Below are 144,179 nucleotides of genomic sequence, written 5' to 3'. Positions count from 1 at the left end.
TAGTGCTTAAGTAGGAGACCATCAGGGAACTCTAAGGTCACTATGTAGAGACAGGCAATCACAAACAACCAATGTCCATTTTTGCCCTGACCTGGAATGCCCTAGTTAGTTCTTGGATGTGCGACCACCCAAAGAGGTCCAGGGTTGCTATGCAGAGGAAGGCAATGACAAACCACCTCTGCCCATCTTTTGCCTTGAAAAACTAATAGGGTTGCCATAAATTGGCAGTGACTTGATGGCGGTTTTCAGCTTTTGCCTGCCAATAACATATTTTTCAAACAATGCTGGAACTCTGCTTTGTGGGCATGACAGGAGATGTTACTTCCTGCAAATTCTTTCTAAAGGACGGACTCAAGAATGAGTCTGGCATTCTCAGAGTATAGGCCAACAGAAGCACAAATGCTCTGATAAACCGCTTTTAGTGTGGGCGTAATGGATGCAGGATGGTTTCCGTGTGATCCATAACTGAGTTAAGCCGCAACAATGTGGTTTCGAAGCTCTGCGGCCCCAGTTTTGACGTCAATTAGACAATTGCAACCTGTGAAATCGAAACACTGGGCTCAGTGGATCAGGCTTTGAGGGAGTTAAATATTTCTGCAACGTCCAATAAACCCATCCCTCATGAAAATGCTTTTATAACCAGTATGCTGGCTGCCGTTCTGTCTAATGGCATGCAGCCTCAGACACACAATGACACCCAGCAAAAATGTTGATTGCTTTCCTAACTGGCAGTAATAATGACTGTGACTTGCTCCAGTGTTCTTCAGGGTGCAGAGATAGATATTCTTCCATTCCCACCTCCCTCCCACCCTCCAGAAAGAAGGGCAGAGCTTTCTTTCTCCTTGAGATGATCGTCATGTAATATTAATACGCGGAGAAAATATTTTCAGCGCATGTGTGTATTTACGAGGTCCTAGGGGAAGAGAAAATTCTTCTTGCCCGCAGCAGGGGCTGAAAGAATGATGCGGGTGAAGCAGGCGGCTGACAGATAACGCAGACAACAGAATTCATTCCTGGGCTAGGTTTTGGTGGAAGGCCAGCGGTGTTAGTTTCCAGTGTATCGGCTGGTTTAATTGTTTCTGCCTGTTCATTTCTTTGTCCACTGAAACCACTAGCCTGGGGCAGTTTTCAAAGGGAGAGGAAGTAAATCAAAAGGTAGGTCTGGAGTTAAACAGGAAATTAACCCTGCTATGGTAGGAATATTAAATTCAAGAGTGAGTTGAGGAATGAGCTGTGCTCATGATTTGCTGTCATACGAGCTGTCCTCCCCCATTTTACTTGTTGCTAATCGCAAAACAGATTGCAGCTGAGTGATTTATCAAAGACTAATAACACTAATGCAGACTATCATCGTTGCATCGGGTGCTTTACAAATTAGGATTTTTTTTAAAAAAAGGAAGAAAACCACCACTTCCTGCCCCCAAGAAGATTGCAATGTATGTTTGAAAGGAAAGGGAGAAAGTGGAGAAGGACAAGAGAAGTCCTTTCAAGCATTATGTATCGATGCTCTCCTAATAGGACAGGGTCAAGTCACTGCAGATACTGCCTGGGGTATAGAATCTAAATGGTGCTTCCAGATACTCCTTTGAATGTAATGTAAGAGGAGAATGTAAGAATGGCTGTGTTGGATCAGGCTAATGCTTCATCTAGTTCAGCATCATTTTCAAACCGAATACCCCCAGGAAGTCTACAAGCAGGGTTGCTAACTCTGGCCCCTTCCGCACACGCAAAATAATGCGTTTTCAAACCACTTTCACAATTGTTTGCAAGTGGATTTTGCCATTCCACACAGCTTCAAAGAGCACTGAAAGCAGTTTGAAAGTGCATTATTCTGCATGTGCGGAATGAGCCTCTGTGTTAGGAAATTCTTAAAGATTTGGGGGTAGAGCCTGGGGGTTGAAGAAGAACAAGAGGTAGAGGAGGAGGAGGAGGGGGAGAGTTTGGATATATGTCCTGCCTTTCTCTCTTGTAAGGAGACTCAAAGGGGCTTGTAAACTCCTTTCTCTTCCTCTCCCCACAACAGAAACATTGTAGGTGAGACTAAGAGAGTTCAGAGAGAACTGTGACTAGTCCAGGGAGGAATGTAGAAGCAGGGAAACAAATCCAGTTCACCAGATAAGAGTCCGCTGCTCATGTGGAGGAGTGGGGAATCAAACCCGGTTCTCCAGATTAAGTCCGTCTGTTCTTAACCACTACACCATGCTGGTAAGAGGGACCTCAGAAGGGTGTAATGCCAGAAAGAATACCAGTCCCCCAAAGCAGCCATTTTCTCCAGGGGAACTGATCTCTGTTTTCAGGTAATCAGTCGTAATTCCAGATCTTCAGGCCACATCTGGAGGTTTACAACCCTTTCTACAAGCTAGAGCAGGGGTAGGGAACCTGCGGCTCTCCAGATGTTCAGGAACTACAATTCCCATCAGCCTCTGTCAGCATGGCCAATTGGCCGTAGGAGAACTGATGGGGAGTGTAATTCCCTGAGCATCTGGAAGCCACTGGAGTTCTGACTAAACTTCCTCCTGCTGTCTCCCCCACCCCAGCACTGTATTCAGCACTGTATTCAGAGGACTACTGCCCTGGAACATGGAGGTTCCATATCTGTAGAAAAGCTTTCAGGCATACCTAACCCTCCGCCAAACATGTAAGTCAATAAGTTTGAAAGCTGACACTCAGGATCTCCCCTCCTCATTTTTTTTTAAAAAGGACAAAACAGCTATTATCAGTATTTGCTTTTCTTTGGCCATAAAACCACTTTGGGTCAAAGTTCGTTGGGGCAGGAATCCATTAAAAAAACACCAACTCTTGTATGATGCTGCTTGAAGCACCTTGGTCCCTGATTAGATCAATAGGAAATGAATCATAAAATGAGCAGCTCACTGTATTTATTACTCACTCTATCAAGACTGTTAACAGGTTACAGGTAATTATTTGATCAGACCTTCATGCCGTGGATAGAGGAAAAGAGGGACAGGCTTTCGACATGCCTATTCTCATCCCAAGGATCATTTTCCCAAAGCCTCTTGCACATTGCTAAATGCTCTACTCCAATTGCTGCGCTCCCGAGACTCTGCAAAGTCTTTCTGTGGGACCTGAGCCATCTAGTTTTGGGGAGGGAGCATGTCCTTGCAATGCAACAGGTCACCGCCTGCATATGCTGCATCTCTTTAAGTGGCAACAACAACAATTTGAGAAGGACCTGGGCAGCTGCAGAGTATGAAATGGCAAGTCTGTACACTGTATGCAGCCTTAGTGTTCATGTGCATGCATTCGTAGGCATGTGTGCCAGATACACAATGCGTCCATATGCTATTTAGAGAGTTGAAGAGCAATCCCAAGCCGAGTTGTTCCTAGGGCTGTCATTGTGTATATGCTAGATAACATCAAGTCACTTCTGATTTATGTCGACCCTATGAATTAATGACCTCCAAAACATTCTATTAACAGCCTTGCTCAAGTCCTGCAAATTGAGGGTTTTGCTTCCGTTAGCCAGTGTGGTGTAGTGATTAAGAGCAGGTGAACTCTAATCTGGAGAACCAGGTTTGATTCCCTGTTCTGCCACTTGACCTGTGGAGGCTTTATCTGGGGAACCAGATTAGCTTGCGCACTCCAATACATGCCAGCTCCAATACATGCCACAGTTCTTTAGTGCTCTCTTAGCCCCACCCACCCCACAGGATGTTTGTTGTGGGGCGGGGAGGGAAAGGAGATTGTAAGCCCCTTTGAGTCTCCTTGCAGGAGAGAAAGGGGGAGATTTAAATCCAAACACTCCTTCATCTTTACAGAAACCATCCAGTTCACTCTGAGTCTTTCCATTTTCCTGCTGGCTTCAACTTTTCTACTTAGATGGGAAAGTGGCACGAAAATTTTAAAAACAAACAAATAAAACCTCCAAATGGGGTCTGGGGATCTCTTGAAATTATTGCTCCAGAGATAATTTCCCCTGGAGAAAATGGCTGCTTTCAAGAGTCAACTTATAGTATCACACCCTACGGAGGTCACTCCCAACCCTAAACCTCACTATCCATAGGCGCTGCCCCCAAACCTGCAGGAATTTCCCAACCCAGAATTGCCAACCTTACCCTTCTTAGTGCACTGAAGACAATGAGCTTAGAATATGTAACTCTGCCTAGAACTGAAGTGCAATATTACTCTCTAGTAACTCCTACTAACCAATGTAAAGATGGCATTCCACATACAGGGGCAATGATTGATCAGGGATGGTAAGAGAAAATAGGAAACATTCATGACAAATAAGGACTGTTGGAGCATATGGAAGACAGAAAGATCTAATGACACAAAATGGCATATTTTTTAAGCCACATGCTTCAGGAATTAATTTCGGCTTGAGCACATGGGAGCATGCAAAATTACCAGCAATTACCTCTTGCTTGCCTTTCAAGAACAATACATTTGGGTCTGATCCAACTTCAGGAAAGGGGCGGAGTGGACGAAAATATTCAGTGTGTCAAATTCTACACCTCTATCATAGCGGCATATTCCATTTCATTGTCTATGGGCTTTGAAGAAGCCTGGGGGGGTCAGAGGTATGTGAGGGAATTAATTTGAAATCCAATTCAATAAGAATGCAATGTTAAATTAGTAATAAATTTAATCCCCATCACCACTAGAATGATAGTTCAAGGCAATGCTAGCTACAGAGCGGTAGATAGGTAGGATTCTATGTGGCTTGCTTGGCGCATTCCACATGATAAATGGCAGAGCATTTACCATTTCCTTTGGATTATGAATCATAAATTTCATGATGGGGGGGACATGGAAAGCATATTTGCGATACCAATAGGAATGAAAAATCGGGTATATTCAAGGTGAGAGCAGGACGCATTAGAGATCGAACGCAGCTGCATTAAACATTCAATAATGCATGCATTAAAGGTCTTTAAAAAATATTTGATGGAAAACAATTCCCCATCTTTTAGGTATATACATGTATATATGATACACTCACACAAACACTACCGACTGCAGGCATTTTAGTCTCTCTCTGTCAAACACAATTCTTTCTTGATGAATGACAAGGTACGATAATAGGGCTGCGGTTACCATGGCAACCAGACAGCCGAGCTGTGTGCCTTGAATTTTGTCATCTGAAAATGAAACCAGAAGCTAAGGGGAAGGTGGGGGGGGGGGGAGAGAAAGCCGAGAGTGTAGCCAACAGATTAACTCATACAGGCAAGAAGTGGGAAGGAGAGAGATCAGCGAGATGGAGGAAGAGAAAACCGGTGCGCGGGGAGGGAGGAGGATATAAAGATGTCAAGAATTAAGCTACACAGGCAATTAATAACATGGTCATGAGAAAGTGCGTTCTGGGGCAACTGTAAGCAGACAGGGTGCTGGGATACAAGGGTTAGCGATGAGGAATTGGGGAATATGCCGCCCACATTTAAAGGGTATAGGCCCGTGGTGGCGAACCTTTGGCACTCCAGATGTTATGGACTACAATTCCCATCAACCCCTGCCAGCATGGCCAATTGTCCATGCTGGCAGGGGCTGATGGGAATTGTAGTCCATAACATCTGGAATGCCAAAGGTTCGCCACCACTGGTATAGGTAATGTAGGATTGCGTAACCCTACATGCAATCTTAGGCATCGCCCCCAAACCTACAGGAATTTCCCAACCCAGAGTTGGCAGCCTTACGCTTCTTAGTGCACTGAAGATAATGAGTTTAGAACATGTAACTACACAGAATTGAATTGCAATGTTACTCTCTAGTAACTCATACTACCCAAATGTTGGGATATTCCTGGGGGTTTAGGGTGGAGCCTGGGGAGGAGGAGGAGCCTGTAGATTCAACCTCCCCACCCCTCTAAACAGCCATTTTTCTCAAGGGAACTGATCTCAGTACTCTGGTGATCAGTTGCAATTCCAGGAGATCTCCGAGTCCCGTGCGCAGGTTTACAACTGTGACAAGCCTTTTTTTCCTATTGAGGGGACCCACACAGACTCTCAAGATTTTGGAGATCAAGGTGCATTTTGAATCATATCCTTCACAGTTTCCAGGTGCTGTACAGGTAAGTAAGCATATAGGCTTTGGATTTGCTGCTGTTGTTATGTAAGTTTTGAGGTGCATTTGGGGATTACTGAGATCACTGAGGCTGCATTAATGTATACATAACTCAAAGGATTTATTTACAGGTTGGTTTAAAAGGAACAAACCAGCAGCACAGGTCTCCGGGTAGACAACATAGAAACCTGATCAAGGCCCAAAAAAATTAAACTGGGCTTGACTTCAGAGAGTAGGCAGACTTTACTACAACGCTTTCAAGCACCAACAGGCTTTTGTTGACTAGTCACTAGCTTGGATCCTCTCCTGCACACAGGATTGCCTCTACACCAGCCTGCCCTTTCCCCAGAGTGGGACTAAATGGCACAAGGTCTGCTCACTATTAGAGGTAGGCTAACAATTGGGCTCCCTCTTCTCTCCCGGAGATAAAGCTCAACTGCTCTGCCATATGACCAGGCATAGCTGCCCTTCGCTCTGTCTTCTCTTTTTCCTGAACCAGACCTGAAATCTCCCTGCTTTTTCCCTGAGGCTGATGTCAGCTCCTCTTCTGTTCCCTCCAACAACCCACGCCCCTCAAAGGGGATTGGATGCTGATTTTTCCTTCAGGGACAAGACACCCTTTTGTCTCTTTTGGAAACACACTGACACAGGTGAGACCTTTTCCAGATCTCTGCCTGGACAAGCTTACTCTTTATTACATAATAACAGTAATAGCAACACGCAATATCATTGGTTTACAGGAATGGAATAAGAACATAGTGGTAGAGTAACACCTTTTGTAGTCACATGTGTTTACAAATCATTCTTTTATTTCGGTACAGACAACATCTTTGAGCTTACATCCTATGAGATAAAGCATCAGCAACCACATGCCCACAGACATGAATAATGTCAAAATCAAAGTCCTGTAAAAAAAGGTAACTCCATTGGAGCAGTTTGCCATTACTGCTCTTAGTGTTGTGGAGCCAGCATGGTGGAGAATGTTTGGTCTCCTGCACAAGGCTTTACGTTTCCATTTAATTTCTCTACAGTCCATATAAGAGCCAAACATTGCTTCTCCACGGCTGAAAGGTATTATACCCTGGCTAGGAGCTTCTACTCAGGAAACACTGGGAATCTCTGTCCATCAAGGCCAAACTGACTCAATAGTGCCCCCAAACCCACTTTAGAAGCATCTGAGGCTATAATGATTGGTTTTAAAAGCCGGATGCCAGTACCACAACTTCAGATGTTCTTAGTTCTTTTAACCTTTAAAATGCTGTTTGGCATTCTGCTGTCCAGTTCGTAGCATCTGGTAGAGCCATTTTAGGCCAGGCAATAGAGCTGTGATGCCACTGCAATTCGGGGTCAACCACCTATAGAAGCCAACCAAACCCAAAAAGAATGTCACTTGGCTTATGATCAAGGGCGCCGGTCATTCCCTGATGGCTTCTAATGTGTATACCTCTGGTTTGATTGCGCCTCATCCCACAATATGTCCAAGGTATATTTTACCTGTCCTAGGGCTACCTGGCATTTTCTTGCCTTTACAGTCAGACCAGTCTCCCTTATCCAGTGTAGGACAGTGACCAGGTGTTTTAGGTGATCCATCCAACTTTGGATAAGATGCCCACATCATCAGCGTAAGCTAGACTGAACTCACCCAGGCCTTCCAACAACTTGTCTATTAAGCTTTGGAAGGATGGTGAATTTGAACAAATCTGCCTTGGAGACAAAGGTAATTTTGGATGAGTCCAGTCCACTTGCCAGTAACCTTTGGTAAAGTCTAGGGCAGTAATGTACTGTACTGCCACCAGGGTTTCTATCAGTTCTTCCACTCAGGAAATGGGGTAAGTATCTGCTCTTTGTTTAACTTCTTGCAATCTGTTTTACCTCCTGTAATCAATGAAGAATCTGATGTTCTGGCTTTGGAACTGGGACTACTGGGGTAGACCACGGGCTTTCTGATGCACTAAGTTGAGCATTTCTTTGATTTCACCTGCAGGTATTACTCGACGACCCTATATGGGATTGTGGCTTTAGAGCTGCCTAACCTGTATTGATCCTGTGCTGAAAGAGCTTAGTTCTCCCAAGTTTGGAGCAAAACACATCATAATATTCAGCTTGGCTATTCATCAGTAAGAGCAGAGGAAATGGGTACGCTCTCAACTCCATCCCTAGATGAAGTTTCCCCACATCCCTAGAGCTTGTCCTTCTTCACCCTCTTTACAAGCCAGGAATGCTATCTGACTTCTTTTAAAGTAGAGGTTTAACGTATTGAGGTGGTATAGTTTGCTTTTATCGCCCTCATGGAGCACATTCACAAGGTAGTTTACGGCAATTCTTTGCCACAATTGCAAAAGGTTCAATTTGTTTTCCCTTTTAGGTAAGGTCACCTTACCTAAAAGGGAAAACAAATTGAGCCTGTGACAGGGCGGGAAACCGGGGAGCACCACAAAAGGCAGAGACTGAACCCTGTGCATTCCTGCACAACCTCTCTGTATGCAAACAGCAGGTGTTGTAGGTGCATGTCCCCGACATTTGGGCGTGTTGCAATGTACGATTTGATCATCCTCCCTTGCATTCCACTGAACCCTTCTGTTAAGGGATTCATCCCTGCATAATATGGGGTAGAAGTCAGATGTTTCACACCACACATGGCCCAAAGCTGCTGCATCGGAGTGGCCCTAAAAGAAGTTGCAAGGTCACTCATGATCTCCATAGGAAAACCGAGTTTGCAGAAAAGAGGCAGCACAGCATCCACCCGCTACAGTGTGAACCTTGATATTGCACCGCTTCAGGAAATCTTGTAGCAGAACAAACTAATGTCAAGATGCATCAGTGTCCTCTTCTGGTAGGGTTATTCAATGGAACAATGTCAGTTCCCACTGTTGTAAATGGTACTTCTATTATGGGCCAGAGGTTGCAGCTTTGCTTTGACCCTGCCCACGGTTCGGCAAACATGACACATCTTGCAGTAGTTTGCCACATTTCTTCCTATCCCAGGTCAATAAAAACGGTGAGTCAGTCTGTGCTTAGTGTTCGGCACTCCCAAGTGACCAGCAAATGGTTTTTCCTGTACCACTGGCAATAACTGCAATCTGTGCTTTTGCAGGACAATCAGTTGGACTCATCTCTCCCAAAACAGCTGCAAACTTTTCCCTTAGAGACTCTCCGTATAGCTTGCCTTCCTTAAACATGAATCTGGCAGGGTGTTCTACAGAATCTTTTAAAGATTCATCAGATTGCCGTTCTGCAGTCAGCATACTAGGCGGTAGATTCTCCTCCACCAGCTGGTCTGGTTCCCTAGGAAATGCTTTGCTGGTAGGCTTCTGTGTTGTAATTTCCCTCCCCCTCTGTGGAATTCTCTGTGGCTGCAGGCCTAGTTGCTGACTTTTTATTCAATAATTTACTTTGGCTCCTGATCATTACATTGACCCGTTTGACATGTCTAGTCAAATCATTCCCAATCCCAAGTGGAGATGAATTTTTCCCCACACCTCTGTCTCTCAGGCCCCTTCCGCACACGCAAAATAATGCATTTTCAAACCACTTTCACATCTGTTTGCAAGTGGATTTTGCCATTCCGCACAGCTTTAAAGAGTACTGAAAGCAGTTTGAAAGTGCATTATTCTGCATGTGCAGAATGAGCCTTAGTCTCCTGACCAGTCCGTACATGTTAGCTAAGGGTACATTAAAATGAGCCCCTTCCAATCCTTTTATAGCCATTTCCTTTCCAGGTAAGTACTTGTTCATGATTCACTAGCTCTCGCTTTATTAGGGTCCCTCAAACTCCTGAATCTCTCCAGCCAAAAACATTGGTATTGTTCAGTTCAACTGGTTCCATATACTCATTTCTCCCTTCAGGCACCTTCCACACACTGCGTACATGGCCGATTACCCAGTGCAGCCTGTTTCCCATCCTCGCCCTGCTCTGGTGCACAAAGCTGCACCAGAGGTGCTCTCAGTTTCCATGGGGAAAGTGAGAAGCATGCACAGGGTAAGAGGAAGCGCATTGGGACATTTTTTTTTTTTGCCCTGACATACCTCCTCTCTTGGCACACCACAAAAAAGAAGCGCATCGGGATAAGAATTCTTGCCCCGATGTGCTTCTGATCCCACTATGCGCTGGTGGGTCATCAGCCCATGAGAGGTTTCTATCTCAAGGGCCTGCTGTTTATGTCTCCTGGGCATTTTAAACTGCCTCTACTTGTGTCACTACATTGAGTTGCCTCACAGATCCTGAGTTATTTTTCTTTACTACTTTGGGACAATTGTATCTTGCATGCCCTATTTCTCTACAATTAAAATATCTCCAGTGCCACAGGTTCTTTCCTAGTCTACTTTGTAGGATGAATTTTCAGAGGTAATTTTCCCCTGAGGGCGCCAAGCTCATTTCTTTTCATTCCCTGAGATAAAAATACACCCCCCACCCACTTTCCTCTAGGAAATCCATAATTTCAGCCACTCTAGCTGTGTTCTGTGGCTCTTTGTCTTTCAATCCATTTTCTGGATATGACCCTATAAAACTATTCCAATGCTATTAAATTGAGTACCTGATCTCTAGTTTTGGGGCCATCCACCAACAATCAGCCAACAGTCCAATGGTTTGTCTAAACAGGTCAATTAACAATAGTTTTATGTGATTTTTTTCCCCAAAGTTTCCTAAATTATTTTCTCCAAAGCTCAATAGTTAATCCAAATCTCTGTCTCAATTTATCTTTTATGGGATTATAATCTAGAGACCCTTCATTCCTCATTTCAGAGTAGATGTCATTTAACCCCCCACCCCCACCCCACACAAAATATTTGTGAACAGATATAAATCATTCTTTCATTGTCAGCCACTTGAAATTTTTTACAAGGCACTTCGAAGTCAACAAAAAAGCTTCAATAGCGCCTCCTTTTTAAATTTTTAAAAATTTATTTTGATCCACCTAGCTTAAGGATCTCTCAACTCATCCCTTAACCATAATTTTTCCATTTTTAATTTATGTAATTATATTTCATGCTGTCTTTGAGCTTCTCTCTCTCAGTTCCATAACCCTTTGTTTTAATTCTATTTCTCTGTGGGCTTCTCTCTCTTCCCTTTTTTCGTGCCATTCTGGTCAACTGTAACTCTCTTTCTGTTTTTAATTTCTCAAGTTCTATTTCTTGCTTTACCTTCCAGATCTCTCCTTGGTCAATATTCACAACGTGCTCAGTTTCTGCACAGCCCCATGCAGTCACAAGTGCAGCTTCAAAGTACTTTTAGGAGGCATTTTGACAAAAATCCACCTCAGGAATTTGTGTAAATATTTATATCTCTATATTCTACCACTTTGGATACTGTTTGTGAAACTTTATGTCTGAATCCCACTCCTATGACACCAATTTGTGATAAACTTTTTTTTGTGCTGAAGGCACACACACAGCCTTCTACGATTTTTGGGATCTAGGCCCATTTTGAACTATAAACCTTCCTCTCAGTTTTCAGGTGCTCTACAGGTAGTGAGTGTATAGGGTTTGGGTTTGCTGCTGTGAGTTTCGTGGTGCACAAGATTATTGAGATCATTGAGGCTGCATTAATGTATACACAACTAAAAAGATTTATTAATTTATAATTTGGTTTTAAAGGAATAAATCAGCAACACAGGTCTCCAAGTTGACAAAAGCAGAAACCTGGCTGAAGCATAAACGTTTAAAACTGGTTACAACTTCAAGGAGTACTTAGACTTTTCTACAATGCTTTCAGGCTTTTATTGACTAACCACTAGGGTTGGATCCTCTCTCACACTCAGGATTCCCATCACACCTGCCTGCCCTTTCCCCAGAGTCAGACAAAATGGTACAAGGTCTTGCTCATAACTAGATACAGGTCTAACGATCAACTACACATCACCCATCCACCATGCCACAAGTGGTCATCCCTTTTGTGGAAGGAAGGGGCTTTAACTTAGTGGCAGATCATATAATTTGTTTGCCAAAGGCCCCAGTTTTGATTCATTCTCAGGAATCTCCAGTGAAAAGGATAGGAAAGACCTCTACCCTGGAGAGATGCAGTCTGCCGGGATAGATCATTACAAGCCAGCCAGGCCTAAGATGGCTCCTCCTATCCCATATGCAAGGTCTAGAATGGCAGGAAGGGGAAGGCAGTTATACAACTATGTCGAGGGTTTTTCTCATAATAATCCTGGGATTCCATGTTTCCTCCCATTATTAATTTACTTCATTTGTACTTCCACCTTTTCTCCAGTGGGGAGTGACCCAAAGTGGCTTACCCTATTAACTTCACTTCCATTTTACTTTTCAACAACCTTATGAAGTTGGGCCTGAGAGAGTGTGCCTGACCAAAGGACAGTCAGTGAGCTGGCACAGGGAAAACCCTAGACAGATATATACATCACACTGGCTCTTTTACATGTTCTAAAAGTTCCCACACAGAATGTTCCCATAGATTATAGAAGTAAAATCTGCCTTAGGATAATTCGCATTAGTAACACTAACTGAGAGTTACATGAACTGTCATGAACCATTTCACAAAACCCAAATTTAGTCACTTGAGGTTCAGAGCTCCTTTTTAACTGAGGCTCATTCCACACATGCAGAATAATGCACTTTCAAACTGCTTTCAGTGCTCTTTGAAGCTGTGCGGAATGGCAAAATCCACTTGCAAACAGTTGTGAAAGTGGTTTGAAAGTGCATTATTCTGCATGTGCGGAATGAGCCTGAAATAGCAAACTACTCTGCAGAAGCAGGACAAAACCGAGAGATACCTTCCACGTCTCTGCTTCCAGCATCTTCTATAAATATCTACAAAAAATCAAAGCACAGTTTGTTTAAGGATGTAAAAATATACCACCTTGTTGAGCGCTTTCATTGTGCCAGTCACTACTTTGTTCTCCATTCCTTTCTTTTTTCCTTTTGAGGCATCTTAAAGATTTTTAATGCACCCACATGGCAAAATAACGCAAAAAAATTGCTGAAAATGCATTAATTTTGAAGGGAAAACCCACGGTGGCATGAAAATAAAGACCCATGAGCTTGTTTCATAAACAGGAACATAAGCGAAACAGAGATTGGGGAGGGTGCAAAAATCAGTAGCATCCCCCCCTATTTTTACAATAAAAATCTGCAAGAAGCAGTAAGATTTCACCCAAACAGGATGGGATCCAAATCTGACAGTGGAACGTCCCAAGTCACTCTGCACAAGATTAATCCACATGATCCAAATCTGCAAGGCAAAGCAAGGCTCTCCGAAAAAGGCCCCTCGAATTTTACTTCCAGTAAAGCTTTGTGAACTCAAAAGCAGAGTCTCTGCCAAACGATCAGGAACGAGTTGCAAAGGACTGTCTCTGTAGTGGAAAGTTAAAAACACAGCTGAAAGCAAACCGAAGCATTGCCGAAATTTTGCAGGAAAAGGACAAGTATGTCAATCAGGCAAAACAAGAACTGGCATCACAGGTAGGCGAAGTGAGGGGTGGGAGGTTGGGAATCGGCAATTATAACACCAGAAGATGATGAGTGCGAAAGGAAGTCAACAAGAAGCTTCTGGCTCTTTGTAAAATGTGCTTTCAGTGGAATATCCAAGCACCCAAGGTACCAGTGAAGACCTAGAAGTCACTGGAGGAAGCACCTGAGGGCAAGCAAGCCTGGGTCAAAGAAGAAACCTGGGCCAAGTCTTTCCAGTTACAGCACCAAAATAGAACAAGGAGGCTCACTCAACACAGACCCAGTACAAAGCATGCTAGTACAAAAGAGATGTAGTGGACTCCAAAGGATCCTCTGCCCCCCTCTGTTATCAGCCATAGATAAGGGCAAATCCTGGGTTGCCAGATGCCAGCTCCAGGTTAGGAAACTCCTGGAAATCTGGGGGATGGGTACGGGGGAGAACAGGGACCTCAGTGGGGTTCAATGCCATGAATCATTCATTTTCTCCAGAGGAACAATCTCTGTAGTCTGGAGATGAGATATAATTCTGGTGGATCCCCACCTGGAGACTGGCATCCCTAGAGAAACCTGCCCAGTTCACAGTAAGGGAAGGAAAGCTACTGACTGGCAAAACCAAAGAACTAAAAAGGAAGAGGAGGAAGAACAAGAAGAGGAGGAGGAGGAGTCTGGATTTATACCTCACCTTCCTGTCCTGTAAGGAGACTCAAGATGGCTTACAAACTCCCTTCCTTTCCTCTCCCCACAACAGACACCTTTTGAGGTAGGTGGGGCTGGGAGAGTTTGAAAGAACTGTGACTGGCCCATGGTCACCCAGAAGGAATGTAAGAGTGCGGAAACAAATCTAGTTCACCAGATAAACCTCAGCCACTCAGGTGAAGGAGTAGGGAATCAAACCCAGTTCTCCAGATTAGAATCCACCAGCTCTTAACCACAACACCACACTGGAAGAGAGCAGGATGCTGCCACAGACAAAGCCTACTACTTTTTGAGCCAAGAGTGTCATGTTTGGTTTCAGCAAAGCTTTCAGATTTTGGCTTGGTTCCATATTTCTGCCATTCAAATCCCATTGCATTGTCCCATCCTGCTGATTATATCGGCTTACACTGTGTAATCTGCTTTGAAATCTCAGCAATAAAAGGCTGACTGTACATAATGTAAATAAATAAGCAATAAATTCTCATTTTCATTTTTTCCCTCCAAAGTAAGTCTCTAGGCCTCCACTGAAGTCAGAGTTTGATGTGTGAACTTCTGCCTGGTCACTTAGTAAATAAACTCACTCCCATCTTCTAATAGTCGTAGCCAATGGAGGAAATCCCAGTTTGCAACATCTCCTTCCCCAGTGAGCTTTGAGAAGAGTGCTTGAAAGCCTGGCACGAGTCAGAAACCTTGTTGGTCTCTAAGGCCCACTTTCAAAGCATTTTGCAGCTGGATTTTACTGTATGGAATAGCAATTGTGAAAGTGGATTGAAAGTGGATTGAAAGTGCATTATTCTGCATGTGCGGAAGGGTCTTAAGGTGTTCAGAGTTGAATCTAACTGTTGTACTGAAGGCTAACACAGCTACTCTCTGAAACTATTGGCAGTGTTTGTGATATTAAGATATGATCAAAGACACTTGTTTTTAAGAAAACAAAGACTTGCACCATAAAGCTTTCGATTATGAGTTTTCTGTCAGGGAAGACCTTCATCAAGAACAGCTTTTATTGGGGGGTTCATTTGAGAAGAAGAACCTGGTGAATGGTGAGTCAAGGCCCTAACTGAGAAGGTCAAACAGCAGCTTCCAGAGGGCTAGGTTCTCCTTATGTGCCTCTAGTGGTGAATTCTGATTTTAAGATGTCAGAACATTTTAGTCAGAGAATTTGCAAAGCTGTTCCAAACATCCTAGGTGTATCAATTGATTCTGACCTGTTACGGTGGCGAAAAGTGCTTTCAAGTCACAGCTGATTTCAGATAACCCCATAAGGTTTTTAAGAAATAGAAGCTGTTTGCCATTGCATGACTCTGTGTTGCGACCCTGGACTTCCTTGGTGGTTTCCCATCCGAGTACTAACTAGATCCAAGATCTATCATGATCGGGCTAGCCTAGACCATCCACACTAGGGAAAAACACAGCAACTGAAATACCATAAAGTTTTCAAGGCAAGAGATTAGCACAGGGGTCTGCAACCTACGGCTCTCCAGATGTTCACGGGCTACAATTCCCATCAGCCCCTGCCAGCATGGCCAATTGGCCATGCTGGCAGGGACTGATGGGAATTGTAGTCCGTGAACATCTGGAGAGCCGCAGGTTGCAGACCCCTGGACTAGCAGAAGTGGTTTGCCATTGGTTGCAAACCCAGTCTAACTTGGTGGTCTCCCATCCAAGGACTAGCCAGGGTCAACTGAGCTTCCACAATCTGAAGAGAGCAAGCTAGTATAAGCCATCCAGGTTGGGGTAATATGGTGAAGGAAGAGGGAATAATATCCACCAGCACAGCTCTTCAGTTCCTGTTCATGGCTAGTCAAGTCCCATTTGCTCAGTTCCTGTACATTGCAGTTGGGTTCACACAAAACAAATCCTTAGTGGTCAATTATAAAAGTCCCAAAGTCCCAAAGGTTACAATGCTGTCTCAAGAGATGATTTTGAACTGAGAATACTGATTTAATTTTGGAGTGTAACACAGGTGGATTGTGGAGGAACTTGCCATTTTCAGCACTTGGGTTAAATCTGCATGCGGTTCTTGTACAGCCACCTGATGCCATGCAGATGACTGCATCACTGACAACCGCACAGCTCTGGGTCACAGAGCATAAAACATTTCACTGCTGAAACTATGCAGGTTTCTCCCTTTGGCTGGAAGGGAGATGACCTGGGAACCATATATAAGCCAGAGAGTCAGTGTGGTAAACTGCTTGGAGAAGTGGTTTCCAACATGGTGCCTGCAGTACTTTTCCTGGTGCCCACCAAGAGTCTTTAGAAATTGGGTGTGGCCAGATGGGGCTTAGAAATTGGGTGTGGCCAGTAGGGCTTTTGACTGGCCACTGGAAACCTGATTGGCTATGCAGATCTTTTAAAATGTTGCTTTGCCTGTAGCTGCCACGATGACACAAGGATCGAGAGCCAGTGTGATGTACCAGTTAAGAGCAGGTGGATTCTAATCTGGAGAACCGGGTTTGAGTCCCCACTCCTCCACCTGAGTGGCAGAGACTTATCTGGTGAACCAGATGTGTTTCCATACTCCTACATTCCTGCTGGGGGACCTTGGGCTAGTCACAGTTCTCTCTGAACTCTCTCAGCCCCACCTGCCTCTCAAGGTGTCTGTAGTGGGGAGAGGAAGGGAAAGGAGCTTGTAAGCCACCTTGAGTCCCATTACAGGAAAGAAAGTGGGGTATAAATCTAAACTCTCTTCATCTTCACTGCCTGATTGAAGGTAAGCTGTGTGTATGCAATTTTTTTTTTAAAAAAAACAGTCTATGAATTTAAAGGCATCCATTAAACAGTTCCTTTAACTAAAATGTTGAGGAGATACTATTAGAGTTACATATCGCCTAACTTCCTGAGTTATTTATATGGCAGCCATTCTGTGGTTGGGTCCACTATTCTGTGTCAGAATTCCAAAGGTGTCTATAAGCTTGAAAAGGTAGAGGGTCCCAGGGTTAGATTGTTGGACTAGGATCCAGAAAACTCCAGTTTGAATGCCCACTCTGCTACAGAAGCTTGTGAATGGTCTTGGGCCAGTCACACACTCTCAGCCTAAACTACCTCATTGGGTTGTTGGGAAGATAAAATGAAGAAGAGGAGAATATTGTAAGCTACTTTAGAGCATCTCAGGGGAGAAAATGGGGTATACATGTTGTAAATAAATAAATATTGAAGTCCTTGGTGGAAAAGCAAGGCATAACAGAACAAATATGGGGATCTGAAGAAGAAGAAGAAGAGTTTGGATTTATATCCCCGCTTTCTCTTCTGTAGGAGACTCAAAGGGGCTTACAATCTCCTTGCCCTTCCCCCCTCACAACAAACACCCTGTGAGGTAGATGGGGCTGAGAGACCTCTGAGAAGCTGTGACTAGCCCAAGGTCACCCAGCTGGCATGTGTGGGAGTGCACAGTCTAATCTGAATTCCCCAGATAAGCCTCCACAGCTCAGGCGGCAGAGCTGGGAATCAAACCCGGTTCCTCCAGATTAGATACACGAGCTCTTAACCTCCTATGCCACTGCTGCTCCTGATAGGCCAATCAAGAATTTTAGCAGCAATTAGCATTTTACAAAAAAAAACCATTTAGGGGGCAGGTTTAGGACTTTTACAAGCTTTGCTTACGTACAGTTGAGAATGCATTTTCACTTAAGATTTAAAGCATGTTTAGGAGTGTCACATTTCTTGGTCTTCTGCTGCTCAATTTTTTGGTTACTCATTAAGTTTGAAAGATTCGTGGAAATTTGCTGAAAATGAAATGCGAAAAGAATTTTGAGAAAGTGCAGCATCTGCAGGATTGCAAGGAATAATTAATACATATAATCTGAATGTAATTATTGGCAGAGCTACAGCCACTAACATTTTTCCTAAAGAGAAAAATTGTGCAAATTTGGAGTTCTTCCTCAGATGAACCATCTAAGAAATTGAGGGGAAAGCCCAACACTGTCAATAAAACTAGCAAAACTCTCAGGGGTGGGATTTGAGTGCTCCTAACTGTGGTCACGTGTGGTCCCCAATAAAAACAAAGAAACCTGCCTGGCCTATGTTCTTAGAGCTGAACCACAGATAACATCTCAGCAAGTGTCAAGCTGAAACTGGGGCGGGACGAGTGGTCCCCTTTCCATAAAGCTTTTCATTTTGAAAGAAAGAATTCATTTCTGCACTTTTTAGGGGGTGCACAAACAGGGAAGAAAACATTACCCACTTTTAAAGTGCTTATTGCCATTTGAAGAGCTGATCTGCATACTCTGATACATCTCCCATTTTTGGGCACCTTTTTGCCAGCAGAGGGGGAGACATACAAAGCCCGCTGTGGCTAGCCTCCTACACAACTGTTGTTACTGCAGTGCAATCCATACCCACTCCCCTTTGGCAAAGGGACTGTAATAGAACCATGTATTGGTCAATCCAAAATCAATCAATCAGTCAGTCAGTCAATTCACCCTTGGTGGTTGTTGTTTTTAAAGAAGAGGTGTTCTGTCTTTCAGCAGGAACACTATGCCTTCAGCGCCACCATTTTTTGTGCCAATAACAGAACCCCACAAAAATTTGGCACAACACGAGTGTTACCTAACTGTTGGGTTCCAAAACTGCGGCCGTCTCAAAGCACATTCCGGTTGTCCCTATAAACCAGACGTTCAGGTATGGCCTTCATCCCCCTGGATGTCTGTTACACCCAGCCATACTGTGAATACTAAAATGACCTCACCCATTATGGCTAAGTAGCATTTGATTAGCTCAATTTTCTAAGGCGGTGGCAAAGAAAACGGTTGTTGATTTGGTTAGCTGCCCGGTTGTTCGCTTGGGAATTCACGCCCAAGAAAGACCACCAAGATGCTCAACTTTCTCAGGGATAAAGCGTTACTTGCTTCCTGGGTAGGTTTTCTTCCCCACTATCGAGGAAAGGAAAAGGAAAATATTTTCCCCACCTTCATCTGGGAAGCTCCCTCTTGGCTGCCGAACATTAGGAACACCCAAATGCACAGCAGCATGGGCACCCAATCCCCACGTCAAAAGAACAATGAAAATCAAATGCAGCCATTGCTCATTTTGGAAAATGGGGAGGGGGAGGTGTAGGTCGCATACGCCGGAGTTCTTTGTACAAGCCACAAGCCTTAGCTGAAATTCGGGCGAGAAAGATGATGCAGTGGAACAAAGAGCTAGGGGGAAGCCATCAAATGCACCAAGCTATAGAGAGCAACAGGTGTCTCACCGGGAGGACCACAATGGCTATTTTTAAAACATGAAAACAGGGCACCAGCCCTTGAATATCCATCTGGGGACTCCACCATTCTCGATCACAGCTTAATTCGGAGACCAGATTCTCTCCTGGAACGTGCCAGGGGGAACAAGTTTCTGGCTTATGATGCAATCCATCAGGCATCACAATGCTGCAGCTGCAGCAAACTGCCTTTACGGAATGCCTTAACCCAAGCCGGTTTAGTACCCTCCCATGGCAATTAGCTGTGTATCACACTGACTCCCAGGTCCGGATGGCTTACCAGCCCTGCTAGACAACTCGGTCTCCAGAATTTTGGCTACCTGAAACACCTGGTTGCTGTGTTTTTTTGCAAACATCTAACCCCACGTCAATCGAGTCAATATTGTCAATATTGTCAACACAGTGTTCATCTAAAAACTATGTTTCGTCTTCCCCCTCCTAGGCTTTCAGACAAATACTTTGCAGTTGTCCAAATGCACAGGCTTGCAGGCGCTGGCCAGGGCTGGCCAGCACCCAGCTCTAGGAAACAAAGAAGCTCACAAAGCACATTGAACAGACCCATAATACAAGCAGGTTCTTACAGACTGGCCGCCACAACCTAGATTTTTTAATTCTCTTCCTCTTTCATAGACCATTATGTATGTGCCTCGGCAAATTGGTTGGCTTCACATTAGCCTATCTGGCAGCACTGAAACGTGTGTGGGTTTTTTTCAAATATTTTTTCCCTGTATCTCAAACCCTCGCAACTCTCTGTGATTCCTGCAAGGCCAAGCATAATTGGATTTCAAATCCAACAGGTCCCTCAATATCCTGCCACAAAAGCCAAGACAGCATAATCCTTTGGGAAGTATAGATGGCTGTGCTGCGACAACTGCAGGTAAAACACAACGGTAGTCGTTCGAACAAATCATTTTGGTATCGGCACCTGTCCGGACAACACAATCTTGTGTATGCCAAAGGCCAAGAGAAACATCCCAAAATATTTGGACCGCCGCACTATGCTCATTTGGATGATCTGAGTCAAGACAACAGGAAGGAGGTTCTTGATATACTGACTTGTGGCAGTACAAAGATGGGGAACAAAACAAAACAAAAAATAGCCATGCCACACATTGCAATGCTTCACAAAGGAATTAATCTGTTAATTACCTTGAAATGTAAGTGGCATATTGTCAAAGATGAGTCAGCAAAGAGAATGTATCTGTATGTGTTTTGCAGATGCTGCAGTACAAAGACATATACCTTGAGCACGAATGGCAGTACTGAACAGCTGGAGCAGAAGAGGCTTCAAGACAATTTCTACACCCCTGCTTTCCAGGTGCACCTTTGTTGCCACAGACTATCCCACTTTTGCCCTCCAGTCTGTGATGCACAGACCTTGGCACCTGCAGAAAGACCCCCACTCTTTAAGGAGATTAAGAACCTCCTCCATCCTACCCTCCCCGCAAGTCCTATTCTGGTCTCCTTTACTCCATTAAAACATCACCAGCAATTTTACAGGGTGTCACATGGTGGGAGTCGTTCCCAAATTATACCCATGACAAGGGGCTGGGAATCCTCACTGGATTCCAAATTTAAGTACATGCAGAAAAGCGGGGAAGTTATATAACTCTCAGATCAGTTCCTAGAAGCTGACAAGCAGGTTTTAAAATAATCAGAAAAAAGTGTGTGGGGGAGAGATGTAGTTTTCCAACTAGACCACGTCAGAAGATCAGAAGGAAATTTCAGGGTCTGTGCACAAAACTATGAATCAGAGCAATTCAGTTTTTTAATCATCAGCACAATAACTAACTCGTGTCTGATAAGGAATCCCTTTTTGCTACAAAAATGAAAAGAGAGCAATCCATTAATTGCAGACCTGAATTTTCTCCAACCATGATCTGGGTTCATCATTCAACACTGGGAACTGCAGCCCACGCAATACAGACAGGACAAATATATACATCTCCAATTAGTTAAATCACTTTCGTGGACAAAAAAAGAATAGTTGAGAAGGTAGTTTAATTGATAAGTACACAAATCCATGTAGCGTCAAATGGATTTTTATCGTCTAGAAATGAATGGAGCAGGGGGGGATGTTGAAGAGATGCAGTTTATATCATTGAATTTTACATCTTGATGGTTCCAGAGAGGAAGGAGAGTCTCTTGTATTAATCAGCTATGTACAACAATGAATTATTTAATTATTGTGACTTTTGTGGACAGAAATATGTTCTGCTATCATAAACTATCTGCTGTTATTGTTCCTCCTTAATGATGCCTTTATAGAGTGTCTTCCTTTGTTCTTCCAAGTATTTCTTTAGGAGGCTGAGGGTGGGAGGGGGGGGGGGGGAAGGCCAGCACAGCGCAAAGAGGGAAATGAGAAAACGTATTTGTTTTTAAAAACGATACAATATGCATAGTGGAGGTGGTAGAGATCTGGATTTAAAGATTTGCAATTATAACAGGAATAAAAGGAGGAGGGCGGGGGGGGGGGGGGAGTCCCAATCCGAAGAAGCAACAGTCCAATTGTTTCACTAAAAATGTAAATTAGCAAGGAATGCATTTAACAAGAAAGAGGTAAATTATGATAATTACTCTGACTGGTAGGGTCCTTGAGCATTACTAATTAGCATTTATTGCCCGGATTATTGAAACAATGTGTGTGTTCTCTGGAGTATAGGAGCTGGGATGCTTTTTTCTGTCTGAGCCATGGGGGAAAGACCAATGTAGGCAGTCCTGTTGAACTGCTAACACGGGGTCTCCCCTTGCAAGTCTTGTGGGTACCACTGTTTACAGAGGTGCAAGACAGCGGTTCGGAGAAAATCTTGCCTACTGTGGTTTCCTATACGTTAGCCCCATTCTTGGACGTAACAACCACACAGCTGTTTTTATGAACAGAAGCTACAGATCTATAACTCTAGCAATCCTTGTAGGAAACAAATTACCAAGGAGGAGAAACATGCCTTAGACGTTCTCGGAATATCCGCAGAGGGCCAAACATGCCTCCATGTTAGCCACTGCAAGAATGGAACTTGTCCAGTCTTGAAAGAAGAACTTGAATTCTAGTTATGATTTTTAAAAATCAACAGTCCCCGCGATATTATAATTTGGTAGCCGGTGATCAAAAGGAGCCAAAAGACTCCCCCCCCCCCACCCACACTCCTTGCGGCAAGGATTTAGAAAGTGAAAGGAGCTTAAAATTAGAAATCAATTAAGAATGAATCAATCATCTCATCAGCACCAGCCCTTTTAATTGTGTATCAGCCATCTAATTGGTAACGGGCCCAAGAAAAGCCTGAAGCGCCCTAGAAAGAATGAGAAAGGGAAAGGTAGAGAAAACGGGTCTCCATTTTAGCTTCCGAATGCTGTAGCACTTGCATTCAAAAGCTCTTGAAACACAAAGTCGAACAAAGAACTTTGGAAGGAAAAGCCCTGGACAGCCAGTCTCTCAGACATGGCGAAGCAAGAGCTCCTGGCGTATAAAGAGATTCAGGGCTTCCCAATAAAAAGCCTGCAGATTTTCAAGCTGAGCAAAACAGTCTGTCTCGAGAAGGATTTGGACAAATTGTCTTTTAAAAATCAAAGAGTCAAAAAAGAAAGAAAGAAAGAAAGAAAGAAAGAAAGAGGGTGGTGGTGGTGGTGGTGGTGGTGGAAATAAAATATTATAAGGTTTTAAAAGGCAAAGATTTCCCCTACAAATTCACTCGAGTACCACTACGTTTCATTAAAATATCTTGGATGTGCTGCAGTCCGGACCAAGTAGGGATGCTAGCTGATATTTGGATTCCCACAGACAGAAATGAATCTGACATCATTCTATATGGACTTATAAAAAAAATAAACTTGGTCCATTTCCTTCTGCCTGCCCTATAAACAAGACAATTCCTTCCTCCTTCAAGCCCCCCCTCCCCACCCTAGTTACAGAAATACCAGAATAATTGCAGACTGACCCAGGTTTCTTGATTTTATAAAGTTGAGCTATTGGAACTTTGTAATATAATACATTCCTGGCAGAGAGGAGGGGGGTTGGGGGGAGGGGGGAGGGAGAATGATTTGCTGTAAAGGGGCAAAGGAAAACCTGCTTCATATTATTCAGATGGATTCTTGTTTGATTACCCAGAAACGCTTCCAACTGGATACATTTATAATGCAATTAGATTTCCGCACCACCTTTACCTCTCAGCTGGCACCAAATGCCACACTAGATAAGCAAGCTCTTGAAAGGAGCTACGGTTCCTGCGCCAGTGAGAAAGGGTGCACTGAAATGGTGGCGTGTGAACTACTGGGGGACACGGAGAAAAGGGAGCCCATTATGATATAGTTCTCTTTTCTTTAAAAGGTTTGGCTTTCTTAATAACCTCAAACTGTTATCATTTCCTTTTGTTTGTTTGTTTGCTGCCAAGCTAAGATTTTGCACTGTTGGAATGAGGGAGATCAGTATCAATGAGGGCCTGCTTATTTGGAGCGTACTTTCCCTTTAAAGAAAAAAAAAGAGACAGCCCCCTCTAATTGATGTGTCTGGGCTAGTCTAGACTGGTAGTGATTGAACCAACTCCCAATTATGTTATTCATTTCAGTGAACTTCAGTGATGTTCTTCTGGGAGGGAGGAGGGCGAGATGAGAAACCTGCCCGAGCTACAGGAAAGAGACTTTGCATTCTCATGCACTGTGGCCCCTGCGCCTTGCAATCTATTACCCAGCAGTCAGCCGCACACATTGACAAATCTACCTTCGTCCTCCAGGGAGGGGGGGCGGGGAAAGCAATAATTTCCCTAGCACCTACACACCATCAGGTTGCTAGACCATATTATTCTGCACAATTTAATTTGGGTATCCAATAAGGAGGGGCAAGCTGGAGATTCTCTATAGATAGCACACAAAACCAACCTAAACAAGCTCGTCTGGTTTTAGTTTTGGGCTCATTCCTGCTGTTCAAAAAACCCCAATACCTGCCCTCAGACGTTTCTGGAGAAAAGTTGGAAACAAAGACTGCTGGCCTCATTTGGTGGGTAAAATCTCATAGGTTCTCCCTTGTACTTGGAAAATGAATGTTTAATAATATGTCTTTACTGTACCGTTGCAAACAAACAAAAGCAGCCTCCCATCTCTTAAACCTTTCTCTCAATATTCCCAGGCATGAAGTAATACGGTTAGGAAGCTAAAGCACAGAAAACATTTCATTTAAACAACTGAAAATCAGAGGCCGAAGGCAAGTTAATCTATCAGTTCAGATGTAGCAAAAATGACAATACCTGACATTGTACGCTAAAGGGAGTAGAGAAAAACTGCATACAATTTAACAGCTAAAATGCTTTGCCTTGCATTTGGAAGAAGAGCTAACGGCACTCGAGCCAATACAGTTTTGTTACCTGAGATTCCACTGAACTATCAAATACGCAGCCCGATCCAGGACGTCTTTTCCATGCAGGCAGAAGCCCCACCAAGTTCAATGGGACTTCTGTCCAAATAACTGAGCAGCACATTGCAGCTCTATGCATTTGCTGAGACGTAAATATAAATAGTTCAATGGGATTTTTCTATCGAAAGCCCTAGCTTGACAAGTGTTCCATTATTCCACTTCCTATGACTATTTTCTGCCACACTGTGAATTAAAACTAAATTTAGGGATTATCGGGATGGTACATCAACCCCATTATGAATGACTTTACAAAGGAAGCATCAAGAAACACAAATGCAGGTACCCAAACTACAATACGGTCCTACAAGCGACAAACTGCACAGTATTATCATTGTATCCAGTTATCACGTTGCACAATAATGCACGATAGAGAATACACACACACACATACACACTAAAAGAAGCATTTGGTTAGTTAACTGCCCTGTATGTAAATAATACAGACTAGCTGGATTTGGATCTACACAGCAATAGCACATTTGACACATGCAGAGAAGGGTAGCCGAACGCTGCAGAAAATTCCCCCTTTTGTTCATTTGCGTACAGAATGCTGAAACAAAAAATAAAAGTCACACACAGAGAAATAAGTTCCACTCCCTGCCTCTCTCTCTCTCCTGCTATCTGTCCACAGGGCATCTGTCTAAGATATATAGTACAGCTTTAAACTTGGAAGCGGATGGCATGCTGGGATTTCAGCTGACATAGACTGAGGTCAAGCACCAACGTACTGAGCTGTTTCTGTTACGCTCTGGAAGTACTGAGTGCTGCTCTCAAGAAAGGGGTGGGTGGGTGGGGGGGGGGAGGAGGTAGGTGCCTATATTGCCAGGCCCATAAGTAGAGCAAAAGCTTTATATCTTGCAAGATTAGACTCATCCGTCAGTTATATTTATTTATATAGCAACAGAATTCCCAATACTCGGACATTGCAGGGAAAATGCAAATTAAAACAGCTTTAGAGGTCTATAAAGCATGGCCCAACACTGTTGTACGGGATATAAAATAATGCCTGGATCCAAACAGCAGAGTTTGACCGTACATATAAAAACAGACTGTCCTTCACTAAGTTTCTATATTCCTCAAACTTCCTATTTAAGCCTATACCTGGATTTCTGGGTCCCAATACCTGGCAAACACAAACCTGCCAACTGACCTCTGCACGCATACAATAAAAGGGCCAACCTGAATTTTTGTATGAAACGTGGGTACCAAGATTAAAACGTATCATACTTAATTGGGTTTTTGCAGCAGACAGGCAAACTAGAACCAGAAAACTTGGGCAGGGGGCACCAACAAAGGGAAGAATTATTTGGGCTCAAGGGAGTTTCCTTTTGAGTTTCCCTAAAATTCAGAATAGACTTCGGAAAGATGCAGTGGCACAACTCACAGCTCCCAAGAGCCTAACCCGTGGACTTAAAAACAAAACGTCACAAGTTAGGGTCTCAGGGACAGAGAGGGGCGCAGTCCGGGGTCCCTTCCGTGCCCCACAGACTAAGGCTAGGCATTCCCACCAACCACACATAAGAATCAACCCAAAAGCAAAGAGGAAGGAAAAATCAAAATTAATACTGTCAGGAAAAAACCAATGCCAAGAAAGTTAGAAATGTCTACGGCCAGCACACAGAACACTTGGGGGGGGGGGGGGGCCCCTTCTGTTAAGAGAATGCATTCAAACTGTTGGTATGAATTTCAAAAAAGCCCCCCAACCCTTACAGCAAGACACAATATTCACTATAAATAACTGGCTATTTTTGTAATATCTGCAAAGAATTATATGTTCATATGCTGAGCAACTGAGAATCTCCCTTCCCGAGCACCCACTGCGGGGCCAAAGCTCTCCGCCAAGCGAGTCACCCGCACGGTGGCCACTTTCCTTCGCCTTTCAGAAGCCAATTTTCCAGGGGGTGGGTTAGGGCCACGAAAATAGCCAGGAGGGGAATAAATACGGGGAGGGGGAGAGAAAGCGTTCACAGACTCACCCTTCGGAGGCAGGCAGGCAGGCAGGCAGGCAGCGAAGGGTCCGGGTGTCTCCCACCAAAGCCGAGTGCCTTTTTGGCAAAAGGAGTGGGTGGGCTTTGGGGCTTCCTAGAGCAAAGCAGCGACTCTCAGCTTGGACTGTCTGCTGGACACCTCTGGCCGTGGCGGACTAGCCACGGGAGAGCAGGCGAGGGGGGGCGCGGCACTGCCTTGAGTCTTGCTTTATCCAAAGAGGGGCTTCTTGGAAAATGACAAAAATCAATGGGGTGCCTGGGCCCCCCTGGTCCTCTCCCCACTTCTTTACCTCCCCCCCCCCCCCCCCGTCTTGCAAAGCGTGGTCAGAATCGTGGCCGGTTTTAACAACAGCTCGCTCCGGTGTGCCTGCGGATGGGGAAGGCGGAAGGGGGGGGGGAGAGTGGCGAGCCAGCGCAGCCCCTTCCGAAAGCCCCCCCCCCGCCCGGCTAGCCTGCATTTCTTGGGGGGGGGGGCGGGGAAGAGAAGAATCACTTTCCCCAGTTGGAGAGGGCTGGCAACAGGCGAGGGGGGAGGGTCTCTCTTCCTCTCTCCTTCCCCCCCCCCCCAGCAGAACCACACACCTAATGGATACAAATGGCATCCGCAAAGGCTGGTCGACGGTCTCCCCCCCCCCCCTCCAGATTTAGAGAAACTGATTTTGTTCCCCTCCCTCTCCCAGGACCGGGCCCGCTCCCCTCCCACCAGGAATGACTTTGATCTCGCGTTTCTCCCCGACTTCCCTGCCCCGCTTCCTCCCCCCACCTCCCCAGCCGGGCCTTTTGCAAAGCGCCCCCCCCTCCTCCAGAAAGGGGGGTGTGTCGGCCGCGGAAACGTCCGTCTTTTACGCCGCTGGAGGCGGGGGGGGGGGGAAGAGAGAAGGAGTTAAAATAGACATGTCGAAGGCCGGAGCAGATCGGGCGGTCGCCCTCCCCCTCCGGTCCCCGTGCAACCCCCGAGTCCCACCCTCCTCACCTCCCCTTTTGCAGCAGACCGGCGGCCCCGATCCGGTAACTTTGCAGCGTAGCCCCCCCCCCCCCGCGCGCCACTCCCCCCTTCACTTTCACTGTCAGCGCGCTCCAAATAGACCACAAAGCTGGGGGGGGGGGGGGATTCCGGCTTGCCCTCCCCTCTCGCTCTCACCTCTGCAGGTTGTCGGCCCGGCCCTTCGCCCCCCGCCCCGCCAACATCCCCCACCCCACCCCTTTCTTCCTGGATCAGCCCAGCTACCGGCAGGGGTGAAGCTACCCGTCCTCCCCCTCCGCTTCTTCCTCCCTCCCTTGCCGTTTTTAAAGGGGGGGGGGTGTCTTCAGACAGAGCAGCGGGAAGGGGCTGTGGGGGGGGGGAAGAGTCGAGTCGTGGAGGAGGGGAAGAAGACGAAGGAGGAATTCTAGAATATATATAAATGCACGTAGATAGATAGATAGATAGATAGATAGATAGATAGATAGATAGATAGATAGATATGGATTTATATATCTATATATCGATCTATATATCTATCGATATATACCTATATATGTCTACATGTATTGCATATAGTATCTATATAAACATAGAGATATATTTCTCATTTATGTAATATACAATCTGCGACAACGGGCTGCCGAGGTGCCGAGAGCCAGCCTCAAACCCGCGGACGGCTGCAACGGCCTCGCCCCTTTCCTTCGTGCCCGTTTCCCCACTCGCTCACTCACACGCCTGCAGATACGCGTCGTCGCCCCTTCCGCAGCAGCGACGTCTACCTGAGCCCCCCGGTCCCGCCAGTCAGCCAGCCCCTCCGCCGCGCTCGTCGGCCTCCTCCGGCCCCTGCCTTCCTCCTTGCCCGCTCGCAGCCACCTCCTACCGCCGGCTCCGGATCCGCCAGCCAGGCGTCCTGACTACTAATGACCGGTCGCGGGGACCCCACCGAGCACAGAGACGCCAGGAAACGGAGATAAGCGTGTCTATGTGCACGTGTGAACGCGCGCATCTCTACCTACAGCCATACATCAGCGCGTTGCATGCGTTCATCCAAATAGAGACGTCTTTCTCAGACGACTAGACAAAAAAAATTCAGGTATCAACAATAAAAAACGGGGGGCACCTTCCCCCCCAAGAGAGGAAGGTGTTAAAAAAAGAAGGGGGGGGGGTCATTGTATCTGAATTTTGGCAGCATAAAATTACAGGCGGCCAACTCTGTCCCCTCCTCCAGCCCCTCCCCCTCCCTCCCCTTTATTGCAGTATATTGTTAGAAATCGCCCCATTAAGATGGCATTAAAAAAAGCGGAGCCCCCGTCTCGTGCTGGGGATGACTTGAAAGCCCCATCCACCCACCCCCACCCCACGCCTTCCCCACTAACCCATCCACACCAGCTCCGGCTCAGTGGCACCACCAGGGCCACACTCAACTCCCCCACTCCCCACCCAGAAGACTATATTTGCAAAATGCAGTAATGCACCGGCTATATCTGCCCTTGGCTTTCGCAGTGAACTCATTAGTCAGGCGGTGAAGTCAGGGAGGGATGCTGGGCCCGTCTCTCCGCACACTCTCCCACCAGAGGCAAGGCTGGTACATGTTGCTCATCCTCCAATCATTTCTCTGCTGCCTCAAGTCTGTGCAATCCATCTAATTCTTCATTGATCACTAAATCCTCAAATCTCGGCAAAGAACCTGCGGGGGCAGCCGGCGACGGAATATTAATAAAGATGGAAAGGATGACAAACCCCCGGCATGTGCTATTTTTCACAAGGCCGACCGTTGGGCTGTGTGCATCTTTTGTGTTGCCCCGGTAATTAGACTCATAGTCTACCGATGGCAACAATCCATGCACTCGGACACATGGGCGTATGCGCTTGCATTGGATAGGTGTGGTTCCCTCTCCAAAGCAGCTTTGTGTAGCTGTGCTGGAAGATGGGTTTATAGTGGCATGAACATAAAATAAAGGTATTGTGATGCCGAAGGGGAAAGAAGAGGACTCGGGGTGAGAAAGCTGGGTTTCTCAGAGGCTGGGGCCCCACTTTGGAGACTGGCTCTTCTTCAACAGTCCTGGCTTAAATCTGCTTGCCACGAGCCAAGGAGGGTGTGCCTTTGTTACGCTGCCAGGTCTCCACTGCGGTTATGTATTGTCTGCTGCACAGAAGCAGGAACGCGCATTGAAGCCCTAAAGCAGCTACTCTTGAGAGCCAGTGCTGGTGTTTTAAGGACCGCAGCACCCATGACCAAAATGGCGGTCCCTGCTTCATGGAGCTTACAAATCTGCTCTTTGGACAGCCACAAATGCACTTGGGGAGGAGGAAGGCTCTGGGGGTTAAACTGAAGTCTTTGCAGAAAAGGTTGCGGAGGGTGGGGCCCTCAAGAGGCCTTTGAGTCACCGGGGTGTCTCCTTTGGCGATTAGTCAGAAGCATTACGAACAGCGGCTTGGAATATGTAAGCCTCCAGCCAGCAAACAAAAAATGTTCATTAAGGAGAGGAGGGAGGGAGAACATAGTAATGCAGAACAGATAGCGAAGGAAGTGGACCAGAGCAGAAAGAAACGGATGGGTTTTCATTAGACCAGTCAAGATGAAAGCATAAGAAGAATCATAGAATCATAGAGTTGGAAGGGACCCCAAGGGCCATCAAATCCAACCCCCTGCAATGCAGGAACACACAATCAAAGCACTCCTGACAGATGGCCATTCAGCCTCCCTTTAAAAACCTCCAAAGAAGGAGACTCCATCACACTCCGAGGTACTGCATTTCACTGTCAAACAGGCCTTATTGTCAGGAAGTTTTTCTTGACGTTTAGGTGGAATCTCTTTTCCTTCACCTTGAACCCATTACCCCTGGTCCTAGTCTCTGGAGCAGCAGAAAACAAGCTTGCTCTCTCACCAGCATGACATCACTTCAGATATCTAAACATGGCTATCATGTCACCTCTTAACCTTCTCTTCACCAAACTAAACATCCCCAGCTCCCTAAGTCTCTCCTCGAAAGCATGGATTCCAGACCTTTTTCCATTTTGGTTGCCCTCCTCTGGACCTGTTCCAGCTTGTCAATGTTCTTCTTGCATTGCGGTGTCCAGAACTGTACACAATATTTCAGATGAGGTCTAACCAATGCAGAATAGGGAGGTACAATTACATCCTAGACACTATACTCCTATTGATACAGCCCAGAATCGCATTGGCTTTCTTGGCCACTGCATCACACTGCTGACTCATGTTCAGTTTGTGTTCTACTAAGACTCCCAATTGGCCCAGTATCCTGTTTTTCACAGTGGCTTACCAGATGCTCTTCAGAAGCCTATGTCTCTCCATTCTGAACCCCCAGTGGTCTCCCAACATTTCACCTAAAAAAAAATCCACTCAGAAATACATTTTGGGGTTAGACCATTTCCCACTGCTATGCAAAGAATCAAATAATGCCTTGCTATTATGGCAAGGTATAGTGGATAAAGTGTCAGACCAGGGTCCTGGGAGACTTGTGTTCCAATCCCCATTTATACTATGGACATTTGCTGAGCGATCCTGTCACAAACTTTCAACCTGGCTAACCTCACAAGGCTGTTGTGAAATACTGGAGGAGAGGAGAATGGGGTTCTAATCCACCTAGAGTCACAAACTGGAGAGAGAACTGGGACATAAATAAATGCTCAAAGAAAACATGTTCAAACTGAGCATGGGGAGAAAATGACCTGTCTGGGACTTTTCAACCACCATGCTTGTGCAAAGATGTACCCTAAATAATTGCAGGGTGTTTATTTTTTTAGTCGGGGGCATTCAAACATTTGTCTCCCACACTTATGATGCAACAGATGCATCACATGGAGCTTGATGGCTACCCTCGGTTGGTGCCTCCCTTCAGCACCGGCTGTGCACAACTGATAAAGCTACTCGGGTCCACACTGAATAAGGCTAGGCACCCCCTTCCAATTCCAAAGGACTGGAGTGCATGTTTTGTGCAACACACCGCTGGTTCCATTGACTGGAACTGTTGCTTATGAGATGCATATCCCCAGGCATTTCCCACTGCTAGGGCTTCCCTCTGGGCTCCATGTGGCCCAGCTTGTTCTCCATAGAGTCCTGTTCAGTTCAGACAAGGAGGGGCACACACTGGTGCAAATCCTCTAGATTAACACCTCGGCTCTCTCTACCCCATAACAGTCTCTGCACACACATCGACAGTTAAGGGGAACCCAAGACAAAATGGCTTAGGGGCACACACGCACACCAATCACAGAACCATCTTTCATCAGTTGGACTCAGAAACAGCCACGTAACCTGCACAACAGGTACCAAAAATGGCAGGTATGAACAGATTTCTTCCATTTCTTTCCTTTACTGATCCAGAATTTCTTTCTGCGCTGCGCTGTTTCTTCTTAACTCAGGCATAACTGGGGGGGGGGGGATGTCTAAAGTTAACTCTGGGACTGAATAACAGCGCAGTTTGGATCTGCTTTGAACTCCTTCGGTTTCTTTAAGGCCCCTCCCCTACCTCTCGCCCCAATTACAAATATATAAGAAATAAGAACGGCCCATCAGCCACAGCCGACAACGGGGCATCCCAGGCAAGAGACAAGCAGCAGTGACTCACTGGGCCTTTCCCCACTCCCTTCCATCCCCCCTATGCGCCGCCACGCTTTCGGGCCTCTCGAGCGCTGCATCCCAGGTGCGCCACTTCAGGCGTCCCCTGACGCGACCCCGCGCTTCCTGTCGCGGAAGGTCGGCTGTCAAAAGGTGCCGTTCGGAAGAGCGCCTGGGATGCTGCGCGCTAAGGGGGCGCGACAGCGGCAGTGTCGGGGCGGCTGCACTGTGGCCGCCCCTGCCGTGGGGAGGGAGGAGGAACCCCGCGCTACTCTCCTCAAGTAGCGCGGGGCTTACGGTAAGTGGGGAAAGGCCCACTATTACCTTCCTCCAGGTAGCAACTTGTCTTCCTTGGGTCTTCTATTTAATACTAACTGTGACCGACCCTGCTTAGCTTCCAAATAGTCAAGCCCAAGCCAAGCTAGGCTATTCAGTCTGTTGTGCCACATAAATAGACGCTGATTAAAAAAACACGGCTAAAAATTAACCTTGCCATGTATATAGCCAGTACGGGGCCCTTTCCGCACAAGTCACTGAAAACATTTTGAAAACGTCTGCAAAACATTTTCCATCCCCCTCCCCCATTTGTTCACACCCACCCCCTCAAAATGATTCCTGGTTACTGTTTTGTGGTCATTCCGTGTTTTTTTTTACAGACCTGCAAATCCAATGGTACGAAGCTTTAAAGCCTCATGCTGCAACTCTTGAAGGGTTGTGTCTTTAAAGCTATGGGGACACAACCTCCCCAAGTGAAATGAATCTGGTGAAAATATAGTGTGAGCTGGAGAGCGCAAGCTTGGAAAATGGTGCCAATGAGGAAATCCAAGAGGCATGGGAAACATCTTAAAGACCTATGCACAGGAAGTGAAAACATTTTCAAAACGTTTTCCAAAAAATAATCGCTAGAAAACAGGATGCCAATACATCATTTTGAGGCTGGAAATAAAATGTTTTGGGCTAAAAACTACGTAGAACTTTTCAGAGGAAACATTTTACTTGCTCTCTCAAAGTGTTTTTATTTTGGTCAGAGTGTCGAACTGGGATCTGGGAGATGCAGGTTTGTTCCTTCCTTCAGTGGTACAGCTTATTGACTTAACTGAAGTCGAACTTGGGAGATGCAGGCTGAAATCCCCACTCTGCCAGGCAGCACCAGAGCAAGGGAGAACTGCGCCCAGGGAACGCATGTGCTCTGTGCCCCCACCCGCCCCGGAACATCCCTCCACGCCCCTTGGCATGCACCCAGTGCATCACGTCCCCCGCCCCCCTGGCGCTTTGCCACTGCTGCCAGGGAAGCTTGCCAGGTGAGCTAAGGCCAGCTGCACACCCTCAGCCTAACCGACCTCACAGGGTTGTTGTAAGGAACAAATGGAGAAGGGGCAAATGTTGTAAGCAACTTCTGATCCCCGCTGGGGGAGAAAAAATGGGATGTAAATGAAGGAAATGATCAAACAGACCAAAAAGAATCTCAGTATAAATGTAAGCCTACCCTCAGGGTTAAAAAGAAAAGGTTGATATTCTGCGGGAATTGTGGTTTTAAATCTTTATATCTAACTGTATAATTTTATTTGTCTATATTGTTGTGCCCTGCTTGTCAAGGGAGGGGGTTTACAAAGCAAATAATTAAAATTAAATTCAATTACAATTAAGAACATTTACCTCCAAACTGCTTTGTCGGAGTTCGATGGACGCCAGTAATGGAAGATGACGCGACCTTATCTATGATCACAAGGAACTGAAACTGCGGGATTTTGCATAGTTTGGCAATAAAAATGGATAGAGCAATGGAGGACTCTCAATACTTTCAGAGACAAGACGGAGCAATTCAGAACTCCAGAATCCAGGGAGAAGTTCAGGTGGGAAGCAGCCTTCAGGGACTCTCCCGAATCGGCCCTCACTTCTTGGCGGTCCAAGCAAGATGATCAGCTATCTTAAAACACAACATTAGCAGCATGGACACCGTTAAGGCTGGATTTGTTCCATTTTTTCAATGTTTTAAACGAAGCGTGTTCATTTTCATTACTAAATTCATTTTTATTTTCCACTGGTTTTAATGGGATGCACATTTTTGGCTGCCGTCTTCAGAGATTGTACAGCCCCAAGTTAAGTGTATAATTTATGTTTGTGCTTGCACAGAGAGGCAGTCAGCACACTGAGAAACACACACACTGGGGGGCACTGCCTGTACGTGTTCAGAAAATAAGTGTGAGCACTTGGAAGACAAATACACATTGGAAAAATAATGCTGGGTGGGTTTCATTTCAAGGGTGTGGGCTGTGCAAAGAGTGACAAACCCCTACACACACAGTCTGTGAAAGTAACACACACAAAATTTAACACAAAAAAACTCATACGATTTGTGTTCACTGCAGTTATTACAATACCACACACGGTAAGAAAATAGGAAAGAAAATGATGGGGAAATTCAAGCACTAGCTAAATAGCAATACTGTCATATGTTGCTCAGACACATAGCCGCAAACAACTGCAATAGCCACAGCAAGCCACTGAAGAAAAAATACCCCTTGGTGGTACTCAGGTTGAGGGAAATGGCAACAATATTGCTGCTTATACTGAACCCAGAAAGTTCACCCCCAGCCAGGGAAATAGCATAGTGATTGGCAGAAATGCTGGGTATAGATAGCTATTAGTGCAATCCTCTTCACTGGCAAGATCAGCAAGTCTGTTGGTTGGAAAACATCCCTGTCACTTACATTATTTGCTGTCTTGCTCTATCTCCCTCCTACTGCTCTCACTGAACTACTGGACAGGAAAGCACAATAAATCACCAAGGATTACCAAGCTCTTCTAAAGATTATCATAGTTTTTACATTTTTGGATTTATTAAATGTCCAAATCCACATCCTCATTAACCAATCAAAGGGACAGAATGGAAATTTTAAAAAAAGAGATTCTTCAGGAAAATGTTAAGTAATGGAGAGATAGGAGACAGTTACATGTTAAACACAATTTGTAGATTAAGAAGCATTTGGTAGGAAAGCTAAGACCCTTCTACCTAAAAATCAATTTGAGGGGGAAAGGAATTTTCAAATTGGGGAAAGAGAAGAGCTTAGGATCCCTTAGGATCCTGTGATGCAATAACAGACTGGATTTCAGTATAGCAAATGTGCATCTAGGCACACATACTCTAGAGACAGGGGAAACTGATATATCTTTGACATCTTTTTTCTGAGTTTTGCTAAAAACACATCATTTCTTTACACAGCTCAGTCAAGTCTTTGGAGGATACTTATTTCAAGCAGTTAACACCTGACCCCAATTTCTGTGGGTAATTAGTGAACTAGATAACCACACAAAATGGGTAATTATTTAGTACCCAAGGGTCCCGTACAAGTGGGTAGTGGCTGGCAAAGTCAACAAAAACACATCTCCAATTATTGTATATTTGTGCTAGCCATATTTTAAAAATACGTCTGTTCTTCCCTAATGATTCGTGATAAATCAGTAAATTCTTCCATTCCCCCCCAGCACGTGCTCATGATCTAATCAGAAGCAGGCCGGACGACAATGGGAATTAAGCACACTTACCTTTGAGAGTCTCTCGGACTTGAAGCGCACCTTGCTTCTCTTGGCAGGGGCCCAGATTTCCATGACACGCAAATCATCAAAAAGAGGACTCTTTGAGTGCTTTCCACTGAAAAGGTGAGGATTTAAGCACACACATGAACATGACAGGTGGAGGTGCCTGATATTGATTCAGACCATTCAAGATTGTTGCCTCTTCAACCTGGTAGCAGCTGTTCAGGTTCTCAAGAGATCCAGCATGGTGTAGTGATTAAGAGCAGGTGCTCTCTAATCTGGAGAACCGGGTTTGATTCCCCGCTCTGCCACTTGAGCTGTGGAGGCTTATCTGGGGAACCAGATTAGCTTGTGTATTCCAACATATGCCAGCTGGGTGACCTTGGGCTAGTCACAGTTCTTTAAAGCTCTCTCAGCCCCTCCCACCTCACAAGGTGTTTGTTTTTGGGGGGGGGAGGGAAAGGAGATTGTAAGCCCCTTTGATAAAGGGGGGATATAAATCCAAAACTCCTCCTCCTCCTCCTCGTCATCTTCTTGTTCTTCTTGTTCTTCTTGTTCTTCTTGTTCTTCTTGTTCTTCTTCTTCTTCTTCAGTGCATTTACAGAAGAAAACTTTCCTGTTTCGGGAAAGCATTTGAAGTAGGCTAATGCCTGTGGGTTTGCTGGGGTGGGGGGTGAGTGGTGTCAGAACATAGTTTGCTAGCTGTTGACTTTATTTGGGGTGGGGTTTTTTTTTACACCCTTTTCCTAATATTATTGCATAGTAGACCTTGTATCTTTCACAATGTGTAACTTGTCATGAGAACATATTCACGGAGTGGGCAGACGCTTTAGAATAAATAAATATTCTTCTTCCTGCTCCGTGAATCACCTCCGAATTCCATGTGATAAAGAGCCACAAACTCGGCTGTCATACCTCAAATATTCAACTTGGAGGGCCTGTGTCCAGGAGCCATGGCTTGACTTGGCATACGCCAGGGCTATCACATACACAGCATTGCCCACAACCAGGTCAACGGGATGCCATGGAAGAATTAATACTACTCTTTTTTTCATACTACTGATAATGTCCTCTATTCCAGAAAGGCTTGCCAGTTCCAGGTTAGGACATTCCTGGAGATTTGGGGAAGGAGTTTAGCAGGGATGTGATATCAGGGATGTGATATCACAGGCTCCAAACTCCAAAGCAGCCATAGCTAGCAAACTATGTTCTGACACCACTCACCACCACCACCACCACCACCCCCAGCAAACCCATAGGCATTAGCCTACTTCAAATGCTTTCCCGAAACAGGTAAGTTTTCTTCTGTAAATGCACTGAAGAAGAAGAAGAAGAAGAAGAAGAAGAAGAAGAAGAAGAAGAAGAAGAAGAAGAACAACAACAACAACAACAACAACAACAACAACAACAAGAACAACAAGAACAACAAGAACAACAACAAGAAGAGTAGTTTTGGATTTATATCCCCCCTTTATCTCCTGTAAGGAGACTCAAAGGGGCTTACAATCTCCTTTCCTTCCCCCCCAAACAAACACCCTGTGAGGTGGGTGGGGCTGAGAGAGCTTCAAAGAACTGTGACTAGCCCAAGGTCACCCAGCTGGCATATGTTGGAATGCACAAGCTAATCTGGTTCCCCAGATAAGCCTCCACAGCGCAAGTGGCAGAGCGGGGAATCAAACCCGGTTCTCGAGATTAGAGTGCACCTGCTCTTAACTACTACACCTCACTGAAACAGGAAGGTTTCCCTAAACAAGAAATTCACCCCCGAGACGACTCCACTCATCTAACAGCATTGAAATTAGCCCCTCTTCTGATGACCTTAAATTATATTTAGGGGCAATAAGTACTCTTAATTCTGACTTGGATGGCCCAGGCTGAGCTGATCTCATCAGAGAAGCTAAGCAGGGACAGTCCTGCCATGGCAAACTACCTCTGAAGGTCCAAGAAGACACTATGAGTAGGCCATAGTAGTAGACTAGGGAAAGAACAGGCCTTTACCCTGGAGATCTGCAGAAACCCAGACTGGGCCATTGGCTATATGTCTGGCACCGTTGCCTGATGCTCGGCACTTGGCTTCCTTGAATGAGTCATTGGAACAGTGACTTGATAAGCACCTCTTGACCCTCGTCAACTTTTAGCTGGCAATCCACATTGCAATCTGGACTGGGAACCTCTTGGAGGGAGAGCCCCACCTTAAAGCAGGAAGTCAGACTCCAAGGCTCCTGGTTCTATAAATTCTGGAAATATGAGTTTTTAAATAGGTTTTACGAATTTTGAAATGTGTTTAATGAATTTTAGTAAGTTTTATGAACTTTGATAGGTTTTGATAGGTTTTATTGATTTTAAATAGGTTTTATTGTTATAGATTACAATTGTTTTTAGGTTATTGGTATTTTATGACTATTATCATGTTGTAACCCAATCTGAGACCTTTAGGTATAGGGTGGGATAAAATATATATACATATTAGCAAACAAACACATAAATAAACAAATGTTGCATCAAGGGCGGGGTATGGTTAGAGCACAAAGGACGATCTTTTAACGAGCAATGGAATGCATTTGGCCTGCATCAAGCCTCTCTAGAAATATCCTGCGCTCTCGTCTCCCCCTACCCCCCCCACCCCAAAGCAATGCCACAAATAGCACTGGCAAGGAATGCTGCTGTCGATCTCCCGATGCCTGTCTAAGTTTCTGAATCATGGGGATATTATGGTCCGGGCTGGATTACACCCAGCGATTCAGCTAAACCATTTCAAATTGCAACATAGGCAGGCGCAACAGAAGAGTTCAGTTCTTGAGATTTGAGAAACCCAAGGATTGGAATGCAGTTTAATAGAAGAAATAACTGTTTATTTTGGACATCTTAGATTTGGGTTGGGTGTCATCTAATCCTTTATATCCAGAAGAGGTCTTTTCCCCATCTTGTTTTTCATAAACAGCAAGGTTGTGTTACAGTTACAAGGCAGTCTTTGGATTTCAAGGCTCTTATGCTTTCTACCAGCTTCTCTGATGAATATTAATTAGACATCTACCAGGTCTTGTTGCTTTATTTAGAACTAGAATATCTAAGAGTCACATATAACACTTTCCGCCTCAAAGTAGTCCCTTCCCCCCAAAGGAAGGTTCCCTTCCAATTTCACAAATGGAGCAACCGGCCCTTCCTCAAGGAAACTGTTGGCAGAAATTTAATTGGGCAGTTCCAAGTGCACACAGAAATTAAATCAATCTCTTTCTAGGGTTACCAATCACCAGGTGAGGCCTGGAGATCTCCCAAAATGACAACTGATTTCCAGACTGCAGTAATCAGATCCCCTGGAGAAAATGGCTGTGTTGGCAGGTGGGTGCTACTGCATTACATCCCTGCTGAGCTTCCTGTCCTCCCCAAACACCATCATTCCCAAAGCTCCAATCTCTCTCCCCCACCCACAATTCCCAGAAATAAGCCAAGCTGGATTTGCCAACCCTACTTCCTGCAGGGCCAAAGCTGCACATGCTGCTAATCTTCTCCAATCAGAACATCAGAAATGTAATCTGGGTCAAAAAAGAAGCCATGCAGACTTAGATATGATTAGGAGACCCAATACTAGGGAAAGAAGGATGTACTCTGTGCTCCTGTACTGATACCTAGTCCAGGGACAATGTAGTGTGGTGGACCATCAAGGGGAAGCTTCAAATCCCTGCTCAGCCATTAAACTCACTGGGTGACCGAAGGTTAGCCAGTCACATACACATGGCTTTATTGGCATCAAAAATATAATATCTGTCCCATCCTCACATTTTAACTGTGTATGTGTTTTGTTCAATTGTTTTTATACTACATTCCCCATTTTTGTTGTAGTTATTTCACTGCTTGCTTCCTAAGCTGTCGAACGGTGGCACAAAAATGTTTTAAATAAAATAAATTTAGAAAATGGATAGAAAATGGATAGAAAATGGGGCACCTGAGCAGATTTTAACCCTGTAAGGGGGAGACTGAAACCACCACACTAAGTAATCTTCTGTTTATATTAAACAATACAAATAACACAGTAATCTTCTATTTATATTAAATAACACAAATGAATATCCACAAGTTGATGACATATGAATAAGACCACAATCACAGTAAACAAGACCAAACATGTTTCAGCCCAATGGGTTTCTTCAGTGATCACTAGTACATAAAATATGTGTACAAACCAAGAACAATTGCTCATATGATAAGCGAAAACAGGTGTTGACTGATTCGCATTTTATGCTGTGTGGCCAAATGGTGACATTTTTAGGATCATGATGTTCATGCTCACACATAAAAATGTATGATTATACATTATATCTAATTCTGGCAATTAATTTCTTTGTGGTGTATATATATACCAGCAAAATACCAGGATTAGTATTGCAGTGTTATACGTCATCAACGTATGGATATTCATTCTTATTACATACTGTACATTGAGGACTGTTTAGTCCAGGAAAAAGACTAGCAGAGCAGCCTTTGTAGGGGTACCAGGTCTGGGTTGGGAAATACTTGCAGATTTTGGGGGTGGAGCCTGGGGAGGGTGAAATTTGGGGTTGGTCCTCAGCAGGCAGGGGCGTAATGAGGGGGGATGCAAGGGAGCAAGAGCTCCAGGTCCCACTTAAGTAGGGGGGTGTTTGGCAGGTCGCCCCCTCCTGAACAACTGTGCCTCATCTCCAAACTCTATATGGAGTTTGGGGGAAAGAGTCTCATTGGACACTGAATCCGGCCAGCACTGAACTGGGTTTGCTCTGCCCCCAAACTCCATGTGGTTTTCAGGAGCATGACAAGCCTGTTTGACGTTGGGCTCAGCTTGGCCAGGTCTAGCTTTAAAGTGCAAGCTATGACCCAGCCAGGCTGCGCCCAGCATCAAACTGAGCGGTTGGTCTGACTGGCTCCAGCTTTATACTGCTGGCTCTGCCCCCCAGGCTCCACCTCTAGTCAGGCTGGCTCAGCCTACATCCTGTTCAGGATAAAGATGACAGGAAATCTGTGCATTCATCTGCCATTTTGTGGGCCATCTTTGTTCAAGAATGCTCTGCTTGTGTCTTTGGGACAGAGCTAGGTTCAAGAAATGGTGGGTGAATTCACATATTTATCCTGAACAGGGTATAGCTGGGTTGAGTTTTAAACTGTGGGCTACAAAGGTCAGGTGGAGCTAGGTAGGGCGGCAGAGATATAAAGCTGGAGCCACCCAAGTCAGGACCCGCCAGCTGTGCCAATTATGGGCATCAGCTCACCAATCTTCTCCTCTTGTATGACCCCAGATGATGCCAGAGAAGGTCAGCTGACACTGATCACTGTGGTTACTAAAGGCCTTGACAGAACTGCCAGAATTTGGCTCTCCTTATTCCGGGCTGCCAGTAACCTCCATGGCAGCGGTCCATTGGGATCTTTCCTGCTAATTTAAATGGCCAGTTTGCCCCTGTTCGTTATGTTCCAAAATTGCTTCTTCCTTTCCAGCTCATGAGAAAGCTCTCTAATCAGGATTTCACAGAAGGCAAACTGATCTTTACGGAGAAATCAAATCACTGCTTGCCCATACAGAGGCAAGAGTGAGATTTGTTCCTCCATGAGGCAGAATGTCTTAAGTAAATCTATAAGCTTGGAAAATCTATATGCCTGTATGAATGGGCTTAGAAAATGGAGTTACATAAACTCTACTGAGTCTCCACAGTTGCTTCAAAGTTGGCCGAACAGCACAGGAAATATGCCAAGACCCTTTGGCAGCTATTGCTTCACAGTTCCAGGAAAAAAATGGAATATTCAGAGAATATTTTTAAAGAGACTTCTGGTGATTTATGTCACAGCTCTTCTCCGGCTACTTCAAACCAAGTTCTTGAAAAGTGTCTTTAAATATGCACTGCTGCATAGAAGCAGAAATGTCCTGTCTTGTATGTGTGTGTTTCATAATAAATCTATTTTAAGATATAACCATAGATAGGTTTGCCAGCTTCCAGGTAGGGTTTGGAGATCTTCTGGAATTACAACTGTGAGCGGTCTTGGATCTGCATATCTGAGGGACTTGCTCCCTCACCGACATGACATCCTGTCAAATATCTAAACATGGCTATCATGTCACCTCTTAACTTTCTCTTCACCAAACCAAATGTACCGAGCTCCCTAAGTCTCTCCTCGTAGGGCATGGATTTCAGACCTTTGACCATATTGGTTGCCCTCCTCTGGACCCGTTCCAGCTTGTCAATGTCCTTCTTGAATTGCAGTGCCCAGAACTGAACACAATATTCCAGTTTCTTCAGTTCATTTTCATATCTCCTCTCCCCTCCCCCCTCCCCCCGCACATACACCAAAGCTGTCAACCTCTAAGAGGTAGCAGGAGATTTCCAGTTATTACAACTGATCTCCAAGCTTCAGAGATCAATTCACCTGGAGAAAAAGGCCAAATCCCACCCCACTCAAGCTTCACCCCCCAAATTTCCAGCTATTTCCCAACCCACAGCAGGCAACTCGAACACAGCACTGACATTACTAGTGTGCCTGGGCTCACTGGAAAAAAAAGAAACTCTACCCAAAAAAGAGGCAATCTCAGTGTGGTCGTATGCACAACTGCAAAGTCTTTTTTCTAGTGTGATGTTTTAGCGATGTGCATAGTGCATTGGGAGGAGGAAGCTATGCCAAGGAATTCCACAGATAACATAAGCATTTTCTCAGTTACTGAAATGAAGGAGGAGAGGAAGATGGTACTAAACACAGTTCTGGAACAATAAGTGAATGAGGAGAGATTGGCTTGTCCCTACCTGAACGGCCATACCTCGTCCTCCTGATATAAAAGCCAATCAGCAAATTCCATTTGACACAAAGAGCTGTTTCAAAGGCAGCTTGCTGTTTGGATATGTGGCCTGTTTTATAAAACAGAGCAATATTTGTAAAAACAAAAACACTGAATGGATGCACTTGGTGGCCTTTGGGACTTTAATCCTTTTGATCCATGTTAGTTGTGTATTGGGTATTACCAGCCCATCACATGCAACTGCCTGACACTGAATCAGACCACTGGTTCAGCCAAGTCTGCACTGTCTACTGGAGATTTGGGGAGTGGAGCCTGGGGTGAGTGGCATTTGAGGAGGGATGGGATCTCAGCATGGTATAATGCCACAGAGGCCACCCTCCAAAACAGCCCCCCCCCCCCGAGGAACTGTCTAGATATCAACTGCAATAGCAGGAGATCTCCAGATGGATGCCAGCGTGGTGTAGTGGTTGAGAGTGGTGGGCTCTAATTTAGCAAACCAGGTTTGGTTCTACACTCCTCCATGTGAGCAGCAGACTTGAGATATTGTGGGATGACTGGCATGTCTGTGAGGGTTCCTTTCTTTATTCCTGCACAGCTATGCATGTGTTGCAGGACAATTTAAAAAAAGAGAGAAAAGTGTCTCTGTGCAAAGGTGCAAAGGCAACCCAGATTGAGTCCATGGTTTGCACATGAATGGTAAAAAGGGAAATGGGTTCTTTTATAATGACTGCAACACGTTATACATCTGCTGGGCAGAATGGGCTGGTGTTTCAGATCCTGAATTGATGGTCCTCAACCAAACATAATGAGTGGAGTTGTCAACATTCAATCACACTAACCCTGGTTGGTTGAATTAGTGCATGGATTCACATTCTGATTAGCCAAAGCCATGGGGACTCTAAAGTATTCTTTGGACTTCATTGCAGCTTGTTGCGAGATTCCCACTACATCAGGGACCCTCTACATCAGGGACCCTTAGCAGGGACCCTGGATGCCCTGGTGTGTGCCAACTTCTTTTCTGGTACCCACCAAGTGATTTTAGTTAGTGGGTGGGGCCAGGTAGGGATTTTGCCCCACCAAGCTTCCGATTGACTATTAGAGATTTGATTGGCTGTGCAGGTTTTTTAAAATGTCCCTTTGGCAGCAGCTGCCATCACAGCACAAGGATCTCCATTGTGTTACTGACATGAAACTGTAGAATTTTTTTGTGGCTAGCTCCGCCTCCTGTGGCAGCCATTTTGTTGCTGTGCCAGCCATGCCATGCCAAAATTGCAGATATGCCCACAGGTTCAAAAAGGTTTGTGACCCCTGCACTACATCATTGTAAGGACAAATGAAAGGCTTTCCATTCCATCGCCATTTATCATTAATATATCAATAGATGTATTTACCTGTAAGGGGAACTTGAGTATTATCTATTTTTGAACAGGCTTGAAAATACCACTAGAAGATATAAAATGCTGGAGGATCGAGCACCAAGAAAGGCACCCAAAAGAAAGAAGAGTTAAAAACGCACTCTCTGCTAAAGAATGATGCAAAACTGGGTATTACATTTCAGTCTGTGTTGACTAGAAGGATTTTTTAAAAATTTCATTAGAGATATTACATTCCAGACAGACTTGGTAAAATTTATGATTCTACTCGTAACTGCTGGCTATATAACACAAAGTGCACTGGAGGGACTTTGCATATTTGCAAGTCCTCTGTTAAAAACATGATATTATTGGTTAAAACTAGCAGATAACATTGAGTTGACAAATGGGTACAGGCTCCCTTTGCTTTGTGAAATTACATTTCAATATTTTATACATTTTAGGCCTACTGAAAAAGGATGTAGACATTACACTACAGCAGGGGTCGGCAACCTTTACCACCCAAAGAGCCATTTGGACCCTTTTTCCACGGCCACAAGGATCTACCGAGCCGAAGAAGCTGCTCCGCACGTAGTCACCTCCGGTTCGGCCCCTCCACTCACCTTTCCTTCCAGCACTGCTCTGGAGGGCTGGAGGAACACGCCAACGCTACCCTCTGACCTCCAGGCCACGCAGAGCCACAGTATAAGGCTGAAAGAGCCACATGCGGCTCCAGAGCCGCGGGTTGCAGACCCCTGCACTACAGGCATGCCTTTTGCCCCAGGGAGTGTCATTAGTTGGCAGAGTATAGGGTTGCCAACTCCAGGTTGAGAAATTCCTGGATTTGGGGGGCAGAGGAGGGTGGGGTTTCTCTGTGGGGAAGGACTGCATCAGGGCTTAATGTCATAAATTCCACTCTCCAAAGCAGCCATTTTCTCGAGTGGAACTGATCTCAGTAGTCTGGGGATCAGTTGTAATTCCAGAAGATCTCCAGAGCCCATCTGATCCCTAGAAAAGTAGCAAAATGCAACCCACAGAATCTTCTTAGAGCATCAGAGGCAACAAATTGTTTAGGTGAGCTCACATTACCGCAAGAGGGATGATTCTAGCTTTCTTATACTAGTTGTTTCAAACTGAAAACAGTTTGGGGCTTCAGTTTTGCTTTTCTCCCTTGTGCAAACTGAACCTGTGATTATCATGCCATTCATGTTTCACTGAACCAGTTCCCCCCACCCCCCGTGCACTTGTTTCCATTTTACTTATACATCAATAAATCAGCATTATACATTATACGTATATAAATGATGCAAACGGTATGTACAAACACTATATGAATTGCATATAAAACGGTACAATGTGCAAACACAGAACTACAAAAAGTGGAGAAGTGAAACCACTGGCAAAATAGTAAGAAACATTAAAAAAAAGAAATCAGGAAATTTGCTCATCTCTAATGATCAGAGATGGGAAGGGGTTTTTTTTTAAAGCAAGCATCAGAAAAATATCAGATCTCAACATATTTCACATTTAAAAGCCTTTATCAAGGGATATCTTTAAAATAAAAAAAAAACATTCGGAACTTAAAATGAACCCGTCGTAGAATTGTATATGTAAAAGTTTGAACCAACAGTTCTCATCCTCCGAGAAAAGAATTTTCCTTTGGAGGCCATGCCAGAGCAGTCCTACCATGAAAGATTCTTCACTTAGCAAATGGGAGCTACTAGGAGTTCAATCATATGATTGTTTCGTAATAACCCCAACAAGACAAATGTAAATTGTGAAATGCCACTGGGGAGCGGAAGGTGTCGTCTGTTCTGGCTGGGTTTGCACTTCCTTAAATGAAACAGGTCCATAGTCATACATATGAATACTATGCATGTCATACCAGTACATAGCTACATATCTTTCTGTTTCTTTCAATATTTGTGCATGGTTCAGAAGGTTATTTTCATCACAAACATCTGAACCACACCAGTATGTTCATGATATTCAGTTTGCATCTCCACGGGGGCGTAGTTGCAATGAGGACATCTGGGGTGGCTTGCCCCGAGCGCTGCCATTGCAGTCACGTGTCGGGGATGGGGGCGGGGTGGGGGCGGGGCATTTTGGAGCATTTTGGGGGTGGGGCAGGAAGGGGCAGGGGCAGGAGGGGGCCCACAGGCAATTCATGGCCCAGGTGCAGTTCCCCCTCCCTTTGTCACTGCATCTCCAGGACACAGGTTGAAATTCCTGGCTATAATGTCCTGTAAGCTTATAGGACAAAACGGTGATACATCTTAAAGGCAATGATCAAACATGTACCCCAAATTTCCAATCATCCAGTACCAGATATATCAAGGATGGGAAATCTTAAGTCCATAGCAGGAGCAGAGTCAGTGTTTTTGTTCATGGGGTGAGGCACATTATTAAGTGGTCCTACCACTATTAAGGTTGCCAGCTCTGAGTTGGGAAATACCTTGAAAGCCTGGGGAGGGGTTTTTGGAGGGGGGGCTTCAATGGGGTAGAATGCCATAGAGTCCACCTTCCATATGGGACATTTTCTCCAGGGGAACTGATCACTGTCACCTGAAGATCACTGCCTCACCTTCTCTACTTGTGGCATGACATTGGTCCGTAGACCAGCCAACACTCTCTTTTGCTCATTCCCACATTTATGAGTCTTGGTCATTAATCCACCCACAAAAGGGAAAACCGGGCAAGGCTTTGGGCCTGCTCTGGCCTTAAAATCTGTTTTCCTCCCTTTTTATGACCAAAGAACATATGATGTTAAAGGGAAGCTGTGGTGTTTGACAAACCCACACTAACCATTCATTGAAAAGTCGGAGCCCGCTGATGCCAGAGCTGTCAGAGTAATGAAAGAGAAAGCAAAATTTAATCCAACCAAACCCGTCTTAACCATACTCTTAAAAAATACTTGTGTGTGTGCACACATCCCCGTACAACATATTTATAAAGAAAGAGCCTGGGGCAATTCCACTGAAGTCAACAAAGTTATATAAAAGACTTAATCCCAAACCCACTGTGTGGAAATCCTTTTGTTGACGTGAATGGGTTTTGGTTAAAGCTATTTTAAAAGGGCAGGATTGTGGAATTACGGCTGTAATTCTCTCCGACATTCTTCTGTGTTTTATCATTACAGGCATGGTTGTATTTCTTCTAACCATCTTAAGGGGCTTCAAGAAGCCTCTTGAATTGAAAGACTCCCATTAACTGGAGTGGACTTTGTGTTCAGTTACTTAATAGCTGAAGGTCTCCAATGGAGATACAAATCAGGAAGGAGAGAGAGAGAGACCTGCCCTCATGTTTCAACATCATATTCAAATGGAGACATGCAAAGGGATTACCTAGGTTAAGTAGCATGGGTCTCCATACTGGAGAAAATAAACAAGCTATTGTCTCTTCTAAAGCTAGGACTTCTCACCCATAGTACTTGCCATGGATGGAGGAGGAAAGAGAGAGAACTTTCCTATGCAATAGGGAGAAAGGCAGAAAGAACTTTAATGAAGTCTCTGTGGTGCAGCAGTGGCGTAGTGGCTAAGAGCAGTGGCTAAGAGCAGGTGCACTCTGATCTGGAAGAACCGGGTTTGATTCCCAGCTCTGTCGCCTGAGTTGTGGAGGCTTATCTGGGGAATTCAGATTAGGCTGTACATTCCCACACATGCCAGCTGGGTGACCTTGGGCTAGTCACAGTTCTTCATCCCCACCCACCTCACAGGGTGTTTGTTGTGAGGGGTGAAGGGCAAGGAGATTGTAAGTCCCTTTGAGTCTCCTACAGGAGAAAAAGGGGGATATAAATCCAAACTCTTCTTCTCTTCTTCTGTTCTGAGAAACCCAGGAAATTGGTCCTAGGAAAAGAGGTCCCATTGTTCAACAATGCCTAGAGGACCAACCCCACTTTTTAATTCTAGATGCAATTGTACTGCACATTCTTAGCAGCACTTCTTTTTATTGCAACCTCACAGTTTCCAAACCTAAGTCATTTGCCTTCCAGAGCAAAAATCTAGCAAGCTTTAGTTCAACAACAGGAGAAAGCCCAAATTAAAGAAGGCCAGCACGAGCAATGCACAGCCAAAGAAATACAATCCTTAAAAACACACACACACACCAATCCCATTTACTGTAAACTGACTTGGCAAAAGGAAACTATCTGGCATTTGTGGCATTGTTTTAGCCAGGCAGTTAGCCCGAGCTCCTAAATTTGTTTCATCTTGCAATATGTTTACATCGTTCAGCCAGGGAATGTGAAGGGGAAACAATCAGAAAGATCACGGGTAGTTCATCCCATTACACCTCATTTTTCCACTAAGACAAAGCTCAAGACAATTTACAAAAAAAATTACCTTTTTTCAAATTGTCAATACAGCTTTGCAGATAAATTTTAAAAATACATAAATGGTTTAGTAATATAAAAATGAGAAGAAGTAGCCTAAATTACCAATAAAAAAATTGCAGCTCAAGCTAAGCTACCAGTAGGTGTTTGGCTGAAACTACCTTTGTGCAAACTGGGGTTGTTATAACAGCGTAACAGCCCTGAGACAACACAACCCTGAGGTATCATTATCTGAATCCTGATTTTACGTAAACAAGTTCACACAAAACTCGATATAATTTTATAAATGTACTAAACAACAAGGAGGAGGAGAAGCAGCAGCAGCAGCAGCAGCAGCAGCAGCAGCAGCAGCAGCAGCAGCAGGAGAATCAGAAGCAAAATAAGAGGAAGAAGAGTTGGGATTTATACCCCATCTTTCTCAACCATAAGGAATGTCAAAGTCGCTTAAAAACTCCTTCCCTTCCTCTCCCAACAGATATGTTTTGAGGTAGGTGAGGTTGAGAGAATTCAGAGAGAAATGTTACTAGCCCAAGGGCGCCCACCAGGCATCCTGTGTAAGAGTTGGGAAACAGACCTGGTTCACCAGACTAACCTCTATACGACTCTGGCTTAGCCACTACACCACACTGGTGTTTACATTTAAAGTAGAAGTCTGGGGTTTCAGAGGTTCTATCATGATTCTGTGGCTTCCTTTACATATAAAAAAATTGATTGTAGTGCATGGGATGGGGGATTCACACCGGGGGGAGGGGGCTATGTGCACAGGAACATCGAGTGCATCGTGGGACCAAGCACCCTGTTATTATATCATGATATCAATATGATAATTTAAAGGCTGGTGTGTTTTGGCTAAGCCTGTGTTGTTGAACACTTCTCTTTAACTTTCCGCACAAGCCAATAAACATGGGTTAAGGGCAGAATAAAACCTGGGTTGGGGAGAACTTTGCATGGATCCAGCTCCTAATATGAGTCTGCTCCTGCACTTCTGCCCGCAACCTGGGTTTTCCAAGAATCACACAATCTGTGATTCTTTTGTTTTAACTCAGCTTGCGAACGGCCCAGGCAGGAGGCGCATTATTCGACTGTGCTTTCCCATTTCTTTACCTCCCAGCTTGCATCTGCAGAGGCAGGCAGGCACCTCTGGCACCAGCAAGGCTCTGGGGGTGCATCTGTGCCTGCCTGCATAGCTCCACATTGGCAGAAGGTAGGAACAAAAAAAAAGCAATGTGCCTCTATGTGAAGGTGCATTGATGGCCTGCATTTGCTCTGGGGCTGCCCGCACAGAGCCATGTGAATGATCCAGGATTGCACCAGGCTCATGTGCCCCGGCTGCACCCCATATTCATTGGCCCATGCAGAGGGCCTTCCACTTGCTGGCTACCCAAAGATGCTGGAAGGATGAGTAGGAAGCAGGAAGGAGCTGGCAAAATGGAAGAGGGGCACGAGGGGGAAGATGTGGATGGCAGTGCATGGGAGTGGGAAGGGTGAAGCTAGGTAGGCTGGTCATGAGCAGAAGGAAGTATCTGGAGCAAAGCTGGGCTTCCTGACAAATCTACCCTGCTCTGGTGGCGAAGCAAATTAAAATCATGCTAGAAGTGCAGGAGAATGTTTGCTTGCTGTGCAGAGAATGGAAAGTGAAAGCGGGGCTTGAGGAAATATGTCCATACAAGAAATCTTGCCTCAAGTTCCTGCAGCTTGGCAGACACCTTGTGCATAATCAGCCAAAGTATTCTCTTTCTTGGTCCTTCTTCTCTGAATTGTTGAACATATACTTCTGAAGCTTTAAAAGCCTTTCCTTACTTTTTAAACTTTACTTTTTTGTTTTTACTTTAAAAGAACAATTATTATTCAACAGCACATGAAGTCGTCTTATTAGAAATTATCAAAATGGACAGGTTCAAGAAGGGCCATCAAATTTGGGCTCCAATGTTGAAACAAATACTAGGGCTTAATCCAAAATCAACTTGGAAACAAAACCCTCCCCCTTCCACAAGTCATTTTTAAAGGTTCTGCATATGGGCAAATTTCATACATGAAGTCCTCAAAACAATGAAGTACACAAAACCAAGGATTCAGAAAATTCAGTCCAAGAAAGCACATTCCTCTGGGGAAAGGACTTTAAAAATCTCAAGCCTACACTGACAATGCTACAGAAACATTAGATAAATGTTCTATTCTTACCCGCTAAAAGCAAGTTTAAGAGTAACCTTTTGTTTTTGAAGTGGCAGGCTGGGTTTTTCCCCCTTTACATTTATGAGAAAATACAGCTTAACTAGAATCTCTCAAAATGCTGTTTATATCTTTGACAAAAAATAAATCCATCCTGAACGTCGAAGTCCTCCAGCTCTGTAAGAAACCAGTGCTAGAAGTCAGTGTCCTTGACATCTGAACAGAGATACAAAAGCGCAAAACAAAACAAAACGAAAATCAATGCTACACAAGTTAACAATTGTTGTGAATGTTTTGCCTGGGAAAAGAACATATGAAATTGGAATACACAGAGACACATTTATATGTAAAGAGCAGATCCACAAGCTGTAATAGGTTTAAATGGATAGGTAAATCTAAGGTGTTAAGGATTTTCCAGGTTGTATGGCCATGTTCCAGTAGCATTTTCTCCTGACATTTTGCTAGCATCTGTGGCTGGCATGCCAGCCACAGGTGAAATGTCAGGAGAAAATGCTACTGGAACACAGCCATACAACCTGGAAAACCCTCAACACCCTGGTGATTCCAGCTGTGAAAGCCTTCGATAATAGGTGAATCAATGGGCACAAGGTGCAGTTCTTTGAACTATTTCTTGGCAGTAAACCTCAGTGAAGTCAGTAGGGCATCCTTCTGAGTTAACAAACACAGGATAAAGCAGCAATCTGGAATCACCAAGGGCAATTCTTGGGCTGACCTACAAGTTAAGGGCATACTATTATAAGGGGGGGTTTATTTCAGTCCTGGTGGGCTACTGAAGAAAGATTAACAATGGTCTTTCCTTTGAAGAATTACAGTTTTCTTTCTTAATTGTGAAGTTATCTATCTTTTGCTTCAGTATTTCAAAAAGAAACACACAGTGATGTTTGGGTCACATGCAAGTACATTTAACGTTATTTGCCATGCCATCCTAACAGAGATATACTTGTTTCAGTCCATTGAAGTAAAGGGCTTATAGCTGCATTAACTCTGTATAGGATGACCCTGCTAATCATCACAAGGTGTTTAAAATGAAGGCCACTAGCAGCCAACTTTACACGGTTTGCGGCTCTAACCTAACTCCTAGATCAATTCAAATGAGCCCACTAAGTTCTTAAATATCTTAGAGCAGGGGTGTCCAACTCTGGCCCTCCAGATATTCATGAACTACGATTCCCATCAGCCCCCACTTGCAAGCAATTGTGAAAGTGGATTGAAAGTGAATTATTCTTCTTGTGTGGAAGAGGCCTTTGTTTTTAATACAGTCTAGGCATTGCTGAACTGCAAATTCATACCATCACCATGTTCTTCCTTCCAGAGCTGGGTATACCAGATGACTGCCTCTGTTCAGAATTCCAGTTATGACATGAATTCTTTACATTTCACACAGATATTTATCAATGGCCTGAACGGAACATTCAGGCATCCAAAAATGAGTCACTTGGACATTCCATTTGGTTTTCTCCCCTTTCTTACAACTCTGACCAGGCCCAATGACTCAGAAGGAACAGTGGATAGGCATCAAGGTCTACATTGGTAAGTCTGTCTTGAGCCAGTTGCTCATGCTACAACTAATCTACTTCACAGAGCTATTCTGAGGATAAAATCGGGAACGGAAAACCATATAAATTGGCCTACGCTCTTTGGAGAAAGGGCAGAGGACAAACATCCCAGATAAATTGAACTTATTTTATTAAAGTGTCTTGTGAAATATCTTGCAAAGCTTCCCCAGCTCTCTGCTCCTTGGTGGTTCTGTGCACGGACGGAATACCAGCACAGCTACATTGCTACAAAATTCTTTGCTCCTGGAAGTGCATTTCAAAGTGAGTGGGAGAATTGCCCTTAGATCTAGAGAACATAAGAACGTAAGAACAAGCCAGCTGGATCAGACCAAAGTCCATCTAGTCCAGCTCTCTGCTACTCGCAGTGGCCCACCAGGTGCCTTTGGGAGATCACATGCAGGATGTGAAAGCAATGGCCATCTGCGGCTGTTGCTCCCGAGCACCTGGACTGTTAAGGCATTTGCAATCTCAGATCAAAGAGGATCAAGATTGGTAGCCATAAATCGACTTCATAAATCTGTCCAAGCCCTTTTTAAAGCTATCCAGGTTAGTGGCCATCACCACCTCCTGTGGCAGCATATTCCAAACACCAATCACACGTTGCGTGAAGAAGTGTTTCCTTTGATTAGTCCTAATTCTTCCCCCCAGCATTTTCAATGTATGCCCCCTGGTTCTAGGGGTTATGAAATTAACAATGTGCTATGAAATTAACAATGTGATATATATATTATATAATATTATACATATATTATATAATATTATACATACAGATCAGTTGGAAGGGGGAGGGGTATGTCTCAATGGTACAGTATTGTTTGGCCTTCAGAGGGCCCCAGGTTCAATGCCTGGCATTTCCAGTTTAAAAAGGATCAAGTAATAGAGGTGATGAGAAAGACCTCCACTCGAGACCCCCACAAGAATCGCTACAGTCGAGCAGACAGGACTGACCTTTATGGACCCAGGTTCTAACTCTGTATAAGTCAGCTTCATACGTACATATATGTACATCAACAATTTTCTTCTTATATTTCACACCTTGGATAACATGATATCTAAGCTATTTAAACAAACAATCTCCTGTACCAGCAAACAGGTAAAATGAACATATATGAATTACGAACCCAGAGAATGTTTTTCAGCTCTTCTCCTTTTGGGGCGTGAGTGAAGATCTGGGTAGATCCATCCAGATCCCCGTCCTTTGCCTTCCTTCTGCTTCATCTTCTTTCTTCCAACGACCGAGAGCTGAAAGGTATGGAATGGCTGATCTTGTGCCCACTGCAAAAGGTCCATGCTTGTAATGTTGCCACGTTCTCCAGGAAGTCTAATTAATGTGACGGAAACCATATGATAGAAGACTAATTATTGCAGAGACATATGGAAAACATATGACGGGAGGACATATGGAGGACATGTGATGGAAGGGCACACGAGGAGATATTAGGAATGCCATAATTAACCATCAGTCCAATATTCTTATTAGGATAAATGCTCTTTTCTGGAATTGCCAAATGGCCACGTTGTGTCAATTTCACTCTGGAACTACTTTTCACTTCCCTGTTATAAACATGATGCTCTGTCTGAAGCCGGAAACATTCCCTGGCTGTTATCTGGTCAGGGATACCAAATACAAGCGGTTTTATCAGCCACAAACAAGACTTTTACCCAACCCCATTCCAAAAGGATGAACTTGATTTCCCACTAACTTGCACTTGCTGCCAAAATCCTATCATTCCAATGCTCGGTGCTGGAAGAAGAGGCCCAACAGAGAAGGCAGAGTACAGGCAAGATGCTTAGGTAGCATCGAACCCCAAAGTTACTGCAAGTGGATTGCCTGAGAATTTCCCCTTCTTTCAACAAGGACCCACATGCCAGGGGCAGCGTGCGGGGAGCCCGTTACTGTGATTTTTGGTCAAGGAGGCATGTATGTTTTAAACACAATTCCACAGGCCAGTTCCAAGCGATAATGGAATGGATTTACCTACATCCCTTCCGGAAACATTACTGGCTCGATGCTGTTTGACACTTCCTTTGTTATTTGTGAGTGCTGTCACTCAAACACATTGACAATCTCTCACCACATCTCTCTATTGGAGGCTGCAGCGTACAAGCAGAAATGCAGACAATGTCCCCAGGGAAAGGCATGCACCTTTTTCGATCTGGAATACATTCCTGCATGGCAAGAAACCATCCTTGAGAAATGCAGAGCTGAGCTCAAGCTTGACCCTTGAATATCTGTGTCTGCAAGTTTTGGCATACTGAGAGTGAGGGAACTGGGAGAGCACTTTGCCCAGCTAAATCGCAGAAATCAGAAGTGACATACAGACGATCTATCTGTGCCTCATAGCACAAACATGAAGAGTCACATGCTTCCAAACCTTGTGGAACACACAGCAGAACCCGAAGGACTGTCCTCTTGACAATTCAGGTGGGAGACTGCATAAATAAATGCGTCCTCTTGCATTAAAAATAAATGGTCCTTGCACACAGAAAACTAGCAAGCAGCCAGCTCTTACCCTTGACTGTCTCATTTTCCACTTGCATAAAGCCTTGGTAAGGATACTTCAGAATGTTATGTAGCAAGTCAGAACTTCGCAATGATAAGAGAACAATTTTTTTGAAAGACACTTGGAAAATTACTTTGCCTAAAATGTTTCCAGAGGTTGTTTTTATTTGCTAGTTAGACTTGAGAACCAGAGGCCTTTTCTCCTTCAGTGAAAGCTGAAATGTCCAGGATATTTATTTATTTTTATTTATTTTATTCAGTAGATTTTTACCTTGCCCTTCAAATACATCCCAGGGCAGGTTTCAACACTCTAAACACGCATCCAACAATAAAAGCATAATATAAAACATATAAAAACTCCTAAAAATACCTAAAAGCAGTTAACCAATACCCCAAACCCCCAACCCCCCCCCCCCCCCGGTGCAGGGCAAGTTCCGAAAAAGCCAGTGGTCTGGGGGTAGATGGCATCAATCAGTCAAATGCCTGGATGAAAATGGCAGTCTTTACCAGATGCCGAAAGGTTGTAATGCCAGTGTCTCTTGGGCCTCTAATGGGAGGGAATTCCATAAAGTGGGGGCTATTGAGAAGAAATACCAGCAGCAGCACCCCCCCAAGACCTTAGCACCTGGTCGATCTATATGGCAGAAGTCACTCCTGCTAGTAGTCTGGCCCCAGGCCTTTTAGGGCTTTATAGGTCACAACCAACACTGTAGCGAAACAGCTTCTGAGCTGCAAAACTGCCCACCCCTTCCAAGACTTTTTGAGAATGGAGAAAGGAGGATACTTGGTTACAGAAAGTCCAGCCTCGGGGGTTTTAAGAAAAGGAGTCACAAAAGAAACCTTACCTGTTGAGTCTCAATATGTGTGTGCAGAGCAAAACATTCTCCAGCCTCGCAGTTGAGCGCAAGACCCAAGGAAAGCTAGGAGGTTGTACAGTTATCTCCCTTGGTGTAATTCTAAACCATACAACCTACTACCTCAACCCGGATACATGCAAGCCATCAAAAAGGTTGACAAAATACCCATGCCCATCCAAGAAATATCAAGCCCCACGTTTACTTGGCAGGGCTGGCCAGGAACACAAGTAACTTCCACAACAGAATGAGCTGAGGAAATTGCAGCCAGATATAACCACCAGATAATATATATATATATATATATATATATATATATATATATATATATATATATATATATATATATACACACACACACACACACACACACACACACACACACACACACACACCATTACCATATACACACACACACCATTAGATACCAGATCGCAAAGAGAATGCACCATGAGAGGCAATAAATATAACTACCAGATGGTTTGTCCAGAGACATCTGCAAGTGGAAGAGTCAAGAGGAGCTGGCAGGAATACTGAGTCATGATACTGAAAAAATGAAACATTATGCCATCCAAGCAATGTTTGCTGGCATGGTCACCATTCTAGAGGCCTAACTGGCCAAACAGAGCATATCCTGCTGAGAGCCTATCAGGATGCTCAGTGCTGCAATCTACTTTGGAGTGAGTTCCTTTGCTACCAAGTGTTCCAGCTGACACACTGAGCGAGGCTCTGTTAATGCAATTGGGAGGGAGGTGTTTCCTCAATTTAATATCTACTTCTCTTGACTCCTTTGATGATTGTAGCATCATTTTAAAAAATCATGTCCCATGATGAAGCTGGAAAGGAAACACAATGTCCATGTCACCCTAGATCAGAGACCGTGACTGTTTCCACACAACACAAGTAAAACGCCTTGAGGACAGAAATGGAAGTTTTGGGGAGGAGTTCTGCACAGCTTCCCACCCCCCAAACATCTTGAAAACGTTTAATTTCAGCCCAAAATGGTTTTATTTGGAAATGCTAAATTAATTATTTTTTTCCTGAAATGTTTTTAAAATGTTTCCTTCTTGCTGTGCAGAGATCAGGAAATGCTTCATTTCTCCTGCTCGATTTTGAAGCTCTCACTTTCGTCTCACCGCCGCTTTCTGCCCACCATTTTCTGCTGCTTCTCTGTGCTGTTTGACATTTGCTGAAGTCTCCGATGGATGTTTCCTCATCTAGCATCGCAGCTGCCTGCCATTTCCGTCACTTCTGTGCACTAATAAAATCATTATTGCCTGTCAATGACATAGACGTGTCATTTTCCCTGGTTTTTAAAATTTTGTGTGAGGTATCTTTGAAGCTACATAGACACGATATGAGAATCAGCAAGGCTGCACTGATGTCAAGTCTCTGTAACTTTGAAGATATAACGGCATGTTTGGGGGGTTTTTTTAGAAAAAGGGAATAACCCTTTTTTCTTGAAATGATTTATTTTTCCATGCTGTGCAGCCAAAAAACCCCAAAACGATTCTTTTCAAAACATTTGTACAATGTTTCAAATGTTCTGTGCAGAAAAAGCCATTGTTATCACAGTAGAAGAGGCCAGTAAAGCTATTCCAAGATCTCTGAGCAAGAAAGGTTCCTGTTACGAATGGGGCGGGATGGGAAGAAAACACACATGAAGATACGTGTTGGCAGATAACTGACTTACAGTAATTTGCCAGTATGGGTTTAGAAGATCTTATGAGAAGAAAACAGCTTTAGTCAACAGTGTGATACCATGGTAACAAAGGCCAATATCACGATTAGGTTGAAACAAAGAAAGCATTTTGGTCAAAACAAAGGAAGCAACTGTGAAAATTTACTTGACATTACAAAATTTTGTTAAAGAAAACTAAAGACTGCTTTGCTGCCCAGTGTCCAAGGGATTGCTGACAGATTGCACATAAGAATTGCAAGCATGCCACGGCATTATGTGACCGAACCAGAATACGTCAATCAATCGGAATGTTTCATTTCAATACATTTGCATCCAATTGTGTCATTATTACCTCCCCATTTTATACATTAAAATATCTTTGGCAGCCATATTTTTGAAGCAACAATGACGCTCCAAACAGAGGCAGCAAAATCAGGAGTTGAATGGAATTGGTTTGTTAATGTCTACATCCTATGCCTGTTTATTTAAAAGTTAAGTTAATCTTGGAAGAACTCACCACAAGAAGCTTCAGTATGCAGATTAGGAGGTTCTGGGTTGAACTCTTCATTGGACCCTGTGGAGAAATGCCCTCCACCCCAAAATCCACCACAAGATTCCTATGATTTTGACTGGTCTCTGTTCATGTGGAGCACAGCTGTAGCCTAGCATACTCTGTCTCACACATTAGTAGATTGTATTTTCCTCTGCCACAGAACTCAACATGCTGGACCTTCTTTGTTGTAGAATGATCTGCCTGGGTCCTAGGCCCCTTCCCCACATGCAGAATAATGCACTTTCAATCCACTTACACAATTGTTTGAAAGTGGATTTTGCTATTCTGCACAGCTGCAAAGCACATTGAAAGTGGATTGAAAGTGCATTATTCTGCATGTGCAGAAGGGGCCCTAATGCCTACCTAGTCCTGCTCCTCGTAATCCATTTGAAAGCCATTCAATGAACTATAAATGCTCTTGTGTCAAAGTACTATGTTAGATAATGCACAAAAACATGGTTTTGACAAAGGCAGCATGTAAAAATGAATAATTCTCATATTCATTAAGGACTATATTCTAATGTGGAAGGATACAATTTTCTCAACCGCTGCACTTCAACTGACCATACTTCTTAATCTGCGACAGAGTATAGCTGGCAGAAGGGAGGGAGATGAAGGAAGGCTCCATCAAGCTCCAAGAGCAGAATACTGAAGTTGTTGGTTATGCCAATGGCACTGGCCAAAGCAAGGCCTTTCCGCACGGGGGGAAAAGAGCGCCCCAGGGATGCTAAAAACAGCGTCCCTGGGGAGGAGTTCGCACAGCCAGTGCTGCTGCATCACAGCAACGCCGGCCTCGCAACCCCCAAGCGGCACGAAGACGCTGCTTCCGAACCTCGCTCCCTGAACGAGGTTTTTCTGAAGCAGTGTCTTCCAACCGCTGCTGTGTGAACGGCAGTGGCTGGAGGGCGCCATTTCCCCCGCACCGTCCCTGAATGCCTACCTCGTCTCCTGGCTTCCGGCTCGTCGCAGAGCCGTCGCTCCAGCTTGCGGGGGGGGGGGTGTCCCCTGGCCTTTGTGACACGCCGGAAGCCAGGAGACAAGGTACGGTGGTCAGTGATGGAGCAGCCTGTATGAAGGCTGCTCCGCTGCCTGCTGCCCTCCCAGGACCGTCCGTGCGAACGGTCCCGGGGGGTACGTTGGCATTGTTTATGCCGACGCACCCCCGCACTGTTGCCGTGCGGAAAGGGTCTCTGACAATGACTTACTACCACACACCCTGCGGCAAGGTCACATTCCAGAGGGATGGTGACCACTAAGAGCCAAGTGGCTAGAAAGTAAATATTTCCTTCTGAGCCAATAAGATCCATAGGACCTTCAAGTGAGATGGACTCTTCTCAAGATTTTAAATTCTGAGGTCACAAGGAAGAAGCTCTCTTACTCTCTTGCTCTTTCTTATATTTTGAGTGCTTTTGAATGAAATTACAGTATGCCTATCCAGTCTTGCTATCTGAAGTGTGCCAGTTTTTCCTTCCTCACACCCATTTGAAGAGAACTTACATATTCAGGGACAGCAAACCAATGACTAGCCCAAGGTCACCCAGCAGGAATGTAGGAGTGGGGAAACACATCTGGTTCACTAGATAAACCTCTGCCACTCAAGAGGGGGAGAGGGGAATCAAACCCAGTTCTCCAGATTAGAATCCACCTGCTCTTAACCGCTACACCACGCGGGCTCTTATGCTCATCTCTCTCCCCACCCCCACACCTCCCGTTAACACTAAAACATTTTCAACCCTATTTTTTGCATCTGTTGCCTATAAATAGCATTCAAAAGATACAAAGAAACTAGAAAAGTTAACAGCAATGGAAATGAGACAAAACAAAGACAATGCTTGAGATTTAAAAAAAAGAAATGAAAAATGGCCACATCTCCTCATTCCTACATTGGAGCTGCTTTTCCACAAATTGATCCTGTTTGCTGGAGATGGCTGCAAATGGCGTCAGCTGCCCACATGGGAAAGACCTGCGTATGAAGTCCTGCCACCCATGAAGCTGGATCATTTTGGGATGGACATGATAGGAGAGAACTCTGGCTCCTGTCCATCTGTCTGGCTAATCTAAAAATTCTCCCACCTGTACAAGATCGGCTCTCGAGAGGTGTGGGGGGGGATGGCACCCAGGCAAAACCTGCTTTGTGCGACCCCCACCCCCACCCCTGTGCCCCCCACACCCCAGTTACTTGGCTGGGCCAACTGAAGTAGGAGTGCCCGGCGGCGGCCCAGCCAGGCTGCTCCTTGGACCAAAGGAGCCTCCTTTGGCTGGTGGAGCAGACTGGTAGGGTGGGGCCGAGGGGAGGGGTATGGGAGTGATTCTCAGCCCCCCATGTGAACAGGTGGTGTGCATCTGGGGACATGTGACCCCACATGTCCCTGTGAGTGTTCTGCCTCTGCAGCTCACCCCAAAGCAGCTGCCACACATTTGGGTCCCTGTTTACAGGAAACCTGAATTTCCTAGCTTTAAAGGAGTTAATTTTTAAAGAATAAGGTGAAAGAAGAATTTGGTCTAATGTAATTTTCCTCATTGGCAGGATTTCCTGGTTGACTTTAAAGTGATTTCAGTCAATTGCGTCTTTACCAAATTAGCGGAATTATAGATAATTATGCAATTAGGGTGAATATGTGCAGTCATGTAATAACAATGTGAAATTACAATATGTACTGATGTCAAGAAGGCATTAGTCAGTAAACACAGTGATAGGGAGAGAAATGTCTATGGGAACCAGACCCCCAAATGGCTCTAGCTGTTAACATGCTATGTATTGTCTTCTTTTTATTCAATTACTTATTGCTAAAGCCCTAGAAGTACTTTTTAAAAAAAGATTAATCCCGGCTGTAACCCACTCAGAATTCTCTGTGTGGAAAAGGACTAACTGGGCACAGGATCGTAGACTAGATGGTGCCACAGGACTGATCCAGAAGGCTCTTCTGGATCTTAGTAATCTGGAGTTCTTAGTCATCTCCATATTGTAGGCTGTCCTTCCCCCATTTCCAGTACCCCTGAAAGGCAACAAAACCAGAAAACTGATCCAAACCTTGACTGATTACCATATTTGAATTACGTTCAACGTGGCGGCTCACAGGGCGCAGTTGCCAACCTCCAGGTTACAATTCTCTCACTAATACAATTGGTCACTCTATAAGACTGAGAAATAAATAAATGAATGAATGAATGAATGAATGAATGAATGAATGAATGAATTAATTAATAAATAAATAAATAAGATCAGTTTCCCTGGAGAAAATGGCAGATTTTAAGGGGGGACTATATGGCCCCTTCCGCACACGCAAAATAATGCGTTTTTAAACCACTTTCACAACTGTTTGCAAGAGGATTTTGCCATTCCGCACAGCTTCACAGAACACTGAAAGCAGTTTGAAAGTGCATTATTCTGCATGTGTGGAATGAGCCTATGACAGTGAACCCTGCTAAGATCGCTTCCCTCCCCAAAATCCCCTCTCCTCAAGCTATATACCCAGAATCTTAAAGTATTTCCCAACCCAGAGCTGGAAATCCTCTGGAGCAGTGCAGAACAAGCATATACACTAGAACTTGGAGACACTCAATAAGCATTGGGTTCAGTAGAATCAAGAGGAAGTACATCATGTGTGGGTGTTGTGGGTTTTCCGGGTTGTATGGCCGTGTTTAAGTAGCATTCTCTCCTGACATTCCGCTTGCATCTGTGGCTGGCATCTTCAGAGGATTAGAGAATGGCATCTGTGGCTAGCATCTTCAGAGGATGCACAGATGCAGTCTGGAGAAAATGCTACTGGAATATGGCCACACAACCCAGAAAACCCACAACACTCTAGTGATTCCGAATGTTCCTTCGACACTACATCATGCATGGTTTACTGGCTGTTCACATGTGGGTGGCTGAAGCATTATTTGAGAGAAGAAGATCCACTTCCTTGCAAACTTGGTGTGTGACTGTTAGGAAGAGCTGGCGGTTCCCCAGCGTGGCATAGCCAGATAAAAGGATCCTTTTTAGCAAGCAAGATTGCCTAATACCTCGGAGAGTCATAATTAGGCCCTATTCCCGCAGATGAACCAGTGGTTTCAGTCTGTATAAATCAACTTCAGCTCACATCATTGCCTCATGCTAACCATCCTTATTGTTCAAAGAAGCACGATCGTAAACCATTTTCAACAACAAAGAGTCTGGTGGCAACTTAAAGATTAACACATGTATTATGGCATAATATTTATGATATTACTTAAAGCCAGAGAATTTATGAGATCACGTGCTAGTCTTAATGATGCCCCAGAACTCTTCACAGGTTTGGCTCCGGAGGACTAACATGGCTGGAATACTACAACACAGTAGCCAAGCAGAGTCACCAACACCAGGTAAGGGAATTCCTAAAGATTTGGGGGTAGAACCTGGGGAGGGGGAGGTTTGGGGAGGGGAAGGGGCCTCAGAGGGGTGTAATGCCATATGGAAAGCCCAAAACAGCTGTTTTCTCCAGGGAACTGATCTGTGTAGTCTGGAGATCAGTTGTGATTCCAAATCTCTAGATCTCACCTGGAGACTAGTAATCCTCTAGCCCACAGGTGTCAAACTCACGGCCCTCCCGATGTTATGGACTACAGTTCCCATCATCCCCTGCCAGCATGATGTCCATAACATCGGGAGGGCCACGAGTTTGACACCTATGCTCTAGCCATATCATTTTCCCCCTGTGGGAAAGAAGTTTTGAGCGCACCTGTTCAAAATCCTGTTTAATGCTCAGCGCAGGTACACAAAGTGGAAATATTAAGTGTTTGGGGAGGCATGAGGCTATACGTTATCCAGGATAGAGGGAAAGACACTCTGCATACTTAAAGGTACCGTTTCTTTTAGCACTCGGCATGGTAGTTCAAAACAAACTCCTGCACCTTGTCCTAATGAGGTCTTGCCACAAAGGCAGTAATTCATCCCTGAGACAAATTCCAGAGTAGAAGCCATGTTAGTCGATTGCAGCAAAACTAAATAAGAATTTTGTGACACCTTAAAACCTGACAGATTTACAGTATCACAAGCTTTCATGGCTGGATCCTTTGAGTCTATTGTCAAATTCTAATTAAGTGGATTATTTATTCAGCATTTATCTATACTACAGTAAACCTGTAAATCTTTGAGGTGACATAAAACTCTTCTTTGTTTAAAAGGAAGAAAATCAATTGTGGCACACATTAAAATGCATTCTGCCAGGGAGTTAACAACATACTGCAACAAGTTAATAATTATTAATGAAGTAAAATAAAATTATAACCCAGGAATGTGAAGGTTGTTTTCCATGAATTCATACTGTGCATTTTAGGAACTAACTGTTTATGTGTGTGTGGTGGGGCAGAGAGAGAGACTGTACTTTGCTTGGGGATAACAAAATGTCTTGAACCAGCTGGGGCTAAAGGGCTCAGACTAAATGAAGCTGCCTCTACTCCGTCAGATCAGGTGAAACACCGAGAGATTCCTCAATGCTGCGGTTCATCTCCGGAAAGCCAAGATCAGTTTCCAAGGAGGAAATGGCTGCTTTGGAGAGTGGACATTACAACCTGCTGAGGTTTCTCCCCTCCTCCACTCCCACCCTCCTCAGGCTGTACCCTCCTCAAAATTTCCGGGTATTTCTCAACTCAGAGTTGGCAACCCCTTGCTCTACCAGAGGTAGAGCAAGGGAAAATGGTGCCCGGGGCAACACCTGCTCAGGGCGCCCCTACCCCCCGCACCCCCCACTTACCTTAGCTGGCAGTGGTGGTCCTGGGGAGCCTGGCAGGGCCAGGCCTGGTGGCGTCGGGCCGGGCCGGGCCAAGCGGGGAAGAGAAAGGGTGTGGGGGGCAATTTTCCACCCTCATGTGACCGAATGGAGGCCCACCCAGGGCATTTGTCCCCAGACAGCCCCATGAAAGCTCCACCTCTGCATGAGTCACACCATTCGTGTATCACTGTGTTTCACAATCTTTTTTTTAAAAAAAACTCACATACCCCTTGGCAACCAATTTCCTCATATTAGCAAACTCAATATGTATTTTTTTCACATACTCCTCTGGCACAAACTCCTGGGAGTACACGTACCCCACGTTGGGAATCACTCGTCTATCAAGGCAAGTACTATCTACTTAAACTGGCAGCAACTCTCCAGGGTCTCAGATGTAAGTTTTTTACATCAACTACTACCTGATTCTTTTAACGAGATATCAGAGACTGAATTTGGGACCATTTGTATACAAAGCAGATAATGAACCATTCAGCCACAGTTTGGACACAGTTGGACACAGGAAACTGCCTTATACTAAATCAACCATTGGTTCATCAGTGTCTACTCAGATTGGCAGTGGCTCTCAATCGACTCAGGCCAAGGTTTTCTACTTCACCTACTGCCCGGACTTTGAGAGCCAGCGTGGTTTAGTGGTGAAGAGCAGGTGGACTTTAATCTGGGAACCAGGTTTGATTCCCCACTCCTCCACTTGAGCATTGGACTCTAATCTGGTGAACAAGATTTGTTTCCCCACTCCTACATATGACATTGGGCTATTCATAGTTCTCTCTGAATTCTCTCAACCCCATTTGTCTCACAAGGTGCCTGTTGTGGGGAGAGAAAGGGAAGGGAGTTTGTAAGCCACTTTTAGACTCTTTACAGGAGAGCAGGGTGTAGTATAAATCCAAACTCTTCCTCTTCCCTCTTCTTCTTTTGACTGGAGATGCTGATGATTGGGTAGGCTTTTCAGCTCTGGGTTGGGAAATCCTGGCAGGTTTCGGGAGTGGAGCATGCGGAAGGGGGGTTGGGGGAGTAGAAGGGAGTATAAAACCATAAAGACCAACTTTCAAAGCAGCCATTTTTTCCAGGGGAAGAAATGTTGTTGTCTGGAAGCCAGCTGTAATTCTGGGAATTCCAGCCACCACTTGGAGCTTGGTAGCCCTAGGAATGGACCTGGGACCATCTGCATGCCAAGTAGATGGTCTAACTCTGTGTCACAGTTCCTGTGCCGGTTAAAGGATCTGAGTCAGTCTTGAAAATCTTTTTGTTGAGAGCTTTCTCTAATCAAAACAGATAATATAAGGACAGGTCCATGGTCTGACTCAGTAGAAGTTAACTTCACATTCTCATAAATATGACCTGAATACCACAAGAATAATATTGCAAGATGATAAAGAAGAGTTTGGATTGATACCCCTTATCTCTCTTGTAAGGAGACTCAAAGGGGCTTACAAACTTTTTTCCCCCTTTCCCTCCCCACCACAGACACCTTGTCAGGTAGATGGGGCTGAGAGAGTTTGGAGAAAACTGTGATTGGCCCAAGATCACCCAGCAGGCTTCATGTGCAGGAGCAGGGAAACAAACCCAGTTCACCAGATAATAGACCGGTGCTCACATGAAGGAGTGAGGAACCAAACCTGGTTCTCCAGATTAGAGTCTACCTGCTCTTAACCACCACACCACGCTGGCTCTCCTGAGTGATCCTAGTCAAATAACCCAAGCTATTGGAGCCCTTATAGGTCAACCAATCTCATTATGGCAATTATGAAAAATGTTTCTGACTACAAGCTTCAGAAGTGGATGAAGTAACTCCTCGTGAAGTTACCACATCAGAGTGAGTGTGGAGAGGGTTTTCCAGGGGTCAGTGGGTGGGGACTTAGTGGCCTGCATGGCTTATCTATGGGCCTGATGCAATCCTTGGGTCAGGCCCTGATCTGTCATGAGGACTGTCATGTGATACACACAAGTTCCTCATTGGGAATTCAATTTCCAGTTGTACAGAGTCTGATTTGGATCAGGACTGGAGTTACCAGTTCTGTCTGGGAAATAACCTGGAGATTTTGTGGGTTAAGCCTGGGAAGGGTGGAATTTGGTTCAAGGTGGGACTTGATGGGATATAATGCCACAGAGCCCACCTTCCAAAGCAGCCATTTTCTATAGGAAAACTGATCTCTGTCAGCTGGATATAAGCTGTAATCCCAGAAGGTTTCCAGCTACAAGCTCAAGATTGACAACCATAATCATGACCATGGCATGTAACAAGAAGATGCCTCAGCTTCCCCCTCCACCCTTGGGAGAGTAGTATTTTCTACACAGGGAAAACTGTAATCGATACACATGGAGCCCTCAATGGAGACAGCAGTGACTACAACAGCTGTTTTGGTTTAGTCAAATGATGCAGGGAGAAAGCTGAATTAGGTCCTGGAACCGAGTTCCAAGCAAGGAACTTGCAAGAGCACATGAAAGGCCAGGAGCCAGGAGAAAATGTCACACATGCATAGTGTTATGCACACCAAGGAAAAATAAATAACCATTATGTGCATCACCTTATTTCCCATCAAATGCCCTGAAAGACTGACAAACACAGAGGCCTTTGTGTGTGTGCCCCTTCCCAACTGGTATCTAGAACCACCATGGCCAAGAGTAATTGGTGGACCTATTGTCCATGAATGTGTTGGCCCCGCCCACCCATTTTAAAGGCTTCTACAAGACATTTGCATAGATTTCCAGTCAGGTTTTCTTGGTTTGGTTTTCTGGTTTTTCTAAAAGGAAAAAGAAAACAACCCGAATCCACAGATATCCTTTTCAATAAATTAACAGACACCAAAATCTACCTGCCTCCTCCACTACCTTCCTTTCCTGGTATCTCTGTTTGTGACTTGCTCTGGCCCTCATGTGCCTATGTGCAGTATGATGATTAAGGACCAGATGCCTGAAGGATACCAGGTGCAGAATGGGTCAGGTACAGACTAGGGCAGGCTAGCTTGTCTGACAATTTGTGTAATGATGCTGGAAAAGCATCCCCAGAACTAAGTCAGTTCCAGAGCTGAACTACTCATATCATTGTAGAATCATGATCAGATTTCTGGACATTCTGAAATCCTAAAATAGCAGCCACCGGAAGGAGGTGTAGGGTTACTACCTCTTCCTGGGAAAATACTGGGACATTTTGAGGGAGTATGTTGTTGGGGAGAACATGACCTCATTTCTGATACTTTAGGAAAGTCCCCTCATCTCTACAGTAAAAAACATAGAGACTTGGGGAAATTTCAACAGTGTCACTATGAAGGTCATTTTCTGGCCATTTTTTTCCTCCACAAGGATTTGTTGAAAAAACCACCATGGGTGGGCAAAAGGTAAATCTAGGTGGGTAAGTGGCATTTGGATCAGGGCCACAGCACTGGGGGATTGGATTTTTATCAGAAAAAACAGCACAAGGGAAAGATTTCTCTGCCCTTAGTCCCAATATAACTCCCCTCCCCCTACAATGACCCCATAACGTGTAGTTTAGCCCACAAAGGACATAACTGTCCTACAGGCCTGAATTGGTTTAACAGTCACCTCATATCTCCAGAAACCCTGAGGACTGTAGTTTTGTGAGGAGACCTAGGGACTGTTCCCAGACTTGCCCTTTCAGCAAACTATGGTACCAAGGGTCCTCTGGAGGAAACCAAGACTGGTAGAAAATGGGTATAAACATATTGAATACATTTTCCTTCCGAAAATAAATTACACCATTGACATCTCTCCTCAATAGTCAGGACATTGCCACAGTATTCAAATTTGACAGAACCTGCTGAGGAGATTTCAGAACACCTCAGACACAAAAACAACATGATGGCCTCCTCACCAAAAGAAAACATTTTGTTAGTTGCACTATACAAGGAGAAATTCAGGACCACCAGCCCCTATTTTGTCACCTACTTTTCAATTTATTTGCTTTGAATTAATGTCAAATAACCCTGTCTTATTACATCTGGGCCCCCACACAAGGGCCTAGGTTTCTGTGACCAGAAGGGCATTTTAATAAGAACCGCTGCTGACAACAAATATGATAATTGCACAACAAGATTTGCAGAACTAATTGTAATCCCGCTGTGCAGAAGGGAGAGGAAGGAAAGGAACGTTAGCGAGAGATGCTAACGGCAAATCGAGTTGCCATCTTTAAAGCAATTAAATGTTTACAATCCATGTTTTGTGCATTAGCCGAGCAGACACATACCTATAGATACAAGCTTGTGAAGAATAGGAGCACAAGTTCGGATCTACGGGTTTGTGGCAACTGGCATGAAGATCTTCTTTTATAACAAAAAGAAATTACTCACTTCTGGAAATGGAACACAACACCTGTTAAAAACAGCAAAAATCATTTGTAACATTTTCAACGGGTGGGGATAACACCAATTGTTTCTCATTTTCAAATCGATATAGAGAAAGGATATAGTCTGTCTACTCCAGAAATGCTAAAAGAGGTTGTCAAATCCTTCCTAATAAGTAAATCTGACCCTGCAGACAATGGTCAGAAGGAATTCTCCATCCATAGAGACTTGGTTCATACCTGCAAGTGCATCACTTGATTGCAGGGAATGCAAGTTCAATGGGCGGATGGACACTGTCAAGCAGTGCGGTTGACTGTAACACAATGTGGAATGAAAAATTTATCTGTGGAAATATACTGGTAATGGCTCATTCACACATTCAAGCCCTAGGTGCTGAATAGAATGTGCTTAGACCAGTGACGAAGGGAGGGGAAACTACGCCCGGGACATGAACTGCTCGTGCGCCCCCTCCCACCCTCACCCTGCCCCCAAAATGCCCCAACACACCCCACCCCACCCCCGACATGCTCCACCCTGCCCCGACACGTGACTGCAATGGTGGCGCCCGAGCCGTCCCAGATGTCCCCATTGCAGCTCCGCCTCTGGCTTATACCTGTTTAGTGCCATCTTTGGCTTGAAGGATCATGAATTGTATAGGCCTGCTTCTCATCCATGTATCAGTAATCCTTAAAACACCCCAGGACGGAAGGGCAAAATTATTTCCTCCTTTACACTTGCCTGCTTACGGCCTCCAATCAGATTTGTGCAAGCTTAGCAGTTTCCAAACGAGGATTCCACACAAAGACCAGCCATTTTGTGTTAATGGCCCAATCCAGTGCATTTTGCCATTTACCTATACAGGTCAGAGCAAAACTATCAACTGCCTTCATTCCCGTCTGTTTGTCAGGACTCTGAATAAAAGATTCAGAATACAATGATCAAGATTCTATATATTAATTTGAAATTTCTTAACCAGGCACTCTTCTCTGTGCCATTTTGGAAAGAGGTTCTTGCTCTTACTTGTACATCAGTAGAACATTCCTGATGAGGACCCCAGAATTCCAATCAATTCAGAGTCTAAATTTTTGAGATGCTCTCTAGGAAGATACCATCAGTGGGCCTTCTAAAAATGTGGGTGACCTCTTCATAGTGCTTACAAATGATCCATAGACCTGGCCCAAACTGTGGGCAAGAGAGGGTTGAATGTACACGTAGTGGCTTCTCCCCATCCACAATGCCACCATCTTGCTTGGCGCCAGTTGAAAAGGGTTGGGAAGTGGTAAGTCGTTTGCCAGGACTTGGCCCCTGTAAGCGTGAGAGCAAGCAGTGTGCTGATTCTGGACCTGATTTTGTTGGATTTGCGAAAGACAAGACTGTGCTTGTACAATTCAGAACTGCCTGTAAATGAGACTTATAGCAGTGCTTGCTGGGAAATGTAGTCTGAGAGGGCAAAAAGTAGGAAGAAGGGAAAGAAAGGATGGACTGTTTGAGACAGTAGCTTTTATAGCTACACACCATCTGGTATGTAAATCAAAGTTTTGTGAGACATTAACAGTCCCTGTGACATAGGAACTAGGGCAGTTTTCACTTGTCTGTTTCAGAAGAATGCCTCCTTGTGTACAACTGGAAATTTATTTAAAAACAAAAACTACAAGGTCATGTTCAAATTCAAGAGAGAGGCCAGGCAAGGCTGCAGTGGCAATTAGATACAGCAATCATTCCATTTCATTTACATACAGAAACAGATGTAGTGGTTAGGCACCTTTTAAGCTGCTGATCCTGAACAATTTAAAAAATGCAGCAGGGGCATCCTTGCAGAAGAACTGGGGAAATTGATGTGGAGGGGAGCAGGGAAGAAGCAAACACAGAAGAAAATGATTGGGAAGCCATATTATTGAAACTGATCACATGGTTTCTCGCCCAGCAAATCATAAACGAAATTTATCTTTCCTTTGTCTTTGTCACAGTGTTCCTAAAAGCCTCATGTGATCAAAAAAAAAAATCCACAGTTTGCCATTTGTAAAAATGTTCCTTCTTTCTGAAGGGAACAAATCCTGTGGTGAATATGGATATTCTCTTCCCTCCCTTTCAGGAATCTCTTGAAGGGCTTGTGAAAATGCCTGGACAAATTTATCAAATGTACTTAGAATGGGGAAAAGCAGATTTTTATATGTTGCTGAGGGGGAGGAGCAGGGATTAACATATACCACAATGAGTCATGAACCACACTCTCATCCCCCAAAATGATCAGTTATTCAGGTACTAATAACGTTGGATAATCTTGAGACTAGAAAAACAATGCCTTGAAAATGCAGGACAAAGGCAACTGAATGAATCAACCATGATATTTGGAGGTGTAGCCTTCTTTTAATAAAGCAACTAGATTAATCACTTTGCTTTCCCCCTGAATAAGCATTTTTTTTTAAAAAAAACCAAATTACCTATTGCAGAACCAGAAACATTTTACACATTTTAGATGTCCAGTGAAACCAGGGAGGAGAGGGACATGGAGGGTAGACTATGATTTTGTATTTTCTCACTTCCAACTGAAGAAGGAATTATAGAAGAATTCTCCACACATTTTATATATATATAAAGTTTAGACACCAGGCCAACCACATTGCTCTTTCCAAGAAATATGTCATACCATGGCAATACACTATATATCTAAGTTAAAGCTGTTGCCAACATTTGTCTATTTTGGTAGTGTGGGTCTAGAATTGTGCTACTGAGACCTGGAAAGACTTCAGAAACAAATAATGTCAATCAGAATTTATTCTTATGTGCCATTGTTCCTGCACTTCATAGAAACAAATTACTTTAAAAATACAATTATTGGCAAAACTAGTATGAATGTACTTCACCACTATGCCAAAAATTCAAGGAAATTCGTACTGAAAATTCAAGGAAATTCGTACTGAAAATTCGTCGCCATCTTTTTAGGCCTAAACCTTTGAAAAATGTTTTCTAGAAGGAAAAAAAAAGTTTATTCTTTTATATCTCCTTAGATCCAGAGTTAATATATAAAGATATCCCCCTAGGGGATGGGGCGGTATAAAAGTGTGAACAATAAATAAATAAATAAATAAATAAGTTTTAAAAATATTTTTTGTTTGAATTTGTAGAAAGAACAAGCCCAATGGCGAGAATCACCATGTAAAAACTAAAAGTAGTCTATTATTTACACACTTCAATCAAATTTCATTCAGAAGTAGGAGGAAAGTCTCAGGAAACACAACATAACTTCTTGCAGTCCGAAAAATTGTGCTAATTTGAATACCACCCAAATAGACACGGGGTGTGCGGAGGGGCATAGCCAAAACCAAAATCTCATGTTAGTTGGTTAGTTCGCTACCAATGTCGAACTCTTTTACAAAGCATTGATAGTGACATTTGGGATACAGGCAATTTGGAGAAAATATAATAGAACAGAAAAACTTTACCTGTTTCCGCATGGACTCATCAAGCTTCCATTGTAATTTTGTGACTCTCAACACTGGTGTCAGAATAATTGCTTCAGCTGCCGAGATTGATTTTGGGGGGTTTTTTTGTTTTGAAAAGGAAGACGAAATCCTCACTTGAGGTGCTCTTGCAGATGCTATTCTCCCTGTGCCCCAGCAGGATTCTTGGCTGCCAGTCCAACCTTCTTTCTCTTGCCAAGTTCTCAAAATGCCGGTTTTGCCTTTCATTTCATTGTTCCTTTCGCAACTACTTAAAAAACACGCAGCTGCGAACGGGAGGGGAAAATAAATAAATAACAATTTCAATTTTGCATTGAAGACCACCTCTGGGATGGAAGTGGAACGACACCTCCAAAGATGTTTTTAAGGAACAGGAGTTCTTATGCTCAAGATCCTGATATTTGCCTTGAATCGCTCAGAGATGCCAGTCAAAGGATAAGAGAAACTAAAATGTCCGAATTTGTTAGCCACCATAGTTACGTAAAGGATACTGCGGGGGAGGCGTCTTCTATGTGCCTGCTTCTGCGCTTTCATTTCCCATTCTGTCTTCTTAAGCTCTGTCCTTTAAATCTAAAAACAAAGATTTGTTTTAAAACAAGGGTTTTCCTGTTCCTATTTTTAATGCAGTCGCAAGACGCTGGGCATTCTAAACCCACTGCTTTTGTGAATGATACGACACTAAAATGAAACTGGGGGCCTGCAGCACAACAGGACTCATTTGCAGAGCTCAGTTTGGAAACTGGGAAGTCGTTTCGACCCGATCGGTGATTGTAAGTGAAATGACTCCTTAAACATTATTTTTTAAAATATATATCTTTATCTTTGTAGCACAGCAACCAAATGAAAGAGAGCAGGAATGGACTGCTAAAAATCTGAACAACAAATGTTATTTTTCATGACTCTGTGTGTATATGTGTGTGTATGAAAATGGATAATTTAGATGAGAAACCCACTTTCTCAGCATGATTTGAACTACAAGTGTACAGCAGACTACAGAATGGTCAAGAAGTTGATACCCCCAATATTTTATATCTGATAATAAAGAGAGTTCGGAGATGTTTTTCTTTAACATTACCCATGTATATAGGCACCTTAACAGCAGATCATAAGGCTCTTACATAGATAGAGGCCGATGTGTGGGTATGCATAGAGATAGATAGGATATGTTATTCAATAATTACTACCCTCTGCAAACTTGCTATCATCAGGCATAGAATCATAACAATAATAAAGTGATTTTGCTGTGGCAAAAATCATTTGTGTTTTCTCCCCCTGCAAATTTAGGAAGGCGACTAAAGCAGGTCCTCTACTTCACTGGAAAATTATTTATTTTCTTTTAGAAGGAAGAGAGGATGGGGAAAGAGTATGACTTCAGTGACAGCAGAAACGATCCAATTTAAACCAGTAAGAGTCAAAATAAGCTACGTAGATTAATCTAGGGGGACAGAGGAAAGAAAAAGCATGGAATCTGAAAATCATATGGCAAACTCTGTGATGTCTATCGAAATGAACTGAACAGCTTTTTTAAAAAAAACTTTTAACATTTGAGGGCTCATAGCAATAAAACAGGTTTTTATTCTGGAACTGTACAAGATGGTTAGATTTTAAGAGTGGAAAAAAACAGACATACATATATTTATACTGGGTGAGGAGAGAAAGGATTTTTTTAAAAAGCTGGAGGGATGGGGAGATTAATCCAGTAAGCACATGCGATAAACAAAAGAGAAGGAAAATGGAGAGTATTCACATTTCAGTTTTAACTTCTACTGTATAAAGAACACGATTCTTGTCCCTACAATTGTCGCGAGAAACTTGGGAAGGCGACAAAAGGCCCTCTCAGCCTTCACAGTCCTACTTACAAGAGAGATGGAGCTCAGTGGCGAGCCCAACAGAAATGGTTTTTCAGCTGAAAAATAATAAAGAAAAAACCCGAAACGAAAGTGACAGATGCTCTGATCTAGTCCACTGTGAACATCCACTTACCGAGAATGTCTTAGAGCATTACGAACAGAACCCCTTTGGCTAAAACATGTCCCCCAAGTTTCTGGTTGCTGGTTTTTTTAACAAAAAGAAGTAAAAATGGTAGATATTTTTCCTAAGCTTTTTTTAGAAAACTTTAAAAACTATGTTTTTTTACAAAACGATGATTCCAATACTTTAAAAAATCCTGCATAGGTAAAAATATCCATGACTCTGCCTCCTTCTCATCTATAACCGTCAACCACCTTCCTAAACTGTGCTACAATGTCTAAGGCACTGCTTTCTCCTTGTACTGTTGGAGCCTACTTAACTACAGAATGACAAGGAACATCTGTTTGTATAGAAGCCAATGTCAAGTCCTCCAAAAAAATGTTTTTGGCTTGGCTTCTTTATTTTTCCCCCCTGTGCTCTCTCTACGGAAAGCGTTTTCTTTTATTAAAAAAAGAAGATGCAGAGAAAGATTCCGAAAGTCTCCCCAGTGAAGCAGAATACTGTCTTCCTCAAATCATTGCAAAATATAGCATTTCGAGGGTTCCACATTCCTTACACCAAATTCAGATTTATCCCCCATGGTATTAACATAGTAATACAGAACTTAAAAAAAAACAACCCAACATACCTTCATCACTATCAAACCACTCCCTCTTATAGGGGTTTGTTCTTCAGTTGTCAAGTTAAAAAAAATGTGGGAGGGAAAGGAGAAAAAATGGGAGGGGTTTTGGGAGGGAGGGGGGGAGACCGAGAAAATCTTGCCAAAAACAATTCTCCTTTGTTTTACAAGTTCTGTTCTAAAAATAATATTTTAAAAATCCGACAATCCAAAAACGCGCTCCAAATTATTTAAATGCCGATTGTTTAGCACATCAAGGCACAAGAAAAGAGAGAAGCAAAGACAGTCATTCCAAATGCCAAGGTAGGAGCTACTGGGAACAACACAACTCTATAGTGGTTTCTTTGAATTAAAAAAAGTATCGAACAACCCCCTATTCCCGTGTGGGGGAAAAGCATCTCGAACCACTAATTTAATCCAGTAATTGAACAAAAGGACATGGGAGTAGATGGGAAATAAAGCTGTTTCAATATGAACTGAATGTTTTATTAACGGGGAGGTCTGGGGGAAGACTCACATAGACACACACACACACACACACACGCACACACACCCCTCTTTCCAACAACATTTTTAAAAAGATGTCAGACAAGTTGCTAAGGAGACTTCTACAAACTCTGAACACAAGCACGGTTCCTTGCCCTTTCCCCCAATATTCCATCTTGTATTCTAATCACGCTCCACTGCGACACCAAAGCACCAATCCATTGCATTAATCTTGGCCTTTAACGTGCTGACTGGCAAAGCAAACTGTGTGTATATATCATCTTTCAAACTTAACAAGTTAAGAGAAAGACATGTGCAGAAAAGGAGAAGGGGGAGCAAAAGAGCTGCGGAGGGAGGAGACTGCCTTCATTTTGAATATTAAAATTTTTTTTAAGGAGCCAAGCTTAATAAGGAAATAAAGAGGAAGTGTTACCCAGGCATTTGCTGGAAGGGTCCTGAGCTTCCCTCCCTCTTTCTCTCTCTCTCTCTCCTTATAACAAGATCCCACATTCCCTGGCAGATGTTGAAAGCATCTGAATTGCTGCCAAATCTAACAATGTAGAACCCAGCCTATACCACTAGTATTTTGTACTGCAAAATCTATCTCCCTCTCCTGGCACCGCAACGCTCAACAAATATATTTTTTTCGTACACATTACAAAAATCTAACAGTTTTCCCTAATGCAGACTGTCGCAAGTTGCTTTTTACAATAGCAAGGGGGAAGGCGTTTACTGTAAAAAAACAACAACCCTCAATCAAAAAATGCGATTGTGGACATTCAGGAGACCTGGCAGCCCTGCTTTGTCAGACAACCCTTTCCTCTCCCTTCCAAATGTTTCAGGCAGTAGGAATATCAATGCTCAAAAAAGGAAAAAAAGAAGGATGAACAGTTGGATTTCCTTTCTTTATTTAATATGTATGTCCGGGCCTGAAATTAACATTTTCTTTCATTACACAGTCACAGTCAGCTTCTCTTTCCTTTCTTTCGGCTTTTTCTTTCTTTCTTAACAATGTTGTGTGTCAGGAATTCTTAATTTCCCCTTTTCAGTGGTGGTCGAATGGGAAAAGTGTGTGCTCCTGGGGTAACTACATGGCAAAGGGTTTTCTTTTTTCAAATGTGCCCCCCAGGTCAGACGGTGGAGGTTCAGGCATCTTCGATTAAGACCTTTTTCAAACAGTTTCCTTGAGGTTTTTTTAAAAATACTGTGCGCACAAAACTTTGGTTTACCAGATCTTGCAAAAATAGTAGGTCCTTGCCTATTGCTTTTATGTCAACTAATTTATTGCAGTGTCTGGGTGTGTCTAGACCAAACTCTCTGATCACATTACATTTAATGTAAACTTTGTCCCGTGCAATTCCATTGTGAATTCTCATACAGATCCCATTCGCATGGCTTCCCTTTGCCTTTCTGCTCATTTATTTTTGCACTGCCCAATTTGGCTCAAATGGTGCTCAAGAAAATCACATTAATTGTGCTGAAAAACGGAGGGTAATACTCATACACAAAGTGGCAAGCTTCCAACTCCTGTTGGATCCACAGTACACAGATCCACAGAAAGTTGTGTATCTGCACAATTGTTAGTTGTGGTGGTCTGCAGAAGGATTGGAGTCTATTTCTACATAAAGGAGCTTTCCATGCAGGAGAACCGCTTCAAGGGAATGGGGAAAAGATCCAGCTTCACCTCTCCAGACTTGTATTCTTTCACTATTGAGCATGCTATCTTCCTACCTCATATACCTAGAACTACAAAGTGCTGTATTGTATGAGCAATCCAAACAAAAGGAGCGTTATGTCATTCAAGTGTAAGACCGTTTAACAGCACTTTCGTGTCTTCTACCCAACATCCTGTTTAAAGAAATCTGGAATTGAACCTGGAGCCTTCTACATGCAAAGCAGGTATTCCTCAAGTTGGCCTACAGTGATTTCCCTCAATGGCCATATCAAAGAGCTATGTTATTCTTCACACTTTTCCTACAAAGCTCCATGGAGGGAAAACACACACATATAATTATCAGCTCTAGTTATGTCATGGCCCAAGCAAGAGGGACCTCATCAGATCTTGGGGATCAACTCTGGTTAGCACTTGGGGCGAGAGACCTCCAAGGAAGTCCAGGGTTGCTATGCAGAGGAAGATGATGGCAAACTACTCCTGTTCACGTCCTGCCTTGTAATTTCTATGGGGTCACCATAAGTTGGCTGTGACTTGATGGCATGTTTTACCATCAATCATGTCATGGAGTGGAAACTGGAATTGGAAACCTTTTTGTCAGGGTCATTCTGAACTTGATGGAAATGCTTTCTGCAGAGCATCCAAGAAAACAGTTCCTTATCTCCCAAGATTTCCACAGAAGAAAGAAAAGTTTGGATTTATATCCTGCCTTTCCCTCCTGCAAGGACACTCAAAGGGGCTTACAAACTCCCTTCCCTTCCCCTTCCCACAACAAACACCATGTGAGGTAGATGGGGCTGAGGGAGTTCTGAACGAACTGTGACTAGCCCAAGGTCACCCAGCAGGAATGTAGAAGTGAGAAAACACATCTGGTTCAGATTAGAGTCTGCCACTCAGATGGAAGAACGGGGAATCAAACTCTGTTCTCCAGACTAGAGTCCACCTTGTCTTAACCACTACACCACACTGTAGAGAAGCTTCTCCATGGATCTACTCTCTTCATTATCAGCCCTTAAAATATGATCTTTTCAATATTCTCAGAGACCAGTAACTCCTCTTCAGAGACGTCTTTGGTTCACCATCTTCAGAGATGGCTGCAGACACTCCCAGAAGACTTACTGGAATAACCAAACCCATGACCCGAGGAACATCCCATTAACTGGGGACTGATCTTCTTCACAGAAGCACAGCCAAAATCACATACCTTTCCTCATTTAAGTTTCTGCCCTTAGTAAGCTACCAAACAGTCCCTGAGCAACCCTCAAAAATTACCTTATCTTGGACCTTTTTGGTCTGTGATCTATCCTTGGTCCTGATACCATCCCTTCCTGATTTCTAATCTTAATATTCCTACACCTTTCTGTAGATAGTTCTACTGTGTGCTTTCATGAACTAATGATATGCTCCATAGTTCCATACTTCCAGTGGACGGCAATACCTTCAGCTTAAAGGGAAAGCAAAACCTTTGGCAGGGGTTTATGCTCTCCTCCAAGCTCAGCTTTCCTGTATAAGGCTAGGTAAAGAAAGGAAGCAGGAAACAGCCACAAAAGTGAAGAGAGCAGTGGTCTCTGCCACACTGGATTTCCCATCAACAGAACTGCAAGTGTCTGAAGATGCCCAGTGTTGCCTCTGCAACTCCTACACATACAATTATGTGGAGTTATGACTTGGATGTACTCATCAATAGTCTTGTAGACTGGGTATCAATTGGGTGAGCAATCTAGGAAAAGCTGGAAGTGGCATGTTTGAGCAAGAAACCCCATCAGATGGGACTTCCTGTGTAGACACCTCTGTGCAAAAAGATACATCATTTGCAATAGGCATTATTTTGTAAAATGCAAATAAAACATAAAATAAAACCTAAGATGAAGGAAAAGAGATTCCACCTAAACATCAGGAAAAACTTCCTGACAGCAAGGGCTGTTTGACTGTGGAATGCACGACCTTGGAGTGTGGTAGAGTCTCCTTCTTTGGAGGTATTTAAACAGAGGCTGGATGGCCATCTGTCAGGAGTGCTTTGATTGTGTGTTCCTGCATTGCAGGGGGTTGGACTTGATGGTCCTTGGGGTCTCTTCCAACTCTATGATTCTATGTGCATTCATAATCATAAAGAAAAACAGCTAGCAGGCTCAAAATCTCATTACAAGTCTTCTTAATCACCTTAGGTTCTTGGTAAGATGCTGGCTTCCATTTTGCCAAGAGTATTTTCCCCACCATTTATGGATTCTCAGGTTTCTTTGTAAAATTAGAACAAAGAATGCTGCAGGAAAGCTAAAAGCAGGGGAGGGAGGACAATTTATCTCTGGTCAATCTAAGGAATCTGATGTGCGACAGAAACAGACCTCAGTCTATAAAACAGTGAACCTCCTTTTGGTCAAATTTCCACATTATGTGTGAATTGTAGCAAAGATGTATTATAGCCATGCGACTCAAACTATATATGTACAGAGAATCTGATCCATGGATGGAAGGTGAAGAAGAAGAGTTTAAATTCATACCCCACCATTCTTTCCTGTAAGGAGATTCAAGGTGGCTTACAAGCTCCTTTCTCTTCCTCTCCCCACAACAGACACCTTGTGAGGTAGGTGGGGCTGAGAGAGTTCCGAAGAACTGTGACTTTGAGACATGGTATATCTGACTGGGAACTGAATATGTTCTACTTACCCATCCAACTGAAAGTGTGTTCTGTTGGTCCATGTAATCCCTAAAACAAATGGCCAGATGAATTAATGAAAACCATTTAAACTTAAAAAGAATATTAGGTGAACGGGTGATCAAAAGGAAGAGCTCATGGAAAGGGCAAGTTTCCAAACCTGGCATTGCTCATGGGATAGCATGGAATAGATTATGTTTCTGAAGATTCACTATACAGACTCTTCAGTGACGTCATGGTCATGAACATGGTATCACCTAACCAGCTGCTGACAAACAACATCAGCTACAATTTAAGTCAGACAGGAACAAATGGATGCGAACTGGTTGGGAATGCATTCTCGATGCAGGTGGTTGTTTTTATATAAATTAGGCACATCTGGGCAGAAAAGAGAGCAGGGGACAGGAGGAGGAACCAGCACTGACTTTAAACTCTCATTCTTCAAAGATGTGAGCTGTTTAATTAGCTAAATGTGGCCCCTCAGACCTGGGCTTTAGGCTGCCTTTTGTTTGATATCCCTTTCCCCTCTATATGGACAATGAAGAGAAGCAGGAAACTGGCTGGTAGCCCACCAGTGCAGTGGTAGGATAGAAGATGATGATGATGAAGAAGAGAAGTTAGATTTATATCCCCCCTTTCACTTCTGTAAGGAGACTCAAAGGGGCTTACAAACTCCTTTCCCTCCCTCCCCGCCCCCCAACAAACACCCTGTGAGGTAGGTGGGACTGAGAGAGTTTCGAAGAACTGTGACTAGCCCAAGGTCACCCAGCAGGAATGTGTTGGAGTGCACAAGCGAATCCACAGCTCAAGTGGCAGAGCAGGGAATCAAACCTGGTTCTCCAGATTAGAGTGCACCTGCTCTTAACTACTACACCATGTGGGATCTCGCAGATGCCTGCATTTGGTTTACTGGGTCACAAGTTGAACATATGAACACCAGGTAGCTGGCTGATACTGAAAGGGACCATCAATCCATCAGTATTGTCTACTCATACAGGCAGCAGTTCTCCAGGATGCAGGGTGAAGATCTTTCACATCACCTGATCCTTTTAAACTGGAGATGTTGGGGACTGAACCTGGGACTTTCTGCATGACAGCAGATGCTGTGTCACTGAGCTATGGCCCCTCCTAGGGCTCTTCTCTACCCCTTGTTCCAAAGTCATTTGAAGGCTGTGATCCCAGGCATATACGTTACAGGGACAATTGAAACCAGCTTACATGAATTTAGGATTGGGTCATAATTCAGAAACTGCAATGCCATAGGCGAAAAACTGTCTGTCTTTTAACCGCAGCCAACATGCTGCTGGGAAGTGAGTGGCTTTAGTGCTGCATGCATTTAAATTATTCAGAATATGCAAATGAGCAATTACCCAGCATTGCCCCGCCCTTCCCTTTCTCAAGGAGAAACAGCAGCGCTGTGGAGGCCAGCAGGGTCAGGGAGGATCAACTTCAGATAAGTTAAAGACAGAAATCTATTTTACTTCCCCTCCTTCAGCCTCTGTTCTGAGAGAGAGAGAGAAAGAGAGAGAGAGAGTGTGTGTGTGTAATGGCTTCACTGCAGTGTAGCTTTTGGCTTCGTGTCCCTTTTCAGCAGACAGAGCCTCAGCTCAGCTTGCAAAATCTAGGTCACCTGAATGTGTGCTTGCCTGCGTTTCTTAAATGATACCTCCCGGCGGCATCTCATACACCAGCGCTGGGTTGGGAATGACTCAGAAACAGCTTCACTAAAGCGGGTAGTCTGGGGCTAGCCTGGCACGCTGTATCAAAGGGAGGGAGTGCATTGGGAGGGGGTGGATGGGAGAAGGTGGTGGTAGGCTTCTGGCAAAGTAGCTTCTGCTTTTCCCTGCAGACAGAGGAGGAAGAAAGAAACAGACGATCCATTATTGGCAATCAGAGAATCGCTCCACAGAGAGCATACCTTGAATTTGCAATCAGAAAGGAGGAGCATTGATTTTGTTGCCTGCTGCTAGAGGCTGAGATGGACGAGGAATCATCTAGGCTGGGCATGTGTTCTGCAATTCTCTGGAAGCACAGTAGAGCTGCAGTGGATTGCAGTATTAGCTATGGATTGCAGCCTCCTGGGGAATCTCAAGGCTGTATACAAATGATGTTTTTAGCCCTTGTACCTGCAAACTCAGGCATGAAAGTGTGTGCATGGTTCATGATTAGCAAAATCTTTCAAAGCCAGAGCAATGGGATGCTTAGGACTATGTCACAAGACCACTGCTTTATCCTCACAGATGGCAATCAGAAACAGAATAAAATATTCTAAAGAGATATATATGAAAATGTATTTAACTTGCAGATGCATGCAGGTTATTGATGCGGAATGGCAGGGGGTATAGTCTGATTTCGTCAGATCTCAGAAGTTAAGCAGGATTGGTACATGGAACGGAAACCACCAAGGAAGACTCTGCAGAGAAATTCCAGGCCAACCACCTCTACTTCTCACTTGCCTCGAAGAACCTCTTGCTGGGGTCACCATAAGTTGGTGGTGACTTGCTAGCACAGTCATGCATATGTGGGTCTTATGGCAGAGCTTTTTTCAGCACAGAAGGGCGGGCTCCCATGGCACAGCGAACCCCCAAGAGAGCTGGGCTCAAGCCGTGTTTCCCCAAAGGACCCTGTTCTAAGACTTGTTACAACTGGCAATCTGGACTTCATGGTTCCCAGTGCAGAATTCTAAGGGGGCATACTTTTAAAGAATATCTGAAACCACTTTTGGAAAAGATCAGCCCCCCGATATCAATGGCATCAGAAGGCAAAAGATGGGTCCATAGTTTCCACCCCCACTCCCCACCACAGGTCTTTTCTGCCTAACAACCTTTTGATGCATTCAGTTATTTGCTTGAATTAATGCAACGTTACTTTTTGTCAACATGGATTTGAATTTCTATTAATGGTTAAGTGTTTTCCAGACTCCTGCTGAGACTGGACCACAGACTTCAGTGGCTAACACACAGCTCTGGTTACGGATACCCTTTTTGCAAAGTCATGTTAGCAGTGAGAGGCATTCTCCTTTTCCTTGCTTCAGACAGCAAATATTTTCTTGCCTCCCAAGACTTTGGCAAAACTGGTTTCAGAATTACACAATCTACTTTGCTAGATATGGCAATTTCACCCCTTTACTATGGCTCTAACAATTAGTCAATTAATCAGATGATTAATTTTCTGGAAACAGTATGATCAGTTCAAACTTTTGTCCCTCATTAATCAGGCAGTAGGGCTCCAAAAATTGCCATTTGTTTTTTATACAAATCCCTATATAAACCATGGGTGGCAGGCATTGTCTCAGGAGAGGTATTCCCTATCTTCTTTCTCCTGAGGCCCCTTCCACACATGCAGCATAAGGCACTTTCAATCCACTTTCACAATTGTTTGCAAGTGGATTTTGCTATTTCGCACAGTAAAATCCAGCTGCAAAGTGCATTGCAAGTGGATTGAAAGTGCATTATTCTGCATGTGCGGAAGGGGCCAGAGTGCCTCTTTCTAGATGGCTGGCTTCCACAAGTTAGCATGTTAAAATTATTAAAATACTTTTATGCCATCATTCTCTGTTAAACAATGAGCTAACGCAGTCTACAGAGAAATATAAATAATAAACTGTCCACATTAAAAGAGAACAAAGTACAATCTGGAAACAGTACACTATCAATTAGTCATTTCTTTTTCATGGATGTCTTAGCCATCCTCAGTGACTCAATACCCCCTCTAGGCAGTGGCAGGATTCAAATAATTTAACAATTGGTTGTTTTCAAGCACTATGTAAACAACCGGTTCTGCTGAAGTGGTGTGAACCTGATGAATCCCACCACTGCCTCTGGGCCTCATCCAAAGACATATGAAACAGAGGTAAAAAGATAGGATGGCTGTAGATTCTTGTAGTAGCCCATTTCAAAGCACTGGGACAACCACTCTGTTGGACCAGGAATGATTACATTGTTAGAACCTCTCTATAAGAGAGGTGGACAGAGGGCAGGAGTTGTTAGGCACATGGACAGAACTGATGTGCGGTTTCATACAACCAGAAGCAATCCTCAGGTTTGTGGCTTCCAGTCACAGAGGGCTTCACATTCCCCTTCCAGTGTCTTCTGGGGTGGGGTTTGGAGCTGTATGTCTTGTGGTTGGGTTTCCTTTAATTGACCCCACGTGGTGACTGCCAACCCTAGTTGGGTTGGTGTGAAAATTGTGGAGATGGAGGGCTCCTTCTGTTCTATGGTCTGGGGCAGACGGGACAGAGCATCGGCTAAATAGTTGTTCTTCTCCAGGAAGAAGCGGAGGGTGAAGTTAAATTTAGCGAAGAAATCAGCCCATCTTAGCTGTCTGGTATTTAGTTTGCTGGGAGTTTTCAGAGCTGCTTGGTTACTGCAGCCACAATGCAGAGTACTTACCACTATGCGATCACAGCCCTGAACCCCGCTCCAGAAGACATTGGAAGAGGAATTCAAGGCATTAAACTAAGCCCAGGACCCCAGAAGAACAGACAAAGAATTCTAGTTCCAGCTGTATGCAAACATATGCAGGATTTATATTTACAGATTGAAAATGATGTCTGTAATCACACAACAGACCTATATGATGTTCTGGCTTGGGGTGGGCATGTTTTCTTCCTGCCTGGACTGGGCTACACTGGTGGTGCATGAGTCATCTGAACCACACTTTCTACTTTCTCTGCACAAGGTGCAATTGTGCCTACAGGGATGTTGCGAAGCCAGATTTTCCTCTGTGAAACTCATGGAATCATTGTTAGAGGTTTCTTGCGGTTACCTCTTGCCTAATCTTGGATGGAGCCCCAGGACCTTTGGATATTGACAGCAGGCATTTGGGCTGATGCACATCCCGATGTAGCAAGTAGCAGAAATTAGGTGGCCGTGCACATTTTCTGTGAGCCTACGGAGAAACCCGTGGTCCATTTGCTGTCATTGAAGAGCCCTGCCCAGACTCTATTCAGCAGCCTGAGCATTTTGAAGAGACTCCAGAATTTCACTGCTGCTCCTGCCTTTGTTAGAATGCCAAATATACCCAACAGGTATATTTTTTTCCCTTGGGTTCCAACCAAACTCAATCATGAGTGCTTGAAACGTGAAACAACTTAAACACATGGACATCTTTACGATTCTAACAACAAAGAGGAACAACACACCTGGTGAGCCAACATTCAGTCCGTTCGTTGTGCATCTTGCCAGCTCCTATCTTTCTCCTCTTCTGTTGCCATCTCCCACAGTGAGTAAGGACTCCTGTGTTTTGTTTGGAGTTCCCTCAGTGATGTCTCCATTCTGGCCAATGGTTGAATTATTGTTTTTAGGTTTTTGTATGTATTTTATGCCTCAACCTGGATGATCATCAGATCTGAGAAGCTAAGTAGGTTGGTCCTGGTTAGTATTTGAATGGGCAACCTCCGAAAAATGCCAGGGTGAAGGTGGAGGAGGAGGAGGAAGAGTTTGGATTTATACTCCTCTTTCTCTCCTGTAAGGAGACTCAAAGGGGCTTACAAACTCCTTTCTTTTTCTCTCCCCACAACAGTCCCCGTGTGAGGCAGGTGGGGCAGAGAGAGTTTGGAGAGAACTGTGAGAGGCCCAAGATCATCCAACAGGCTTCATGTATAGGAGTGGGGAAACAAACCAGTTCACCAGATAAAAGTCTGCCACTCATGTGGAGGAATGTGGAATCAAACCCAGTTCTCCAGATTTGAGTCCACCTGCTCTTAACCACTATACCATACTGGTTCTGTACAACATGCTGATGCAGAGAGAGGCAATGGCAAACCACCAGTGAACATCTCTTACCTTGAAAATTCTGTGGCAGGGGTCTCCAACCTGTTGCCCTCCAGATGTTCATGCACTACAGCATAATGCTGGCTGGGGCAGATGGGCATCATAGTCCATAAACATCTGAAGGGCCACAGGTTGGAGACCCCTGCTCCTTGGTATTGTGAATTGATGGCACAACAAAATGTATTTTAGGCCTTGAGAGTGACTCAGGCAAGCCTGATCTTCTCAGAAGCTAAGCAAAGTCGGCCTAGGTTAGTATTTGGATGGGAGACCACCAAGGAGGTTCCAGGTTGATATGCAGAGGCAGGCAAGGGCAAAACCACCTCTGAACTTCTCTTGCTTTGAAAGCCCCATGTGTGGTTGCCATAAATCAGCTGTGAATTGATGCCGCCCTCTACCACCACTGGGTATTTTAGCTCTGTTTTTAACCATTTTAGTTATGAGTCTTTTAATTAGTTTTAAAGGTTTTTTTTAACATGTTTTTCATTGTTATTCACCTCGGTGGACCTTGTGAAGGCAGAAAGGAGCAAAATGCATTTTAACAATAAAAATATATATTTTTAATTCTGCTGAATCCCATCTCACCTGTCTATACAACAGCATTGTAACCTCCTCAAGGTATGAATGAAAACAAAGAGCAGAGCATGCTGGGAGCAAAGGGGCAAAACCCAGCACAGTCCCTTTCAGCTGTATCCAATTTGTCCTAGAATGGGCTGCGGTTTTCTCTTCCTCCCACATTTGCCGACATGGTGACTCAGAGATCCACAGCAAGGCCACGTGGAAACTTTGCCAAGACTTTAAAAGAACAGTGGAGGTGATTCCTCCCCCCCCCCCGCCCCCGTCAATAGCTTTCACTTTTAAAGAGTATGGTTTGAGTCAACTTCCAGTTCAAGAATGAAGCTGGATTTTTTTTTAAAAAATCCACTCATTTGACAAGCTAGCATTATATTTGCGCGCTGATCGGCAAGCCAAAACATGCTCCCTCTCATTCATAACACTGAACTTTTCTGCGTTAAACAGCCGATTAGCGTGAATGAAGTGGGTGTGTAACTTCCTTGAAATCCTCTACAGACCTGTCAAAGCAACGCTACCCCGGCTCGGTTTTCGCTGCGAAGCACGCAGGAGCACAGGTGTAACAGCAGCGCACTGTTCTGCACCCAGGCGGGTGGGATGTAGGATCGGCATGCCATTCCTGCTGGCAAAGAACCACTTAGGATTAAAGGCCAGGGTTTTCAAGCCATGGAATTCCTGGCATGCTTTTGGCCTGAAAAAGAAGTTGAAGTGACCAGTTATGGAGCACAACAGAAACACGGGTGGGGGTGGAGGGTTGGCTATAAATTTTCCCTGGGGCAACATTTTGCTGGTCAAAACTGACCCCCCCCACCCAAGTTTTGACCCCGGTAGGGAAAAATATAGGAACAAAATGGGTGTCTCTTGCACATTGCAGGGTATCTAGTTCAGTGACAGCTCAGAAAAGCTTAGCCCCTATCTACAGTAAAATAAGAAGAATTGGCATCGAAGCATGCGCAGAATGCAGACTACAGCTACTGCCCGTGTGATACTGCCTGTCAAAAGGATCTCTGGCAATAATACTCTGTATTTACCAAAGCACCCTCATAGTTTCAATGTACCACAGCCCTGCAAGGTAGGCCACACCGGGAGGGTAGCAGGAGCCAGAAGAGAGCACTTTCTCAAAGACTCACCAAGTGAGTCTGCATCAGTAGGGTTTGAACGGAGGACTTTTTGAGTCACAGTTTGTTCTTTATGCTCAGGGGGAGAGAGGCTTAGGAAAGCTGCTGCTGGTCAGAGCAGGTAATGGTGGGCTCAGTGGACCAATGGCTTGACTCAAGGCATTCCTGCACTCTTCTGCCCCTCTAATGCTGCTGGGAGACCACAGTTTGTGCCCACTGTACATCACAAACATAAACCCACAAAGTCACCTTCTACTGAATCAGACCCTTTTGCTCCATCAGTATTGTCAGCTCAGACTGGCAGCTGCTCCCCAAGGTCTCAGACAGGGGTCTTTTCACATCACCCCCTACCTGGTCCTCTTATCCGGAGATGCCAAGGATTGTACCTGGGACCTTCCGCATGCTAAGCAGATGCTCTCCAACTGCGCTATGACCAGTGAGCTACGACCCCTCATGAGGGCAATACAGTAAGGGCCAGTTCCAGCGAGTGCTGGAGCTATATCAGGCCAGGGGCCCTTCCCCTTCCAGTTCCCTTTTTTAAACTCTGCAGGAATTCAGATGTTGGCAGCCGGATTCAGAGCTAAGTAGTGACACACATACTTTCCACTTTCATTACCCTGACGGGCACGAACATTCGCTTCTCTATTTGTCTCTGGCTGACACTCACCGTTGGCTTTGGAACAGGCTTCTGCGGTTGCGCGGCTGCGAAGTAATCACAGCTTGTGACTCAGGCCGCAAAAGATGCATTTGTACGATCGAGCCCATTGGTGGGAAGGGAAAAAGAAGGGGGGACAAAACCCTCTCTTGCCTCCTTCGCTGGCAAGGGGTGGAGTGAGGGGAGGGATATGAGTGAGGCACAGGCCCTGCCTTGTCTGATTCATTTCCTGAAGAAATAAATGCCACATAGAGCAGCCAAGTGATTAATACAAAATCCATGCCTGACACATACTGGAAGGACGACGCTGAGTCCTTTTGCTATAAAAGAAAATGTTTCAAAAATCCGGCATGCAATTAGCCGCTTAGGAAAACAACCTGTTGCCAAAAATGTGGGGGCTATTTTAAAGCAAGCGGAGGGGGCATTAATGAACACAGGGATGATTAAAGGCAGCAGGAGATGGAGCAGATCAGGGAGAATTATGAAGGTCTTGAACCAGCAGGATGAAAGAAAGGGCTCCCCTTGATTTGTTAGCATTTGATACATTCAATGTTTTTACTGCATTTGCACAAAGGTGCCTGACGTTGAATCAGACCCTTGGTTCATCAGGCTCCCTATTGGCTCTTTCCGCACAAACCTTTTAAAACATTTTGAGGCAGGAAATCAAATGTTTCCTCTATGGAGTTCCGCATTGTTTTCACCCCAAAACATTTTATTTCCAGCCTCAAAACATTTTAAATGAATCCCCTTTTAAAAATGATTCTCTGACTGAAAAATCACAAAATGGCGGCCAGGAATCGTTTCAAGGGAGCGAGTGCGAACAAAAGTGTGTGTGTGTGTGGGGGGGGGGCTGAAAACATTTTACAAACATTTTAGGAGATTGGTGTGGAAAGGGCCATTGTCTACTCAGACTGACTTTCCTGGGCCTCAGGCAGCAATCTCTCACCTCACTTACTACCTGGTCCTTTGAACTGGTTATGCCGTATTTGAACCTGGGACCTTCTGAATGTAAAATAGAACTTTACCATGGAGCCATGGCCCCTCCTCAAACAGCATGGAATCAATACAAGGAGATGATCCTTTGGCACACCAGATTCTCCTGGCGTTGGTATTGAGTCTGGCAAAAATAAGCTGAACCCAAGCAGACATTGTACAATCCCACTAATTTCAATGTTTTTCATGGGTGATATGACTGAAAGAGGGCCACAGTTCTGTGAATGAGTGTAGGCACTGTGAACAGGACAGTCTCAGGCTCAATCCTCCCATTAAGGATCTCACACAGCAAATATGGTGACATCCTTTCTCTGCCTCAGCCCTTGGAAGTGTGTTGCCATTCAGAAAATATTGAGTTAGATAGAATGGTACTTTGGCTTGGTATATGGCAATTTCAGAATAGTAGTCATAGATCAGTGCATGCAAAAGTTCCAGGGTCTATCCCTGCAACCGAGAGGCGTATCTAGGAAAAATGTAGCCTGGTGCAAAATCTGAGTCCGCCCCGCCCCACACCATCCCGGAATGGGCGACTGCCCTCCCCCACCATGACCAAACAACTTTTTTTTGCACCAGGTCATCTCAAAGTCATCATCACCCGGGGGGGAAGGAAGACGGGTGTGTGTGGGATTTTCCGCCTCCATGTGACTAAATGGTCACAGTCTGGGACCATTTGACCCCATATGTCCCCCTATGTGGTACACCCCTGCTGCAGCCTCACAGAACAGAGCTGGAAAACCCTTGAAAGACTTTGTACCATTCTATACCAGATTAGCACAAAACAACTGCATATATTTGAATAACCTAAACAAGCAGGATGGAGTGCTTCTATGTGATTTAGAATAGCAAAATGGCATAGGGAATAAAGGTAACCCAAGCTCCCCATTCCACAGCCCAATCCTAATACAAGAGCTCCCCTGAAGCAATCTAAGATTTTAATAACATAGGAGATCAAGTCACAAATCTCTTGTTGTCTCAAGGAGGGATTTTCCAATTTCACTAAACCACCACTGTTTCAAAACACTATGAGAATTAGGCCCAGCAGCTCCAATATTCAAAGCTGAAATTCTCAAGGAGATGGTCAGTTTCAGTTTAAAAGCAGGGATCACTGTGGGGGGAAAGGGCAAAAGCCATAGTTACCATATTGGAAATTACCGAGATAATTAAGCCGGTCAGCCTCTATCTCCATCTCCCTCCGCTTAATCTGTACACTGGAAAGCTACCAGAAGATATGAGACAATCGGGCTGCTGATCTGCCGCATTCCACAGGCCTGCCCCAAATTGGGATCCGGCACCTGGTCCACCTAAAACCTGGCAACTGGTCTCAAAGCGAGCTTTCAGGTGCATTTTCTAACTGTTCCATCTCTGGCACAGATCACAGCAACGCCTTTGTTCAGTCAAGGTAAAACGACCTGCATCTACTGCTCCGTCTCAATAACTTCAAGAAAATGCTGGGATTCGAGATAACTCGGGGAGGGGGGGAAGATATCACGGGGCCCTTGCTGGGTCTGACTGTGAGGAGGTAAAAAACAAACAGAAATAGAGTCAATGGCCTAGTTCTCACGGAAGTGGAAATCTTGCATTTGGCCTGTACCACTTTCGGGTACAATTAAGTTTGCTAACATCCAAATGGGACCCTGGAGTTTCTCCTGGAATTACAATTGATCTTCAGACCATAAAGATCTGTTCCCCTGGAGAAAATGGTCACTTATGAGAGGGGACTCTAAGGGATCACATGTCTGCTGAGCTTCCCCCCCCCCTCCCCAACATCTGCCCTTTTCAGGCTTTACCCACAAATCTCCAGGGATTTCCTAACCTGAAGCTGGCAACCCTAACCACAGGTCATATGATGGAATATTTATCCTTCATACAGAAATTAGCATGATAGAGAGGACATGATAGAGCTTCTCCTTCACACTTACATCTTCAATGTGCCAAGAATTTTGGGGGGAGAATATTCAACCATATGAGCCTCAAGTAGAAGAAGAAGAGTTTGGATTTATACCATGTTTTTCTCAACAGTAAGGAATCTCAAAACAGTTTCCAAACTATGTATTGTCGAAGGCTTTCACGGCCGGAATTCCATTGGTGTTGTTGGTATACAAATTGACACATAGTTCTAGCAGCATTTTCCTGATTGCTGGCCAGATTTGTGGCTGGCATCTTCAGAGGATCTGAAGGATCATCAGATCCTCTGAAGATGCCAGCCACAGATGCAGGCGAAACGTCAGGAGAGAATGCTGCTAGAACACGGCCATACAGCCCGGAAACCACACAGCACCCCAGTTTCCAAACTCCTTTCTCTACCTCTCCTTCAACTTGTGAAGTAGGTGAGGCTGAGAGAGTTCTGTGGCTAGCCCAAGGTATCCCAGCAGGCTTCACATGGAAGAGTTCACCAGATTAAAGTCCACCCCTCATGTGGAGAAGCAGGTGAAGTATTGGAGTCCAGCTACAGTAAGAACAAAGCCTTATCCTATCAAAAATTTGGAAGAACTACACCTCTCTTGCGGCATTAGCCATGCAAGAATGAGGACACGCGCATGGCAGACAAATAGAAGAACCTCTAACACCCTATAATAAATGTTTCAGATTATAGTGAGATTATGAGATTCCTGCTTTGGCATATTAAAGTCATGGCAAAAGGGTTTGGCTCTAGATGCCATGATGCTGCTATAAAACTGGATTCAGAACCAGATGCAAATTAGTTTTATGTGAAGGTTGGATGAATTATGAAGGTTAATTTAATGAGGTGCTAAAGACCCATCAATACAACGGCCTGTATTTTTGTTCTGGCCAAGCTTCCTCCTGACAGCCATTTGTTGACCTCTGATCTTTGTGCTCGCCCAGCAATTTGATGACATTGACTGTTGTACCATAATGACACAGTGGATCTGTATGTTGGCAGGGCTGTCATTCATTTGGCTATTCTGATGTCAGAGGGGCAGTGCAGCCGGATATTTACAGATTGAAATAAGCAGGTGGTCTTTACTGGTTATACAGGATACCCCAGGTCTCATGAACCCTGAGCTGGGCTCAGGAACAGATTTCTCGTTGGATGACCAGGAGGAGCCAGAGACCATACTGAGGGAAGACCAGGAGGTTCAAGGGTCACCTGACACCTCTAGGCTGGCAGCCTGTGCTCCAGCTACTGAAACAGATCACTGGCTCAGTGCACACAGTACTTTACAGGAAGGGGACTCAATAAAGCCCTGGCTAGATGAAGCCCAGGAACAGGTGGTGGAGCTTCTTGCCTGCCAGGATACTTAAGCCCTAGACTAAGCAGGCAGCCTTGCTGGTTCTATTGGTTCATATGGTTAGCTTGTTTCTATGCTACCCCGAACATCAGCAGTCGTCTGGCGTCGTCTGCTGGGGTCAATGCACGTATCTTGCATCTTCCTCTTGATCATCGGAGATTGAGACTGGGACTATGGGAAGCCAGGAAAGTTTATTGGTGACCCAGGTAGAAAGCAGACGTCGTCATCCTCTCATACTGGCACCAGCTTGTCTACTTTTTGTAGACATTGTGGACATCCTGTTCTGTGGAAGAACATCCGGCTCACCATAAACTGGCAAATGCCTCACTCCGAGTCCATCAGTGAACCAGACAGATCCTCATGAACTCTCCTTTCCGAGCGTTAATTTGATCTTAAACCTCCTGTCCAACAATTAATGAGCCATCAACCATCCAAAGTTTCTTGGTTTAGCCTTTCAGGCTCATTCTGACTTAGAATGCCCCTGGTTCCAATATCATCAGTGCAGCCTTGCCCTAATCAGGAGTTGGGCACTCCCATGTCTTGATCCAACCAAGACTTTTCCATAGCATTGTTCCTGCCTGGGAATGGAACTTCGCTTTGTTTCTGGAAAATAGCCCTTATCATAGCCATAGGGTTAAACTTTCATATATATGGTTTTTATATCTTGCTTTTCTCTACCTTTAAGGAGTCTCCAAGTGGCTTACAAGTTCCTTTCCCTTCCTCTCCCCACAACAGACACCTTGAGAGGCAGGTGGGGCTGAGAGAGTTCCGAAGAACTGTAACTAGCTCAAGGTCACCCAGAAGGAATGCAGGAGTGTGGAAAGACATCTGGTTCACTAGATAAACCTCTGCCACTTATGTGGAGGAGTGGGGAATCAAACCCAGTTCACCGGATTAGAATCCACCTGCTCTTAACCATGACACAACTCTGTGCTGGTGCTGTCTCTTGTTCTCCTTGGACCAATTCCTTCTTCTATTCCCTTCCCTTCCCTTCCCTTCCCTTCCCTTCCCTTCCCTTCCCTTCCCTTCCCTTCTCTTCTCTTCTCTTCTCTTCTCTTCTCTTCTCTTCCCTTCCCTTCCCTTCCCTTCCCTTCCCTTCCCTTCCCTTCCCTCTCTCTCTCTCTCTATATATATATATATGTATGTATGTATGTATGTATGTATGTATGTATGTATGTATGTATGTATGTATGTATGTATGTGTATATATGTATGTATGTATGTGTATGTGTATGTATATGTGTATACACATATGTATATACACACACACAAACACACACACACTTATATACATACATATACATACATATATACATACATATATATATATTAGGCATTTCAAAACTCTGTGTGTGTGTTTTTGGACCTTGTGTGTGTGTGTTTTATTATTTCCAATCCTTAATGAATTGTAAACCTTTTTCTTAATTCCGGGTTTTGTGTGGATTTCTACAAGGAAGTTAGTCTGTATATATTGGTGTAGACCTCACTGGGCCTTTCACATTGCAAGGTCTGTCCCCTGCTAATTCCACAAACTAAAACGGAACAGATGAGACTAATTTGGGTAACCAGTGGACTACCATTCAATCTAGAAATATTCTTAATTATGTCAAAAAGTTCTAGAAAATGTTTGACATAAACACAAACTGTCAAAAACTGAACAGTTTGGCTTAGTTACCTAAGTGCCACGACCATGTTTAGATCATGCTGACTCTAGGAATGACCCTTATGTATTCAGACGAAAGAAGGCTGCCGTTGTTGAATTGCCCACACAATACCAACTGCCATAAACACCTTAAGTATTTCTTGAGGGTCTACACTTCAAGCTATATAACTTAGACCGACTTTTCTTCACTTGTAAGAACCTAGAGGGGATCATAAGTAGGAACAATGATATTGGTTTAAAAGGGAAAGGGAAAATCCTACAACTGGGGGGTGGGAATGTCTTGGTAACGACATTTCCTCTCCAGATCTCAGATTGTCAACAGCTGCATTTGTAACTTGCAAAAAGAGGGCATACTCCCTTTGGATGAAGGACGTTGGGGCGGCTTTTCTTTCTGCTCTTTCCATTGTTACTACCAAATATTGACACGTCCATTCATCTGTGTTGTGACACTTCCTTTCCTCGTTATAATCTTCTTCGCAAATAAAAGTGGCTAATCCATCTTAGATACACAGAAAGCGAGAGAAAGAGAGAACATATTTCTGACCCGTTTGTAGTAATTCACTACCTTACAGAGGGTCAGCGAAAGGTCTATTGGCACAATTTAAATCCCCCACTTCACACTGCAAAATACGGCTCAAGTGGTCCGCAGGCCATCCCCGGAGCCCCTTGACACAGACCTGAATCACACCCTGAATGAAGCACTTCCGGAGGTGCAATTTAGGAGCTCGCTGGTCCCAGAGAATGGTCCGAGGGAACATGACACGGCCTATTGTTAAAGATAAGTAGGTCCCAGTCTGGTCAATGTCTGGATGGGAGATTGGGAGGCCCACATTTCTTGGAAATAACAAGGAGACAGAATTGGCACACAGATTCCAAAAGGAATTGTAAACAGAACACATCCACAGCAGGCTCAGCTAGGGTTTTGATGCCAGTATGGCACCATGTTGCAGGGGTGTACTGCCCAGGGGGACATATGGGATCAAACGTCCCTGGGCTGTGGCCATTTAGTCCCATGGAGGGCAGAAAATCGCCCCCATACCCCTTCCACCCAGGATGGTGCAAAAAAAAATCGTTTGGTCGTGGTGCGGGAGGGTGGCCGCCCATACGGAAATGGGGTGGGGTGGGGGGACAACAGATTTTGCACCGGGTTACATTTTTCCTAGATATGTATTGGGCCTCCTTAGCCATGAAATCCAATGGATAGCACTGTCTAGGTGACTTCACCCATTTCATACAAGGGTAACTGTGGTAACTATGTTCCTGCTTCCTGTCATCCAGTCTGGCTCCAGGTTCTTGGACAGAGAAAGGTTTTTCCCACCCTCTTGTTACCTGCACTGGAGATGCCAGGGATTGAACACAGTGCCCTTTCCGCACAAATCTCCTAAAACATTTGTGAAACATTCTCAATCTCCCCCCGCTTTTGTTCACACTCACCCCTGGAAATGATTCCTGACTGCCATGTTGTGATTTCCCCCCTTTTTTGAGTAGTGTGTTGAATTGATGCTTCAATGTATTATGCCCTCCTGCTGCATTCGATATTCCTTGTATACTCGATGCTTCAAAGACTGCCAACCCCAATAAAAGAACAAGCAGCTAAATGCTGCAAATAAAACAGGCGAGGGGGAACTGAGCAAGCTCAGAAAATAGTGGCAAGGAGGAAGTCCAGGGAATCAGAGAAGCACAGGAAATGTCGGTGGATCGCACAAGCAACTGAAGATGTTTTCAAAACGTTTCAGCCGGAGAATCACTTTAAAAAGGGGATTCATTTAAAAGGTTCTGAGGCTGGAAATAAAACATTTGGGGGGAAAACGAAATGCTGAACTGTATCAAGGGAAAGTGTTATTTCCTGCTTCAAAACCTTTCAAATGAATTGTGCAGAAAAAGCCAATAGCTACCTTGAGGGGCCCAGGGTCGGACTCAGTTTCAGGCAGCTTCGTGCAAATGCAGTAAAAAACCCAGAAAGCCCCTGTGATCGGCCCAAAGCAAGTCAAGCTCCTGTTCTAACTAGGTTGGTATTGTCTGCTCAAGCTGGCAGTTGGTTCTCCACGTGTCCCAGACACTGAAAAGCTCTTCCCTACCAGGAGACACCAGGGACTCACCTTGAGATACGTTGCACGGTGAGTGTATGTGTTGCCTCTGCTCTGATCCACATTACGCTTGTACTGTGGCTCAGTGGAAGAACCTCAGGCTCATTCCGCACATGCAGAATAATGCACTTTCAAACTGCTTTCAGTGCTCTTTGAAGCTGTGCTAAACAGCAAAATCCACTTGCAAACAGTTGTGAAAGCGGTTTGAAAACGCATTATTTTGCATGTGCGGAAGGGGCCTCAGTTTGCCAAGCAGAAGTTCCCAGGTTCAATTACTGATATCTCCAGTTAAAAGAACCAGGCAACAGGTAGTGTGAAAGAACCCTGGCCAAGAACCTGGAGAGCTGCTGCCAGTCAGAGTGGGCAATACCTATCTTGTTGGCCAATAGTCTGACTTAGTACCACACAGGTTCATGTTTGTGCATCCAGTTCAAAGTTTTTCTTGTGTGTTCCTTGCCACACAAGAGCAGGAAATTCTAAAACTTTTCTTCTTCCTCTTTCATTGTTCTGATTTCTACCTTTATTTTTACCTTTGCTTTCCTGTGCAATCTGAAGTAGTTTTCACATTAGGACGACTGGGCAAATTACACAATTAAAGATTATACAAACCCACACCATGAAAAACTTGCAAAGAAGTTTCAAAGAGCACAATTTTGGATTCATCACCTGGCAGAAGTTCAATTTTCAACTGGTTTATTAAATCGCTGAACATTTCTAGATTTGGGAAGAGGTATTTCATCTTAGACTGTGAATTGTATTATTATACAGTAGGACACCCCTCTTCATCTTTACTGAATTTTAAAACTTGCATTTGCAACACAGGCTTCCATTGCTGAAATGGCAAGCATTCTAAATGGGGGACTATGCAAATCTCAATCCATAAATAGGTCTTGGCGTACCCTTTGAAATAAACTTGACAAGGCCCATCACATGACCGAACGAAGCTGCAGGAGGGGAAGAATGGAAGGCAATCGAATCCAAAATTATTAACATTTTATCCCAATTTTCTACACAAAGGTGTGGGTCTCTGTATTCCCCACCCTCAAGTCATAGAGAATGACTACAAGTCAGTGCCATTAGGTTGCCACCTAGTGGTGAGAATGAAAACATATGATTGCAAGTACCACTACTAGACAGACAGACATCATTCCAAAAACTGCCTTATAGATCACTCTGGACCTCAAACTGTGCATATCTATTAAAAACTGGAACTTGAAAATTTGAAAATTCTTCCAATTTTTTTAGTGCTTTGATTGTGTGTCCCTGCATTGCAGGGGATTCGACTTGATGGCCCTTGGGTTCTCATCCAACTCTGTGATTCCTTAGCCTTGGCATCGCCTTCCCTCCACATATTTTAATATGGGATGTGATAAGATGGGGAAGGGCCAAACACACACAAAAAGAATAATGCATTGTAGATGTGAAAATGAATATCTTTTTTTTTTAATTTCTGTTTTTCTTCTCAATTCTTGTAATGTTTTTGTCTTAATCCTGTTTTTGTAGGCCCTAAAATTTTCAAAGGCTCTTTAGACCCTGTGCCCGAAGTGCCTAATGGGTAAGGCGGCCCTGCTTGTCTGTGTAGCGGTACATTTAAATAAGGAAGTCAGCTTTGGGGTGTGAAGTTCCTGCAGATTGTGGGAGTGAAGCCTGGGGAGGGGCAATTTAGGGTGTGGATGGACCTCAGCTGGGGTATAAAACCACAAAGTCGACCCTCAGGAGCAGCCAAGTTCTCCATGGGAGCTGATCTCTGTTGGCTGGGGATTAGTTGTAATTCTGGGAGATCTCCAGCCCTCACATGGGGGTTGGCAACCCTACTTAGCAGCTCAGTGGGCAATGTTCCACTCCCACCTGCAGAATGTCTCACCTGCTGAGAGGCTGTGTTAAAGGCATAACAGTCGGGCAGGGCAGGGCTGATCAGCTGGCAACGCTATCACAGTAAGCAATGCTCCATCTACCAGGGAGAAATGGCTGCCTTCTGTTTGAAGAAAGGGAGTTAGTGTTACTTCCAGCCCTGAATATTTACCTTCTGATGACAACAAAGAGTTGTAGCTCACATCCTGTGGCATGAACAAGCCCAGTCCAGGCCATAAATGCATACAAAGATGACACTTTCAATATTAAAACAGCTAGATTTCAGTCCATTACCACCAGAGGCCAGGGCCATTTGGGGGGGTATATGCTTTCCAGAGTCAAATCTCCCTTCACCAAAGTTTTGACCTCCAACAACTTATATCCCTACAATATTATCAGTCTCTAAGGAGCTAGTGGACCTGAAGCTAGCTCTTTTCCTGCAGCCCAATATGGCTACTCTCTGAAACTAATCTCTGTGTTGTCTGGGGTGTTGGTAGTGAACAGTACAGTGAACCATTGTTCTCAGTAGCTTCTGGCAGCCCAGCCTGCAGACCTCTCTGGGTAGAGAATGCAAAAACTCTCAATCCCGCTCACCCAGTGGGGTTCTGACTCTGGTTGCTGGATTCTAACCCTTGACAGAAGCACTGTGGTGTTTTGACATGAATAAATCCTGAATTTTGAACTGATTCCCATGCAGGCACTGGGTTTAAGGTCACAGGGCTTGGGGGAACCGATTCAGGTGAAGTAATGCCTATTCGTGAATACAGTACAGAAAAATCTGGCAAGGAATTCATGCTATTGCCTCCTCCTTCCTGGCTTGCAACCAAGTCCGGAAATAGCAGCATTTCCTGAGAAAGGTTGTTCTCAGGGGAATTCCAGGTTGGTCTGAAATAAGGAGCTGCGTACCAGAAAGCAAATTGGGTACTTTTAACCTTTTACTGGTCCCAATGCAAACATTTCACAGCTCATGTCATACAACTATGAGCAAATGAGCATGGAAGAGGAAAAGGAAATGGCAGAATGGAAAAGTATTCAGGTGACATCTCTCTCCCAACCCTCCATCAAGTTTATGAGGTGACTTTTACAACAGTAATTGGTGTGATATCTCAAGAACTGGGTGGTTTTAAAAGTGGGATGAAGCAAAGACAAACTAGATTCGGCAGCATAGTAGCATGGAAAAAATAATTTCCAAATGCTTGCCAGTTTTCAGTCACAAGGACTAGATTTAGTTTAACCCGAGGGAACCAATCTGCAGAAATTTCAGGGAGATAGCTATCTTAGTTGGTACAGTGCAAACAACAATGAATCCTATGGTACCTTAGAGACAAACAATCGTATTGGGGCGTATGGATGACCCAGTCTAGCCTGATTTCATCAAATCTCAGAAGCTACGCAAGGTCAGACCTGCTTAGTACCTAGATGGGAGACCACCAAAGAAGACCACAGGGTCTATGCTGAGACAGTGAATGTCAAACCACCTCTGAATGTCTCTTGTCCTGACCTGGATGGCCCAGGCTAGTTTGATTTTGTCAGATTCCATGAGCTAAGAAGGGTGGGCTCTGGTTAGTACCTGGATGGGAGACCACCAAGAAAGTCCAAGGTTCCTACACACAGGCAGCTAATGGGAAACCACATCTGTTCATCTCTTGCCTACAAGACTCTATGTGGTTGTCATAAGTTGCCTGTGACTTAACTAAACTTGCCACCGCCATAAGTAAGCCACAGCTCACAGTACATTTGGTCAGGTATAGAGAGAGTGAATCGCCTTTCGTGGGACAAGCTAACCCCATATGATTTAAGTTCCATTGATTTCAACATTCCATAAACATCACCGTCTTTCTTTAGACTGGAGCCTAAGCCTTATGTTCAAAAAAGCATATTCTGTACCAAAAAATTAAATTCAATGGTAGAAACTGGTGCAAAGAGGTTGACCGAAGAAAAAAATATTCCAAACTATAGTGATATTTTCATTTGGCCTAAACTCTGACTCCTCTCAACTGTCCGTTCGCCTTTGGACTCGCCCAGATTTTAGCAATTATCAATCTTGCTTAGGCAAAAAAGGTTCCTCCAGTTCTCTTTCAAGCTGCCAATCCTTTGATTAAAAGGTGAGTGTTAACAACTCCAATTATTAACCTGAAAGGTTTACTTAAGCTCAGAATGAATAGCGCAAATTTGTTAATTATTGCTATTATTTATAATTGTTTAATGAAGGAGGAGAATATTATCTTAAATGTCAAGGTTCCTTTTTTAATTGCCTCAGATGAGGCTCAGGGATCATTATGTTGCTCCAAAAATGTATACAAATCTAATTTTAAATGCCCTGGGAAATCCTGGATATATATTTAGCAAATGCACAGCATGTATATTCATTACGGTCAGATTGGTGAACAATACCCCAAAAAACCTCAACAAGAGTTTATCATGAATTGGCTTTTTTTCTGAATTCATTACTGAGAATTTCATTTCATTAATAGGATTCATTAATGGTGAAAGATCATAATGGTGTTTTTTTTTAATGAAGTCAGCAAGAAAAGGCAAATTTAGTTCACGTTATCACCAAGTTTCTCAGGACAGTATGTGTCTACATAAGTCTGTGGAATATGAACAAAAGAGACTTCATTCAGCTTCATTTCTAGTTTAATTGTGTTTGCTTTTTAAGGGTGGACAGCAGAAACTTTTATTTTTTTGTTGGTAAGGTAATTAATGTTGTGGTTTTGGTCTTTTATGGTGTGTATTTTGATTGTGCAAGTTTTATTTGTGCACAGGATAAGTCCAGGAGCTGCCTGAATATACCATAATGATGTGGGAAAGCTGGAAATTAAACCCCACTTCCTAATAGCACTGAACTTGAGGCAGATAACCTGCACAGCCACAATCCCAGTTCAGGATACTGCCACTTCTGGTGATGGAATGTTTTTGAGCATTCTTCTATCTGTTAAAAAAGACTCCTTGCAAGGAGAAATCTAGGCTTCATCTTCCCTTCTAACCTTCTAGTTCTTTGTGTCCAGGAACAACTTGAGTGGGAAACATTCAAACATTTGATCCATCACCTGAACCCTAAAGTGGTCCTGGATAAATGGCCCAGCTAGAAGAGGTTTCCTTTACAAAACTGATCTTTCAAAAAAAATTTACAAAAAAGAAAAAAGGGGCTTTGGAGAGCTCTACGAGGAAATCAACCAACAGACATAATTGCCAACTAGCTTCTTTGACATGGTGTGCAAAATCCTTCCCCTGGCTAATTGTTTTAACAAGACTTAAGCCTGGTTCTCTTCTACTCCCATTGTGCCTCCCTGCTGCCTGCTCCTGTTCGGAGAAATCAGGTCTCTGTGATCTAAAGTGTAGCATTTTGATTGGCACAGGTACAGCAGGCAGGGCACTTTCAAGACTGGCCAATAAAACAAGCCCTGAACTGCTGAGCAAAGCACTTTAAAGCCAGGATCTGCTTACATTTCCCTGGCTGGAATGAGCAGGGAGGCCCCTCTGCCTCTCTCTCCCGCTCTGCAAAGAGTGGACTTTTCTTGTTTTTTAAGGAGGAATCGATCTGGGGGCTTTTGCATGTGCAAGAAAAAGCGAGGGCGACCAAATCCTCCAGTAAAACAGAGCAGAAACAGAGGAGAAAACTGCCAAATCCCAAAATATTCCACCCAGTAAGTCTACTTCTTCACAGACCTATTTTTTAAAAATACAGATTTTGTTTCTTCTAAGCTAGATTGATTAAAAGCCAGCTTTGTACTGGGGGTAGGCAGCTGGTGGCCAATGGGATGAATATGCCAAGAAACAATTTCATCTGGCGTCTGTAGGGTTGCCAAGCCCCCAGCTGGGATAGCCAGTGCCCCGGTACATGCTCCCCTTGCCTGCTGAGACATCAGCTGAAGAACTGCATCTCTTCTGGTAATAAAATGGAAGCGAATAGGCTGCACAGGGTGGTGGTGAGTTTCTCCTCTCTGGCAGTCTTCAAACAGTGACTGGACAAACATTTCTCAGGGATGCTTTAGGCTGATCCTGCATTGAGCAGGGGGTTGGTCTAAATATGGCCTGTTCGGCCCTTTCTAATGCTATGATTCTATGTTTTGATGAATAGATGCAGTGACACTCAGTGCCCCCCCCTTCAGATGGCATTTTGCAATTATCTAGTAAACTTCTCAGACTCTTACTTAGCTCCTTCAAAAATAACAGCAGCACCACTGAATCAAGTAGAAGCAGAAAGGGCAGTCCACCTGTTTGAGGAGGGGCCACGACCTGGTGGCAGAGCACCTGCTTTCCATGGATATGGTCCTAAGTTCAACTCTGGGCTTCTCCAGTTCAGATCATCTCACACAACAGGAGCTGGAAACAACCCTTCCTGGTCTCAGCATCTGGAAAGCTACAGCCAGACGGACACAAGTCTCAACTTCATGGAGCAATGATTGAATACAGCAAGAAGGCCACTGTTGCATTGGGAGGAATGATGGTTCAGTGATCAATGACAGGAATATACACAATATTCCCTTATATTGAATTAAGTCATTGGTCCATCAAGGTCATTATGGTGTATTCAGACTTTTCCAGGTTCACAGGCACTACCTGCCCACTGGTGTACTGCCCACGGGGACATGTGGGGGCACATGTCCCCAGACAGAGTCCATTCAGTCACATGGGGGGATGGAAAATCACCCCCACATGGCCACACCCCTCTGCATGTGGAGAGTGGCAGCATGCTGTCTGGGAGTGGGTGTCAGCCCCCTCCCTGGACTCAGGCGGGGCACTTACCCCTGTCCCCGAGCAGGGCCAGCTGGACCAACACAGCCCGGAGGAAGCCACTTGTGGCTGGAACCACAGGGAAGCCCCAGAATGTGGCCTGAGGAAGGCTGGGACGGCCCCAGGATGGGCGAAAGGGGCCAGCAGCAGGACAGAGCGGTTCCCAACACTAGCGCAAGCCGGCAACACCCCAACAGGGAGCCAGGCTTGAGGCAGGTTCACAGGGGCTGACAGAATGGCCATGGGATTGACAGGGTGCGGTTCTTTGATTGGAGAGAGGGGCTAGTCCTAAAAAGGAAGAGCGGGGATAAAAGGGGAGGAGGCACGGAGACTTGGGGTGGGGCGTGTGAGTGTGGAGTGGAGAGAGAGGAGGGTGGAGGAGAATTGGAAAGAGACGGAGCAGCCCTAGAGTTGAGGGAAGGATGAGGGCAGCCCACCCTATGGTGTGTGCGGAAAACTCATATTTTGCCGCAGGCTCCATTTCCCCTAGATATACCTCTGTCTACTTGCCTGATCCCTTTTAACTGGAGATCCTGGGGATTGAATCTGGGACCTTCTGCATGCAAAGCAGAGGCTATTCTACCAAGCCACAGCTCCTCCCCAGTGAATTCGATTAAGAAGGACACAGGTTCATCTCAGGTAGCAGGTCATGCCAGAGATTATTCTCTGCCTGAGACTTTGAAGAGCTGTTGCTACTCAGAGTAGACAAGGCTGTGGCCAAGCAGTCTTATCAGATTCAGTATAAGGAAGATACAGTGGTAACTCAAGCATGTAACTTTAGATCCTAGTTCAAAATCTCTGCTCAGTTCTAATGCTTATCGGGTAGCCTAAGGCAAGTGGATATTTCTGAGGCTAGGCTAGAATGCCATTCCAAGTTCCTTGGAGGGAGGGTAGGCTAGGGATGACAGATTAGAAACAGAGAACCAGCGTGGTATAGTGGTTAAGATGGATATACTCTGATTTGGAGGACTGTGTTTGATTCCCTACTCCTCCATATAAGTGGCAGACTTTTATCTGCTGAACTGGATTTGTTACTCCACTCCTACATTCCTGCTGGGTGACCTTGGGCCAATCACACTTCTCTCCAGAACTCTTTCAGCTGTACCCAGCTCACAAGGAGTCTCCTTACAGGAATGAAAAGTGGGTTTAGTATAAATGTCACAGGTTCCAACTTACCTTGAACTCTCAGTCTGGTGCGTCCTTCATGCACATCTTCTTTGGGTGAAAATCTCATCGGTCCATCTGCCAAAGGGAGAGCCGAAATAAAGAGTCACAATCAAAACATACCATCCATTTTTGTCCTCCCCTTTTTATCAACACCAGGACCATGATGACAATCCAGCAACTCTTCAAATGCAGATTGTTTAAGTCCAAAGTCCTTTCCATAATGAAAATTTTCATATACCCCTTTACCAACAACCAGATCCTCCACTTTTGAAACCTTTCTGAATCTCTTCCCAACTCTCCATATTCTTAACCATCCCAATCCTATCCCCCCACCCCCAAACACATTTGTCTTTTAAGCACCTTGTCTCTCCCAATCATCGTTAGCTTCCATCAACAGCTAACATGTAACACCTGTACTCTCAAATGTATTTGACTTATTATTACCAACATGCTGTCAAGGTGATGCAGTGGCCAAGAAAGCTAATGCAATTCTGGGCTGCATCAATAGGAGTATAGTGTCTAGATCCGTGGTGGCGAACCTTTGGCACTCCAGATGTTATGGACTACAATTCCCATCAGCCCCTTCCAGCATGGCCAATTGGCCATGCTGGAAGGGGCTGATGGGAATTGTAGTCCATAACATCTGGAGTGCCAAAGGTTCGCCACCACTGGTCCAGATCAAGGGATGTAATTGTACCTCTCTATTCTGCAATTGGTTAGACTTTACCAGGAATACTGTGTACAGTTCTGGGCACCGCAATTCAAGAAGGATATTGACAAGCTAGGAAGGGTCCAGAGGAGGGCAACCAAAATAGTAAAAAGTCTGGAATCCATGCCCTACAAGGAGAGACTTAGGGAGCTGGGTACATTAAGTCTGGGGAAGAGAAGGTGACATGATAGCCATGGACAGGGAAAACCTGATCCACAATTGTTTATCTAAGCAAGCATCCCTCCATTTTCATCTTAAAGGTCTGGACATGACTCTCTGGATTGAACTCTGCTATAAATTTATCTGCCCTGACCTGGATGGCCCAGGCTAGCTCAATCTCATCAGAACTTGGAAGTTAAGCAGGGCCAGCTCTGGATGGGAGACAATCAAAAGGAAGTTCAAGATTTCCATGCAGACACAGGCAATGGCAAGCCACCTCTGGAGAACCATGTTTGATTCCCCACACCTCCACCTGAGTGGGAGAGGCTTCTCTGGTGAACCAGATGTGTTTTTGCACTCCTATATTCATGTGTTTTTGCACTCCTATATTTGCACTCCTATATTCATATTTGCACTCCTATATTTGCACTCCTATGGAGTGCAAATATAGGAGTATATATATATAGCCCAAGGAGTGTATATATATATAGCCCAAGGAGTGAATATATATATATCTAGCCCAAGGAGTGAAAATATATTCACTCCTTGGGCTATATATATATACACTCCTTGTATATATATATATTCACTCCTTGGGCTATATATATATACACTCCTTGTATATATATTCACTCCTTGGGCTATATATATATATATTCACTCCTTGGGCTAGTCACAGTTCTTTGGAACTCTCTCAGCTTACTAATCGAGGCTAAGATCTCCTCATTGGGCCTTGCCTGGGACTCCCTGCTCATGTTCACTGCTAATCAGGTTTTTTTGTCAACTAAAAAATAAATTATTTGATCAGGAATTTCAATACCTTTTGAGCGAGGCACAGAGTTCTTGTTCACCCTTGTACTTTGGGATCACTCTCCGAAAGCTCTGTGTTGCCCATTATCTGAACTAACTCCCAAACCATAAACTTAGACGGGCACTTTCAAGAGCAAGATGCCATCGTCTTTACTTCAAGGACAGTTCTTAAACATCCCTCGGCATGATCGACATTGTTCTTTCTGCCTTTCCTATACTGACTCCCTTGAACACATCTTGCTCTTCTGCCAGAAGCATAATAGCTTCAGGCCTGATTTCTCTGCCTTAACCTCAGCTGGGTTCTCGGATCTTTCTGCCAATGCAAAGACGATTCTTCTGCTCAACAGTCCTAAGGCTGAAATAATGGAAATGGTAGCCAATTTTTTGCTGTGCACATTGAACTAGGTTCCCTTGGCTTCTGTTCACACTATTTTCACTGTTCTCAATTGGATTTATACTTTTCCTTTTCCTTTTTGTCTCCATGCTGTATATGCCTAACAAAGGTCTCTGAAATCTGAATCTGAAACCTGAACTCTCTCAGCCCCACCTACCTCACAAGGTGTCTGTTGTGGGGAGAGGAAGGGAAAGGAGCTTGCAAGCCACCTTGAGTCTCCTTACAGGAGAAAAAGGTGGGGTATAAATCCAAACTCTTCTTCTTCTTCTCTCTTTGTCTCTTGCCTTACAGGGTTGCCAGAGTTTGGCTGTATCTTGACAGCACTTTCCACCACTACCACAAACGTATCTCATTTGGACATGTCACCCTGCAACGCACATACAGCTGTCGTGACTCAGATCTATGTCTGGAAGCCAGGGCTTTCAGAAGCTGCACATTTTCCATATCTAGTATCCAATGTCACCAGTTGGGTCCCCCTCCCCATCACGCCTTATTTGAAAAGCAACAAAGGAAAAGATGCCAGTTTGATGCCTGCTTGGCACATGCTTTTTCTCCCACTAACTTGCCATCAATATTACAATTGCTAGACAAAGCATGGGCTTTATTGGGGCATCTGGGGCTGAGCTTGGCAGCCAAGACCTTGGCCTTCAGATGAGGCACGACCAGCCGGCCAAGGAACAGGGGAGGGCGGGCCGTTGCTCTCTTTGTATCTTGCACTTTCATTGACCTCGTACTTTGACTGAGATGGCTAGATAAATGTTGGGACAGTAATCCACAGATTCCAAGCCATCTCCAGAGAAGAGAGCTCCATTGCCATGGTGACACAGTTCAAAAGGGGTCCGGGACACAAACGTTATCCTGGCAGAGGGAAACGTACCAAGGTCTGGAAAAAATATATACATATCTGATTATTGTCTAGTAGTGCATTGATGCAGGGCCAAAAGTAACTCCTTTTGACTTTCTGCAGGGCAGACTTCTGGGCTTAGAGTGGCGTAACTGAGATCAGGATATGGTCGGTAGCCCTCAAAAGACAGCTTCATCCTGGCAGATGGTCTTTGCATTCCGATTCAGAGGCCAAGCCATAAGAGCCAAATGACTTTCGAAACCTTTGATTACTGACCTATGCATTCACTTTGGGAGTCACAAAGGTACAAAAACTCAGCGTGGGACGACGCTTGGGGTTTCTCATCTTTCTCTTCTGGGCAATCGTATCCTCCTGGCTGTTGGCCAACACCTCTTTCCTTGTTAACTTTTGTATCGCCAGTGAAACACCTGCAGCTCTTTGTGAGAAAGAAATGGGGAGGAGGGGAAAATATGCCCGGGGAGTTAGACAATGATTCTCTGTTTATTCCTTTGTTCTGTTCTTTGAAACACACACACAACACACACACACAGATAGGCCAATGAAGTACAGTTCAGCACAACTGCTCGCTGATCAGAGATACTGAACAAGACACATATTAACAAGTTAAATTTGTCAACATGCCATGAATAGCCCTAATTATATGACAATTTAAGAGTCTCTGGCCCCCCTTGGAAAATGGTTTTCATCAGAGCTATTAAATCCTGGTTTTTGCAGCAACTTAAACCCATCAGGGGAGTCTTCTTTCTGAAGCTTCATCGGGAAGCCTGCAGAAAGTCTGACTTTGACCTGAGCCCTCACAATCCTAGGCTAGGCCCTGGAGCCCTTGTTAGGGGTTGCCAACAGCCTGGAGAAAATAAAATGTCCTGTCTCTTTAACATTGGATGTTACACACCAAGTAATGATGTTTATCTCCACACCGTGAAAAGTTACACCTGCCCATTTCCAGACACTAGACATCTATTAAAGGGACAAAACATGTATTTTGTCCAGGTTGTGGGCAAATCTCAACTTTAGCATGCACAGAATGGATTTGTAGTATCAGCCTCTTTGACTGGCAGGCAATATGCTGCCTCTGGATTGGCCAAGCCTAGAATGAATGTCTAGCCTTGCCTGGTTAACAGAGCAGTACCTTGTACTTGAGAGAGTAGATATCCAGAATCTGCTCTAAATCTAATAAAGCTGATTGTTCATCATTACAGCCTGACACAATGTGTAACACACTTCTCTCTGTGATACACCTCTGAAGATGCCAGCCACAGATGCAGGCGAAACGTTAGGAACAAGATCTACCAGACCATAACCACACAGCCCGGAAAGCCCACCACAACCAGTTTCCTTATCCTAATTTTCCCACCTGTAAAATGTACAACTATAAAAAGAAACAAAAATAGGGAACATTTTCTCATCCCTATATCTGTTGGGGACAGGAAATTGGTTGGCATTTAACCTTGAGTCACTACCAAAATTTAGCCTAAATATGAAGTTCACTGCTAATCTGTGGTACCTTGGGCAACCTGGACTACTAGCAGTTGCCAAAGGACTAGATAAAGTTCACAAAATTTCTGAGAGGACACATCCCTAATTCAGACCAATTATTTTCTAAAGCAACATGTGTGATAGTTTGCCTGGATAGACACAGGCTGACACTCATGTTCACTCTCAAAATTAGAAAGAGCACACCAGGCTCAATATTAAAAGACACCCTTGCTTTAGTCAAATGTAATTTGTTTAACTGCAGCATTTTAAAAAATCCATTCCTCCAGATGCCAATGTTGCTGTTACTCTGCAAAGAAGGATTTGGCTATTTAAAAACAAAACAAAACAAAAGACAGCTATTCCCACCAGAGATTCAAACAAACATTCCCTCTTGTGGAAGATGGAAGTCTGCTGTGAAACGAAGGCTTGACGATTTGCATTTTTAATCATTTAAGAGTTTAATTAGTATCATGGCCTTAATCAGTAGGGGCAGATATAACTGAAGTCATCAGAGCTTAATTAGTCTGCAAAACATAGTTTTCTCCAGTCTAGAAATCTCACTGCCAACACAAAGATAAGACGCTGTGATTTTTGGCCTGGGAACTATGAGAAATTTTTTGGCTGAAGTGGGCGGGGGGAGAACCCCCTTGTCTCCCTCCATTCTTCTATTTACTGTCCTTGCATGAAATGGAGAGAATTTTTCAAATTAACTTTGGAATTGAATCATGTACAGTTTGAACCAGTTTTCATTTTCTGCACAGTTCATCCCCAGTTAGCAACTGATATAATACTGCAAAAAAGTAAAATAAAAAGCATCCTTGGAGAGACTGTATGTGTTTTACCATGAGTTAAACTCTGCACCAAAACAAACTCAAAAGAACTATACAACTATAGCAAGATTACTTTTTTTGTGCAAAGTTTTAGTAACACACACACATGCATCGTAACTGGAGAGGGAGAGATTTAAATGAACTGAAAAAAAATTGAAAGCTGCTGCAAACTTGATTCAGTTCCAGCGTTACTTCAAGAAATTCTCCCAGTTAAATTGGAATTTAGGAGGAGATCAACTGCAAGATGATAAAGGAACGATGGGGGGAAATTGGTTTCTCACAGCATTCCCAGTCTAAAGTGTTTGGAATGTTTCTCCCTGAACCTCCATACCAACAACCAATAAAGTCTTGTTTCATGGCTGGCTAGCCTGTGGCAGAACACGAAATGAAAATGTGTGGGATACTTGGGCAATAGAACCTAGAGATGTGATAAGGCAAAACCCTCTAGAAAAAAAAAGCAAGAAAGAGGCAAGATAATAGAGGTCTTGGTGTGGAGAATGGGAAAATTTTCTCTCTGGTGGATTTCACACAGGTCAAATATAACAGGTATAGCATGTTATAGAAATCGTTCGGGGGGGGGAGGGGAGGACTTCACACAGGTCCGGTTCCCAGAATTAGTTTGGCCTGTTTTACATGTGAAAGGGAACTGGGAGTCTTAGTAAACCACAAACTGAACATGAATCAGCAGTGCGATGTGGCGGCCAAGAAAGCCAATGCGATTCTGGGCTATATCAATTGGAGTATAGATTGAGGGATGTAATTGTACCTCTTTGTTCTGCATTGGTTCACCTGGAATATTGTGTACAGTTCTGGGCACCGCAATTCAAGAAGGATATTGTCAAGTTGGAACAGGTCCAGAGGTAAGTTTGGTTTCAGAATTCCTTCAGTGGCCCAATATTTATAGCTCTAATATACAAAACTCTCAAAGGAGCGTGTATTTGTAATATTTCTTTGAGTACACAAGACAGCTGCAGTCTCGGAAGAACCAGAGTCAAATATTACTAATACACACTCCTTTGAGAGTTTTGTAAAAGTGGTTTCGCTGCATAAACATTCTTTTGTGACAGATGACCCTTGCTGGATTATGACACATGGATCTTGTTCACACAGAACTGCTCTAACCATTCAGACCGTAGTCAACATCAGAACCTGGGCTGAAAATAATGGAACTGAATCAGCAGTGGGGCAGAGCTTTTGGTAGGCTCAGACAAGACAAAATTTCTGGGCGCTTTCTGGAAATCCCTTCTTACCTCCTGCTTGGCGCTGGTCTCACATTTCTCAGCTTTATTTGCATGCTGATAAGACACATAGATTTTGTCCGGCCAGCATCTGTCTAGACAGTAGGAACAAATGCAGCCCCACTGGGACCAATCTGTATCAGCCTAAGGACCATGTCCAATAATGGCTAGGTCAGGAAGTCCTTAACTGCAGACTCAGGGAATTAAGTCTGTTGTCATCGCCTCTTAATTAAAAATAGCAGGAACCTGCTTGAATTCCATTGCTGCAGCAAAGCCTATTTGTCATCTGTCCCCTCCATGACAACAAACAATTCTAAACACTTCTCAGGAAGAAGAAGCAACACTTAAAAGAAAGGAAACAAGAAAGGGAAAGAGACGCTTAATACATAAAGGAAGGTGCATACTGTAGTTAGGTAACAGGGATCCCGATGGTCCAGGTTAGCTCAATTTTGCTAAGTTTCAGAAGCTTAGCAGGATTGGTTCTGGTCCTGGAAGACCACCAAGGAAGTCCAGGGTTGCTATGGAGAGGCAAGCAATGGAGAACCATTTCTGTTCAGCTCTTGCCTTGACATGGATGGCCCAGGCTAGCCGGACCTCCTTAGATCTCAGAAGCCAAGGAGGCATCGCCCCAGTTAGTACTTTGATGGGAGACCACCAAGGAAGTCCAGGGTTGCTATGCAGAGGCAGGCAATGGAAAACCATCTCTGTTCAGCTCTTGCCTTTAAAACCCTATGGGGTTCCCATAAATCGGCTGCAACACTTTCCACCCCTGTCACACACCATCCCAAACGCTAAAATTTAATCCACATATAGTTCAAAGTACTTGGATTTCCTAAGGTATCTGAAAGGAACACATTATGTTATGTCATACATTCAAAACTCCGACCATGAAATTTACCTCAGAATAGAAGACAGCGCTCTGATGCAGAGCCCGCAAAACCATGCATGGGCTAGTTGCAGGTGTTCTGTTACTTCTTCCTCACAGTAGAATCAGCCTCCAGGTATGAACTCCAGTACTATCCAGGAACAGGGATATAAAATTAATTTAAAAGTATTACAATCTTCTAAAACCAGAGGTTTACCCTCTGTTTTCCAGTCATTTCCCATCACTTGTATTAGTACAACTAATAAAATGTTAGCACGCTAGTTGTTGCCTAGGTAGGAAGCTGTGTATCAAGGAAATTCAATTACACACAAACAAGGTGGTACTCAGATTGCCACATTCAAAATGATAGGCCCCACTGATTTGGCTGCACAGATCTTTTGTGAATGAGAACGCAAAGGCCCAGACATTCCAGGCACATCGCTAGATGTGCATCCCTGTGGGTGAGCTGTGGATAATTGTTTCCTAGTATTTCTATAATTAATTTTAAACAATGATAACAGTTAAAAAGCAGACCACCCGCCCTAAGACATTTCACTAGAACAGTGTTCTCAACCTGTGGTTCGTGACCCCTTTGGGGGTCGAACAATCCTTTCACAGGGGTTGCCTAAGACTTTGTGCATCAGTGTTCTCCATCTGTAAAATGGATAAATGTTAGGGTTGGGGGTCACCACAACACGAGGAACTGTATTAAAGGGTCGCGGCATTAGGAAGGTTGAGAACCACTGCACTAGAGCAAGATCTGAGTTCTGTATAAATGTTTGAGAGTCAAAACTCCCTTCATCAGATATGTATCTGATAAAGGAAGTTGTGACTCTCCAGAGATTATACCTTGAACATTTTTAAGATTCTACAGGACTCAAATCTTGGTTCGAAGAATGCTCTGAAGAAGGCTGAGTCCTGACCTTGACAGCACAGAACAGCCAGATTCCACCAGACCTTGCAAGCTAAGCAGGATTAGCCCTGGTTAGTATTTCGATGGGAGACCACCAAGGTATATCAGGGTCACTACACAGAGGCAAGTAATGGCAAACCACCTCTGAATGTGTCTTGCCTTGGAAACCTTGTGGGGTCACCATAAATTGGCTATGACTTGAAAGAAAACGAACAAGATTATGACTCAGAAAGGGCTTGAAAAAAATTGTGTGTTGCATTGGCAAGATTGCAGTCTGTTGAGACACTCACATGACCAGCTTCGCAGATCAATATCAATTGCAATATTGTCTCCAACCATGCATTCCTATGTTTACAAAAAACGTTAAGAAAGCCTCTGAGGAAGCAAATTTACATTAGTGTATCCTTTCAACTGCTGCAGGAAGTCATTGGTGGGTTCCTTTAAAATAGCATTGGGAGTCATTGGAAGCTGACCTCCACATGCACTCAAAAGACACACTCACAAGGAAAACAGATCCTGGTTACAGAAGGGTACACAAAGATCCTGTCACCTCCCCAGGCAACTAACTGCACATCCATACCAGGGCCTTCAAGTCTTTAGGACCCATGAACAAACTCTGATGGGAGGGTCTGCTGTGCAGGACTCACAAAAAAGAATGGGAGCAGTACAATAGCTGGACTGAGGCCCTTTCCACACATGCAGAATAATGCACTTACAATCCACTTTCAATGCATTTTGCAGCTGGATTTTTCTGTGGGGAATAGCAAAACCCACTTGCAAACAATTGTGAAAGATCACTGAAAGTGCATTATTCTGTATTTGCGGAAGGGGTCTAAAACAGAGGAGGAGCTAAAAGGAAGAGGGAAAGGAGGCAGGGGACAGCTGCGGTAAGGCAGAGCACAAAGACTAAGGAGAAGCAAGAGGGGGAGCAATGCAGGCTGGGAAAGGAAGTGACAACGTACTGTCCAGATTGCCACCATTTTGTGCGCATAGTAAATAAAGAGCGCTTTGTGCCCATGCCAGTGCTGAGGCATTGTTTCATGTCTTTATTTTTTTAAAAACCTGGTCTTGCAACCATAAATAATGTAAATAAACTTACTGATAAATAAGGCTGATATAAATTCGCAGACAACACTGCCCAGGGGGAGTGATTTGGGGGAAGGGGAATACCACTCATGCTACCCAAAGATTGAATTATTTGAGAAGGATTTTTTTAAAAAAGTGCAACCTTTATAAAATTGACAATGAGTTGTGCATCTAGGCTAGGCTGCAGATTTGAGCCACATTTCCTTTGGGATCAAATCTCAGTTCAAACTGTTAAGAAACAGGCAGGAACCTTCCAGTGCAGCTGAGTTGGGGACACAGGAAGGGGGGGCACACACAAGGTTATTTTCTGCTGTTGCTAAGACTGCTTTCCCCCCTCCCCCCTGCATTGCTTTTATCTTGCCCAATCATGCCGCTTCTCCTCTCCATTGGCTCCCTACCTGTATCGAATGATCGTGACAGGTTTTCATTCCCTTCACAGCATTGGCTGATATCTGCAGCCTATTATCAGGGGAAAGCAAATCAGATAGCTAATCAATAGTTGGCAAAGGCTGTGAGATGCTCCATTTGCATTAAGCCTCTCACCGTCTGGGCTTCTGCATCTGAGATATGCATCGTATTAGCCTACAACAAGATGGAGCACCTCCTGCCACCACTCAGCCATGCAAGTGTGAAGAGATAGCTGGCTCTGATATCAGAGCAGCGCGGTGGAGCAAAGCCATATCCATCAAGGCCTAAAATGGCTGCCCGTCACATATAATCAGCATTTGGAAGGACTGCGCCAAGACTCCTTAGCAAAAAAATCAAAACTACTCCCATAGAAACATTCCTTCTGCTTCACCCACAGAGTTCCTTGATTGCTTTCTGTAAGCAGGAACCTCCACCTCAGTTTTTAAGGAATGAGCAGGGCCACCCACCCTGAGACATTTAACCAGACCTATCAAAGAGCAAGATTTGAGTCCAGTATCATCTTAAAGACAAACAAGATTTCCAGAGTAGGAGGAGAGTTTGGATTCATATCCTGCCTTTCTCTCCTGTCAGGAGATTCAAGACAGCTTACAAACTCCTTCCCCTTCCTCTCCCCTCAACAGACACCTTGTAAGGTAGGTAGATCAGAGCAGACAGTGATCAATTGAGGTTCAAGAGATTCTCAGCCAGGATACGGTGTCCCATCAGCTGATGGGATAAGCTTCCTCATTGCTTTTACCTGGAAAACACTTTATCTGCTGGTATGGAAAGGCATAAGTGGTCAACCAGATGCAGGCATCAGTTTTCTGAAGCAATGGCCTGTGTAAACAAGAAAAGTGAATGCAATAAATTGCCCTTCTCTTAAAACAAACATCAATACATGCTCGGAAAGCATGAGTTCTAGCTGAGAATATGAGATGACAAAATAAAAACTGTTTCCTTCCCACACTGAGAAACACACAGGAATCCAGCTTTGATTGACACTGGCACAAGAAAGGAAGATATCTTCATTACCAGTGATGTGACTGACTAAATGAGGTTTGGCATGTTGGGATGATGGACAACATTTCTACTTATAAATATACAAGGATATGGAAATTGTGACCTTCTACATCAAGTGGACACTTAGTCTTTATGCCATGAGCATTGGCACAAACATCACATATATTGTAAGGTACAGAAACAGATCTTAGATGTGATTGAAAAAGAATTTAGCTTATACCTGAAACTGGATTTAGAGAATTACAGTAGGGGCTAACAAGAATGATAGGAAACTATCACCTTATAGTAACATATGGAAGGAAAAATGTTCATGTGGCATAACATTTATTTTAACATTATGGTTTATTAATTTTTAAAAATATCTAGCCCCAAACCAGTATTACTGTAGGTTCCGCGAAGCATATTATTCAATCAGTAGATGTTAATGTGTAATTCTCTAGAAATAGCAGGAAATTCTTGGGGCTCTCCATATCAAAGGAAGTGTCAAAGGGCATTTTATCAAGCAAGACTAAAGGCCTGCCCTCATGTTACAAGTGGCACTTGGAATCAGGCTGTCTGGGTCAAGTTTTTCCATCTTAACATGGGTGCTAAAATCTGCCACAACCAATTACTGGACTGGGCTTTTCTCACTAGCAGCAGTCAAAGGCATAGCAAAAAGGAAGGAAACAGCCAGTCCCACAATACAGAGGCAGGCTGCAGGTTGCAGACTCAACAAGAATGTGTATTTTATCACTCGCTCTCCCACAACAGATTGACCCTACCTGCATGTTTCAGAGAGCATCATGACACCCAGATTTGAATCATAGAACCATAGAGATGGAAGAGACCACAAGGGCCATCACATCCAAGCCCTTCCACGCAGGAACGCACAAAGCACTCCTGACATATGTTCATCCAGCCTCTGCTAAAAAACCTCCAAAGAAGAATACTCTACCAGTGAATTCCACTGATAGTCAGAAAGTTCTTCCTAATTTTTAGGTGAAATCTCTTTTCCTGCACCTTGAATCTGTTACTCTGTGTCTTAGTCTCTGAGGCAGCAGAAAACAAGCTTGCTCCCTCTTCGACATGGCACCACTTCAAATATTTAAACATAGCTAAACATACCTTAACCTTCCCTTCTCCAGACTAAACATCCCCAGCTCCCTAAGCCTCTCTTCATAGGGCATGGATTCCAGACCTTTGACCATTTTGGTTGCCCTCCTCTGGACATGTTCCAGCTTGTCAATATCCTTCTTGAATTGTGGTGCCCAGAACTGATCGGGAGGTGAGGTCTGACCAATGCAGAGTCGAGTGGTACAATTACTTCCCTTGATCTAGACACTATACTCTTATTGATGCATCCCATTTAGTTATGCAGTTGACTGTATATGCCAAGCCCACCCAACAGAGGCTATTTGGGAATAGGTAGCTGAAGATCTTGTAACCCCCATGCTCAGAATGGGTTGATCCAGTAAGGGGTGGAGACTCAAAGCAGCAAGAGGCTGCAGACCTCATGTAGTTTGGAGGAGACAAGGCTACCAGACTTGGACCTTGATTTGTATAAGCCCTTAACACCTTGTTAAGGTAACTGCAATGTTGTTGGGAACTACTGGGAAGGTGGTAGTTTATTTTTGCTGTGTTGTAAATGTTGGAGTTTATTGTTTCAGGTTTTTTAATGTTTGTAATGGGTGAGAGGTTCTCCTGGAAACCTTCATCATGTTGAATCCTGTTCACCAAGCCCCTGGAGTCTTCAGGAGCCAACCCACTTGCAAAGAAGAATTGGACTTGGCAGTATCAGTAGACTGTAAATATGAGGACTTGAAAATGCAACCTGAACAGGACCTTGAAGTGTGATGTTAAATGTTGATGTTTGATGTTATATGTTAAGAAAGTAAACCATTTTGTTTTTAAAATTTGTTGTTGCAAACTCATTCCAAGTTCTGCCCCACAGAACCCACAGATAGAGGTTACAATCTCTCAGAATTATAACTAACCTCCAGACTACAGATGTGAGGTCCCCTGGACAAAATGGCTGCTTTGGAGGGTGGACTCCATGGCATCACAACAAACCAGATTTCCAGACTGGCCAAAGACTTCCCAAATCAGAAGTCTTTCAAATGTGGTTGGGAATGAAGGAGCATGCAAGCTGAACAAGAAACCAGGTTTGTGAATGTAGTGAGCAAAATTCTGTCGGTTTGTATTGTCTGAATGCCATTCTTTCATTGTGTGACACTGGAATGTCCAGGTTGCTTCCCCCATTTCACGCCCATCGGCCCTGGCTGACGGCAAGCTGCTTACCTGCTCACAATCGGTGCTTTTTCCATGCACTGTTTGCTTTGGTTTAGCCCCACTTTTCCAACCATGCATTTCTCATTGCCACAGATCAATGCTCCCCACAAACTCCAAGGCAGGTTTTTTTTTTTTTGGCAATTAACAGGCCAGACATATCTAAATAAACTGGGACGTGATGACTTTATGGTCAAGGCTGTGATGCCGAGGTCTTGATGAATGCAGACTCTTAAAAGGAAACCAAACAAAAATAAGCCTGACTAACAAGTCTCTAGACTCGTTCTTTCAGGATGATAGATTGACGAAACATAGACTTTTTATAACTCTGAAAACCAAAATAAGCCACTGACCTAGCTGCGGTGGCATGCTAGACAATCGTGGCTCTATCTAGGCCTTACCAAATGGGAGCAGTTTGTGGGAGAGCGGGATGGGATTATTTTCAGTCTTGCGCTAACTCCATCGGGGTGGAGCAATAGGCCGAGCGCATCAGGCCTAAGAAACAAGAAGCCACAGTTCTTTGGTTTTATTTAATAAAAAACAAAAACCAGGACAACTTAGAGGCTGGCTTCAAATGGCTTTCTAATCTGGGGGGGGGGTGGTGGTGGGATCCTTCTATTTGTATATAAAGTCTCTTTTTCGATTGAATTGTGATGAGGTTTTTCTGGACTCCTAAATGAAATACAGGTGGTTAATAGTTAATAGCAAAGCAGCCCCCTCATTAGGGGCTGGGAAATTCCTGGAGATTTGTGGGGGAGCAACTTGGGGAGGGGTGGGTTTGGGGAAGGAAGGGACCTCAGCAGGATATAATGCCAAAGAGTCCATCCTCTCAAGTTGTCATTTTCTCCAGGGGAACTGGTCTCTGTAGCCTGGAGATCAGCTGTAATCCTGAGGGATCTCCAGATCCTAGCTGAAGGTTGTCCCTCATTGTAACAATCCAACGGTGACTTTGATCTGTTTGTCTCATTTTTGTCCCACTGTACCACCAAGAGGCCGCTTCTCTGTTTGGGATCCACTCTTGCAGATCTGGGAGTGGACTCTCAGGGAGGACCTTCAAGAAGCTTCCACACATCTGGAAAGGGCGTGCTGAACCACCATTTGCAAGCTGACCCCTCACTAGACCTGCCCAGGGATGCCCCAGTTTTCATTTAGATGGTAAACCTCTGTCTGGGCTGTCCTACATCAGACTGCCAGCGGGGTCTGCATAGCTGATTATTCCTGCAAATTGCCTCCATTCAGAAAACTGGAATGTGAAGGGGAAAGGATTCTGGAATAGCTTTTGTGTCCCTGATATGCTGGTTTTCTATGTGTGAGAAATAGTCTGGATAGAGGAATAGGCACTTTCATTTGCACACTGGTATAGCCCAGACACAGGTTCACCACCTCAGGGAGAAAAATAAAATAGGAGTGCAGTGGTACTTTACAGTAGTGCTTCTCAGAGCTCACACAATGAGATGTATTTATGCTCCAAAGCATCTGATGAAGTCAGCTCTAAAGGATAGAATGCCATAAAATCCATGCTCCAAATCTTCAGGTTAATTCTAGAAGAGCTTGTGCTGCCACACAAGAGTGGCGACCCTATCAGTAAGATACCATTGGCATTCTGCTTAATTTTCCTGCCGTGGTCTAACACAGTGGCCCATTTGGAATTATTTATTTATTCATTTTTAGCCCACCCTATGCCTGAAGGTCTCAGAGTGAGTTACAACACAAGATAAAAATCATAACATATCAATACACTTACAACTTACCAAAATGCACAAAACTTATTAAAATTAATAAAAACCTGTTTAAAAATTAATAAAACCTATTTAAAAATTCATATTACCAAATGGGGGAAACCATCTCTTCAGTCAAAGACCAGGGAAAAAAGAAGAAGAAGAAGAAGAAGAAGAAGAAGAAGAAGAAGAAGAAGAAGAAGAAGAAGAAGAAGAAGAAGAAGAAGAAGAAGGTTTATATCCCCGCTCTCTCTCCTGTAAGGAGACTCAAAGGGCTTTACAATCTCCTTTCCGTTCCCCCCCCCCGCCCCAACAAACACCCTGTGAGGTGGATGGAGCTGAGAGAGCTCCGAAGAACTGTGACTAGCCCAAGGTCCCCCAGCTGGCATGTGCTGGAGGGCACAGGCTAATCTGGTCCACAGCTCAAGTGGCAGAGTGGGGAATCAAACCCGGTTCTCCAGATTGGAGTGTGCCTGCTCTTAACCACTACACCATGCTGGCTTTTCATAAACTGGGATTGTCTGGCTGTACATACAGCTTGAAGTCCCATCCCAAGGTAAACAACATCTCTGCTGCATGGTGACAGCATTCCATACAACCAAATGCACTAAACCTCTAGATGCAATAGCGTTTGGACATGCTTCACCGCGGTTCCTGCTGTTTCAGCACTCATCGTTTTATATGCATACTGTGCCTTAAATATGCTCAGCCTCTCCGATGGCGCGACGCCTGACAAAACTTACCCCGAGCATACTAATGCCATGTCAGATCAAATGCTTAACAACAGAAATGTTATCCACACCGCATGAAGCCTCAGCGTGACCTCTCACTCGTACTCTCTAGGACACTGGCGCTCATGCCAGAAAGGCGGGGAGGGAGGAAAACGTTCCCAAATCAAAAGAAAGGTTGGGATATGCCAAGCCTTGCAGCTGCCAAAATACTACAGTATGGCAGCAGGCACCATGTCAAATCCCCAAGGCCATCTCATTGTTTGCAATAAAATAAACATGGGTATTATTTGTATGTACACAGACATTATCTAGCCAAGCTTGTGGGGAAAAAATGAACCGTAAAAAAATGAGCCTGTCATATTGGAAGCCACTGTTGCTCAGGGGGGGAAAATGGCGGACACCCAAAAGAGAACAACCCTGGTTGGCCAAGTGTTATTGACTAAAAAACAAAACACAGAGGTGGAATTCTAAGATTTAGTACTTTATTATTTATATGAGAAACCTTAGGAGAAATGTTTTGTGGATTTGTTTTCTGGTCCTGATCAGCAATTTGGTTATGAATTCATGGGGGGGGGGGCGAGGGGCGGGGAAGCGGTCTGTATATGCATTCAGGCCAGGTCTATCTTAATTGCAATTCCTTCAGTATCTGAAATTCACTTCAGGTGGTGGCCCTGTAGGTTACATGCTTGTGTTTGGTTGCACTGCCTTAGGGGTTTTGGAGTTTCAAGACTAGAATGCACACACTGTCTGATACTGTAAAACAGGGGTGTCAAACTTGCGGCCCTCCAGATGTTCATGAACTACAATTCCCATCAGTCCCTCCCAACATGAACATTGGTTGATGGGAATTGTAGTTCATGAACATCTGGAGGGCCGCAAATTTGACACCTGTGCTGTAAAAGGATCAAAATGCCATAATAAAATATCAGGAGAATACATAATACACATTTTATATATTGGATTATTGCAGATTCTACACGAGAAAAGTGGTTTCTATCACATCCACTGAGATCCATGAGCTGGTCTTCTGGAAAGTGACTTTTCCTTACCCCATGGAGAAGCAATGATGTTCCTATGTTGTTAACTGTCCTGCCCAATTCGTTTTTCCTATGTAGAATGAGCATTTATTTAAAAATCTTGGTTCATTCCTGCTTTTCCACTAACAAAATATGCAGTACAGTCAACAAGTACCTTGACAATCCTATCCCCAAGCTCATGTTTGCTGTATTTCACATTATTAAAGTTGATTCTCAGGCAAAGTTAGGTGGAACCTTTTGGTTCAGAATCTTAATTACATCAGTTTCTAAATTAATAAGGAGCTTTGAATTCCACAGTGATTTCTGAACATACCTCGGCACACCTTAAGCAATGTTACTAGTGTGTACCTGGACCTAGAGGCCATGTCTTGGTTGACGCAGCTCACGTGGTCACTCCTGGAGTCTAGTAACGCAGATTAAAACATTTAGGTCATATGTAGTAAAACATCTTAAGAACTAGGACTGCAAAATTATGTCAATTATTTTTTCCCCATAGTAAATGCAAAGCAAGTTGTTGAAGCATCAGAACTACCAAGAGCAATTATCTCGTGGAGCACGTGGCTCCCAGAGTTGATCTTATTGTTTAATATTTTTTTAAAAGAGCTGCTTAATAAATGGGGGCTAATTAAAATGTTGAGAGAGAGAGAGAGAGAGACAGAGACAGAGAGAGAGAGAGAGAGAGAAGTCTGTCATAATTGAATAAGTAGAATAATGTGGGGGGAACATGTGTTTAAACATACTTCCTGGCACAGTGTGCACTCTTAGCTGTGTGCTGCCAACACACGCTGGGCTGATTCATTGTTACTCTGTTTACTGTGATGGTTGAGAACCTTGTTAATTAATGGGGGCTTAGGTGAGGTAGGGGGAGAGTCAAAGACTCAAGAGGAGATCAAGCCGTTCCCACCTGCCGAGGAGACCGATGCTTCTACTTTCCATTAATGATAGCCAAAGTGACATCCGTTTGGGAAGCCACAAGAATTGGCAACACCCAAGTTTGTGATAAGCTTTCCAAAAGCAACTGGAGCACAGTGCCTGAGGAGGAGGAGGAGGAGGAGGAGGAGGAGGAGGAGGAGGAGGAGGAGGAGAAGGAGAAGAAGAAGAAGAGGAGGAGGAGGAGGAGGAGGAGGAGGAGGAGGATTAATACCACCTTTCTTCTCCTGCTATGAGCTCCCACAAACCTTCACTCATCATTGCTGAAAGCTCTTCTTTGTTATCCATAGGAGCAGTTTTCTGTGAAATAGCATGTCTTAAAATGTCTTCAAAAGCCAACCATGGTTAAAAACTGACAATTACAACATTAAAAAAAATTATGAAAGTTCAGTACAACAAATGCTTGAGGCCATAGTTGCTACATGTTTACTTTGACCTGTTCCTTGGACTCCAGTTTTCGTATCCCAGAAGACACAGTCATGGTTGCAATATTTAGGAGTCTCAATAAACTCAATAACTTGACTCTCCCCAGAAAAGAAAAAAAATACCAGCACTAAAGTATAAAAACTTGTAAGAGAGTAGGACCATCCACAGGACCAATTGAGTAGAAACCTAAAGAACTGGAAACAAGGCTATGACAGAGCTTTTCACCTGGCTTTCTAACTTAACCACTTACTAACTTAAGTACACAGTGGCATAGTGGTTAAAAGCAGGTGCACTCTAATCTGGGTTTGATTCTTTGCTCAGCCGCTTGAGCTGTGGAGACTTATCTGGGGAAATAGATTAGCCTGTGCACTCCAACACGCACCAGCTGGGTGACCTTGGGCTAGTCACAGATCTTCTGAGCTCTCTCAGCCCCACCCACCTCACAGGGTGTTTGTTGTGGGTGAGGAAGGGAAAGGAAATTGTAAAGCCCCTTTGAGTCTCCTTACAGGAGAAAAAAGGGGTGGGGTATAAATCCAAACTCTTCTTCTTCTTTCTAAGGGATTTTAGAAAAGCCGAGAAGAACTCCAACCATATCTGCAGGCTGAAATAGTATAGCTCAGACACAGATCAACCACTTCAGTAAGACTTGAGAACTTCAAGGATCTGGATAGTTTCAGATTGGTTGGCTTGCCTCTCAAGAATTCTACTATCTCTGCTGAACTTTTTCTAAAGCAGGACATTGAGGGCAATTGGAGGTGGTCCTCTTTGGGCAAAACACCTGAAGAAATTCCAAGAGGAGTCCATTTCAGTAAGGTTTGTCCCATTTCTCAAGTTTGTTTCTCGGGTCAATTGCAAGAGGCATGCATGGTTTCTGGCTCTGCCTATTTGTTTTTATAAAAGACATTTGGCAGATAGCAATAGGTCAGCTGCAAACTGGTCATTCCAAACACTTCATTATCTACATTTACTGTAAATCTACATCATGTTAAGACTGTGTAAACAGCACTTATGCTTATCCAAACATCTCATCATCTGCCCATTTTGGATGCTCTGGGACTAGTTGTTAACTTGCGGTGCATATCGCTCATTAACGGAAACATCTCTCTAAGTCCACAGCCGACATTACGTGTGTCCAGCAGAGGGCGATCACACACCTGCACACCAATTGGTCACAATTCCTTCACACCAGTCTTTAGATAAGCCAGCTATTGATGGCTGTGCAATCTGTGTCTTGCCTAGCCAATCATCTGCTAACATTAGGCACCTGGTACCTGCCAGAAAGCACATTATTATTATTATTATTATTTATTAAACTTGCTATACCGCCCTATCCCCGGAGGGCTCAGGGCGGTGAACAACATAAAATCATACAAAAAACATAAAAATCTTAAAACAGGTACATTCTACAATAGGGCCCGCGAGACCCATATACCACCCTCTTCCAAAAATGAGGAGGGGTCCCAATGATGTTAGGGGACCCTACTAGCAGGGGGGGGGGCATTATCGGCGGCTGGACTCTCCAAAGGCCCGGTGGAATAATTCGGTTTTACAGGCCCTGCGGAACTCTCCAAGGTCCCGCAGGGCCCGAATAGCTGGTGGTAATGTGTTCCACCAGGCCGGTGCCAGGGCTGTGAAGGCCCTGGCCCGTGTGGAGGCCAGCCGCGTCATCAAGGGGCCAGGGATCTCCAGTAGATTCGCCTCTGCTGATCGCAGAGCCGGGACATATGGGGACATATGGGGTAATGCGGTCCCGAAGGTACGAGGGTCCCGGGCCGCGTAAGGCCTTAAAGGTCAACACCCACACCTTGAACATGATTCGGAACATGATGAAGTTCTCCTGTGAGCAGGTTTGATACTCTTGATTCAGTTTTTGCAAAAAAAAATTGTACCACAACAGGCAGACTACAGAGGAACCAGAATGCACAAGATTTATAAGTGGCCAGCACAAATCACCCGATTGTGTGTATGCCCGATAGAGTTCTACCCCCTCCCCGCCCTCCGTACAGTGCCACTAATCTAGCTGGTAGGAAATGAGTTAAATTGACAGCTAAATCACATAGATCAGTCATAAAGAAGCCGCTGCGTTTTTAAAAAATCCTGCTATGCAAGATTTTCTTAGTAAAATTCATGGCTTCTTGGATCTCTCTGGATCAGCAGGTTTTTCACACATGCGCAGTTTGGTGGGAGGTGGGGGGGAAGGCCAGTGTCAATCCGTTCTCAAGGATTTGAGTTACTCAGTGCAAACAAAATAGATGCAGAGATTGGCTCATATCTGATCACCACAGCAAAAGTGATGTTTAACTGTCAAACACACTAATCTCTGAGTTATGGCAGTGGGAGCATGTGAACTCTGCTAGATCTGACCCAGGCTAACTTAATCTCATCAGATCTTGGAAGTGAAGCCACATTCGCCCTGGACAGTACTTGGCCAGGAAACTACCAAGGAAGAGCAAGATACGGGCCACAGCAAACTTCTTCTGTTTGGTGTTTGCATTGAAAACTCTATGGGGTTTCCTTGAGCCAGCTGTGACTTGATGAAGCCTTCTACTCCCTCTACCACCAGCGGTGTTAAACTCTTTAACATTTTGGATGCAAGAGACATACAACCCAATCAAAACCCACCCTGCTGCCTCCCAGAGGACTTACTGGTGGTGCAGGGAGCTCAGAAAAGGCCTCACCCCACCCTGCCAGAAAGCCCCATAGGGCTAACAGGACTCGCAAGTCCAAGGGCAGGGGCACAGTGCTTCTAGACCTCAGTCCCGGGAGGGTTCCAATGCCTATTAAAGATTTCTGAAATCTGAATCATGGGAGGGAGTCAACTAACATCAGCTCCATCAAGGGAACACCCCGGTCTGTGCCCGCCCACCCGCCCAAGCTGGTGCCCAAGCCATGGGTTCTGGGTTCCGTGGTGATGGAGCTGTGGAATGGGCGGCCACCAGTGTATCTGCCCCTTCCACCAGGGAGGGCAAACACTGCAGGATCAAGGCTGCAACACTCCCTAGAGCTCCCTTGCCCCCACACCTTTGGATGGGGCAATAAGCCATCTAGCAAAGCGGGTTCTTTTGTCTTTCTATATTCCTTCCTTCCTTCCTTCCTTCCTTCCTTCCTTCCTTCCTTCCTTCCTTCCTTCCTTCCTTCCTTCCTTCCTTCCTTCCTTCCTTCCTTCCTTCCTTCCTTCCTTCCTTCCTTCCTTCCTTCCTTCCTTCCTTCCTTCCTTCCTTCCTTCCGTCTTCCCTCTTCCTCTTCCCTCTTCCTTTCCTCCTTCCTTTCCTTCCTTCCTTCCTTCCTTCCTTCCTTCCTTCCTTCCTTCCTTCCTTCCTTCCTTCCTTCCTTCCTTCCTTCCTTCCTTCCTTCCTTCCTTCCTTCCTTCCTTCCTTTTTCGATTTTTATCTTCATCTCCCTTGCTGCAGCAGGCTCAGAGTGGCTAACAGCAATATTTGGTTTCAATAAAACAATAAATCAACATACAATAAAAAGCAATACTGTATAATAAATACAATACAATCTGTGCCTTAAATATTAACCCATGAAGGAGGAACAATTTAATTTCAGCACCCTTGTACATCCCTCATTATTTTTATTTTATTTATTTATTTTTTCGATTTTTATACCGCCCTATCCCCAAGGGGGCAAACCATACAATTAGGGGGCAAACCATACAATTAAAACAACCATACAATTAAAACAACAACAGCCATAAAAACTCCAACATTAATACATACTAAATTTCATTAAAACAGCGGTGATATCATAATAAAAGGCACCCGGTGAATCCTTTCCTTTAAAACCCTCCCCTAGGGAGGTGACATCAGTAATAAGGAGAGGGAAGGGGAGCGTGCCATAAGTCATTTCAGCTCACTTCTGTGCAGTAGCTGTGGCTAGCTTTGCACCACCCTTTCTGCCCAAGTGGCATAGCAACTTTTGAGTTGGCATCCTCCTTTATGCCAACTCAGTGTGGGCTCCACAGCAGATCCCTACAAAGTCCGTCTCCCAACCACCATCAGTGAAGTTTGTGTCTTGAGTCGGATCACTTTATACTGCATAGAGAATTCAGCAAAATTAAAATCTGCTTTCATTTTGATAGCAAGTTTCTACACCCACAGCTGTACCAAACAGGCTGAAAGGAAGACCTGGGGTTTCAATTCCTATTCAGACTTAAAGATTCCTGGATGAACAGCGACCATCTCTCAGTGTGCTCATAAAAGAGCTAGCTCCATGTAGTGCTCGCAAGTAAGGAAGGGTAGAATAAAACAATGTCGCTACTAATACCCAATAAAGCATCAGATGGACAACTATCATATCCCATAACAAGCTTTCTCCATGACATTCAAAAAAGTAGGTGGACCATGTGATGGCCCTTGAAAACTATCAGCATGATGGGAACAGCAGCAGACAGACATGGGTTGGTCTGTCTGATAGTTAGTTGATGGGTGCAGATGCGTCGCAAGAAAACAAACTGCCAAGATTAGATATCATTTATAATCTTACATTTATGTGTCCGAATGAAAATCATTGAACGCAATCCATGATCTTTACAAGATCATGTAACAAACGCAATTACATGATCTTTGGCCACATCTAATAAACTCTGCACGAATCAATTAACATCTGGCCTGGCTAATTGTACCAACACTCGTTCTTGGGGTGTATGTATGTTTTTTGACCGCTGAAGAAGCCCATAGGGACAAAACACATTTGGTCTTGTTTACTGCCGCTTTCTTTGTGGACTTTCAACTTTGAGATACTCACTGAGTCAGGTTTAATGTGGTCTTGTTTGCTTTTCATCGGCTTTGAAAAACTAATCTGTACTATATATTATATGCCGAAGACTATTTAGTCTGTGGGTTTTCAATCCAAAAGCTAAATTCAATTGATTCGTTTTGTATAATTCATTTTTATATCATTTTTGCTCAACCTTCATGGTACATAATTCAATTTTGGGACTGGGTTCCCTCCTGCCCCCACCCCCTCGCACCTTTCTGGTGTGTTTACTCAATGATGTATTAAAGGCAGTTAGCTAACATTTAACCCTTTCACTTCACGGTCTGGCTTTGTAGGATGGAGTTGGGTAGCAGGGATGCCGTTGTGCTCCTTTTTATTGGCCACAAGCTCAGACTAATTCGGCACATCTTTGTTGCTCTAATAGAAATTCATTGACTCCCTGCCTTTTGCAAATTGATCATAAAAATCTGTGAAAAGTCAGTCAAAATGGAAATCCAAAAATACGTGGCCTCCTAACAGTTGCTATGGCAACCTGGGATCTTTCCCTGGGTGAAGTGGGTTTTTTTTGTATGTTATGTGTGTCTGTTTCTCGCAGCTGGTGGAACCTGAAAAGCAGATTTGTGCTCCTTGGATCATGTCACACTCCACCTCTCCAAAGAGACAGTTTGATAAGGCAGAGGCAAAATGGCAGACCCCTTTCTGGTAAAGCGTTTCTCCCGGCCTGAACACTGTTTTAATGTTCTTTTAGGGAGGCCATCTGTGCAAAAGAGCAAACATACCACCATTTGAAATGTGACTACCTGATGCTTGATGCTTCTCCTTTTCCTAGCAAGGACTTTTGCCAAAAAAAAGGAATTGACCCGCAGCTGCAAGGGGCACTGTGACTCACCCCCTTCCAAAAGTAAGACACGGTCTGAAATACAATGTCCAGGTTGGTCTTAATGCACAGACATGCCACGAATATAGGAGTCTCATACTAATCTATGTAAGTTGTGATTACATAGATTAAGTTGTGTGTCAATAAATAAATACTACACTAAACTATAGGTATTTCTTACTGGAAAATGCATATTTAGTATATTTTTCATTAAAGATAATGAACAATATTAATGTTAATTTTTATAAGAAGTGGACATTGACATTCACCTCTGATTCATCACTGTCACCTCTGCAGCAACACAGGCATGTATGTATACGTATCTCACATACTACATAATATAAAAATGTACATGTGAAGGTCATGCCAACTAGGCTTGGAGATTCAGGTGCAACAAATACCAGATTCGCCCCAAATCTGAGTGAATTTGGGCATTTTCGGGCAAAAATCGGCCAAATATTTCCTGTCTGAATATGAACGAATCCAAATGCTAGGCGTTCGGGCTTTTGGGGGGTATTTTTGGGGGGTTGCATTTTGGTCTGAGGGGGGCACACTTTTAAATCTAGCAGCATCAAAATTCCAGGGCATCATCCAGAGAATGTCCTGAAGATACCACCCAAGTTTGGTGAAGTTTGATTCAGGGGGGCCAAAGTTATGGACCCCCAAAGAGGGTACCCATCTCCCATTATTTCCAATGGGAGCTAAAAGGAGATGGGGGCTACCCCTTTGATGGTCTACACCTTTGCCTCCCCTGAACCACACTTAGAGATTATCATCAGGACAGTCTCTGGATGATATCCTTAAATTTTGGTGCCACTAGCTTTAAAAATGCACCCCTTACAGGCACCCCAAGAAATTTGCCCAGATACTCTGCTTTACAGTGCCTTGGCTCCATTGTAGCCAATGGGGAATTTCTGAGTGTGTAAGCAGGCTGCACATTTTTGAAGATAGCGGCACCAGTCTTTCAAGGTGGCTCCAGGAGTCCCTCCTGGTAGTAGCATCCAGGCTTGGTGAACTTTGCTTCTGGGGGTTCCGTTTTATGGGCCCCAAAACACTTATTTTGTTTCCCCACTCCTGCACATGAAGCCTGCTGGCTGAGTTCTCTCAGAACTTTCTCAATGCATCCCCTCCCACTGCCCCCAGAAGCAAAGCTTTAAAAATGCGCTCCCCGCAGGCCAAAATGCGAAAAAACACCAAAAAATTAAAAAAAATCAGACAGACCCAATTTTGGGGGGTATATCCAAATATGTTATTTGTCTCATTCAGGCGTACAGATAATTTATGCCCAAATAAGTCCAAATCTGAATTTTACCAAATTTCTGGGGTACTGACCGAGCCTAATGCCAACTCAATTGACAATTAATAGAAATGATACTGGTTATATTTATATGAAAACTGTTGAATCAACCATTTACATTTTTATTCCTGTGAATATTTATTTCCTTCCCCCTCCCTGCCCTCAAGGGTGGGGGGGGGGGTCTTGACCAGATGCCAGGACCCATCCTTTCCCCCAATAGGTTGCCTATTCAACCTATTGTGAGTGGCTGGATAAGTAGCAACCCCAGTGCACTGTTTTGCCCGGGGGACTATAATGCGGTTAAGGCGGCCCTGGTGATATTCAACACGACTTCTCGGCCCGAGCCAAGAGTTTTGCCAAGAGAGAGGGATGGATGGATCACAACTTCACAACAATGACAGAACCTTTATTGGGCATAAATACCAGAAAATCATAACAGGAAAAAATGAAAAAAAATTGTGTACAGTCTGGACACTGTAACAGGCTTCCCTCTGTGATACACCTCTAAAGATGCCAGCCACCGATGCAGGTGAAACATTAGGAACAAGATCTATCAGATCACAGCCACACAGCCCAGAAAACCCACAACAATCAGAAGCCTCTTTGACTACCACGGGCAAAACTGGCACTCTTGTCATACTCATGAGTCATGTCCTAGTTCCATTTAAAGAAGAGAGTTCCCTTGGGCATGTTCACAGCACTTTGGCTTTGCCACTAAAGATTCAAAGTCTTGACACTGACATTCAAAACCCTAAATGGCTTGGGTACCATCTGTCTGAAGGAGTGCCTGAGCCAATATGAATCTGCCCAAGTACAGAGGTCAAGTGGTGGGGTCTTCTGGTGGTCCCTTCCCTGCCAAGATGTGGGAAGGAGTATGCGGGAGAGTTTTCTCCCTGGCCGACCCCGGACTATGGAACAGCTTCCCTGTGGAAATTCACCAGGTGACAATCCTGTATGAGTTTTGGCATTATTCACCCAGGCCATCCGCTTTTGACCCCCCTCAATGCCCCCCGGAAGCTGCCGGTCTGGGATGGGGGAGGTTATGTGGATAGGCATTACTACGGCTTTATGATTGTTTCATATGATGTTTTTACTGTGGCTTTTGATTTTGTAAGGCACCCTGAGAGCTCCGTATTGGGTGGGGTATCAATTCATAAATAAAGAAATAACTGCCACCAAGCTGCCTACACCTAGGACTGGGAGAACAGCTAGTTTGCACCCCTCATTTTGGAAATTAAGTCTCCTGAATAAGGATGCCAGCTTTCAGGTGGGACCTGGGAAACCCCCAGAAGTCTAGCTTAACTCCAGACTACAGAGATCAGCCCTCCTGGAAAAAAGGGACACTTTGGAGGGTGGACTTTATGGCCACCCATGTACCCCATTGAGGTCCTTGTCCTCTCCTGGCTTCATCCCCAAATCCCTAGGAATGTTCCAACCCAGATCTGGCAACCCTAGCCTTGAAGAGCTGATGTCCACTCCTCCAAAGGCCCTGCTTGCCTCTCCCGACCACAGCCAGACTGTTTCGAGAGGGGGAAACCCCCAAAGCATTTCCAGAAGAGTTTTTCTAGGCTGCAAATGGAGGCTTTCAACTCTGCCTGGCCTCTCCCTCCCTTTCCCCTTGAAACGGGCCTCTCATTGGGCTCACTGACAACTCTTCACCGCCTGAGAAGAACACGCTGGAAGAATAATCAAAAGGAGCCCATTTGCTGCCGCGGTGTAATCCCTGTCCGATTGCCATGGCACCAGACGGCAACCTTTTCCTTTCAGTGTCCAGGCAAACCCCTACTCAGCTCCTCCTGATGGCGGGCTCTATTCTTCCTTCGGCCTGCAAAGAGGCCAGGATTGTGTCTCCCCAGTTGGGAAGATGGTCATTAAAGCACGTGTTTAGGTCGATTGATTCTTCAGGGGTCAAAGTGGGTTCCGGGGCTTTGAAACCCGCTAACCAGAAGCTCAATCAGAGGCTTTTGATGAATACAAGATTGGAATAATAATGAAGAGATACACTGCCTTCCGCTCCCCTACCCCCTACCCCCCACCCCCACCCCCCTGCCCTATTACTCTACTTCTCTCCTTTAGAATTGTTAAACAGCATATTTGCAACAAATCGTCTCCCTGCGTAACCCTGCAAATCAGAGGATGCTGTCCTCAGCGTCCAGGGAATGTTTGCGATAAAGTAGGGGGGACATTGTATTGCTTTAGAGAACCAGTGTGGTGTAGTGGTTAGAGCATCAGGCAAGAATCTGGGAAACTTTGGCCTAAGTCCTCACTCTGACATGGGCCTTCTGCAAACTTACAGTGTAACCTACCTTAAAGGATTGTTGTGAGGATAAAGTAGAGGACAGGAGAAGGATGTAAGCTGCTGTGCTGACCCTCTGGAGGGAAAGAAGTGCCAGCACAAGGAGCAATCCTGCAGCCTACCAAACGTCCCTGAGCCATGGTGGAGCTGAAGGGAGGAAGCACAACGGAGTTGGTGCATGCCTGCTCTTCCTTCCTCCTTCCCTTGGGGGGCCAGGGAAAGGGTCAATACACCAGGCTAGCCAACATACACCAAGCCTCTGGCACCCACCTGCTCCTCCATTCCTGAGGAAAGTGAAGTCAAATGGCTACCCTGTAGAAAAGAGGTATTTTTTTCCCTTGCCTGCCTGGGCAGAGTGACCTTTGAGTTCCCTGGTGGTCTTCCGACCCAGTTCTAACCTGGGCCATCCCTGCTTAGTTTCTGAGATCTGATGTAATCAGGCTAGCCTCAGCAGCCAGGTCAGGACAGCAATAGTCTACCTGGAAAATGAACGTGCAGATCTGTTCAGCCCTCAGACTGATGCATAAGCACAACTGACTCCTGTACCTGAAAGAAGGTAAGAATAACAGCCAACGGTTGCCATCTCCTTGCAGGCAGGAGGCAGGTGGTTTTTGTGCAGTTTCTCCCAGCACTGGAATTCTTAAGGTTATGGAATCACTAATATTGTGAGGAACAAATATTAACATTCTTCTCCACCCCCACCCCAGAGATTGAGCCACAGGATATAATTCTAAAACCAGCACAAACTGAGGAATCATGTGATGTGGCATTCATTGGTCTTTACCCTTCCAGACTGCAGGCAGTGGCTGCATATCGAAAATGTGGTGCTCAGGGGCCACAGTATCAAGATCTTGTGCAATCTGCAGGCATATTGAGTTGTAGATGGAGCCAGTCTCACAAGTTTTCTCACTTTCCCTCCCATAGACACATAGATTCCCCACCTGTGAAATGCCAGCATGCCAGAGAAATTAGTTCCAGACCTCTCCCTAACATACACTTTTACAATGAACAAAGAGGTCATTTTATATGGAAGCGGGGAGCATTCAAACATGGGAACCCCTCCAACAGTCCAGAATGGGTATCTCCTCCAGGGTAAGGTGGCTCTGGGGCCCCTTCCGCACATGCAGAAGAATGCACTTTCAATTGTTCACAATTGTTTGCATGTGGATTTTGCTGTTCTGCACAGTAAAATCCAGCTGCAAAATGCATTGAACGTGCATTATTCTGCATGTGCAAAAGGAACCTAAGTGCCAATCCAGATTTCTGGTCACAGTCAGTGCCCTATCTTACCAGCAGGGGGAGCCTGTACTAATGACAAATGCATCCCCCGCTCTGCTTCCCGCATGCTGCAGGATCTGACACCCTGCTCCACCCTAAGCTTTCCCACTTCTCGTAAATTTCATTTTTCCCTGATCCCCACTCACAATAACAAACTCCTGCCAGGCTTCCCATTTAATAGGAGACAGTCATTGTTATGGGCTTAAATGAGATTAAGAAAAACGATGTTGCTGAACATAAAGTTTTAACAGGACAGAAAGGGAAGGGTTGCTATTGCAGACCTAGCTGTGAGCATTAGGCCATTCTGGATTCCCTCCAATAAAATAACGCCAGTTGTTTGGAAAAGATTGTGTTCCTTAGGTACCAGAAGGAGCGTGCCTTACTTCCTAAAATGTCTACAGTGACAAAGTTGATAAGAGAAGGGCACAGAAAGCATGAGATGAACATAGGCCCCTTCCACACAAACCTTTTGAAATGTTTTGAGGCAGCCTCCATGGAGGTGCCTCCATGAGGTGCCTCCATGGAGTTCTGCATTGTTTTTACCCCAAAAGTTTTATTTCCAGTCTCAAAATGTTTTAAATGATTCCCCTTTTTTAAACAATTCACTGGCTGAAACGTTGTGAAAACGTTTGCAATCTACTGTGCAATCTATTGACTATGTTTCCCGCACTTCTCTGCTGCCCTGAACTTCCTCCTTAGCACCATTTCCTGAGCTCACTCAGTTCCCCCTCGCCAGTTTTATCTCAAGCATTTCTGTTTGTTTATTTTAGTTTGAAGGGCTAATCTTTGATGCTTCAAGTATATGAGGAATAGAGAATCATGGCAGGAAGTCTTGAGACATTGGAGTGGGGGAGGGATCATGAAATGCTAGCCAGGAATTATTTCTAGGAGATAAGTGTGGAAATACATTGTGGCAAAGGGAGGGACTGAAATGCTTAAAAAAAATTTGGGTGATTTGTGTGGAAAGGGCCAAGGAATAGGATGGGTTTAAGTTGAGGCCAAGGTTAAAGGAATTAAAAGCCAAAGTGGCCACCATTCAAGCAAAATACAAGTTCCAGACAGCCCATGGATTATTTAGAACAGGGGTCTGCAGCCTGCGGCTCTCCAGATGTTCATGGACTACAATTCCCATCAGCCCCTGCCAGCATGGCCAATTGGCCATGGTAACAAGGGCTGATGGGAATTGTAGTCCATGAACATCTGGAGAGCCACAGGTTGCAGACCCCTGATTTAGAGACTACCCCAGCTTGGTAACAGACTGAAAATAAAATGGATGAAGCTCTGACAGTCCTGTTTCTGTCCCATAAGAAGGGAAAGGGGATGAGTGTTAAATAATATAGCTGGATCTTGTCAGATCTCAAGAGCTCAGCAAAGTTGGTACTTGGAGGGGAAACAGCCAAGGAAGACTTTGCAGAGAAAGGCAGTGGCAAACCACCTCTGCTTAACTGCTTGTCTTGAAAACCCTAGGGGATCACCATACGTTGGCTGTGATTTGATGGCACTTTAGGCACACTTATAGCCTCTGAACAACAGCAGCAGGTCTGAGGGGTCAGGAATGACTCCAGCAGTTGCAGAATTATAGTAAGTCCTAACACCACCCCTGAAACAATCTTTCTCCATAGACAGAGTGTCTATTCACACAACAAGATGGTGCATCCAGTTGCCCCAGCCCTAAGGAGCCAGTGTTGTACCATTCTTGCAAACATGTTGCCATGAACCGAGGGGAGGAATCTCCATGTCCCTGTCCAAATTCAGGTTTCAAGGCAGAGGCATATTGGGGGGGAAATGGCGCTTGGACACAACACCTCCTCTGAGTGCTCACCCCCTGCAGCCACACCTCCCACTCTTGGAGGTGGGGCTTGCGGGCATCTCAGATTGGCACCACAGCAGCAGACCAACTCCTGGGTCAACCTGCTGCCATGGTGCTGCCCGGCTCTCCGATTTCTTACCACCCTTCCCTCGCAGCCAAGCTCCCATGAACAGGGGTAAGTTGTGTAGTAGGGTCAGCTCCTGGCAGCAGGTCGGCTGCCTTTAGGCACCTCCCCCATGCCAACCTGCCTCTTCCAAGTTGGGTCAGTGTAGGGGAGGAGGGGCGGGGGCCGATTTTGCACACACACATGCCGTTGCATCTGGGGTCATCTACCCCCCGTTCCCATGGGTGATACGCCGCTGTTTCATGGTTGTCCAAGGCCTAGCAAGCAGAGATCTGACTTCAGTTTGGAACCTTCCCATGTCCAAGAATCATTTCACCCCAAGGGAAATTCACCGATTGAAAATTTCACCATCACACAAGCAGCCGTGCAACTTCTCCTCCTAGGGAGCAGCTTCAAAAGGGCTGTCGGATTCTGTGAAAATCCCTCCGTCCTTTGCCATTAGCACATTTTCCTTACTTCACAGTAAATGGGAAAGCTCATTTGTCTTATTGGGTGGCCTCATTACCATTTGGGCACAGAGCGTTTTTTCAGCATTGCGCCGAAATCCTCCATGCAGCCCATAATACGTCTCACCATTGTGAAAATTCCTCTCTCAGCTCTTTGAAAAGAAGACCCACCTACAGCTGTTCGTCGACTTCATTTCAGACAAGCACTAGTTTGTCTGTTTGAAAAATGCATTGGGCAGCCCCCTCTTTAAAAGACAAAGCGGGGGGGGGGGGTGCATCTGTCTGGTTTTGCCTGCGCAGGGAAGGGAGGGATGCTAGAAATAATCCATCCTCTAGGGAGCTCTTAATGAAGGCCATGGTACCAAAAAGACAAGCCAGACTAGGACACACCCGAGTAAAATCTCTGGACGAGCAATTGCAGGGAAGAACAAAAGATGTTGGCTGATGGCGGGGGTGGGGGTGGACTGAGAATTGACTTAGCGCAAGGACACAGTGGGACGATCTGGCTGCTCTAAGAACATGCCAGGGTCAACAGCACCGACTGGAGCCGATAAGTCAAGAGGAATCAATAATGCTAAACAACCCACGTCTGGGAGAAGCAGATCAGTGCAAATGCAGTTAAAAACCTGCTGCTGGTCTGCGGCTACAAATCCTTATTGAAGTCTGGCATGTGATTCTCTGACTTTGACAAACACAGGGCTTCCCCCACCACCACCTTTCCCTAGGCTTGATTGGCTTTGTTTCTCCACCAACAGGGACGTGGGCAAAATCAGCCCCCCACAATAGATTTGTAAGAGCCCGGTGCTCTTCTTCTTGCCCACTATGAACAAGATGTCGAATAACCTCCAATAATGTCTATGCTGAGAGTCATGGTCCACCTGCTAAGAATTTCTCTCTCCCCTCCTCCATGGCCAGGAAAGCAGAAAGCTCTTTAATTATCTACAAACAATGCCAGTAGTGAAGGCACTATGCTAGGGAGAGAAGGCACCCACCCTGGGAGAGAAGGCTTCTAAGTGTCAAGATGTTATGATTCTTGAATGGATTTCCCCTTGACTAAAAGATTCATGAGATTAAATTACTGACATCCAGTTTACCCAACAAGAGTCTGCTGCTCATGCGGAGAAGTGGGGAATCAAACCTGAGAGCTAGCATGGTGCAGTGGTTAACAGCAGGTGGATTCTAATCTGGAGAACCAGGTTTGATTCCCCACTCCTCCACCTGAGTGTCAGAGGCTTATCTGGTGAACCAGATGTGTTTCCGCACTCCTACATTCCTGCTGGGTGACCTTGGGCTAGTCACAGTTCTCTCAGAACTCTCTCAGCCCCACCTGCCTCACCAGGTGTTTGTTGTGGGGAGAGGAAGGGAAAGGAGCTTGTGAGCCACCTTGAGCCTCCTTACAGGACAGAAAGGTGGGATGAAAATCAAAACTCCTCCTCCTCTTCTTTTCTTTCTCCTCCTCTCCTCCACCTCCTCCTTTGTGGGAGTCAGATGGCACCCGAGAGTTCATCTGCCTTCTCCCACCCCTTCCTTCCCTTGTGCTGGCTTTGGCAGCTCTCTCCTCCTCTCTTCTTCCACCCCCTCATGGATGGCAGCTGTCCAGCAGTCAGGGTTCCTGCCTTGCCCCTTCTATGTTGGCGCTGCTGCTCTGTCATTCTAGGTCCATAGACTGGCTTTGATCATTGATGTTGCTGTCTGAGAGGAAATGGCTGACCACAGAGGACAGTGTTTTAAGCCTCTCATATTCTCCCCAAACTAGCTCACATCTTCATATGCCAACTTAGATAACTACCTAAGATAACCTTCATATGCCAACCTAGATAACTACCTGTACGTGTGACTGTGCTATTCATTTTAGCCAAATATACAAAATGTCATATTGCAGACCCATATATATCGATACATCTACAGATTCCACATGTATGTTTTTAGGAGAAATGCTGACAAATGAGGAGACTAAAGTGGGTGGAACACCAGAAGAATGAAATGCTTGTGTACAGATAAATCAGAGAAATTATGAAGGAACAGAGCTGTCAAATTTGTAATCCAACAACTTCATACTGTCTGTCAATCACCCACCTCTAATTCTTCCTAGTCATACTTTATCACCTACTGGTTCAACTCATGTCTTGCCTGCTGGTTGCAAGTAGGGAGTCAATTCTTTCACAAGCTGTTTGGATGACTCATAGTGAATTCAAATATGCCTGATTTCCACAACTGCACCCTTCTGCTTGTGGCTAAACAACTTGCTCTCAGCAACCACCTGTCTGCTATTATTGCAGCTGCCTCCATTTTTTAAAAGTCATATAGTAAATAAAAGGGAAAGGAGCTGAGATTTTAAAAATTGAGACTTACTACTTCACTTTCTAGGGTTCCTCAGATGGTCTGTGTGTGTTGTCTGCCCCATGGACTCCATCTGAGTCTTGACACTCTCAGTTCTTGCAACTCATGCGTCCTGTGAACAGGAATTAAACTGCAAAAGAAGGCACCATAATCTGTTCAGTGTCTGCCATTTAAAGTATATAACTGACTGTACAGTTACAAAAAGAGTATAAGCTACAAGAAAAATATAAACTGATCAGTTTGATGTCCAGGAATGACTCAGAGGTGTACTACTTCTCCAGTAAATTCTCTGATTTAGTTTCAAATTGGGCAAAAGTAGATACAAGCTGCCTGGTACAGCAGAGCAAGCAGCTACTGAACAGGTGTGAAGCTACTCAGCATGTAATGCTCAAAACATCTTTCCCAATGAACACTAAAACAATCTAATCTGGACAGTTTGAGCAAAGAAAGTGCACTGGGGATTGTTGTTATATCAAAGTTCTCAGCATGCCTATTTTGTATATACAGGGATTAACAGAAGTCTCAACTACTGAGACTGGAGCCCTCGAGTTTAGCTCACTACAGGTTTAGACTATGAGGGTTTGGTCTGACTGTTACATGTAAGGCTCGGTTTGTGAAACGTCTCCCAAAGGTCATACTTCCGCTATGTCGTGCCAAGCTTCTGACTTCTGTGCACTTCAGAGACTGTTTCTTAACAGGTTCTCTGTAGGACAGGAGGCCATATATATAATAAACAAAAGAACTTTACTTTTACTGAGAGAAATGTGTGTGTGTGTAAACAAAGTAACACTTATATATACTGTATATAATCTTAAGCAGTCTTACTCAATACTCTTGGTTTGGCAATTTTGCCATCAATACCAAGCATATTTTATGGCATTGAACTTCTTCTAGTCAGAGGCTCTTGGTATAGCCTTGAAGCACAGAACACTCAATGTGAAGATCTTCCTTGGGCCAGGAGAGCCTAAGCAGTCTCCAACTGTCACTTTTAGAATGTTCACTGAGCTCTCCTAGAATTCTGTGCCTGCTGTGTGCAAGGCTGTCAAATCCAACACTCTGTAGGACAGGAGGCCATGTTTAAGCAAGCATTCTGAAGCAAATCCGATCTCCCAAAGGAGCTGTGTGCAAACATGACCTGGTTCACAAACCCATGAAACTGCCATGTGATGAATTAGACAATTGGGCTACCAAGAATCGCATTGTCTGTTCCCCCTGGCAGTAGCTCTCCAGGACCTTAGGAAAACTTCTTGCACATCATCTAATACATTAACAGAAGGTGCTGGGGGTTTAATGTGGGATCTTGTACTTGCCAATCGAATGCTCTGCCACTGAGCCACAGCTCAGCTTTGGTGGTGTAGTGGTTCAGAGCAGCAGACTCTAATCAGGAGAACCGGGCTTGATTCCCCACTCCTCCACCTGAGTGGTGGATTCTTATCTGGTGAACTGAATTTGTTTCCCCACTCCTACACATGAAGCCTGCTGCATGATCTTGGACCAGTCACAGTTCTCTCTGAACTCTCTCAGCCCCACCTGCCACATACCCTCAGTGGACAGAGCTAGGAGTATGGGTTATAGGACTGCTGGCCTTCAGAAGGCAACCAATAGGAGAGGGAAAGGATGAGGATGGAGGAATGACATCATGCCACTGGTGTGATATCCCTTCTGGCAAATACCCAGCCTAGTGATGTGATGCTCTAGGATTTGGGCAAAATTCTATGGTAAAACCATAAAGCTTTGCCCAAACCCTAGAGCAGGGGTAGGGAACCTGCGCTCTCCAGATGTTCAGGAACTACAATTCCCATCAGCCCCTACCAGCATGGCCAATTGGCCATGCTGACAGAGGCTGATGGGAATTGTAGTTCCTGAACATCTGGAGAGCCGCAGGTTCTGTGGGGGGGGGGGGGGGTTTGGGGGGGGGGGGGGGGGTTCAGGGGGGGGGGGGGGGGGTTTGGGGGGGGGGGGGTGGGGGGGGGGGGGGGTGGGGGGGGGGGGGGGTGGGGGAGGGGGGGGTGGGGGTGGGGGGGGTGGGGGGGGGGGGGGTGGGGGGGGGGGGGGGTGGTGCGGGGGTGGGGGGGGCGGGGGGGGGGGGGGGGGGGGTGGGGGGTGGGGGGGGTGGGGGGGGGGGGCGGTGGGGGGGGGGGGGGGTGGGGGGGGGGGGGGGGGGGGGGGGGGGGGGGTGGGGGGGGGGGGGGGTGGGGTGGGGGGGGGGGTGGGGGGGGGGGGGGGTTGGGGGGGGGGGGGGGGGGGGGGGGTGGGGGGGGGGGGGGGGTGTGGGGGCGGGGGGGTGGTGGGGGGGGGGAGCCCCTACCAGCATGGCCAATTGGCCATGCTGACAGAGGCTGATGGGAATTGTAGTTCCTGAACATCTGGAGAGCCGCAGGTTCCCTACCCCTGCCATAGAGCATCACTGTCCATACTGGCATGTGGTGAGGCTGCTTTTTAAAACATTTCCCCCTGACAAAGAAGGAGGCAAAAAGGTCTTCCTAAATTTCAACACAGTTCAAAACATACTCTTCACCTCCTTAACCACACAAGAACTGAAGACAGCAACCAACCGGAAAGAGTTCCAAATGCCACTACCATGGGGAAATGAGGTGTTGGCTTGCCCAGTTGTGCTCTTGAAATGCTGGCCCTGGATGTCTGACTCATTAGATTATTCAGTCGTTTCACAAACTATCCTTGAAGAAGAGAATAAGCAAGTCATCCTGTGCAAAGAAAAGAATGCATGACTCATCTTGTTCAGGAAAAAAAACCTATGTGAGCTGTCTTTTTTTTCTTTCCACGTCACCAAAGGAAAACCAACTCACACTTGCTGAGGAAGTTAAGGAAGAAGAGAGGAAAAAGAGTTTGGATTTATATCCCCCCTTTTTCTCTCCTTTAAGGAGACCCAAAGGGATTTACAATCGTCTTTCCCTTCCTCCCCTCACAACAAACACCCTGTGAGGTGGGGCAGAGAGAGCTCTGAAGAATGGTGGCTAGTCCAAGGTCACCCAGCTGGCATGTGGTGGAGTGCACAAGCTAATTTGGTTCACCAGATAAGCCTCCATAGCTAAAGTGGCAGAGCAGGGAATCAAACCCACTTCTCCAGAATAGAGAACTACACCAAGCTGCAAGACGCGTCTAAATCCAGCCCCTCAGGACTCTTTCCAGAATGCCGGGGCGAATATGGAGAATGTTCCCACTCCTGTATTGGAGGCATTTCCAGCAGTAAACCCAAAATACCTTGCCAAAGCAAATGCACCTAATTTTTATAATATTCATTTACTGTGTTTCCAGGCCACTTCTCCTCTGCCATGGAACTCAAGGCATCTTGGATAGGTTTCCCTCATGGTCTCCCATCCAGGGAGTAACTGTGGCTCAGTGACAGAGCATCCCCTTTGCATGCTAAAGGTTCCAGGTTCAATCCCTGGCATCTCCAGTTGATGGTAGCAGGTGATGTGAAAGACCACAAAGGTCAAGAAATAGTTAAAAGGACCACTAAATATAAAATTGCTACGTATAAAAAACACACGTGCAATTATTATTACAAATTAAAATCATCAACACCAGACCAAAAAAACTTCTTATGACTAAGGCATTATAGGATTTTGCCATAGCAGAATTGGCCATGATTGGCACATTGCATCGTACTCTTTAAGAAGACATCTGTGTGGAGGACTTTGTGTGGAAGACCTGGGTGCCAATTAGTCTCAGTCGTAAAAATGTTACAATTGTAATTTGTAGTCTAGTAGCCAAACACCGTGTTATTGGAGTACTTTTGACCACCGAGAGAGGCAAGTTCCTGAAACGCGTCCGCTTTTAAGTGTCAAAAAAGTGACCCATAGCAACCTTCTGTGTATTCTAATTGTAATTTTGTGTGCATAAGGCAGGCTATTGTGCGCCTTTTATAAACATAGATGATTTTAATTTGTAATAAATACATACGTTTTTGATACAATTTAGTGGCCCCTTTAAGTATTTCTTGACCTTTTAGGTGAAGGTCAGCAGGTGTATTTAAATATAATCCTGTTTGCAGAGCAACTAGCAGAATACAGCATGTGCACCGCTTTATGATAAAAGCAGTTATCTTGGTAAAGACTAGCCTTTTTACCTCAGAAATCATAAACAAAAGAACTTTACTTATACTGAGAAAAATAGACTGTATACATGGCTCTGGCTAACAGAACACATAACGGCATATTTCCTCAGCAGAGTCAGAGAGCTAACTGTTTCCAACTGTCACTTTTAGAATGTTCGTCACGATCTCCCAGAATTCCATGCTTCTGCATGAAAGGCTGTAAAATCCAAAGTTAGGTACTTAATTCTAGTTTGCAGGGTTCGGTTTGTTTCTCCTTTTTTGTTTATGTGTGATAGACCTCAGCCTGAGATGTGGCGCTGCCAGTCAGAGTAGATAGTACTGGCCTTGAAGAACCAGTGGTCTCATTCAGTATAAGGCAACTTCATGTGTGTTCATGCTCTGTTTTCCTGGGCTTCCTGGAGGAAAACAGTGATAAAAATGGGGTAAACAGGCATTCCTAAACATTAGGGTTGCCCAAGTCCAGGCAGATCCTGTAGATCCTCCAGAATTACAACTGATCTCCAGACAACAGAGATCAGTTCCACTGAAGAACTGGCTAATTTGGAAGGGAGGTTCTACAGCGTTCCCTGTCCTCTCTAGGCTCCACCCATGAAATCTCCATGAATTTCCCACACAAGAGTTGGCTACCTTACTATACAGCATTAGATAATCATTTTGCCAATCATCATAAATCTTCATACATAACTTTTTTAAAAGTTAAAAGAAAAGAAAAACGTGAAAACAAATGTACGATATTCAGATGTGTACGGAAGCGAAAGAAAATAGGAAATAGTTTACATCTACCAATAGGACATCACTTGGACAAATCTCATTATTTTTGTTACACAAAAGACACAGAAAGGCCATTTTCCTGGCTGATCTTATGTGCAGCACACCTATTGATGGTACAAATTTAAAACAGATTTAATAGTAGAATTGGGAGATCTCCCACTATTACCACCCCTCTCCATGAGACAGAGATCAGTTGCCTGGAGAAAATGGTGGTTTTGGAAGGTGGAGTCTGTGGCAATGTACCCTACAAGTCCTTCCCCTGGCCAAACCTTCCCATGCCTCTGGCTCCACCCCTCAAATCTCTAGTATTTCCCAATTCTGGCTACTTTAGCAGCAGAGTAACAGAAATATGTCTTCATGATCTCTCTCTCTCTCTCTCTCTCTCTCTCACTGTATCAGATTGCTCTCCCTGTTACACAGGATGCTGTAGGCACAACTTCCCTAGATATCACACTGGTTTTTCACTGTGTAGTTTGTGAATGCACAGAGAGTTTTCCATCAGAGGTCTCTAGCCCAGCCCCCCCCCTTCCCCGTCCCATTACACCACCGCAGAACTGCTGTTCCCAAAATTCCCCGGAGAGAGGAAATAACTATTAAACCAGTTTAAGGCTGTGGTTTCGAAACTGATATGCCCTCTGAGAGCTGACTGCAGAGAATGAGACCTGTGTGAAGGAAACCCACACAAACTGGGCTGGATCAGCTCCTTTGAAAACTGAATAGCTGCAGAAATCTGGGACCGAATTTATTTAAAATTGACAGCATATCCAAGATCACGAGCCCATGTTGAGAGAATCTTATTGTGCAGCACGCAATGAATGAATTTTGAGACCGGGATCAAATTCTCAAATGGGGAAATCTGTTTTACATTATACTCACTTTTCTTGTAGCTTGTAATATGTGAGTTAGGAAGTATGCTTATGTTGCTTATATAAGCTGAAATAAATTTAATAACTAGTAATGACAAAGGGCTTATAAGAAGATCAGCCTAGTCAGAATTCTTGAAAGACGGCCAGGCTCCCTTGTTGTACTGTGGCCACTATCAGAGACCATCTTGAATTCTGGCAGAATTTGGACATCACATTACATCATGGTTTATGGTCTGTCTCAGAAAAAGATGTTAGTGGGGTTGTATATTCCTCCGCAACAGAACTCAAAATGCCGGACCTTCTTTGTTGTAGAATGCTCTGCCTGGGTGCTAGTTCCTACCTAACCCTGCTTCGCCCCCCATCTGATTGAAAATATAAGAACATAAGAACAAGCCAGCTGGATCCACCACAACCAATTTCTTTTTGCACCAGGACATTGATGCCTGCAGGGGGTGCATTTTTAGACATATCAGCACCATAATTTCAGTATATCATCAGGAGACTGTCCTTATGCTACTCCCCAGGTTTGGTGAGGTTTGGTTCAAGGAATCCAAAGTTATGGACTCCCAAAGGGGGTGCCCCTTCCCCCATTGTTTCCAATGGGAGCTAATAGGAAATGGGGGCTACAGTTTTGAGGGTCCATAACTTTGGCCCCGCTGCACCAAACTGCACCAAACCTGGGGGGTATCATCAGGGCAGTCTCCTGATGAGACCCTGAAAGTTTTGAGACTGTGCCGTCAGAAATGTTCCCCCTCCCCAAGCCTGCAACCCCAATGGACAGAAATACAGAAAACTCAATGCAGAACAAAGATTCTTGGGCAAATTTCTGGGATGTTCCTGCAGGGGGCGCATTTTTGGATGTATTGGCACCAAAATTTCAGGGTATCATCTGGAGACTGCCCTAATGATACCCCCAAGGTTTGGTGCAGTTTGGTTCAGGGGGGCCAAAGTTATGGACCCTCAAAACTGTAGCCCCCATCTCCTATTAGCTCCCATTGGAAACAATCGGGGATAGGGGCACCCCCTTTGGGAGTCCATAACTTTGGACTCCCTGAACCACACCTCACCAAACTTGGGGGGTATCATAAGAACAGTCTCGTGATGATACGCTGAAATTTTGGTGCTGCTAGCCTAAAAACTGCGCCCCCTGCCAGCCAAAATGGAAAACCAGTAAAAATATCAAAAAACGAACCCAGCATTTTGATGCCCCCCACAAGGTGATGCCCTGGGCAGCTGCCCACCTTGCCCAATGGGCATTACGCCAGTGGGTGAAAGCAATGGCCTTCTGTGGCTGTTGCTCCCAAGCACCTGGACTGTTAAGGCATTTGCAATCTCAGATCAAAGAGGATCAAGATTGGTAGCCATAATATAGATGGAATTCCATCACTATCCTCAACCATAAGCTACCCTTGAAAGGAGATGGGAGCTAGAAAGGAGAGAAGGGAACACATGAAACCAAGGAGCCCCTCCCCAAGACTCATTTCAATAGTTTTAAACAAAACTAGGCCTGATTAATGCTACAGTCATTCAGGCAATGCACAGTCGAGAGATACGCAGTTTTCTCCGGAGGCTACGTAAGGTACATTCTAAGATAAACCATGACTAAGCTTCTTTGATGGGGTGTCAGAATCGAATCTATTTCTTGGGTTGTAGACAGTGCATCTAGGTTAAGATACATGATGCCGCCTTACACCATGTCATACCATCATTCCGTACATTGTTTGCCTGCACTTTAACAGCCAAAAATCTGTCTCGGAACCTGGTATCTGAGATGCTGGGGTTTGAAGCTGGGACCGTCTGCATGTAAAGCAGATGCTCCATCACTGAGCAATGATTCCTCTCAAGATGAAATTGGGGTAGGGCCTTTTTTGGCCCAAGTGTTAAGAAGAGGCTGGTGTGCAGGCAAACAGTAAAGCGGCAGAGGAGAGTTGGATTGTGTTTGGCCAGACATACTTGGAGCAAGCCAAGCCCCAGGCTCAGGGGCTGGTCTAGGATTCAGCTAGGAATATGGTTGCCAACTCTAGGTTTGGAAATTCCTAGGGATTTGGGGGTAGAGCCTGTGGGGCAGAGGCGTATCTAGGGAAAATGAAACCCCATGCAAAATCTGAGTTTTCCACCATCACTCTGCCCCCACTTGGGCCCTAGTGCCTTCGGGACCAGTGGCGTAGTGCTCAGGGGGCATCTTGCACTGGGCATGTGCCCGGGCGGGGGCATTCTGGGGTGGGGGAATGGCAGGGGCGCAAGGCACACACGTGCCCCGGGCGCAGTTCCCCCTCACTACGGCTCTGTTCGGGACTGAACTGTTAGGGACCGAACTGACCCAAGCAGAGCATTCAAAGACGACAACGATCCAGGAAATGGCAGATGAATTCACAAATCTCCTGTCACCTTTATCCTAAACAGGATATAGGACTGTTTATCAGTCCCAAGTAAAATAAGTCATGTGTCAGTTCAAACAAATTATCCCATATCCTCTAGATCAGTGGCTTTGCAAAACTGTGTTGGGGTTCTTCTGAAATAGCTTGAGTGTCACTAAATGTGAAGCACAGTAGCCGAGAACATAGAAGATACAATGAGCAATATCCCATATGCTATCTGCATCCTCTGGGAAGAGAGAGGAACGTTTGAGGCTCAGAGGAAAGTCATGTGTGACTCTGGCCAAGAGAAGTAGTTAAGATGCCCATCTGGACTAGATCTGGAAGACTCAAGTTCAAGTTCCCATTCAGGCCTAAGCCTCCCTGAGTGATTATCTCTCAGCCTAGCCTACCTCAAAGGGATGTTGGGAGGATAAAATGGAGCAGGAAAAGGCATGCACATTGCTCTGACCTTCCTGGAGAAAGGACATGGTAACAATATCACAGATAGATGTAGCACATCTACCTAGGTGCATATAGAGAACCACAAAGTTCCAGATGACTAAGACAAATAAGTCAAGCCAGATATTATAGGGAAAGCATTAGAAAAACGTGAAATGGAAATGTATACATAAGGTGGTTGTTGTGGGGGCGGGGGAGGGAGGGAGGTGGGGAATGACCAGGGAGGT

The 144,179-nt window shown here is 44.6% G+C and overlaps 1 long non-coding RNA gene across 1 annotated transcript; it reads right to left on the bottom strand.

Moving 5' to 3' along the window:
• Positions 1 to 49,436: 49,436 nt before the first annotated feature.
• On the bottom strand, positions 49,437 to 112,944 carry LOC125441432. The gene is made up of 8 exons (XR_007245859.1): positions 112,862 to 112,944; positions 109,731 to 109,848; positions 105,544 to 105,703; positions 102,361 to 102,426; positions 78,497 to 78,536; positions 71,067 to 71,654; positions 53,100 to 53,299; positions 49,437 to 50,578 (listed from the first exon to the last, which is right to left on the bottom strand). It is a non-coding gene; the product is annotated as an uncharacterized LOC125441432 (long non-coding RNA).
• Positions 112,945 to 144,179: the final 31,235 nt, after the last annotated feature.

Source organism: Sphaerodactylus townsendi, linkage group LG12 (assembly GCF_021028975.2).
Source record: "Sphaerodactylus townsendi isolate TG3544 linkage group LG12, MPM_Stown_v2.3, whole genome shotgun sequence".
Classification (NCBI taxonomy): domain Eukaryota; kingdom Metazoa; phylum Chordata; class Lepidosauria; order Squamata; family Sphaerodactylidae; genus Sphaerodactylus; species Sphaerodactylus townsendi.
Note: the sequence above shows the minus strand (reverse complement) of the source record. Positions and strands in the feature narration are given on the sequence as shown.